Genomic DNA, 144,179 nt, shown 5'->3' on the forward strand with positions numbered 1-144,179 from the left:
CAGCTCGACCTCTGGAAGGGCTGGAGATTGAGATCAGTCACGTGGGTGTTCAACCATGCCCAAGTGACAGAGCTCGGAAAAAAAACCCTGGGTCCTGGGGCCTGTGTGTGCTGAGCTGGCTGGCAGGACTCTGTGTATCATCACACGTCATTACGAGGAAGAGTGGCACTGTCCCCAGCACCACTGGAGGCTCTGTGTGCTTTGAACTCTCCTGGACTCTGCCCTCCGAGCCTCTTCCCTTGGCTGATCTTAATCTCTATCATTTCGCTGTAATAAACCATAACTCTGATGATAACAGCTCTCAATTCTGTGAGGCCTGCTAATGAATTACTGAACTTGGGTTCAGTTTGGGCGCCCCCCCAACACTTGTGATTGTTGCAATTGTTGAAGTGAGGGTGGTCTTGTGGGCCGCTGCTCCCTACTACTGTTAGAAGTTCCCTTGCCGTAGGTATGGAATAGGGGTGCAATTGAGCAGACCTGGAGGAAAAAGGGAATGTGTTGCTCGGGGCCCATTTCCATGGCAGTGGAAGGCCAGTTAGGTGGGCCTCAAGGGAAGCTGCAAGGCTGTGGTCCTGCCCTTTCACTGAGTTTCCTAACTGAGAACACCCTGCGGGAGGACTGGTTGGTCCCAAAGTAAGGGAAGAGTCCAAGCCAGGAGGTCTCCTCTTTCATGGGATGAGCTATGTGCAAAGGAGAGAAGACTGACAGCCCGTGTAGGCTCCTCTCTGCGACTGCTCCCTCCCCAGCCCACTGGGCAGGCAGAGGCCAGCCTCGGAGGCCGCCCTCAGTGCCCTGCACTCCTGCTCTAACTTTAAGTACACTTGGGGGAAAAGGGAGAACAATTAAGGATGATCCACACACAGGATTCTCAGGCAGATAATGAACTGGAATAGGATGTTCCATCCAAAGATGAATAACATGTTGCCCCACACTCAGATGCCTATGCATTAATACCACAAAGAGAAAAGAGGAAAAGATTGTAAGGAATATATCAACTACACATTAGATAAAGAGCAAGCAAAGAATTACTCTAGACAACAAACACTGTTTTATTTTACTTTTTTCTTTTTCTTTCCCTTTTTTTGGCTTTCCTCTTATTTTATTAACAAACACTGTTTTAGATTAAACCTCTCTGCAATATTAAAACCATCCAGTTTTGTAAAACATGCTCAACAAGAGCCCCTACCACAAGATGATAGTAATCAAATCTAATATCTATTGAATATTTACTATGTGCCAGACCCTGTTCTTAGTGTTCTATGTATATTAGTCATTTAGTACCCACAACAATACCATTGTCATCCCTATGTTACATAGGAGAACATTAAATGACTGTCCCACGTTTGCTGGTTAGCCGTGGAACTAGGCTTCAACCCCTCAGATGCTTTACTCTTTAACCTCTATGCTATACCACCTGAAAGATTTGAAAGTTTTTACCAAATAGATCACAATGAAAACCTAAGTAAATTTTGAGAGGAAGAAGCTATACTGGCTATATTATCTGACTGCAATGAACTAGTGTAAGTAATTCTTATAAGAGTAAGTTTTTACTACTCTCGCCTAATAAATTAAAAAGTCTGAATGAAATAGACAAGCTTTTAAGAAATTTGAATTATTCAAAATGAATGAATAAAAAGAAGGCAAATTCAAATTAGCGACAAGAACAAAAACAATGGAATAAATTGAGAAAGAACGTTGTCAAAGTGCCAGGCTGGAGACTGTTATAGGTGAATACTTCAAGGGACAGATTTACTTAAATATTCCAGAACATTACTAAAGAAGGGCAACGTCTGCTCTCCCTCTCCCCCACCACAAATCCAGCATTACAGTGATGCTTAGAGCTGATGAATGTGGCAGGTGCACAGGCTCACCTGTGCACACACATGGCCTGCCTATCAGAGGAGATGCTCTCTGAGTTGCAAGTGATAGAATCCTCGAGTAAAAGGGACTTCTGTACCAAGCCATTTATTATCAAACTACAGAGGTCTAGGGGTAGGCGTTTTCATTATTGGGTCAGACATTTCATGAGGCCCCCAGGGACCGTAGGGGGTCCTGGCCTCAGTGGTGGAAGAAGGGGAGTCGATTGGTAGAGGTGGATCAAAGAGCCAGAGCCACCCCTGGAACAGATCTGTGTGGCCTATGCTCTCCCGCTTCCCTGCACCCACCGTAGTTTCTGATGTGCTGATGCCCTGTTCCCAGTGATTGGGAGTGTCCAGCTCGCACCTGTTTTTAAGTATTTTGAATATCATTCCTAAATATACCAATGATTTCTGGACATTTGGTGTCTTCTAAAAATGGTATTTCAAATCAACAGGGAAAGTATGGCTTATGCAGACACCCACTTCATTATTTAGAAGAAAGTAAAGCTGGTTCCTTGTCTCACCTGTCCTAGGTTCATTACCAATAATTTAAAGATTGAAATGCTGGAGAGAGAGGACATAAGATTACTAGAGGAAAGGAAGAATGACTTATTTTTATAATCTTGCAATGAGAAAGGATTTCTTTTTCTTTTCGTTTTTGTTTGTTTTAGAGAGAGAGAGAGTAGGGAGGGGCAGAGAGAGAGGGGGAGAGAGAATCCCAAGCAGGCTTCACACCCAGCATGGAGTCTAACATGGGGCTCAATCTCACGACCCTGAGATCAGGACCCGAGCCAAAATCAGGAGTCGGTCGCTTAACCAACTGAGCCAGCCAGGCACTCAGGCGCCCCAAGAAAGGATTTCTAAGTATGATATAAAAAGCACAAGCGATAAAAGAGATGTTTGATAAATTTGACCACCTAAAAAACTTGAACATTTTGTATGCAAAAAAAAAAAGAACATTCTCATAAAGTCAAAAGTCAAAAACATAAAAACACAGCAAAACTTATTTACAACACATTTGGCAGATAAGGGGCTAATTTCCCTTGTATAAAAATCAATGAGAGCTCTTACAGATCAAGGTCCAGTAATGAAAAAAAGTAGCGAGCCAGATGTGGTCCATGGACCATATTTTGTCAACCCTTGCTATAAAACTCACACAGATACAAATAAAACAATAATGAGATTTGTTTGTTTGCCCACTAGATAATATCCAATGTTGCCTAGGGTATGGGAAAATAGACACACATATATTTGTTAATATAACTTTTTAGGAGGAAGACTTGTCAAGTCTATTAAAACTTTAAATATTTATACCTATTGGCAGAATCATGCCTAGCAACAGCATTTGTAGCTTCATGAAATCGAAAACAACTCAAACATCTATTTATGTGGGATCAATGAAACAAATTAGAGTACATTTATTAATTTAACAACATGTTGGCTGTCAGCCAGCTGGTGAAGCTTGCATTCTTGTGGGAGGAACTACAGATCAAATAAGGCAACAGATAGTCCTCCAAGGTTTGTGATAGACGCTTCAAAGGAAATAAGCAAGGGTTGGCAAAATATGGTCCATGGACCCAATCCGGCTGGCCAGTTTTTTTGTCTTGTTGGCATACAGCCATGCCTGTTTGTCTGCGTGTTGTCTGTGGCCATTTCTGCCCTACAATGGCAGACTTGAGTCTTTTTTATAGAGCAAAGCCTAGACTATTTGTTATCTGGTCCTTCACTGGAAAAATTTGTGAACCCTCGCATTAGAGGGGAGTAACGGAGAGCTCAAGAGAAATGAAAGCACGTCCACACAGAAACTTGCACACAAACACTCATAACAGCATTGTTCCTAAGGGCCACAAAGTGGAAACAACATAAACACCCATCAACTGCTGCATGGATAAATAAAATGTGGGAGTTGCCTTCTTGGTAACCATCCAATATTCTTTACTGACTTAACCCTGAGCAGCACTGTGCCAGCCCCTAAAATCCGTTTCCCAGCGCCTCCTCCCCCCACCCCCATGCTAGGAGGGAACACCCAACACAGTTCCTAGCTATGAGACCTAAGTGAAAGTACGCTGGGAATTTTGAGGAAAGTTTTTGTTTCTTCATCTAGATGACAACCTTTCTTCCTTGTGGCTTCCTTCTTCTGTATTCTGCTCGGACAGAGGGCAGGAGGCAAGAGATTGGACAGTCATTTTGCAACCATGACTCACCAAGAAGATAAAAGCCACATGCTAAGGATAGGAGTGCAGAAAGAAGCTGCCTGGGAGACCGGGGACATTGGAGAGCCTCCGCACCAGTCCTGGGCTGTTTACTTCTGCACGACTTGTGATAGGAGAAAAACGATCTTTGTTTTATTCAGTTCTTGTAGTAGGGTTACTACTTTGTGCAGCCTAATGTAATTCCTAACCAATCTAACAGGTTAGAAAACCTGAGAGAGAGAGAGAGAGAGAGAGAGAGAGAGAGAGAGAAGGCGGCTGGTCAGATAGCTCAGAGGAGAACCAGAGAGTGTAGCATCTCAGAGGCCAAGGGCATAGAGTCTGCACCAACCCGTGCCCCTTGCTGATGGTCGCAGAGAGGGGCTGAGGCAGAGAGGGCCGGCTCAGGACAAGCCCTCCGCAGAGCTGAGCTGGGAATGAGAAAGGGCGGCTGGCGGGGTGGCTCGCGTGGACTAGAGGAGCGATCCACAGAGTCGAGGAGGCAGACGTCAAGGCGTTTGTCAGGTTGTTGACATGCATGTTGAAAGTTACGGGGATGATGGCCGCATGGAGAGAAAGAATGAAAGGCTGGTGCCAAAGAGTGAGCTAGGAGTTTGGGAAAGGGTCCCAAAGAGCAGGACAGCGCATTACATTTAAAGAGAGGAAGAACCAGCACCCAGTCCGGGTTTCACCAGCCAGTGTCGTCTTGATGGTTTCACAGCAACTCAGTTTGCTTCCACTTATCCATGGTTGGCTAGAGGCTCAGGAACAGCCGCTCACTCTTAGTAAAGTTGGACCTAGAAAGCCATGTGCCTATTGACTAACGCAGGGGGAAAACCTGCCTTTCCTTCATCAGCACACTCAGAGTTACATCTGTTGTTCTTGGCTGCCCCCACCTGTATCCAGGTAACTGGGAACCCCAGCCTATAGTCAGAAGATTGATGAGCCCAGAAGCAGAATAAAAGCACTCCTGCTTGAGTGCGCGTGCTTTCGCGGTGCAAACGGTCCCCTTCTGGTTCCCTTCGTCTGGGCTGCGTGCCCGTCTCTCCGCTCTGGTCCCCAAACCTTTCTCCGGTCACACAGAACCCTCACGGCTGCCTGGGCCCTGGCTCTCCTCATGCTCTGATCTGAGCATAAGGACACACCCTGGTCACCTGGGCAGGTCGGATGCAAGTGCGTCCCTTCTTTTTGGCAACTAATTTAGAAGCCACCTGTAGCTCGGTGGAGAGACTTCTGGGGTTGGTTATTCTTATTTGTCATGCATTGGTTAGTACCCTTTTCCCTTTCAGGGAATGAGAGTTATCCAGTCTCTTCCTCAAAATTGGGGGTGCATTACTTACACCCCTGTGAACCAGTGGCAAATGTGGACAGTTGTCACTTCGGTTCTTTCCAAGTCGATATCATAACTTCAAATCACAGAATCAACACAACTCCCCATGGTGGCCATACTGTCTTTTCAGAGACAACCCATGAACTTCTAAGAGCAGGGAGCCCCTCAGCTGAGGTACCAGGCCACTTGTGCCTGTGCCTCCTCCTTCCACCTGGTGGCCAATGTGTGTCCTTTTTGGCTCAGGAAACATGGCCACTGACCCATGGGATAACATTTGTTCCAGGTGTTTTCAAAGAAAGGAGAGAAATATGTGGAAAGGACGAGCAAGGTCTCCAGCAATATCATTTTGTCCTTAGGCACGGCTCTGCCAATTGCTCTGAGTTGGCCAGGCCCCGGTCCTATGGCCGCACCCGGTCTGAGCCCCTCTCTTTCAGACAATATGGCAGCAAGGCACCTGCCCAGGACAGTGGAGGTGTGGATACCTGGGCGCTTCCAGAGAAGGGCCGTCTGAAAACAAGGTGGGGTGCCATGGTAGCAGCCATCAGATTCCTGAAAAGGGGTCAAGCTTTATCTCGATAGCAGAAGGCTGTAAACACCATGGCGTTTGAATGGCTTATTTGGGGAAGAAATGGGATGCCTACAGAGCTTACCTCAATAGAGATTATGGGACACTGTCAGGAAAAACGTGGAAGGGATTCTTTTTCTGGGCAAAAAGTCACACCATAGAACATTTAAAGTCCCTTCCGATGCCAAGGTGTGGCCTGATATGATGGCACTGGCCCGGACTTGTACAAGGAGAGCATCCAACATTTATGTATGTGGATGACTTTGTATCCTGACCATTAATTGTTCAAATCCTCCCAGTCGTAATCTTGAAAAGAATAGAAATTTGGTGCTGAAAAGATATCGCTGCCTGGTTTTGTGCGCGCTAACATAGAACAATTGTCAAGATACAGCAAGTGAAACAAAGCAAGAAACAACAGTATTAATAGCACATACTTCCATCTATGTTTTAAATGACATATATTTGTATATAAATATAGACACTTGTATATTCATGGAAAGATACCTGAAAATCTGATAACAGCAGTTGTGTCTGAGGAGAACTAAGTGACTGAGTGTGAGAGAGAATTACTTTCCCCTAGATTTTTGTTTGTTTGCTTTTATGTTTTTTTTTGGTTTTGTTATGTTTTGTTTTTACTTCTGGGCAATGTGCTTATACTACCTATCAAACCAATAATAACACATCTTAGCTGCCTTACTGAGAAACCCTCATTAGTGGCAAGTGCAGGAGGGCTCGCGGGTGGGGCATCCCAGGGAGGAGAATGCCTGTATTTTAATACAATTCAACACTGCCCAAGGTTAGAAATCATTCGTGGTGTATTCTTATGGGACTAGATGAGTTTGAACTTGAGCCACCCTCAAATGGCTTGTAAAAATGAGAAGGGGTTTCAGGACTGTTGGTAAGTAAACAAGTGTTATTACCTTGGGTTGTGAGCACTTCCATCTTATTCTTATACTCCTGGATAAGCAGTCCAGACATCTGGGTCGGGTCTTCATTCTGCCACCAGCCAGGGGTGTGATCTTGGGCAAGACGCTCTTTGCCTCTGGGCCTCCTGGAGAAGTAACAAGCACACAAATTCATTATCTACTTCATTCTGTCTGAGCCGGGGTGTGTGTGGAAAAACCACTGCAGAGCAATAAAAACCAAAGGCTGGTCTTGGGAAATCAGAGAGCATATCAAGGAAACCACAGCTGAGTTGGGCTAAGCCTCGAGAGAATTACCATATCCTGTTTTCTGTCAGAGTCTCGCCAGACTCTTTACCAGATTCCAGCGAACTCACCAAATCTCTGTCCCAGGCTGCTCTAGGCACAGCTCACCCCACAGATGGTGCTGAGAGCCGAGCAAGCCTCGTTAGATGGTAAATCTCTTCTCCAGCTTTAATTCCAGTAAGCATATGCCTAATTAGGAAGGGTGTGTTGGACTTCCACAATACAGATGATTGAAAATCAGCGCAGAAGATGGTGCGTTTTCATCTTAAACGCACACACGCACACACACATACATGCTGAAAGATAGACATATGGGTAAGGTGTAACGAAATCAAGAAGGCCAACTTTGTTAACCTTTGAATTTTTATTGTATACTTAACGTTACAGAAACTAATCTTAACTGAAACACCACCCTAGATTCTCTTCTGATCTCATTCAATATACAAACATCTGTAAAAACATTTATTGTATTTTTTAACTTCAAAGGTAATGCATGCTTTTATAGAAAGGTAATCATATTTCAAAGGCAATACATGCTTTTTATAGAAAAACAAATTGGAAAATAAAACTCGTGATAGAAAAAAAAAAAAAGAAGGTACCGTGTTAGCAGGATGGCGAATTACTCAAGCTACAGTTAGCTGTGTTAAGAAACTGGTGCTTCATTGTGCTTTAAAAATACTCTGATATTCCTTATAAGCCCTAGATGGTGGGAGCCCTGAGATTTGCCAGTGGACAGTATTCCCTTGTCCTCTGGTTAAACACGTACTTTCAATTTATAAATTCTCCTCAGAGATCAGTTCCCCGTAAGTTGTCCACTGCTTGGGGATCAGAGTGATCTCTTACCTGTACTTGGTATTGCTGAGGGGACCTGTCCCCACCCAGCCTCTTGGGATTCTGTGCTAGCAACCATTGTTCCATCCATGAGCCAAGCAACTTAGCTCCCCTTTGCTTCTTCGGTCCTCTGACCCTGCCAACACCGTTGCGTTCCCCACTAAGGCATTTGGCTTCCTGCAGATCCTTGGCTGGCAGCAAGCAGACCCCGGAGAACCAGGAGCTTATGGTTCTGCCCATCCCACCTCCGCGCCTCTCGGGACTTGAAGGGGCCATGGGTAGGGTTTCTCGTACATTGTATCTGTAGCAGTGAGGAGCTAGTTCCAATGGCCTTGGGCTTCTCAAAACTCGTTTGAATGTTTCAGTGCCTGCCTGGCATGAGCAGAGAGGAAAACCAGTCTTTCTCCTGTGTTCTTCCCACCCAAGCAAAACAGGTATGCCTTTGGACTCTCCACTGTCTCCGTTATCATACCCTCTCTGTCCCCGAGTCAGCAAAGCTCAGAGTTCAGCCATCGTAGGCAGAGGTGGACGATTTTTCTACAGTGGAACAAACTGTATGCTCTGAGCCTTCTTGGATTAGTCTCTAATCTGGTTAAACAGGAGCTACAGGAATTTAGAAATCCTGTTTTTCCTGACAAAGTCTGTCTTTCAAGACCTTTTTCATGGCATAAAACCCGATTTTGGATATCAAAAGCAAATGATTAACTCTTCCTTTTTCTTAACACTAAGCACTCTCTGTGCCCCTCCTACCCTCTAGGCCCCCACCTCCTCTCCATCGCCTCTGCCACCCAACACAGATGGATTTCACAGGCCAATTAAAGGTAAATGCATAGGACGATTAAGCCAACAAGCACATTAATATACTTGGAAATACTACTCCAGTCACAAAATTTTTAATGTGCAATTTTTTTGGTGCCTAGTAAGATCAAACATTTAGGAAAAACATTATTTAATCTAACATTTCCTGTAAAATACATTTGGTCTTATAAAACGTCTTATGTAGACAAATATACCATTCTTACACTTCTATTTCCTTCATAATTTTCTACTTAGAAAATCTGTCCTAAGACCATTTAAAATATTCACTTATATTTCTCTCACATTTTTCAATCACTAAATTTTTTAGGATTTTATTTTTTCCTTTTAATACTTTGTGAACTTATTTTACATTATAGTGTAAGGTGAAGCTCTAACTTGACTCTTTTTAAGCTGCCAATTTTTCCAGAATCATTTGGTGAATATTCTAGAAACATAAATATTTATGTTGCTATGTTTGGTGCAGACGTATTAGTTTATGCTTTTCATCACTTAACTTATTTTGACTGGTAAGCGTATAAAGCCTCTTATATCCAAATGAGTGTTTCCCCTTCTAAGTAATCTCTTTCGAAGACCATATCGTTATTTCAAGGATGCGTGCATCGCTGAAAAGTTCTTTGCTGATCTCCTTTGGAAATTGTTTTTGAAAACAGCCTTTGAGCCACATAGAAAAACCAGTCTTATAACTTAATAACATTTTGGGGGGGGGACTCAAAACGGCATACTGCAGCTTGATTACCCACCTTATTTGCTAGATAATGTGGTTCCAAATTGCTCCTTCCTATATCCAAAGAGAAAATACACTTTTGAAGCATTCTGAAGGTGGAGAAAGTTATGCTATGTTTGCTTTAAAATTAGTCTTACGACTTTATAGTTGCATTTGATCAATTGGTGTGTGCACGTACACAAATAAGGTTTCAGCTTCCTGCCCTGCCTATCTGTTGGTAACTGTAAATTATGGTCTACTCTGACAAAGAGAAGCCTATGAAAGGGTCATGTGCACTTGGGAAAGTAGATGGCCCACTAATGATACTGACCTTTACATTTACCCAGTGGTCTTCCTCTCCCTCCAGGAAGAGAGTCGTCGGACCCTGATCCCCCTAGAGTTAGATTCACCAATGGGGATAACGAGTGATTCTTGGAACAGGATGAGCTCTGTATAAACAGGATGAGCTCAGCAGCAAAGCCCATGGTTCCATTTAATTTTTTCTAGGGCCTTACACATTTCTAAAAACATTGACTAAAGGAAAGAAATGCCAAAATTGATATCCCTCTGGATTTTATACATTTCCCAATTTTCTAATTGCTACAGCTACTGACAACAAAACCACACTGAAAGAATGCCCCATGAGGAGAGGTCTCTGAACACACCACAGGATAGCATTGCAAATTTCAGTGATTACAAACAATTAAAGCGGGCAGCCAACATGTAATTTTCTTTTTAGGCATGGACATAGAATGAGAAACTACTTACTGGGTTGGAATAGATAGAAACAGAGCTGTTTCCCTTTGTGTAAAAAGCATACTCGATCAAGTTGAGATTAAAGCTAATGTGCTCTCCCCCAATTTGCTTTTAAAATTGAGGGATGTGGAAATTAGTGAAATTAAATTCACAGCTGCATTAGTTGCAAGTCACAAAAAATTCTATTTGATCTTGCATAAGCAAAAAAGAGGAATGTTTTGGCTTGTGGAAAAAAAAGAGTCGAACATCCAAACAATGAGAGAGGCAGGGATACAGTGGAGCCTCCAGGAACAATTGGAATCATAGCCCCAAATATGACCAGAACCATCTCCCTCTGTTCTGCATTTTGGCGTCTTTCCACACACTGACGTCATTCTGTCTCACTGCACACCAGCCTTCTCCATGTGTCAGAGTCGATGTCTGTCCTAAACTCCTGAATGTTATTATCTCTGCTACTGGAGAGACACTGTCTTACTGTTTCTAGTCTGAAGTTTAAAAATCCTGCCATAGGGAGCCACTGCACAAACCCAAGAGTGCCATTCATATCATAAACATTGTAGATTGCAACAATTTTCTCACAGATGGGCATAAAGTGTCTTGAGGAAGGGGCACTCTTTCTAATTTCCACAAAGACACCATATGGGCTGGTGGTTGGGCCGTGGGTAAGGTTCTGATTGGCACAATTTGGGCCAGTCAACTACGCCCGTAGGATTGAGGTCATCGAAGAATATGGCAGCCCCTATGGGATCATTATAAGTGGAAGGGGAGCAGCTTGTAGAGAAGGGGGGTCTAGTTTCATAAAGAAGGGGATGTGCTGGGGAGGTGATATATTAATTTTCTACTACACCGCTATGGCAGTTTTGTGAGCCTATTGTACATTTCTCTCTCCTTTGAAAAATTCCTTCCTTCCACTCTCCATCTTTGCTAAATTTAAACTCTGATGGGTTAATGACGGAGGCTCCATGTGTTCCCAGAGCCGGGGCAAATGCTATTTGCTAAAAGAATACAGCGACTCATTTATTAGGTGGTTAGTCTGAGTATGGAACATTCTCATTGAATTGATTGACCTACTTTCTTTGGCCTCTGTGCTATCCAAGCAAGATTTTCTGACCCATATTCTTTCTCTTAGGAAGAGACCTAGTTTAATGGATTTGGGCAGGCAGTTGGGTTCTAGTCCTGGCTTCACCTTAGCATGATACCTGCTTTAGGTAATTAGATAGCTAGCTTAGGATGGGTACGTCAACTCTCTGTGTCTCTATCTACTCTTCTGGAAAATGGGGTGAATCATATGTGCTCAGATATACCTCAGAAAGGTGTTGTGAAACCCAAAGAGCAAAATTAATGAATGGGAAAGTGTTGGTAACAGAGGAAATGCAATAATCTGTGTTGGCGAATTAAGATTAATCTTCAGGCAGTATTTGGTAACATGATTCTCCTCACCAATCCAAGTAAGATCCCTAATTACCGATTTTTATGCTTTCATCAGTTGGCTCTTGTCAGGGAATTATGACGTGGCCATTGTTATGTGGGAATTAAAAATTGTGAGTGGTTGAATTTGATAATCCTACATCACATCAAAGATGGTTGCCTGAGGGAAGAGAAATACTTTTCTACCACCAAATCATATTGTTCCTGATGTCAGTCTGGACGTGGAGACATTGAGATACATTTTTCAACCAAATCCCTTGGTCTTTTCTTCATCTTCATTTATCATAACTCTACATCATTTTCTACTACTTAATCTTGTTAATATTATTTATGGTAATAGTTGTCCTTTACAGAATCCTATAGGTAATATAAATAACCACTTACTGAATATTGTAGACGTGTCCAACACTCTGCTTAATTATTATTCCAATCATTTCTCCCAATAACCCCATTTGATAAGTACTATTATTATCTCAATGTAGCAAATAGAAAAAAAGGCACATTAGAGAGAAAATGGTAGAGCTGGGTGTGCTGGATACCAAAGCATGTGCTTGTCTGGCTAAGCGATGAAGTAAATTGTTGCTGGACCATTGCTACCATCCTACTTATTTTATTTACTTATTTTTTAAAAGATTAATTTGTTTTATAGAGAGAGATAGCACGCACGTGAGCTGGGAGAGAGGCAGAGGGAGAGAATTTCCAGCAGACTCCACACAGAGCACAGAGCCCAACTCATGACCCTGAGATCATGACTTGAGTCAAAACCAAGAATCGGATGCTCAATCGACTGATCCACCCGGGTGCCCCGATCTTGTTTCTTTAAAGGTAGGTTCTATGTCATTGTCTTTGTCATTTTTACAAGTACCATCATGCTTTGTACATAGCAGACACTTAATATGGGCCAATCACTCTGTTAAGTTTTTCATAGACATTAACCAACAACTTGATTTTCATAACAAAACAAAAGATATATGTCTTACTATTATCTCTATTTTGTAGAAGAACCTGGGGTTTAGGAAGATCAAAGTGATTTGCCCAAAGTGGCTCAGTCAAGCCAGGAGGCACTGTCTTGAGCTTCCACCCCTAGGTCCCTGCCCTACAGTGGGCACCTCTGGGACCCTGCCCTGGAATTCAGAATCAGTGAGGCCCGGTGTGCTGCCTGAGGATGTCCCCATGTCCCAAAGCTCAAACCTGTGAATGTTTATTCTAGTATTCTCCAAAAGAGCCTGTAAACCAACCTCCCAACTGACAGGGTTTCTAAATAATCTATTGGATCATACTTATTAGTTCTGTTATTTCAATCTCCTATACTCTTTCCATTATTTCGTCTGCTCAATCTAGCAGTTTCTAAAAGAGGCAGGTAACATTTTACACCATGAGTGCAGATTTGTCAGTTTCTCCTTGTGAATGTACAAGTTTTTATTTTGTATATTTAAAGGCTGTGTGGTTAGATGATCCTGATTAATATATATTCTTGTTAGACTGTGGCTTTTATCATTATGTGGTACATCCCTGTATGGGCCCTATGCCTTATATTTTATTTCGTTCCATATCATTACTGCTATCCTCACATTCTTTTGGATAGTATTCCCATGGTATATTTTTTCCATCCTTTTATTAACTTTTCTATGTGGACTGTTTAGGTGTACCTTATAAGCAACACATAGATTTTTGAATCCAATCTGATAATCTCTGCCTTTTAATATGTAAATTTAATCCTCTTCTATGTATTAAAATTGTTGATATATTTGAACTTGCTTCCACCATCTTAATTTGTGCTTTCTGTTTACCATATTCCTCTTTGCTTTCTGTTTGCATTCCTTACTTCTGTATATAGATAAAATTTTCTATTTTTACATCCCCATCTTAGGAAGCTCTAGGTATTATTTTTATTCTTTATAGCAGTTATTCTAAATGTTTAATTTGTACATATTTAACTAATTGGCCAATATTTCTATTCCTCTTTAAAGATGGTACAAGCATGAATACACTTTACCTATTGAACAATGTGTCCCCAATCTTCCTATTATTGTTTAGAATATCAATTTACTCTCCTTTTGTAAACATATATCATCCATTATTTTTATTTTTAATGCAGCCAGGTTCTTATTAAATTTATAAAAACATATCTTCTCAGGGCGCCTGGGTGGCTCAGTCGTTAAGCGTCTGCCTTCGGCTCAGGTCATGATCCCAGGGTCCTGGGATCGAGCCCCGCATCGGGCTCCCTGCTCCGCAGGAAGCCTGCTTCTCCCTCTCCCACTTCCCCTGTTTGTGTTCCCTCTCTCGCTGTCTCTCTCTCTGTCAAATAAATAAATAAAATCTTAAAAAAAAAAAACATATCTTCTCATTCTGTGCTCACAACTTTTTTCTTATATTTCTGGCTTTGCTTCTCTTTCTTTCATTTTTTTCCCCTCTTTTTCATTTCTTACTTCCTTAAATTAGAAAGTGCAATTATTCATTTTTAGTGAGGATTTGTGGGTGGCAAATGCTCAGATTATGTGTATGTGTCTATATTTTGCTAGCTCTTGAATTGCAATTTAGCTGGTTATAAAATCCAAGCTTGCCAAATATATTTTCTCGTGTTTTGAGGTTATTAATCCAGTGGTTTTTGGTGTGTATTGTTGCCAATTAGAAGCCTGCTCTCGATCTGTCATTTATTTTTCGGTGATCTATCTTTTTCTCTGATAATTCTTAAAGATTTTTCCTTTATTTTTGATGTTCTGCAGTCTTACTGTTAAGTTTCTAAGTGTGCATTTAGTTTCATTTTTCTTACTTGGTACTTGGTACTTTCAAATCAAAGACAAGTAACAACCCTTAATTCTGATAAATTTTTAGCTGCCACCTCTTCAATTATTGTTTCTCCTTCATTTCCTCTATTCTGTTCATCTGGAACTCTTTTTGGATGTATCGTGTAGCTTCTCAGTTTATTCTCCATGTCTCTTAACTATTCTTCAACACTTTGTGTTCTGGGGTGAATTTTGTGATAATGTCATCTAACCCACTAAGTTGCTCTTCAAAAGTGCCCAGTGGCCTAGTAAGTTTTTAATTACAAAATCTATTTTTCTTTCAAAATTTCTGATCAATTTCATTGTGTAAAGCTGTTCTTATTTCTGCCTGTTTGTTTTTTTGTCTTTATTTTTATGTACCTGGTTTTAGCATATTAAACATACTTATGTTTAAGTCTTTTCTTAGAATACCTCTAAAATCTATTCCTAATGGAACAAATTTGTATTTTAAATTTCTGATCATGATTGCAATCTTTCTTAACCTTAGATTTCTTCAAATGCAGTAATTTTAGTTTGTAAACTCATCTGGAGAGGGAGATTCATTTCTATCTCCCTGCTCTGTTTAGTTCATTTGTGAATGCTTCTAAGTTTTCCCCACCTTCGCCCCGGTATCTGAGTTTAGAACCAGATCTGATATATATATATATGGATGGAGGTTCCTACTCTATGATGATACTGAGGATGTTTCAGATCAATCACCAGGCCAGTGGGCAGCTTGTACTAGTTTCTGCTTGTGGGACTGTGTTTCTGTCTCCTACCTCCCCCAGAATTCTTTTCTGCCTTTATGAAGGCTGTAAGCTCACACGTTAGCCAAAAACAATTTTCTTTTCCAGCCTTTCTTCATGGTCAGGTCGGTATTTCTGGCTTTAATACTTCATCTTCTGTGGAGCACATTTGGTCCCCATTATTCTACAGGAGCTGAACTGCTGGCCATGGCCATGTCTCTAGACCAGGAGCCCAGGGAGCCATGGCTTCAGCCCTGTTTACTTTTTGATGTTTTTATTTTGTTTCTGGGTCATGGAAATTTTTATTTTGTTTGTGAACCCAGTTGTGTTATTTTAGTTTTGTTTTTTATAGTCATCTATTACTGCCATATTTTAGAGTAAAGGGGCTGTTTCAGATTTGCCATCTCCACTGGAAATTTTAACTCCATCATTTGACAGTAAAGAGGCAAAGGGATATTTCTCAGGTTGAATACTAGCATGTGTGCTTATTTATTTATCCTTTGCTTTATTCCCTAAATGACTTGAGGAATTTTTATATAACACTTGTCATAAAATAGTAAAATATAAGTAAGTAGTAAAGAAAGTACAAATTAGAATAGAAATTAAGATTAGTAGGAAAACATAAAATTCACATATTCACATATGCGGATTATATTACACGTCATGATTACAGTCTTTCCGTATTCTTGGCTCTGAGCTTCCAGGTGACCAAAGTCACCTGGTCACCAAGTAAACACAATTGATTACTTAGTTCTTTCTTTCCACAAAGAAAACCCTTGCCAGTTCTTTAAGAAAAGTAAAGATTTTTGGCCACAAACTCTAAATTTCTCCTGTGTGCATCATAGAGAAGACACTGAGAGGTGAGGTAGATAAAGTCTTCAACAACTTTGCTACAACATAAATTAGGAAGGCTGACTCTTCCAGAGGCTCCCAGTGAAATGTCAAGACATAATGCCCACGCAGCAGGCAAATGGCTGAGTTGAGACAAACTCAGGTACATGTTTTCCTCAGATATTCTTTAAACCTCACAATACTTCCTTCTGTGTAGGCTTGAAAAGATCGCCACGTATGAACTTTTAGTAGATCCCCTTGGCCAGCATGAGGCAAGAGGTGAATTCCCTTACCAATTATTTTATTGTTTTTATTGTCGTAGCAAGTGATAGGAACTCAACTCGAACTGGCTTAAGCAACGTGAAATTAAAGATTTTACAAAAGTCTTATTGAAATGAAGTGAATAATTGCAGAGAAGGCAGGGTAGATCTGACTGTAGAGACAACTGTCCCTAGGGAATCAAACACTGCCAGGATCCTCTCTCCATCTTCTCTCTCTTCTGCCTTTATGTTGCCCTAAGTCCTTCGTTTTCTCCATGGGGCAGCTGTATGTAGCCTTCCAACCTTACACCCAAAGAGGAAAGAGAGTGCTTCTTTTATGGACTGAGTTATAACAATCCTTGGGCAGGATTGCTGGTGTGGTTTGGATTATATGCCCACTGTGGACCTCTACTAACATTTGTTAAGCACTTACTATGTGCCAAGCTCTGTACCGGCACCTTTGTGTAGATTACATCATTTAATTTTCAGAATAACACTATAGGAGAGGTAGAAGGCAAATAAAAAACAATCACTCTTCTATAGGTAATTTTGGTCTCTCAGGTCCTTGATCTTTCACCTGTGATGATCTTACCCTCCGCTTCACCAGTCATACACTCCTGTGGTCATACACTAAAGTTTATCTTCACCAATAACTGCATATTCCCAATTTCAAGTGTCCCACTCTCAAATCACTACTTCAGGTACCCTTACTCCAACATTCCTGGACCTCACTGGGTCCTCCAATCCATTGATCTTATCACCTTTCACTGTCTTATCAACACTTCCTTTTCCTACCCTGCCTAGGCTGTCTGAGGGCTCTGGGCTGTGCGGAAGCTGGGCTGCATGAAGAGACCCTGTGTAGCTGTGCTGGCTAGCAGCCAGCATCACTCTCCAGAGTGAAGACGTCTCCAGACGATGCCAGCATGAGCTGAGTCAGCCCACTCTCCAATCTTTGAGTTTCCTAGCTGAGACCCCAGACATCGTGGAGTAGAGATGAGCCATCCCCAGTGTCCTGCCCCAGTTCCCGACATACAGGATCTGTGATTGTTTTATGCCATTGTGTTTTGATGTGGCTGGTTACACAACAGTAATAACTGGAACAATGCATCATTGTAATTACTCCTCAACTTTTTTGCCCCCTTCCAATTCTTTATTTTCACATGACAAAAACCCACCCACCTTGGCTAATCCAACTCTCCCCTTATTCCACACCTGCAACTTCATAGCCGAACATGCTGGAAATTCTCACGTTACTCAGATCAGGAGGCACAATCCCCAACACAGGCCTATCCCCCTCTTTCCCGACTCCCTCTCCCTTGCTCTCTCTGTCCCTCCTTGCTATGCCTGAACTGGCTTGCCTAGCATGCTCCTGCCTCAGGACCTTTGTACTCACTATTTCCACTACCTGAGAGCCTCCTTCCCCAGCAGGACATGGTGGGCTCCACCACTTTCTGCAAGTCTTAGTTCCAATGTTACCTTCTCCGTATGGACATTTCTAACCAACTTAGTAAAAACTGCAATGGCCCTCCACCCCTGTTCTCCTTCCCTGCTTTATTTCTCTCCACCAAACTTAACACCCCCTGATATTTACTGCTCAGTTTCCATATTTTCATTCTACCCCCCACCCCAGGTAGAATGCAAGCACTGAGAGAATAGAGATTTTTGTTAGTTTCATGTACTGCTTTTTGATGTTTTCCAGTATCTAGAATAGCACCTGACACCTAGTATATGCTTAGTAGATATTTTAGAACGACTCTCATTCAGGCCCTGCAGAAACAGTACAATACTGACTCCCTGGCATCGGTAAGCCTAACTGTCTCAGTCTTCTGTAAGCCTTGCTGGGGACACTTCCACTCCCAGCCCCTCTGAAATGCAGCCCCCTAGCTACTTGGCACCTCTTTTCTGGACCCTCTGGGCTACATTGCTCTTATATGAAGGCAAAAGCACTCTGCTCCTAGCTGCAACTCTGGTCCTTCCCCGCATCCTCTCCACTCTCCAAAGTCCCCTGGACCCCATGATGCAGCCCATCTTGGGGACTCACACAGGCTTAGTTGGCCTGCACGGGAGCATGCCTGGGCCTGCACGGCAGCATGCCTGCCCCTGTGCTCCCCCCGGGCACAGAAGTACAACCAAGGCCTTGCAGAAACACACCCTCATTTCCCTGGTGACCAGCGGGCCAAGCCTCAGGTTTTATCATCACCTTCCCTGGAGCTAACGAGTAGAGGTGCAAACGAGACCCCTGAAGGTCAGTTATGAGAGAGCTCAGCCCTGTCTCTGCCCACCTGAACTAGGAGGTTGCCCACATGTCTGCACTTGGTGTGGATTTCCTGGTGTGTACCTCAGTTGGAAATGTCCACCGTAACTTGCTGATTTTAGGCAGGTTATTTCACCTCTCTGAAGACTTTGTTGTTTATAAGAATAATTCCTTCTTTCGGGGGTCATTTGAAGATGAAGTGAGATACCATGAGCTTTAGGAGCCTTGCACAGTAAGAGCACTAACAATAAAGTTTCACTCTCCTCCCTTCCCTGGCCTTCACACCACCTCCCATATTCTCAGGTAAGCTGAAGTTCATTGAGAGAAGGAACCACACCTGCCATTCCTCTATGTTCTCACAGTCCACAGAATAGTACTTTGGCTGTAATGTTTAATAAATGCTTACTTATGATACCCCCGGTGTTCCATCCTGAATTGGACCAGAGGATACAAAGATTTCCAAAGCAAAAGTATTTAAGAGACTCTTAGTTGAAGGTCTCTTGGTACAGAACTCTTTAAAAAAAATTGTATGAATTATAATTGTGCTAAGGAGAGAGAGTAGTGCTGATACTCTTTGAATCATAATGTAATGTTTTGGCCTCTAAATAAATCATTCCTTAAATATATATAATATATAAAATACCTTTGTGGGGTTTTTTTCTTTTCTTGTGTCTCACTTGGTTGACCACATCATGCCTAGAAGTTAAGAAGCCAAGATTATGAACCATTTTATAGCCTCAGAGATCAGAGTGATCTGTTTTACACAGGAGGGTCTAAACACATTTCTTAAAGAATAAAATAAAATAATTTTAAACATCACTATTATTACAAATCGATACCAAATCTGAAAAGTTTGATTAAAAGAGAAAACTATTTGCATCTAATAAGAAGATTAAAAAGTAGCAATCCATGAGTCCTTGTTCACATTGTATATTTTTCAGTAAGCTCTTGCGATTGTTTTTGCAGAGGTTCAAATACCCAGTGAATGTTTAATTTTGCTGAATTTTGAACACTTCCCCTTCAGGCTGTGGATCTTTTTTTTACTTGGCATTCAGAACCTTGAATAGTGTGGCTCCTCTGGCCTTGCTCAGTTTCATCTTTCTCCCCCCACCCCCTTAGGCCCTCCCTTCTCTCTTTTCTTTCCTCTTTCCCATCCGCATCTGCTCCTTTCATATGTGTGTTTTCCTTTGCTTTCTGTCTTCTTCACGAGGCGAACTCCTAGCTTTACCATCTAAGCTATAGTTGCTTCTTCTTCTGGGAAGCCTACCCTGACCACCACGACTAGGTGAGGGGCCCCTTCCCCCATCTCTCTTTTCTAACACAATAGAAGCCTTTGCAGGGCAAGGATTTTGCTTCCCACACAGTGCACATTCCCTAATGCACAGTAGATAGATTCTCCAGAACACGTAACTCTGTTGAATGAAGGGAAAATCTGGCTCCCTGGCATCTTTGAACAGAAGTCAGAAAATGTCACTGGAGAGATCATCATTTTATTATTTCATTAAAATATTTTATATATCGGCAGCCAATTCCAAGAGCAGCAAAGTTTTATGTTTGCCAGCCCTTCGATATTCATTAAGAATCTTTTGTGAAAAAGCCTGGCAGAATCTTGTAAACTGATAGGCAGCATGCTTAGAGACAGAGCATCAGCATAGGGGAGGACATTTTAGAATACAGTTATTATGATCTAGAAAGTAGTAGAGAAATGTACACGTGAATGTTCATGGCAGCATTATTCATAAGAGCCGAAAAGTGGAAACAACTCAAGTGCCCATCAACAATGGGTAGATAAACAGAGAGTGGCGTATTCCCACATGGACTATTATTTGGCCACGAAGAGGAATGAAATCCCTAGACATGCTACCACATGGATGAACCTTGATGACAACCAAAGGGAAAGAAAATAGTCATGAAAGGCCACATACTGTATGAGTCCATTTACATGAGACGTCCAGAGCAGGCAAGTCTATAAAGGCAAAAAGGTAGATGAGAGGTTGCCTAGGGCTGGAGTAAGGGGAAGGATGGGGAGTGAATGCTAATGGTATAGGGTTTACTTCTGGGAGGATGAGAATGTTCTAAAGTTAGATTGTGATGATGGTTAGGTAGTTCTGTGAATATACTAAAAACCATTGACTTGTAGAGCCTAAATGGGTGAATTATATGGTGTGTGAATTAATATCTCAATAAAGCAGTTTTTAAAAAGTAGCAGGGAACATTTGTTGCAAAGTTATACCTCAGTAGGCTGTACAAAATTATTTTTCTAAGTAATCTTTATTTGTAATAGTTCTACCTGCTGCTTCTTGGTAAGTGAAAAACCAAATTTCTACAACTTAGGCCTTTGAACCCTGTGTGCATAGGCCAGGAAGCCCCGCTCACTGTTGACCAGGCAATTGGTAAGAAGTCACAATTACAAGATGCTAAAGATGCCAGAGAAGCTGATGCTGCATAATGAACTCAAGAGAGAGGGTTGTGCAGAAAGTAAGAGGAAAGATTATTCAAGGGGCGTGTGGGTGGCTCAGTTGGTTAAGCGTCAGACTTGGTTTTGGCTCAGGTCAAGATCTCAGGGTTGTGAGATCGAGACCCACCTGGGGCTCTGTGCTAAGCGCAGAGCCTGCTTCAGACTCTTTCCCTCTCCCTCTCCCTCGGCCCCTCCCCACCAGCACATGCTTTCTCTTTCTCTCAGAAAAAAAAAAAAAAAGATTATTCAAAGGACACAGCATAATTAGGAAGGAAACAGCAAAATTATGTTTACAATGTAAAGCATAAACACATACCTGGAAACTGACAGCTTGTAGAAAACGTGATTGCTTTTGTGTGGACTTCTTCCTGGCTAGCTGTCACATTTGGGGAGTCTTCATTTCAGGCACTGATGTGCTTGGTCTGGTTGGAAGAAGTGCTGCTCTGGGACTCAGGACACCCACATTCTAGTCCTGGCTCTGTCATTTATTCACCATTCAGCAAACAACAATTGTAAGCCTACTGTATGCCAGGCTTTGCAAGTTAGTCCCATTGACCCACAGACTATCACAAGTGTCTCACTTTTCAGAGAATGACAATTCAAAAGTTTAATAAGTGTTGTAACAGGAAGGAAGGAAAATATTCCCTCTTAAGGAATGAAGAAGGAGGAGGTAGGTGTGAGGAAGAGGCTTGCCATTAATTGAAGTTGTATTGTTTCTTTATTAATTGTTTGCTGTCCAAGGAGCCAGTCAGCTCCTTGACGAAAAGGGAGACTTTTCTTATTTGTTTTTTGAAGCCAGCTTTACTGAGACATAATTCACATACTGCACAAGGCATCCATTTAAAGTACACAATTCAATTGTTTTTAGTGTATTTACAGATTTATAGAATCATCACCCAATCTAATTTTAGTACATTTTTACTCCTCCCAGAAAGAAACCCCATACCCATTAGCAGCCACTCCCCATCCTGCCCCCCTCCACTCCCAGACCTAGCTAACCCCTAATCTACTTTTTATAGATTTGCCTATTCTGGGTGTTTCACATAAATGGAATCATGCAGTATGCGGCCCTTTGTGACTGGCTCGTTTCGCTTTGCATGTGGTAGCTTGTCTGAGAACTGCATTTTTTTTAAGATTTTATTTTTTAAATTATCTCTACACCCAACGTGGGGCTCAAACTCACAACCCTGAGATTAAGAATCCCGTGCTCTACCGACCGAGCCAGCAAGGTGCCCCCAGAACTTCATTCCTTTTCATGGCTGAATAATATCCCACCGTATGGACATGTCACAGTTTGTCTATTTATGGGTTGATGGGCATTTGAGTTGTTTTCACTTTTTGGCTCTTATGAGTAATGCTGCTGTGAACACTTGTGTACAAGTTTTTGAGGGGACATATGTTGCCATTTCTCCCCTATGTTGTATATCCAGGAGTGGAATTGCTGGGTCATATGCTTACTCTGTTTAATCTTTTGAAGAACTACCAGATTGTTCTCCACAGTGAATGCCCCATTTTTATATTCCTCCCATCAGTTTCTCTACATCTTTGTCAATGCTTGTTTTTTGTTTTTTTTTTTTGTCTTTTGGACCTTGTGGGTGTGAAGTGGTCACCTTATTCATTTTTGTATCCCTAGTGCCTCAAAGAGAACCTGGCCTAGGCAGATGTACAATTTATTTGTTGAATGAATTTGAGAACATGGTGAACATATGCCATTTGGGGGCTCCCTGGCATCTGACCCACTTTTCTTTGTTTGGGGTAATCTAATGATTACTGGAGAGAAGCAGATCCCAGTTACAATAGAGAAGTGTAAAAAAAAAAAAAAAAATTCAGCTCCTTGCTTGTCCAGCCCTGCCTGTAACTAGAGCAAGAAACATATGCTAAGCTTGGTAAACCTAAACCTAATGGATCTGCCCCAGGCTTCAAAGAAGCTCTCGTAAGGCAAAGCAGGGCTGGTGCAGAATCCATTCTGATGGCAAGAACAGGCATTGCGGTGACATCTGGTTCCAGGAGCAATAGCTCTGGTAGTGCCAGTGGTAGATGGTGCCAGAGTCCAGTACCATTGACCTGGAAGCGTGGGCTGAGGGGTCCTGTGTTGAATGGTGGTGGCAGCAATGGTCACCTCCCTCAACATGTAGTGCTGTAATCTTGGCTGTGACCCTAGCTGCTGCCCAGACTTCCTTGCTCTTGCTTATAGTCTGGCCTGCTTCTGTAGCCTTCTCAGCTACTGTGTCAGCCAGCCAATACCCTTTCACAAGCGCCCTTTCTCTTAAGTCTGTTACAATGAATACCGGGTGGGTGGGTCGAGGGACGGACAGAAGCAGCAATAGCTGAATGGCACTTCAGGGAAACAGTGTTGAAGTATGAGAAGAGGCTCATCAGGCACATATGTATTCGAGGCTGAACCAAGAGCACAGCACAGGGACTGAGGAGTGAGATGTCCTGGTGTCCTGCTGCGAATTCAGTCTGGCTGAGGTAGAAGGAGCAAGGTAGGAAGTGGTGAGGTGTCAAGCTAAAGGGACTAGCCTAGCACAGATCATGAAGGATTTTTAGGCTATGCTAACGCGTCTTGATTCTATCCTGGGGAAAAAAAAAAAAGGAAAACTATCAATTTAATCAAGATAGTGACATTATCAGATTTGCATTTGGAAAATATGCTATAAAGAAAGCAAATTTTGGCAGCAGCGAGGAGAATGAACTGGAAGGGAGTGAGACTAGAGACAGGAAGACCAGTTAAGGAGCTATAGCAATAATTCCAACGGAAGATGATGAAGTCTGAATCAAGGCTGTAAGCGTGGAGAGGAGGCATTGATCTGAGATATATTAAGGAAGTACAGCCAGGAGGAATGTTGTCTCCATTTTGATGTATAAGAATTAAGCAAGGACAATCACAATGACTCCAAAGTTTCCGTTTAAATAAATCAGTAGATGGTGATGCCATTTATACATGCATCCATTCATTCAACCAAAATTTAATTAGCAGTAATTGTGGGAAGTGCTGGGTACAATGCAGTGACTGAAACAGACCTGGTCCTACCTTTAACTGTGGTCCTACCTTTGCTCTATATCAGGTTCTATTTATGTGTCTTTGCAGATTTTCTGGGCCTCTTCTCTGTCTTAGTTGCCACCATGAATGACTTAGTTAAGTCCCTGGTGGTTTGACTGAGACCAACCAGCCACATACCCACAGTCTCCTCACGCTACTCCTGGACTCCAGGGCAGGGCACTTGGCTTTCCGAGTGGCTATCAAAGAATATGGACAACACGGTAGGAAGTATGGGAAAGCGAGCTCCCTGTGGGACAAGTTTTGACCAATAGGAGACAGGAGACATGAAGATAAAATTCCTCCCTTTCTCAAATTGCTCTAAGACATGACTTTTCCTTATTGTCTGTCTGGAGATGTCCTGTGTGGAAGAGTGGTTGCACCTGTCAAGAGACTGGCTGTATCTTTTCAAGGCTTAGCATGAAGCAGTGGTTAGCATAGTAAGGCATCATTAAGCATGACTCTCATTCTTCCTTGCTTTTTCTCTCCTGGTCACTGCACTGGAATAATATCTCCTAAATAAAACATCAGCATCCTTGCATCAAGCTCTGTTTTCCAGGAAAGTGGACTAAAACACACTGGGAGAGGAAAACAGAAGGAGATGATGACTTCCGTTTTCACATGCTAAGTTTGAGTGAACTTGAGTGAAAATTATCCATCTATTCAAAAATATTTATTGAGTGCCTCCGGGTATGCTTACGTTAGGGATAATATGGTGAACAAAATAGATATGCTTGAGTAGTGACACTGTGGTGAACAAAACAGACATGTTTCCTGCTCTTACAGAGCTTACATTTAGTGGGAAGAAGGGACAAACGATAAATCAGCACAGAAATAAATGGATGTAATTCCAGACAGTGAGAAGAGTTTTGAAGAGAAATTTAATTAGGTGATATGATAGTGTGGCAGGTGTGAGTGTTTGGGGGGGTTGTGGTATGCTAACCTAGAGTAGGTGGTCAAGGGAACAGAGAATACGTAGAAGGGAAAGCCTTTTCCGGAAGCAGGAGCAGGAAGTGGAGGGAAACATAAACCTGGAGACAGACATACTGTCTAGTGCTAGGGGTTTAGGTGTGGACAGGAAATTTGTCTCTATTTTCACTGTGAAAGAGTTGGTCAGGATATGGGCACAGAAGGTAACGGAAACAGGGAGGCTGGGGAGAGTAGCAAAGGCATGGGTGAGGGTACAGACCAGGGCCAGGGGAGAAGAATGAGTGGGGTGTCAGAGCAGGAAAGGTAGACGCCGTGTATAATTTCTGGCACTAAGCGGCCATAGGGTTTTGAAGAAGTCTGGGCCTTGGTTTCTTTATCTAAGTATAAGAGCTTTGATCAGCCTCCATGATTATATGAAGGCAAGGAGGAGCTGATATGAAACCTCTATGTAGCTAAATAATTTACTCCTTGAAATCCACCATTGATATCTGTAGGACCCAATAGTAGTTGGTTCTTTCCCACCATTAATGATATTCTGGCCACTCATCAGCTAACATTGTCGTCAGACTCCTTCAGCAAAATGTCTTTTTCATAGCTGAGGACTGTTTACAGTAAGGACAAACAACTGGGGCTCATTAATTCAATCATTTGGACACTGATTATGCATCTATTGTCTACTCTAGTCAGTTGTGTTAAATAAGTTCTTCATTTTTCATCAGAGCAATTATGCTAACATGCTTGAAATTTTCCAAGAGCATTATACCTTCATACACTAATCCTGCCTAGCAGCAGCCTGGCTCAGTCAATATTGTCACACACAGACAATTATAATCAAGGCATAAGGCCCTATTGTTGACATATGACTACCAAATTATCCCTCTTTACAATAGAACTTTTAATAATTTGTACATTGTTCTTTCAGCGTTTAGACATGGGCCTTTGTCTATTTTTTTCCCCAAATATGTAGATCTCAAATAATACTTAAATGCTTTATGGGTGTGCTCATTGCATTAAAATTGTATTAAAATTTACCAAGTAATAGTTCAGCAGTCATTGGATTAGCTATCCCAATAACTAATTAATCCAATGATTATTTATGCTTTTAAATGTATAGATAAGAAATATAATATTAATTATCAGATGCCTGGAGAATGATGAGATATATAACTTTAGTTTTCACTACATATGTTTTTCTCAACCAGAGCCAACTTCTCAATTCCTTTCTCTCTTTAAATCTCAAAAACCCTACATGTATGTCTTTTTCTCTTGAGAGATTTTGGCCATGAAATGAGAATTTTCCAGCATGCTTTTACGATAGGCACATCACAGATACCAGCTAAATGTCAAATTTAATTCTTTGTTCTTGTACATACTTTATACTTGTCTCTAGCATTTCCCATCAGATGTTAAATATTTTTTTTTATTTTTAATAAAAACTAGCATGTCAATATGGACCGCGTAGAGGCAGGTATACACATCTTCAACACAAGTTCATTTAAAACATGACATTTCACTATATTGAGATAAAAATCCAGCTGGTGTTGGATTTCTTCATTATCATTTGCAACAAAAATAACCCCACACATCTATTCCTTACAATTTTTACTTAGGTTATCTCATTTAATAGGCGTTCTTTTAGTTGCAAATAACCGGATCTTTCTTTAAGGTGCAGTAATGGTCACTGCAATTTGGTTCCAGCAGGATGAGAGAATATAGAGACTGGATGCTGACAACATACTCAACAGTTGTATGGAGGACAACTGAACAGATGGGGCAAAGCTGGGTAGAACGCCCGCAGACCCCTGACCCACACAGAGCATGTTTCTGCTATCCTGATGCTGTATTTCACCTTTCTTCAATTACTTAGTATTTTTTATCTTAGAGTGTGGGAAGACAGCTGGCAACAAGATGCTGTCCTTGTCCTTCAGGAATTTACAATCTAAACGGGGAGACAAAACATACACATGAGAAGTTAAAAAACCGTTCAAGACTAAACTAACAGATCAAGACATTAATCAAAGCGAAGTCATGGTATGTAAGTCATTGCGACCATGAGAGAAAATCAGAAGTGAGTGATAGATCCTCTGGGCCAGGGTAACCAGGAAGGGCTTTATAGATTTATCAGAGAGGATATGGAATAGGAGTTACATCTTTTGAAAAATCAGTGCAACAAGGGTATGTTTTCTACAAATTCAAACTGCAGAGGAATTAATGATGAAATTTTAAGTTTTCCACTCATGACTCCATGGATCGCTTTCCAGAAGCAACCACCATTGCTGTTTTTCCTATAGGTCTTTCCAGTACATTTAACTACTTTTAAATGGATTCTGAATTGATTTTGTTTTGATTTTGAGAGGTCATGCGTAATGAAGTGTTAAACTTGTTGTCTATCCACATAAAAATAAGACCCACTCAATATAATTTATGCAATAGGGACCTATCTAGGTCTTTCTTGAGGTACACCAGTGGATTTCCAAGTCGATTGTCACCACAGCAATCTCTTCTCCATCTGCCTTTAGTTTCTGTCTTGACCCACTTTGGTTTAGATGCATTTCTAGCAGAGGGGGGCAGTAAGGCATGCTCCTGTTTCTAAGCCCTTTGGGGACATCATTGTAGTCAGGTTGCCCCCCTCCTCCTCTTTCCTCAATCTGAAATCCTGGAAAGCTTTCTAAATGGAAGAGTTAGGAATCGAAATTCTGACACTTTGGAGAGATGCTCTAACGTAGACCTTAAGCATATTATCCATTGAATTAATGTACCCCAAAGCACCAAACTCCCATATTGGGAGCAGATTCTTCTGGAATTCCAGCCAGTCCTGCTTTTGTTTCCACTCCTACTCACTCACGCACGCGGACACCAAAATGCACATCCTGGTCACAAAGGAGAAAAGATTTGTGTGATCCTGGGTAAGCTTTTTATGTTATTTCATATTAAAACTGTTGGCTTGTGTCTGCAGGAAGGACTAAAAACCAAAAACAGCCTCCCTACTTCTAAATTGAACAGCCTTTGCCCTAGACTATCCTTCCTGGTGTCTCTGGGAAGTGGAAACAGAAATCTTAGGAGGTGGAACAGCTCCACCAATTGGCTTCCTGGGTCTCCTTCAGAAGCGATTTTTTTCAAAGAGGTGAATAATAATAGCTGACTGTAACCGGACAATGGGAGGAAACCAAGGCAGAGGTAAACTTTTGAAGGAAGGATTTCTACTGAGTAGGTTCACCTTAGCACAAACCCACGAAAGCAACAGAAGGGAAGAAATGATAACGATTAATTTTCTTTTAACTTCAAAGCCCAATGCTATTCATGTTTATTGTTTTATTTAATCGCCACAGAACTATATTTAAACAGCTATCATTGCAGGTGAGTTCCACTTGTCAAAGCTCACAGATTTGGAACAGAGCAGCATTCAAAACTACAATCTGCCTAACCCCAGGGCTTCCATATTTGAGGAGAGAGATGGTAGAAATGAAGATTTTGAAAGGAAGCCTGGAAAAGCTGTGAGACACCGAGAATGGCCAAATATGTCTCCGGGCCCATCTGAGGCGCTCTCTTCAGGGAAGCTTTCGTAGAGTATGCTTCAAGAACTCTTGCTGTTTGAAATGGTCATCTGTTATTACCCGTTAGTAAACAGATTGGTACTGCTAGTGCCACTTTCCTCGTTTATCTTGAGTTCCCAACTGAACCCACGAAGTAGATTGATGACAATGATTGCTGGCCAGGGATCCAAGACAATTGTGTTCTAGTCTTGTCTCTGGCACCAACTACCTGTGTTAAGACTTCAGTTTCTTTTCAACTGTAGTTCTACGGTGTTCGCTGCCAAACATAGTAGGTGCTTAATAAATACTTGATGTGATTAGTTGGGCTCAATGTTTCCGGCAGAGGCTTGAGTGTCCATAGGGTAAAAGCCACAGGATTACCGGAGTGTGGATACCCATCCACCAGCTTTGGGCAGCCAGTAGCTTAGGGCCTTGTATCGCTGATGTGCGAGGTTGGGGCCTAAGAACATCGCCCGAGCACTGGAGAAACTTAAAGGAAGACAACCCAGCAATTAAGTATCGTACTAGGCGCTTATCTTTTAGACTTCGCAAGGACCTTTCAGAGCATGCATTATTAGCACCATTTTTAACGAAGACAAAACCAAGATTCCGGTTCTTCAAAAATACCTGGCATCCCCTACCCTGCTCCTAATAATACCCACAAAAGATCCCCGCTTGGGCTTATTTACATCTCGGACCCCGCCCCGTTTACCACCACGAGGGCCCCGCCCACTCATTTGCCTCTGGCCGGGCCCAGGCTGGGTCGGGTCCCCAGGCTTCTGCGGACCCCTCTTCTGCCCCAGCTCGTCCCGTCCTCGAGGCGGCCCTCGGGCCTTACCCAGGGACGAGCACGTGTCCACTCCCGGTCAGAGTACGGAAGGTGGACTAGGCGGCGGTCCCCACAGGCCCCACCCAATGGCGCTGGCAGGAGATCGGGGAGGGGACCCCGGGCCGAGCCGATGAGGGACGGGTGGTCGGCAGCGCGGCAGGTTACGTGCCTTCCCCTCGCCTGCCCCCATCCCTTCCCTTCCCAGAGCCTTTCGTGGGAGCGCGCCCGAGACGAAGTCAACCGAAACCATGAGCGTACCACCCCGCCTCGTCCTCGGCCGCCCGGCAGCCCTCCCGCTCGGCCGCGCCTCGCCTCACGCTCTACGGGGGAGGCGGGACCAATCAGCGAGCGACGTCTCCCTTCCGATTCGAGGCCCCCGACGCGCGGCTCACACCCCGAGCACCACGCGCGCTCATTGGCTGCGCGCGCCGCCGGTCCGGCCGGGAGGGCGGGGCGGCCGAAGGGAAAGGAGGTGGGGAGGTAGTGGCCCGCGACTCTCCGAGCCCCGCTCGTGCCCCGGCCCTTCCCGAGCGCTTGGCCTCCCTCCTTCCCTCCTCCGCTCGCCCTGTCTTCCGTGCGCGCCGAGCGCTGCGCTCGGCCGGCGTGCCTCGCGCCCTAACGGGCGGCCGGGGGCGCCAATCAGCGGGCGGCAGGGTGCCAGCCCCGGGGCTGCGCCGGCGAATCGGCGGGGCTCGCGGCCCGGGGTGGGAGGCGGGTCTACCGCGCGGCCGCGGCGGCGGCGGAGCAGCTCCCAGCCAGCAGCCAGCGAGCGCCGATAGATCTGCCCGGAGGTGGGTGCGCCGCGCCGCTGCGGCGGAGGGCGCAGGGCGGAAGCGGAGGTGGGCCGGCGGGCGCGGCGGGGGAGGGCTCGGCCGTCCGGGCGGCCCGGGGGGGGGGGCGCTGGTGGAGGATGCGGGCGGGCGCGCGCCTGAGGGGAGGAGGGGAGGAGAGGCGGCGGCGGCGGCGGCGGCGGCGGGACGCGCGTCCCCACCCCCTCCCTCCCGCGGGCGGTGGCCGAGCCCGCGCCCCCTCCCCGCGCGCGGGCCGCGGGCCGGGCAGTGGCTGGGGGGCGGGGCGGGGCGGGCCGGGCGGCCGCGAGAGTGTTTTCAGTTCCGCCTCCAATCGCCCCTTCCCCTCTCCCCTCCCAGCCCCTCATCCCATTCGGAAGAGGAAGGAACAAAAGGTCCCGGACCCCCGGCTCTGACGGGGCGGGACCCGGAGCCTCGGTGCAGGTAAAGCGGCGGCGCCCGGCGGGCCCTCGGGGCTAGGGGTGTGTTTGCGTCGGGCTCGGGTCGGCGAGGCTCGCCGCGTCACATCGCCACGGGGGCCGGGGGGCCGGGGTGTGGCGGGGTCGGGGCGCGGGGGCACGGGGCCAGGCGGGCCGGAGGGGAAGAGGTCGGTACACGAGCTACCCGGCCGGGAGCGGGGGCCGGCCGGGGCCCGTCCCCTCCGCCGCGAACACGCTTGGTAGTTTGTGGCTCTGATTTTCAAAGCCGGAGGGACCGAGCTCTTGTTTCGGGAGTTGTTGGCAAGCCGTGTTAGGAGCGTGCGATAGTTTGCTTCCACTTTTTTTTTTGTCCTGTAACCTTTGTTAACCATTCTAGTCCCGGGGTCTGAATTGCTTGTGTGTACTCTCACACAAGCACGCACACGGCTGATAGCTGTCGAGATCCTTCTGCGCTCACTTGTGAAAGTTGCTCTGTGAGTGGAGCCTATTAGTTTTTATCACACGCCTTTAGAAAGCACGCTAATTGATTTCACGTATTTCAAACTTGGTTTACAAATCTGCAACTTTAATTGTTTGGCGCGCTCTCGGGGGATACAGTCCTTGGGGTTGGGTACTTTGGCCTTTTTACTTACTTAACCTTTCTGTGGTTATGGTTTCCTTTTGATCCGAAACAAAAGAAAAACAATACCCAGGTTGGTTTTGTTGTTCCTTCCTCTTGACCCCTTAAAAGCTAAATACTACCGGTTTGTCGTCAATTAAACTTTTATTTAAAAAAGCATCTCCAGGTAAAACGCGTTTGGACGCAGCGTTTTCCATCAAAATCGTGTCTTGTTTGTTATAGTTTGGAGTGTCCTAAATTTTGTTTTAGACTTCTAAAGTGACACACGAAGAGTAACTGTTAATGAATAAATAAATGGTCACCCAAACCTACTTGGAGTAATTCCATCTTTCAAAAGAGTGCTCCCAGAAATTTGAATTAATTTATAGAATTCTTAATAATTCTGTTAAGTTTCTTTTCATTTGCTCTCTTCTGATTTTATATGAATTGAACCGTACTGCATTTCTGTTGTAAGGATGTTTTTCCTTGAGCCGAATAAGATAATAAATTTGCTATTACTCTGAAAATACATTTGCTGCTATTCTAGTTTTGACTCCCTTTAAAAAGTTTTCCTTAGATAGAAGTGTAAGTTAGTTAAGTGAAGTTTGAGGAGTTTCAATGTAAATAAAGAGGTAAGTGAAGCAAATGTAACACAGATGGGAGAAATAATATAAAATGGATTTCATAAATGTATCCTAGTTTGAGGATTTTTTTCATTTGCCTTAAAACAACATACAGGATATTGGTGGAATTTTTCTCAATCAGAAGGTCATTTAGCAAACATTTATATTAAATTCAGAAAGTAACACTGATTTTTTTTTTAAGTTTCCTGATTTTTGCCATAAAATTAGTTGTGGTAGTAGATAAGGATATTTTGAGTCCAAGTGCCCACTTAGTACTCTTAATGTTAAAATTGAGTTTAAAGTAGTTCATTGGCAGATTTTTATTAATGTGATTGGAAACATCCATTTTTGGGCTTGTTCAGGAAGAAATGGCTCTTAGAGTCGCTTTTGTACTTTGTAGCTATGCCTTCTAAAGTGATTTCACATTGTAGGTGTTCAGCAAAAGTTTGGTTTTTTTCATGGTTGTAACTTACCTGTGCCTAGTAAGTAAGTGATCACATCTCTAAGTAGTCTGTAAGGCTCATGTAATAATAGTCTTGTAAGAAACCATGCAGGGTAATTTCCTGTTTTTTGTGGCTTGTCAGGCCTGGTATGTGTTTTAACTAAGTAGGAATTTGGGGATGGTTTTGTGTATTTCAGCAGTCATTCTCTTTAATAGGAACAAAGGTGGTTTCTACTTCAGGATAGCAAAAGGTCCCCTTTTCATTTTCGTATTGTAAATACTAGAATCCTATCGCTATAATCTTTTTACTTCACCTTGAGGGGAGATGTGTGAGTGAAAAACAGTCGAGCTGCATCACCTGCTGATCAAAGACCCATTAAATTTTTACACTGAGCAAATATTTTCAGTTTTGGCTTTTGTAAATGTCTGAAAGCTCTCTTTATTCTTGTTTGGTTTTCATTCTGTTGGCTTTGTGCTCTAGGACTCCAAAGGCCTTGTTTTGTAGCAGCTTTTTATACAGGTGTTTTTGTTAATGCATATAAAAGCTGTATTCAGTGCAGTCTAGCAGATGGGGGCTTATTCACGTTCTTGGGACAAGAGTCATTTTTAGAGGATGAAGAGGGGCATGTCTTTAAGATACCTTGTCTTCTGATGGGAGGAGAGGAACCGTTTTTAAGCTTTTAGTTTTTATAAGATGAAAGCTGTTTTCTACCAAGTATTGCAAGGGTATGTCAGAAATGAGAAATCCAAAGATTTCAAAAGCAATCAGGACATTTATTCAACAAAATAATTTGTATTTATTGAACAGGTAGTATTCATTTATTCAACAAAATAGCCTTTGCTGTGTCAGGCCCTGGACTCAGTAATAAAGGATCTAACAAGGAACAAGTATACTCCTGTTCCTTAATGGAATTAGAAAAGTGGAAACAACTCCTATCTTCTGCCTCTCCTGCAGTCTTTAGAGTAAGAAAATCATGTTATTGTACAAATTGAGGGAGCTTGTGATGCATTACTGAGCCAGTTCCTAAAGTATGCTTGCATTGCTTTCTGTCGAATGTAGAGGACATCACCAGGGAAGATGTCAAGTGTTAACTCATAGTGTCACTGGTAACAGTCTGTATTTGGGGGGTGGGGGGGGAGACTTGTCACCATTTTTGCACAGTCTGTACAAACTGAGGGATATGGCCAGTGTTTCAGAAACATACTTGTTGCTGAACAGATGAACACGTGTTAGAGCTAAGCTTAATTAGGCCTTAGTTTGATTATCTGTTGCCCTTTAGTTCTAGAAACTGGCTGAAGAAAGAAAGCAGATCTGCATCCGACAGGTTCCAGTGAAAGAATTGGAAATAAAGTGCAAAGACACTGAGCTGCATAGAGAATAAGGATTGGGCTAGTCTCATGTAGTGGAACGGCCATGGGTTGTGGAGTCAGGCCTAGGCTAATGGTTGGTTTCTCAGTTACTATGTTGGGCAAATTGCTTAACTCATGAGCCTTGGTTTTCTGACTGAAAACAGAGGTAATGACACCTGCCTCTTCCCGTTATTACAAGGATTAAATGATTGTGATTGAATTAGAACTTGCCTCAGACATAGGGTCCTCGCAGATGATCTCTTGCTCTCTTCTCCTTGTGGCTTTTAGTTGTCTTCTTTCTAATCCAGATGATTTGCCTACACTCTTATTCTTGACCAATTTTAAAATGCTTTTGAGGACCAGACACTAAGCAAAAAAGGCCCGAGATAGCTGTAAACTGTCCTAAGTCCACACCGAAAGTTCTAGTTACAGGAGAGCCATTGAGACCCTTCATCAGAACCTGTTGGCATATATTTCAGATGTTTCTAACAAAGTTACCTAGCTTCTAAGCCCACAGTAGATTAGAAAGAAGTAGATTGTGGGTAATGTGGGAGGTTTAGGGCAGTGTAGTGGGGGTTGGGATAGGAGGATGGGGAACTGTTAGCCTACTGTCCGTTGTAAGAAAAAACAGATAACAGCCTGGTGAGGATAATAGAGTTAATCTACAAGACACAAAACAAATATTCAGAGCCTAACTAGCATGTCTGGGACCATTCAGTGCAGGACCAGACCTGAAAGCGTAGTAATGAATGTTCATCAATTAGCTTAAACCATGTTTGGGAAGATCTTTTAAGAATGCAGTAATCTACATAATATACTTTAGATTGTTATTCAGGATGATTAACAAATGTTCCTAAAGGGTTAGAACGTTGTGCTGTATCAAATGACTTCTTTCTTTTTTTTTTTTTTTTAAGATTTTATTTATTTATTTGACACAGAGAGAGAGACCTGAGAGAGGGAACACAAGCAGGGGGAGTGGGAGAGGGAGAGAAGCAGGCTTCCCGCTGAGCAGGGAGCCCGATGTGGAGCTCCATCCCAGGACCCTGGGATCATGACCTGAGCGAAGGCAGACACTTAACGACTGAGCCACCCAGGCGCCCCTCAAATGACTTACTTCATGAAAGATCCACAGTAGCTACTATGACCAACATGGTTTTCATTTGTTTTGCCATTTAGAGCAGCAGCACGATTCCAGTCTGAGAAGCCTTTCATTTTAGGCCAGTAGTAAAGAAAGGTGATCTAAGTGGTGTAGCACCCCATGCCACCCCTTTTCTTCAGAGTAAGTTATTCTTTGTCAGTCTGTAGGGGTGTCATGTAAAATGTTTGACTCTAGCTTTGAGACCGTGTGCTAGAGATTTCGAGAACTGAACAAAAGTGTGGACAGTTGGCTAGTCTGTCTGTTGAGGGCTTGTTGCCGCTTATGTGTGTGTGAGTTTGACCCAGTATTAGCCTTAATAATTTTTTTTGGATAATTCTCCCTCCTACCTCTGAGTTACTTTCTAAATCATATACTCTATTAAATGCTAATTGTTGACCTTGTAATACATAGCCTTAGCTATTTTTTGAAGGTTTTTTTTTTTTTTTTCCCAGTAGTACAAAAGTAATTCAATCTTACTCATTTAAAAATGCAGTTTGGCGCTTATTGCTTGTCTCTGATCAATTTTGATCATTACTCCAGATTGTTATAATTGTAATATATTCAATTAGGACGTATTTCAGTGCTGATTCTAGATAGATCGAGGATAGCTCTTAGCTTCAATTTCAGTAATTTCATGTGGGGAGAATAGAATTTTGCCAAGCTAGTTGAATTTAGACACTGCCTCTGATTTGGCCACCCAGAAACATCAGGGTAATTCTGTGATTTACATACTTGCCTTACATTCTAGAGTGGACGGGTTCCTCTTAATGCATCTGAGCCATAGCAGTGGAACTGGTGCCTGGTAATTTAGATCTGTCTTTAGTTTGTGCTTGTAAGAAAACAGAAATCCTAAAGTCAGTGATTTTAATACCATTAAACTATGAAATGGTCACTGATTTTCCTGGGTAGTTCTGTACTTTTTCAAAACCTGAAATTACTTTGGCCTCAAGACGAAAACAGTGGAAAGTGAGTATAGACCCTAGTTGCTCTCTGTTCAGTCCACGGGTCCAGTTTGCATCTGAAAACCTGCATTTCCTTAAATCTGGCGTCCTACTCCTAACTTGGTAGGGGGAGGGCATAGTTTCAGGCTTAATGTATTCAGTTAGTAAGGAAGAATAATCATGGGGGAGCCACTGGAAGTCCATCAAGTTCATTACCTTGAGTCTTTCAATTCAAAAAAGACTGGATCTCAGGAAGTAACATGGGAAATCTGTGATCCTGTAATTTGCCTGTGTTTAAGGTAAAGTACATTTTCATATGTTGCTTCAGCTCTTCCAACAATTCTGTAAGGAGATAATGGTTAAGCTCTTGTAAATATGAAGGAAATGTTCTATCTTAATCCCATCCTTCATTACAAAATGTGGGGCAGTGAATCTGATTTGCAAAGTTCACAGAATAAACTCCTGATAAATGCTACCATGGGAGCTGGACCCATGAGCTTTCTCCCTTGATTTGAATGAACTATGGAAACTTTTTTGTTGACTAGAGCTGTTCTATCTGTGGCAGTGAATGCAAATTTTCCATGTTTAGACCAATCTTTTACTTCCTAGACAGGTGGTTAGGTGTAGTTCATGTAAACTGGCCAATTAAACTTTTATTTATAAAATGTTTTAAGTATCAGGAGGGTCCGGCTTTGGCCTGAGGTTTGTACGTTGGTCATTTCTGCTCTAAACCCGCAGTTTTCAGACAAAGCGCACAAACACCTATGCACACAACAACAACCAGAAGGCTTTTGAAAAAAAAGAAAAAGGCAAAAAATGAAACATTCTGCAGAATCTCAAAATGTAAGGGGAATGGGCAGTTGCTGAAGCCCTGCCTACTTAGTTTTCCTCTTCCCCAGGAAGCCTTTGGAGCTCCCCTGAAGAAGAGTAATCGTGGAGAAAAACCTTGGCTGTAGACCCAAACTAACAGGGTGGACACTAGCCACATGTGGCTATTTAGCCCTTGAACTGTGACTACAGTAACTGAGGAAATAAATGTTAAATTTAATTTAATAGAAAGTTCTGTGGAACAACCCTACGCTAGACTTGGCTTTGATTACACTTTCACAGCCTGAGGACTGTACCCATTTGAAGTGGCTGCTTCAGCAGAAGGTCAAGACAGACAGACTCTGGGAGTTTGAAGGGCAGTTGGAGTACTGAATATTCGTGCTGAGTTGAGTCTGGGCCTGGGCCTGTGTGGTCCCCTAATAATTGGATGCCCCCTTTTTCTTTAAATCTGGAAATGATAAAACCAGCATGTAATTTTATGTTTACAAGCTGATTATAGACCTGTAGATTCCATACAACTCATTCAAGGTGAAAGGAATAGAACTCCCAAGATCAGGTAGTCAGTCTCTTTACACAGCAATCCCTATGTAATATGGACTTGCACTGAACTAATGACCTACTTTCAGGGTTAAATTCAAGCTCTCACATTAGGTTTTGAGAGTCCATAAAACTGAATACATGAATGTTTTCTATTTGCTTTAGTTTAAAAGGTGCCCATCGTTCTCCATCCCGTGGGGCCACCTTAGGTTTCCAACGGCAGTGTCTTTCCTTACCTCCTTACAACTTTGGAAAAAAGCATAGTAACAGTGAGAATTGAGAAATCTGTTTTTCAGTTAGTTTTTATGTATCTGTTTTTTTTTAATGCTTTCTGTGATCCTCATTTCTTTGACTAAAACCATTGTAAAAATCCACGCCATTAGTAATTTGCTTTTTTCTCTACCTGTGTGGTATACGTATGAACGTGGATTGCCAAAAATCTAATAGTGATCTTATACTATTTCTAGAAGGACCTTAGGTGTTCTTTGAGATAGTACCATCACATTTCAAGTGTTTTATGTTGAAATATCTAACTTGATTTTCATCTGAAATAAAAATTCATATAGGTATTTGGGGAATATTTTGTCTTTGCAGTTTGAAGATATTTGAAACCTACATTTGCTTTCTATATTTAATCACTTCCTTTGTTCTAGACTTGAACCTTGTGAAATGTTTTTTTTTGCCACTCTTTCATACTCCGTTTCTTACCTCCCTTTGAGAAGTCACCAGTGAATTCTGAACAGCCAAGTTTAGCAGTCTTTTTCAGTTATACTATTGTTTTCAGTGTTTGCCACTATTGACTATACTTTTCTCTACCTAGGTTTCTTAAAAATCTCACAGGCCTGCTGAAACAGACCCAGATTAGGCCCATTCCACCGGCTACAAATACTGAATAAAATGATGGGCTTTATTTCTTTTATGTATATAATTGGTCTAGAGAGGGAGAGGAAAGAAGAGGGAGAGAAATGTTCCCAGGTACCAGAAATTTGGAAATCAGTCTGTGTTAAGGAAAAACTGGTTTTGGGGGAATTTACTAGATAAGAATCCAGTAGCTAAGGATGGAGTTGTAATGCTTGGACTCGGGGAACTATATGCTAAGTGTGTGTGTGTGTGTGTGTGTGTGTGTATAGAAACTATTCTAATAAAAAACATCTGTGGCCTCTGGGAAAAACAAGACTCAAACCTCTCTATGAAGGAGCTAGTAGTAACCACTAGTCTTTATAGATGGACTTAAATATGAAGGTCAAGCATGGTAAATAAAAAGTAGATACCAGCTAGATGTAAAATGATGGGCTTTTAAAATAGGTAATACATTATTGTCATTCAAAATTCAAAAGGTACAAAAGGATTTATGGTGAAAAGTCTGTGTCACCCTGTCCCTTGCCCCACCCAGTTGCCTTTCCAAAGGCTAGTAGCATTTTCTGGGTTTTTGTGTAATGCTCCAGAAGCTCTGTGCTTATATGAGCAACTTTGTGTATATATTACCTTTTAGTACAAATGGTCATATATTTTACATAACAGTGCATCTTGTAGATTATGTCACATCAGGACATAAGTACCTTTTTACTTCAGTTTTACAGTATTCTTTGAATGGGTGCCTATAATATATTTGACCAGTTGTCCATTGATGGGGACATTTAGGTTATTTCTAGTCTTGTGGTATTAAAAACAGTGTCGCAACAAGTAAACTTTGTTTATTCATCATTCTGTACATGCATGAGGTAGATTTCTAGAAGTAGGTTAAAGGATATCTACATTTGTATATTTATTTTAGGGAATGTACTTTATTCCTTTTTTTTTTCTTTTAAGTAGGTAGTACATGCACATGGTGGAAAATTCAAAAGGAACAAAATAGTAAATAGTGAAAAGTAAGTCTCCCTTAGATCTACCTCCTGCTGGGGCACCTGGGTGGCTCAGTCCCTTAAGCGTCTTCCTTCTGTTCAGATCATGATCCCAGATCCCTGGGGATCTAGTCCCGCATCTGGCTCCCTGCTCCATGGGAAGTCTGCTTCTCCCTCTCCCTCTGCCCCGCCCCCCATGCTCTGTCTCTCAAATAAATAAATATTTTTTTTTTTTAAGATCTATCTCCTGCTACCCAGTTCCACTTTCCAGAAATGGAACCACCGTTAATGAGCTTCTTTCTTATGTATCCTTCTAGAGCTACTCTGTCCAACATGTGGCCACTGAATACTTGAAATGTAGCTAGTCAGAACTGAGATGGCCTGCAAGTATAAAATACACAGGAGATTTATAACAGTACAAAAAAATAGAATGTATTTTAATTTTTAATGCTGATTGCACATTGAAATAATATTTTGGACATAGTGGGATAAATTATTTAAATGATAAATTTAACATTTTTACTTTAGGTTTTTAATGTGGCTAGTAGAAAATTTACAATTGCATGTGTGGATGGCATCCTATTTCTGTTGGGCAGCACTGGCCTAAAAAAAATTGCATGTGGATACAAACATGTAGGAATATATGAGAATTTCTCTTCTCAGGCAGGTGTTTTTTGCATTGTAGTCTGTGGGAGCATAAATCTCTTGCTAAGATGATAGTTACAAGAGACATATCAGGCAGTTCTTCACTGTCTCGTTTACTCTTATCCATTTACCATGATCATTGTGGGTCTCATCAATGAAAGTCATTGTGCACTTTGGAGAGAAGCCTGACACATTATTCTTGGCTCTATGTTTTTGAACCTACTCTAATTTGCACTGGTTGCCTCTACACCTAGGACATGGCTGTCATCCTGGGATTCCCCTTCATTGTCCTCTTACAGCGTTCTTCACTTTCTCCTTTGTTAGATCTCTTATTCTTTTGGCTCTCCTTTTGATGAAACATACCCTTCAAGACTTTCCTTGGGAGAGAATGTGTTGAGTAAATATGTGGAGATGTTACATGCCTGAAAATACCTTTATTCTGCCCTGGTTGGGTAATAGAATTCTAGGTTGGAAGTAATTTTTTTTCTCCAGAATTATGAAGGCATCGGTCTATTGACCTCACTTACAGTGTTAGTCTTGAGAAAACCCAAGTTCTTTTGATTCTTCTCTAAATAATCTCCCCTTTCTCCCAGGAGCCTTTAGGCTTTTCCTTTGTCTTCAGCATTCTGGAGTTTCACCCCCACCAGCCTGGATGCAGGTATGTTTTCTTCTTTTGTCCTGAGGTCTTGATCCTTGATTGGCCCTTTAGATCTGGAAACTCCCATCTTTCAGTTCAGAGGTTATTTCTAGATTTCTTTGACACCACCCCCCTCCCCGCGCCCCGGCCAATCTCTGATGTCTTTTTGAAGTCCTGTTTGGATATTGGACCTCCTGAATTGGTCCTCCAGTTTTCTTCACTTTTTTTTTTGCTATTTTCCATCCTACAGTTTTTTACCTTCTGGAAGATTTCCTCTACCTTACTTTCCAACCCTTCTATTGATGCCTCCGCCCCCTTCTGCTATCAAAAACTATCAATTCTATCTTAGAACTCTTATTCTTTGAATGTTTCTTTTGTAAAGCAAGCTGTCCTTCAGGGTTGCTCTCTCGTTTCTATGGCCGTGTTGAAGATTTTTACAACGTTTTCTTTTCTCTGTATGGTCTCAGATTTCTTGAGTTAAAATATTTTTATGTTTTTAGCCATTTTTCCCTTAGGTAATGAGAGTCATCCCTAATTACAAAGGTAGGGGTCCAAAAAAACTGCTTGGAAACTGAGCATGTGGGTGAGTCTTGTCTCCTTTCAGTTTCATTGTAGAGTGATCTGTGGGGGCTGTTTGTTGGTAAACTCTCAGTATTAGTGTCTGTACGTCTTCCCTCCTGGGTTTGGTCAGGTACCCCAGAGAAGAGTCTTGATCTGACTAAATGGGTAAAGGTCTGGCTGCTAGTATTTTGGGAGCCAGAACCCAGTGGAGGAAGGGGTTAGGAGTCCACATTTAACATACAGTGTACTCCCCCTGTTCCTTTACTCCCTCTGTTTTCCTAGTGGTCCCCAGGCCGTCTCCTAGTCCAATGAGACTGTTTTACTCTGCTGAGAATAAACATTCAGTCTTCCCTAGAGGGAGAGGAACAAGAACCCAGTGACAAAGTGGGGGAGCAGGCCTGAGGATGTCATTGCTTCTCAAATAACTCTCACCCAATCCTGCCTATTTCATCTCTTCTCTCAGCCTTCAGTGTTTGCTGTGACTGGTGTTGTCTTTTTTACTTAACCCTTTGAGGATTCTGCTGTGAAAATCAGGATGTTTCCCCACACCTTGCATAGAGTTAATAGTTCTCTGATCTGTTCAACAGTGACTACTCATCCATTCGTTTTCCGGTTACCAAAATTTTGCTTGTTTTCTTTTTAACTCTTCTCTCTATCCTCATGAGATTGTCTTGTTGCTTTTTCTAATTCTTTTATTATGGTTTTTAATAGGCTGCTGTTTTCACGTGCAACCTGCTGATTAAAGTTTTCCATTAAATTTTTAAGGATAACCCTCTGAAAGAATTAGAATAGAATGTATAACTTCAGATCGGAATGAGGGAGTGGAAATAAATTTGATCATTCCAACAGAAGGCAGAAGAGGAGGGGAAAAAAAGCAAAGAAGATGCTTGGGAATTAGAAAACACAAAATAAGGTGATAAAAATTAGCGAGGTATTTTCATAAACCTAATACATAATTTCAGGTAAAGCTTGCTGAGTAAAAGAGAATGAAACATAAAAAAAAACCCAAACTCAATGCTTTTTATTAGTAGACATACCTAAAAGTATGATATAGTTTCAAAGTAAAGGAATAAAAAAAATATCCACTAGGCATAATCTATGTCTTAATCCATCTTGGGCTGCCATAATAGGATTCCGTAGACTTGGGACACTCAAAAACAACAGAAGTTTATTTCTCACAGTTGTGGAGGCTGGGAAGTCCAAGTTTAGGGTGCCCGCAGATTTGGTATCTGGTGAGGACCTGCTTCCTCGAACTTCATAGATACCTCCCTTTTTGCTGTTACCTCCTATGGTGGAAGGAGGCAGGGGAATTCCCTAGGGTTTCTTTTGTAAGGACACTAATCCCACTCATGAGGAGATGTTTGTTAGTAAAGAACTAAAAATTAATGAGCTAACTATACAATGTAATGAGTTAGAAAAAGAAAGGAAATTTTTTTTTGAGAAATGTTAATGAAAAAAAAGTTTTAATCAGATCAACTAAATGAAAGGTAACGTTTGCCAAGATTGATAGAGGAGGAAAAAAGGGTGCAAATGTATTAGAAATCAAAAAGGGATATGACTACAGACAAATTGAGATTTAAAAACTGAGAACACTGTGAAGAGCTTTTTGCCTTTAAACTTGAAAACAGAATGCACAATTTCTTGCAAAGTAAATGACCAAAATTGGCTTAAGAATAAGAAACTTGACAAGATTATAATTTATTTTTTAAAAGGTTTTATTTGTCCAAGAGAAAGAGCACAAGCAGGGGGAGTGGTGGGCAGAGGGAGAAGCAGGCTCCCCGCTGAGCAAGGAGCCCAATGCAGGGACTCGATCCCAGGACCCTGGCATCAAGATCTGAGCAGAAGGCAGGTGTGTAACCGACTGAGCCACCCAGGGGTACAGACAAGATTATAATTTAAAGACTTAAATTAGACATCTGCTTACAGCAAAATAAGATTAAATGAAAACCCCAGATGGACAAGTTGTATAAAACATACGAAGAGGGGCACCTGGGTGGCTCAGTCGGTTAAGTGTCTGCCTTTGGCTCAGGTCATGATTCCAGGGTCTTGGGATCAAGCTCCACTTCGGGCTCCCTGCTCAGCAGGGAGTCTGTTTCTCCCTCTTCCTCTGCCCCTCTGCCTGCTTGTGTGTGCTCTCTCTCTTTCAAATAAATAAAATCTTAAAAAAAAAAAAACCATGAAGAATCAGTAATTCCAGTCTTATACAAAATGTTATAGAAAATAACAAAAAATTATTTTGTTAGGCTACCGTAATCCTGATACTCTGGGTGGGACAAGTGTAGTATGCAAAGGGAGATGAACAGGCCACATCTCACTAATGAACGTGGTAATAGAAATTTTGGGTAAAATGTTACTATTTGCTTAAAAAATACCATGACTAATAAGGGTGTGTCTCAGGAATGTAAAGATGATTAAACATTAGAAAACCCGTAAATGAAATCAACACATCAAAGGAGAAAAGCCGTATGATAATCTTCATGGTTGAAGGGGAAAAAAGCATATGATTAAATTCTGTACTCATTCTTAGAAAACTTAGGAGTATAAGAGAACTTGCTTAATTTGAGTAAAGAGTGTTGGTTAAAAAAAAAAAAAACACAGACACAGAAGTGTACGTAAGGCATGATTCCAATTATATGAGTTTCTAGAACAGGTAAAATTACTTTGATAGAAATCAGATCGGTAACTGCCTGGGGTGAGGAAGGTAGATTGACTGAAAAGGGACACAAGGAAACTTTCTGGGATGATGGTTATGTGGATGTATACATTTGTCAGAACTCATCAAACTACATTTAACATCTGTGCATTTTACTGTATGTAAAGTATGCCTCAATAAAGTTGATTTTTAAACAGTATGTAAAAACCATGCATTTCTGTATACCAGCAAGACACAAAATTTAAAAAAAGTTGCTATTTAAAATGACAACACAAACTACAAAATACCTAGGAAAAAATAAAACAAACGTGTGAGACCTTAATGGAGAAAATTTTAACACCCTTATAATTGAAATTTTAAGCAGACATACTAGTGTTTATGAATGGAAGACACTATCATTAATATGTCTGTGTTCCTCCACTTATTTATATATTTGGTGTCATTCCAATTAAAATCCCAGGAGGTGAAAGAGGATTCACTTCATCAGATACCAAGACATATTCTTTTGCTTTAGTAGTTATGATGTGATGGTATTTGCCTCGGATATAGATTAATGGAAGAAAAAAAAAGCCTGGAAAAACAAGTAGCATTGTAATTACTAAGGAAGATTCAATATATGGTACTGGTATACTTGGTTATCTTTGTTGGGGAGGGGAAGATCCCTACCTCACAGCATACACAAAAAGTTACAAGGATGAAAAGCAAAACTTTAGACTTTATGACTTTTAAAAGATGACAACATATGGAAGGATCTTTAAGAAGATCCAGTGTATACATAATACAGTATTTAAAATATTGATTAAAGATGAGCTCATTAAAGTGAAATCTTAAGTATAAAAAGCCATCAAAAGTAACTTGCTGGGTGAAGATAATGTGGCATGTGTGATTAACAAAAGATTGTCATCCAGAATATGTAAACCTTGTGAATTAAGGAAAAGATGGTGAATATGAGCAGATGATTCAAAGGAACAGAATCCTGAAAAGTCAATAAACATGAAAATATTCTCAAACTTCTTAGGGAAGTGCAAAACATCAGCAACCCTCTGTGTCACACCCATCCTTTTGGAAAAAGTTCGAGGTTCGAAATAATGTCAAATGTTGGGTAAAGTAGGAACTCCTGCTTCCCTGGTGGGAATGACAATTGCTCTTATCAGGTTGACCGAATTTGGTGAAGGACATGTGGATGTCCTCCTGTGCCGCTCCTAAGGCGGTGGCTATCATGTTTTTTACAGACCCTGGTGGAAAATAATATTTTGCATGTGACAAAAACTGAATTAAAAATCTTAAAATAAGTGTACTCTGTTTTCTACTGTATTCTGGCTTATTTTCTCTGTGAGTTTTATTTTTTGTCTATTTTTTTCTTTTGCTTTTTGAAAGATATTTTTCAGAATTAACTAAATTGATGTCATGTTCACCAGTGGTTCACGACCCTGAATTTAGGGAAATAGCAGAGGATAACATGCAGTAAAATGTCTCTTTTAATTGAGAGAGTCCAAGAGTTAGGTTGCAGTGTACGATGTATTTCTCACTGCGGATCTTCTTTTTTGATCAAGAAGTTTGAAAGTTTCTGCCCTTAAACAGCTCTCACATACCTAGAAGAGGATATACGTCAGACTACTCATGGCAGCTTGGTAAGGTTGGAGAATTGGAAACAATAGGAATAGGAATCAAAAGGAGAACGGACAGTGGGCTGTAATAGTCACACAGTGCGGTGCAGTAGGAGCTGAAATGAATGAGCTAGATAGAGTTCAAGGTTATATATTGTATCAGCATGGATAGGAATAATAGTGAAAAAAAGCAACAGTGACATGAACAGTATTAAAGTTTCATAGAAATTTATAAAATGCAAAGATCTATTTTATGAATACAATATGTAGCAAAACCATTAAGTGACAGTGGGGGAAAATCAGGGTCCTGATTATCTCTGAGAAGCAAGGAGGAGGGGAATGGGAATGGAAAGGTATATATAAGGGACTTGAGCTATACCCATCTATCATGTCTTACTTCTTACAGCTGATCAAATACCACAGAATGTTAAGAATTGACAGAGCTAGGTGGGAGGCCCAAGGGTGTTTCCATATTTTTTTTTTTTTGGTATGACTGAAATATTTAACTCTTTAAGATAAACACCATAAGTGAAACCCAAGCTATTATGGGAGAATAAGTTCAACAAGATGTGTGAGACCTTTCCAGAGAAAATTATACAACTTACTGATGGATATTAAGTCCAAAATAAATAGAAACATCTCATTTTCATAAATAGGGATACTTAGTATTATAAATATGTTGGTTCTTCACAAATTAATGTAAGTCCATTGCACTTGTAATCAAAATCCTATGGAGTTTTGGTGGAACTTAAACTTAAGATCACTAACATCAATTTGAAAAATAAGAGAGGGGCTCACTCTGCAGATAATCAGCTCACTAGAAAGCAGGAGTAAGTAAAATCCTGTGATACTGGTGTAGGTTTGAACAAGTACAATGAACAGAATAAAAGCCCACAATCAGACATTGGTTTATAGGGATTAGGTAGTGACAGGAGCTGCGTGAGTTACCAGAGAAAAGATAAAACTATTTAGTACATGGCACTGACAAAGTGGGCTATCCTTCCAGGAGGTGTTTAGGTCACTATCTCAGCCCTTAACCAAAAACAAATTCCTCGTATATTAGAAACCTAAATTTGAAAAGCAGAACTAAAATGTCCACAAGAATATCTAGGGAGGAGTACCTTTGTAACATCTGGATCCTTCATGTCTCAGATTCGTCATCTGTGAATAAGGGTATCTACCCCGCTGGGTGCCTGTGAGAGTTGAGTTTAATGCTTACCTGGACTCTGAGACTAACCTGTTGTGTCATAAAGTAAGCACTCAGTGTTTTCTACTGTGTTTGGGGGCAGGAAGGGGTTTCTCTAGAAAGAAGCAAAGTGAATCAAAAGATTCTAAAGTATAAATTTGTGTACTGTAAAGGTATAAGAAAATGAGAAAACGTAAGGCTTTGGAGATTTTTTTTTTAATACATGTGCAGTGATAGGGTTTATATCAGAATAAGAACAAGAAGCAAAGTACAACAGGGTTGACTACAAAGAACATGAGCTGTAGTTTAAGGAAATGATGTAGCGAATCCTATTTGTAAAACTATGTTATACAATGATTAATAACTTGCAGGCTTTATTTGTGAGCTCAGGATAATCAGACCTCTTACTTAAGTGAAACTTTCCAGTGAGTAATCTTTGAATCCCAATTTTACTGATCACTTGATAAGCTTTCTTATTGAGCTGTACAGATAAAGTCTTCCTATTCTAATGAATCCTGCCTTGTATGTCTCACTGCTGAAATTAGGAACAGAATTAGTATCTGAACTTGTTTTTCAGTTCTCGCAAATGTTGAAAAAAAAAATTCTAACTTCAGTACAGCACTTGCTGCCACACTGTGGAAGGAAATCTGTATATTCTGCAAATGACTCATTCATATTTCAGTAACTTGATCATAAATCTAGTTTTCTTATTCCATTTTGTCTTCGGCTTGGAGCATATTGACATAGATTCCTTGTAAAAACCTAAATTCAGTCTATTATTTCAAGACTGTTGGCTAAATATATCTTAGCTACTTAAAACGCTCAACTGGTTGAAATGTATTATCAGCATTACTGAAAAATATTTTACTGAATAATTTAAAAATTCTCCAGAGATAATTAGCCAGGTGTCAGCCAGCCATGGTTACAGAGACATGACAAGTTGAGGCTGGTAACTTTCAGTGATTACATCATTCCAAAGTGGTCATAAGTGCTGTTCTAAGACATGGGACACTGAGATCATGTGGTTGTACTAGGCCATGAGGTCACTCAGATGACCCAGAGTAGACTTAAACTTTTCATGTGTTTATTTCCATGAAGAAAAAAAATTTAAAAGGTTTCATAGAAAACTTTTAGGTCCGCAAGAATACATCTGAACTCCTAAGAAACATTTCTCCTAACAAAAGTGTCACAGAGAACCTGTTGCTCAGATTCTTCCTACTGCTGAGAATCCCTTTCAGTGTTGCTGATTATACGGAAGTTTAAGTTTTATTCATTTTCTTAGGTTGAATTCTCATACATGAATTAATTGAACCAAAGGTGTAGACACTTTCAGATAAATTCTTGTTATATTTTGCTTGTTCTGTCAGTTTTTCACAAGGAACAGGGATCCCTCATGGAATGTACAGAGTTTTGTTCTAAGGCTAAAATTGGTGTGGGGCCAGAACTGGACCTGGAGGGTCCTTAGAAACCACGCCTGGAGACTGGCTGCCTCTTGTTTTTCAGCAGGACTAGGTGTCTCTGCCTTGCTTGGGCACACTTTTACGTGTGTGCTGACTACCCTCTCCCGGGCCTCTGTGGTCTTTTGGTCATGTGATGATCACGGTGACTTAAATAAAGGCCTGCATAATGCTCACCCTGTAACAGCCTTCAGATTTGCTTCTCTTTCTCTGTTCCAGATGGTGATTTGTCTACCATCACATGCTCTTCAGTTATGTTCCTTAGTGGTAGTTGTCTGTGAATCCTCCTTTTCCCTAAGATGTCTACATCCACTTGGTCAGTAACCGGTGAATCGTCTCACGGCTAACTGAAGGAATACTACTCTAACTTTTGTCTTCAGCTCCGTAATCCGAGCCGGCTTTCCTCTCCCCAGTGGCCTACTGCATTGCTTCCTCGTACCCCATATTGTAGCAATACCTAGATTTTTTTGTAACTCCTAAAATGCTGCCTATCTCCAGAAAACATGCTGGCTGAACTTTCTGCCTGATGTTTTCTCCTCTCGATGTCTTTTCAGGCTTCTGCTCTGGTGTCTTTCTTGTGGTACCTCTCCCTTCTAAAGGTTGAATTAATAAGCATATTCTCCAAACCCGGATAAGACTATATTACATGGTATTGAGGTTTATACAGTTGGCTCCCCTTCAGCATGCTTGTGGCAGAGTAGGAATTCAGCAGAAGCCCAAGGTAGCCAGCTATACCTTTTGCTGCCTGGTAGTCCCAAACATCGACTTTGGTGGATTATTACGTGTGTTTGATGGAATTTTGTGGGTTCGCTTTATTTGTCAAGTTGTAGTTTTATGTACTAGAGTGCTTATTGAAGTGTATTATGACAGAGTTTACCACTGTGGACAGCTTAACAGGGCTACTCTCAAGTTCTCTCTGTTCTTTACTTACCCTACAGATCTCTAGCTCAGAGCGAACTTCACTTTCTCACCAGTTCTGCTGTATTGCTAAAGAAAGTCACATAATCCTGCTTATTTGCTCCTATCAAATTTTTAGTGTCTAAACCACAGCTGGGCTATCAAGAGTGCCTGGGCAGCATTGTGATGTGGAGTTCCAGGAGATGTCCCTTAAAAAGTGTATCCATGGCCAAATCAGTTATGAAATTTGGCATACTGTATTGCCTCTTCTGAGACCCTTGGGACAGTCTCCTGAATTGAGGCTGGGGACCTTAACCTCATTACTGGTTCTTCCCTTTTGAGGGAATGAATAGGGTTATTCATTAGGTTGTGACCATTTTTTTTTCTAGCAAACTATACCAAGGCCTAAATATCTTCAGTTGGGAGATCATTTTGAGAATGGTCTTTTGAGAATCCCAAGTCCTTTTTTGAGAGTTATACTTCTGTTTCTTTTTTTTTTTTTTTTTTTTTTAGTAAATGTGTAGGTTTATTACAACAACCTTACTACCATGCAGATTCCATGCAGTTTTCTATGGAGACCGTCAGAGAATATACCTCTTTCTTTCCAGTCTTTATGCCTTCATTTTTCTTTTTTTTCCCCCCTCTTTCTTGCCTTACTGTGCTGGCTAGAACATCCAGTTCTTTATTAAATAGAAATGGCAACAGTGGACATCCTTGTCCTATTTCCAGTAATAAGGAAAGGGGAATTTAATGTTTCACCCATTACATATGTTGCTAGCTCTGGGTTTTTCATAGATGTCCCTTTTCAGAATAAAGAACTTCTTCCTCTTTTCTGTTTTTCTACTTCCAGTTTGCTGAGACTTTTTAATCATAGATGGATATTAAATTAACATTGTCAAATGCTTTCTTTTTTTCTGTATCAGTTAAGAGAATCATAAGGATTTTCTCCTTTATACTATAAATGAGGTGCTTGATTTTTTTTTTTTTTTTTTAATGTCAAGTCAGTTTTGCTCCCTGGGATAAATCCCACTGGGTGATGATATTACAGTTTCTGTATATGTTACTGAATGTGACTTGCTAATATTTGTTACAGATTTTTCCATCTAGGAGTAGAAGACCTTTGCTTTGTGTTAGTGCAGGATCTTGGGTCCGAGCCAGTTTCTTGCTCCTGTGCCAGGGTCAGGTAGCTTTTTCTACTCATTCCTTAGCATCAGTGTATCTTTGTCTGGGACTGGTGGTAGCAGTGTCTCCTGCCTTCCTCTAGCAGAGTAGACTGTGGTTATTGTTACATGGTGAAAGACTTGTTTGTGTGTGGTAGGTGGGCAAGTAGGTTCTGCCCCCTACCTCTCCTCCTCCCTCAACAGTACCATAGCTTTTGCTCCACTCTTTCCCTTGGGCTCTGGGTGTGGAAGGCTTTCCTGATTCTCCCCTCCTAGTTGAAGGCTTTTGTTTCACAGGAGATACACAACTAAGGGGGAAGAGCTGTCTCCCATCTCTTGCCCCATGCCAGTCTTTGAAGAGATCTCAGTTGAAGCCCTTGGAGAAGAGCTTGTGAATGAGTGCAGTTTTCTTCGGTCTGGATCTTCCACAAATTCTTAACTGTCAATCCTAGCCGACACTCAGCCTTTATCTTTACTTCTGTCTCCAACATTCAGGCATTGACCATGACTGTGTTTCCTTTGTATCTGTGGGTTGATATCCGTCATCATTTCTGATAAGTTCTTGGCCGGTATCTCTTCATGTATTTTTGTCTGCATTAGTCTCTCTTTCCTCTCCTTCTGGGACTCCAGTTAAACTCCAATTAAACCCAGTAGACATTTGCTCTTGGATATTCAGGGCTTTTGGGGGTTTTTTTTTTCATGCTTTTTTTTCCTCTTTGTGTTTCAATTTGGGTACTTTAATTTGACCTGTTTTCCAAGTTCACTGTTCATTACTGTCTGTTATTAAATCCATCTAAAGAAATTTTTTAATTTCTGAAACTGTATTTTTCATTTCTAACATTTCCCTGTGATTGGTTTTTTTCCAGCTTCAGTGTCTATAATGAAATTCTCCCATTTCTTTATGCGTGTTGTCTGTGTCTTCCGTCAGGTCCTTTAATGTTTTTGTCTCAGTCATTTTAGTCAGTTTAATAATTCCGACATCTGGGCCTTCTCTAATCTGATTATATTCATAATTTCATCTTTTGCCTGTGGCTTGCTATTCCCTGTATCTTGTAATTTTTGATTGCTGAATATTTGTATAAAAACCATACAGATTGAAGTAAATAGTATTTACTTCCAGAAAACTGCCCATCATTTCTTGTGTTAGTTTAATAGATGGTGGGGTTAAATCAGTAAGCTGTGTTGTTGGGCTAGTTCAGGGTTTTGTTGGAACTTCAGACTGATTGAGTTCAGATGTTTTGAGAGCAGGATTGAGACGTTGCCTTCCGAAGATTTGTTGTCTGAGTGTAATTCCGGCTAACTCTTTGTGCTGTGTATCTGAGCCTTCAGCTTTCTTGACCTGGGGCAGTTTCTCTGCTTTACAGCCCAATTGTCAATCCCTTGGTCATTCTGCGTTTCCTCTTGCTCTAGCCTTACCCCAGGCTTCTGTGCAGAGTGAGATCTCTCTCTGCTAGTAACATCTTCCAGGGGTTTCTTGCAGTAGCCCCTCCCTAATCCAGCCTTGGTAGTTCAGTGTCCAGAGTGTCTGGTGGAAGTTTTTCTCTTCGCTCCGCTGCCCCACGTCAGCTCTTGGTAGCTGAATGTCTGGGATCTCTTGGGTTGATTTCTCTCATTTGTCCTGCCCATTCTTTCCCCTCCTTGTTAGAGGACAGATTACCTGCATTTGAGGGAGACCATAAGTTTTCTTAGGGCATCTCTCAGCTTCCTAGGCCTCTCTCCCTACCTTAGGCATACTTTGACAAGCATGTAGTGGGAATGAGTGGTTGGATGGTACAGGTTTGCTCTGTGAAATCCTTGGAATTTTAGTATGTCTTATCAGCATACATGTTGCTATTGACATTTATTAAAGAGTAGGTTGGTTTCTCCTTACCCTCCTCTAGGGTGGGATTCTTCCTCCTTAGCCACTCCACCAGGTAAGGAACCATTTGTGGGCCTCTATTTCATGGCTCAGCACTTTTCTGGAATTTAGTTCCACTTAGGTTACTTTGCATCCTGAACTCTGATGGGTTCAGAAAAAAACATGATTTTGTAGCCTTATCTGGCTTGTTTTGATTGTTAGGGTGAAATGATGGTCTGTTGTCATTTCTACATCCTGATTAGAAATGGGGCTCCTCTATACGTTTTACTTTGTAGCCTGGAAATACCTGCTTCATTCTAGCTGATTTTTTTTTGTAGATTTTTTTTTAAGATTTTATTTATTTATCTGAAAGAGAGAAAGTGAGAGACAAAGCAGGAGCAGAGGGGAGGGGCAGAAGGAGAGGGAGAAACAGACTCCCCGCTGAGCAGGGAGCCCAACGCAGGGCTCCATCCCTGGACCCTGCGATCATGACCTGAGCCGGAGGCAGACGCTTAACCGACTGAGCCACCCAGGTGCCCCTGTAGATATTTCTTAGAGCTACATTTCTAAATCTTCATTCTTCTCAAGTCTCAGCTCTCCAGTTCCATCCTCAAGTGGTAAATGATCTTGTCTCTTATTTTGAGATTAAAGTCATCCACTTGTGGAGAGTGTGGGGAGAATTTATGGTAGGCTCATAGAAAACTAAAAGCACATGAAAAACTGAGATCATTAACTGGGGAAAACAAAGAGTTGTACAAAAAGGGAAGATTATATAGTAGTTTACCACCAATCTCATCAGACAAAACTACCTTTGGGAGATAATTATTCAGGTTGGAGAAAAGTGAGCGGTTGTCATGTAAATCCTCATTTTCCAAAAACAGTAGATAATACCTAAACTTGATGTTTCAAGGGATACCATCATGAGCCTCTTACTTGAGGTATAAATAGCAAGAATCAAAGTTAAAAGATTTTAAGGAATTGTACTTCGGTGTGAGAAGAGTATATATATTTGACTTTAGTCATGACACATATTGTTTGTTACTTAGATAAAAATTAAAAAATATTTTTGAAAAGAGGCCTAACTTAAAGTCTTCTCAAGGGATCATAAAAGTGAACCAAACTATTTCTTCACAAGCTGTATTTACCTTTATTTTTTAAAATTTTTGTTGTTTACTTCACACATGATGCCTTTTCCCTTCTTACAACTTTAGATTTTACTTTATGATGCTTAGTTATGAAAACTTAAAACTTCAGGGAGAGTAGACTTAATACATTTTAAAAATATTTTTGTTAAGTGTCCTAAAAAGTCAGAAAAACTTTCTGGTGAAAGTTTTAATGTTTGGTGAATTGGTTTTCATTATTTGGTGAAAATATTTTAATTATTGACACTATTAAAAGTTAAAAATGAAGTAGTATTTGTAGTGATAAATTTGCCCAGTGTTGGTAAAGATTTTGCTTGCAAAATTATTGTATTTGTCCACTTATAACATAGTTTTGTTTTTTAGAGTTTATTTCCACAGTTGCTTTAAAGTCATAAAGACATTGTCATGGGAGAAAAAGATGACTTCTGAAAGTCTGCTCTGATGATCTGAATTTCTGTCTCATTTTCAAATTTGCTTTAGAGACAATGTTGAAGTTATGACTGGATTTTAAAGTTAGCCTCTAAACGATCCCTTCCATATCTTTTCTAGGTTAGGTAGAGGAACGTCTTCTCTCAGTGCGGGTTGTGGCCTTTGGTAAGAGCATGTCGTCCATCTTGCCATTCACTCCACCGGTTGTGAAAAGGCTGCTGGGATGGAAGAAATCAGCCGGTGGGTCTGGAGGAGCAGGCGGAGGAGAGCAGAACGGACAAGAAGAAAAGTGGTGTGAGAAAGCAGTTAAAAGTTTGGTGAAGAAGCTAAAGAAAACAGGACGATTAGATGAGCTTGAGAAAGCCATCACCACTCAAAATTGTAATACTAAATGTGTCACCATACCAAGGTAAGTGTCGATAGAGCAGAACTTCTGTGGTCATACTGTTGAAAATTGCTTAAAGGAAGCCAAAGGAAAGTTACTGAAATTTTGTTACTGTAAAGTCACCTGTGAATAGCGATTATTAAAACTCATATATGACCACTCTAGGCGTTTCAGTTTTGTTTGACTAGTTAAGACTTGTTTGTTTTACAAGTCATTTTTCTTGAACAATGAAGTTTAATCAAGCAAAATAAAATACTTAGTTGTATTGTTTTATCTTCACTGCCTTCATTTATCCTCACTGCCTAAATGCTTCATTGTAGCTTATCCACATTTCTGTGATTGAACAACATTTGAATAAAGAGTCAAGGCTTTTCCTCTCATAGTGCAGTGGTGACTGACAGTTTTCTCCCACCTTGGTCAAAAGTCCAGTCAATATAAGAGTTAACAGAGGCAGCTAACACTGTGGTGAATTTTATTTATAAAAACTTTTGTTTTGAGTTGCAGCTTTACTTCTTAGAAAGAACAGTCTAGGGGGCAGCTTCTTAGATGTCCAGAGAGTCAGAACCTGGCGCAAAGACCTACCTACCTCTTGTTTTAGAAGGGCCTGTTACTTAAGAGGTTGAAGTTTTATTAGTGTAAATTTAATTACTTGTAGATAAGTACCACTGTCAGAAATGCCGTTTCTTTAACAAAGTAGCAAGTGGCTTTTAAGTGTTCCACTACTATTGGTAAACATTACAGGGTTTTGGGGAGTGGCAGCATATAGCATTTTCTAAAATGACTTCTGGTAGTGTCAGACATGTGGGCTAGCATATAGCACATGAAACCATGCTACTTGATTGACAGGTTTCCAGTGAGCTTTGGAAAATACAGTCTGGATGCTTGTTGATACTAGATCCCAGTAACACCAGCCTGTCTACTTACAGATACTAACAGTAGAATGTTTCCTGCTTTATTTGGTAGGTTAATTATCCATTTCTTTTATTTTACTTGTTTCATGTATATCTTAAATAAGAGTCACTTTTTTTGTTTATGCTTTTGTTTTACAAATGCTTATGAGGGCTTGCTGAATGCAGGGCACTATTTCTAGGCCCTTGGGAGTACAGTCTGACCAAAACAAAGTTCCTCCTCTTCTGAGGCATAGATCTACGCTAGTAGATCTACTAAGCAAGCAAGTGGGTAAACTGATATAATTTGAGATGATAATGAGTACAAAGAAAACCATGACTGAGGGATAAAAAAGCTGCTTTGGATTGGATTGTGACACTTAAACTGAGCTTTGAGAAGTAGCAGCTAGCTGAAGGGAGAGTCTTCTAGGAGAGGAAAGAGCCAGGGTAAAGACAGGTGAGAAATAGCTTATCGTATTGGAGGATTTTAAAAGGAGCCCAGTAGAGATGGAGGAATACCAAATGAGTATAAAACTTGGAAGGAGTCAGATAATACGGCATTGTAAGGCACAGTGGGCGTTTGAATTTTAGACTAAATATAATAGAAAGCAAAAAGATTTTTAAACAGATTTTTTTTTTTATTTAAGAAGTGGGGGCTGTGTGTGTGTATGTGTATGTAGGTAGTAGACTGCATTAGTGGGTCTGGAAGGAGGGAGATCAGGAGGCTAGTAAAGTAGTCTAAATGAGAGATGCTGGAGGGTAGACTGGCACGGTGGCTGTGCTGACACATCAAGTGGACAGATTTGGATGGAGTAGAATTGACAGGACTTGGTAATGAATTGGCTAAGAATAAGTCAAGCTACATTTGCTAATTTTTCATTGTATAGTGCCTGGAATTTCAGTTCGGTAAACATTTATCAAAAACACCCACTACATGTGTGATATGCTCTTCCTCGCTGGAGTTAAAATATGGTCTTTGCTCTTGAGTTGTTTTCTAGTAAGGGAGATAAACTTTACAAAATCAAGATCATTTCATAAGTAGTGTAGGTGTTAAGAAAGATGTGTGCTCAGGGAGTTATGTCCAGAGGAAAAGAATTTTGCCCACCCTGCAGCTTGTGGAGAGTTTCCTTCTGGAAAAAGATTGATGCCAGAGCTGAATCTTGATGGGTGCAAAGGAGGGATTTAGTCAGGAGAGGCCGGGTTCTCCCAGAGTGGCCCTGTGGTGTTGAGAGTGACGCTAAGGGGAGCACTGCTGAAGGGTGCTAAGCCGGCTGGTGTCCTGGGAGGCTGTAAAGTGGAGGCGGGATGTGGCTCGGCTGAGGCTGTGTAGGTGGTAAGGAACGACAAGGTGAACCTCAACCTGAGCGTGGGTGAAGGTGGAGTCACCGAAGAGTCTCAGCTCGGCATGTGGCTGCAGGGAGAAGAATGGTTTGTGAGACTGTCGAGAGTGGATGCAGGGAGACCGGTTGGTAGGTTCTCTTCCTCCTCCAAAGAAGCTGTGTGTGCTAGGAGCCGGGGAGCCACGGCTCTGTGCAGCCCGCCTCAGGCTGCCCATTGCATTGCAGTGGTTCTAGACTGAGTGGAGCTGAGAGGAGAGCTGCACCGTCGCTTCCTTTAAGGAGACAGTGATACAGTAGGTAGCGCCCGATGATTCAAATATGTGCACGTCACCTTGGTCAACATTCTTTTCCTATTTTCCATTCTTCTTCGTATAGCCTATTTTTAAGATTTTTCCATATTCTAGGGCTTTTTCGAACATTAAAGACAATTTTTTTTTTTTTTTTTTTACTCTTTTACCTGAACAGTGAAAGTCAAGTGGTGGTTGACCATTACTGTGTTTTTTACAGTCAGAAGTTCTTTGAAGCTTGGAAACTTGGCTTATCTAATTTGGTGGGTGTTTATTTGTGTTTTGGAGGATTTTTTGGTAAGAAATGTAGATTTGTTAATACCACTTGTTGTCTATCAAGAAATTGAAGCTTCTTACACTATGGTTTGGTCCCGTATATTTTATAGAGTTGGTTTTGTTTTTAGTAGAAGAACAGTTAATATGTGTTAGATTATTAGTTATTTCTCAACAACTAAAGAGTGGTTGGGGAGTAGGGGCAGCAAAGGTCCATTATGGGTAAATCCAAACCGTAGTTTAGGAAAAATTATTTAACATATGATACAGAATGGATTTACTGTATAAATTTATGTACTTAAAATTGCAAGAAAGTTGTTAATAAAAAATCTTAAGGTTTTACAAACCCAAAAATACAAATAAGTTCATCTGATGAACATGAAACATAAATTACTTAATTTTTAAAAATGGCAAATGTTTTCTGTTAAAATATCTGTTGCATTGACTGTTAACTGTTTCTTCACCCTCGACCCCCTTTCTTTTAATCGTAAAGTGAGACTAAATTTAGGGCAGAAACAGTCCTCGCTCCATGTCCCTCCCACCCCTCATATAATTACTCAGCCTTCATAGCTTTGTCTCTGAAGGGATAGAAACTAGTTAGCACACATGTCACTGCTTCTTCCCCATTGTCGAATGTGGTGACACGAAGTGACTCATTGGTAGAACTTCACCTGTCAAGCTGCAATGAGCTGAATAGTACAAATAAAGCTTCATGAGGCTTTTATATCTCAGACATTTTTGAGACCAAGGAATGGAAGACAACTCCGTCATAAAATGAGAATGGCATTGATATTTGGGTAATGAATCAACCAGAAGAAGAAAAAGCTTTTAGTCTGTATTATCTACAATAAAGCAAAATCCAAACCTGCTGTAGGGTTGGAGACTCTAAAGTTAAAAGTAAGAGTCTGTGAGGTGTAACATGGCAATTTTACAATATCCATTATATGTAAATGTGTAGGAATGAAGAATTCATTTTCATAAACATAAATTATAAGGGCTTGGGTGGTGCTTTGACCATGAAATCACATTTTTGATGTCTCATCCTAAGGGAACTGTCAGGAATATGGTCAAAGATTGCTGGTGTTCATTTCAGTTTTGTTTGTAATGGCAAAGAATTAGAAAAATCCCAATCCTGACCCTTAGTTTTCTTAACTCTAACAATAAAAGAAACTTACCAGCTCATTTTATACCAGAATTGAACATGAATAATAAAAGTTTATACTAGTGTTACTTATAAAAATAGATGCAAAAATTATAAATATCAGAAACTAGAGTTATTAAAAACAAAGTGACAAAATCATGACTAGGAAAGGTTTATTGCAGGAATGCAAGTATGATTCAACTACAGGAAATCTATTAATATGAGATACCTTATAGTCCTATTTAAGAACAACTCATTATCTTGATGGATCTAGAAAGAGGTTTTTAAGATTGTATTTATTTGAGAGACAGAGCTTGCACACGGGCGGGGTGGGGAAGGCACAGAGGGAGAGAGGGAGAAAGAATCTTCAGCAGACTTTGTGCTGAGCGCAGAGCCCATCGCCACGCTGGATCTCAGGACCCTGAGACCTTGACCTGAGATGAAACCAAGAGTCGGACGCTTGACTGACTGAGCCACCCATGCGCCCTCTAGAAAGAGATTTTTATAAAATTCCATATTTATTCATGTTAACAAATTAGAAATAGAAATTTTCTTAACTTGATAAAACATACTTCTGAAAATGTTAACACTTAACCTTGAATCTTTAGAGAGAATACACCAAATTGTTAATAGTGGTTATTTATGGATAATCTAAGAAAAGGAATGTCCTGTAGTTTTTTCTTAATATGTGTAAATATATATATATATATAAAAGTTTTTTACTTTTATAGCCAGCACAATTAAATGTTTAAATAGGATTTTTGGGCGATACTTAAAAACTTTTTTTTTTCCCCAGTACTTGAACTGTTCTTGTCTTTACTTTTTTTTTTACCCTTTGAAGTCATTTTTCTGTTAAAGGGCAATTATATTTCCATTTTGTTAACATTCTTTTAGAAATATATACATTTATATCTGTATTTTCCTTCAAAAAGTGTATTCCTTAAAAACAAAAAGTAGTATGTATACATGATTCAGAATTCACCCGCCTGTGATACAGTGGGAAGTGTCTCCCCTACCCTAGTGTCCCCCATCTCCTTGCCCACTTTATTCAGAAATCCTTGTATTATCCGCTTTTTATGTATCCTTTCAGGATAATATGTTTCTTTTTAATGCTGTTACTGATTTTTGGTTTTGTTTTCCATCTTCTAAAGTTTTAAACATCAGAGTACTTTAAGTAAATGGATTGTCAACTTTTATTTCTAACTTCATATTCCTACTCTTTTACTTTTCTGTATAACCCAGGAAGAATTAAAGAGAAGTCTTTTTAAAAAACCCAAGCAGTGGTATCCTTCAATTCTTCTTAAACTAGTTCCTTTTAATTTTTCAGAAGAGAGTAAGAATAATCCTCTCTCCCTCATTCATAGATAGGTACATACAACTTATTAGTATCTGTGTGTGTGTGTGTGTGTGTGTGTGTGTGAGAGAGAGAGAGAGAGAGAGAGAGAGAGAATGTGAGAGAACTCTGAATTTGAGGTTTGGTAACCTGTTTTTGAGTCCACTTCAGTCCTGGATGAATGTGGATCCTGAGGCATGTGACTACTTTTTAATATTCATCTGTGAAAAAGGGGTGGTAGGTACGGCCTGAGTATTTCCTCAGTACTACTTTTGGGTCCTTTGAAATAATATAAATTTGGTTTGTGAATTGTGAAGCTCTATAATCATGAGTGTGATTTATTTGAACTATTCAGATATTCTGTGTCTTCATTCTCCTTCCAGTTACTCTAAGAGGACTTAAATTGTAGACATTAAATTGTATTGTCTATGCTTAGAAAAAGTTTCTGCCAGGCGACATTGCATTACGTAGAATTTAGTTTATTCAAATGTATAACATTTATTCATAAAATCAGTCAGAACAGTGAGCCTTTTTATAGCTGCAAATGAGAACTGTGAAATTGCGGGTCACAGCTACCTTCTATCAGCCTTCAGTTTGTCATTTTCTGTGTGTTCTGTGTGTAAGTTGAGAAAGCCCTTCTGAGGAAGGTGTAGGGCCCTTTGAAACAAGTTTGAAAGATGCTTTAACCTTTACCTCGTACCTACATTTACAGTTAGGTGTTTTGAGGATGCTCTTGTTGCAGGACGCTGGTATTGAGAGCTCTTTTGTGTAGAGGATATATTTTTACCTAGGACATTTTTATTATTTATCTTATCAGGGAAAACATCCTGCTGTAGGACTCTTGTCTCTTCATAAAATTACTGAATTGTACCCAGATTGATTAATCTCTGTAAATGTAACGTTTAACACCTGATGCACTAAACATCCTCTCCACTTTTCTTGCCCCATTGATGCACTGTCTTGGTTTTAAAGAATACCTTCATGAACCTAGCTAAAATAATAGGCATTTAAGAAATTACAACCATTTTTTGTTTTGCCAGCATCCTTGGTCTGTTTCCAGTTGTATCTGGAGCCATTCCAGCTTGCCCAGACCGTTTCTGTGTTACTAACCACATTCTGGGAAGATCGTAATTATTGGGGACAACATTTAACCGTACTGTTCACTCCTCTTTCCTGTCTTGCGGTGGAGTGTTTCCAGGCCTCTTTGGTCCCCACTAGTGATTCACGAGTAAATGTACCACCAGCTAAGGGACCTGAAATAGAAAGCACCACACATGGACCATGGAGTTGGAAAGTAATAATAAAACACCAGTTTAGGGTAACCTGCAATCTGGTTTTAAATCCTCTCTGGTACTTGGACCAAAATGACTGGATACTACATGTTTCTTATGTTCTGTTCTTTTCATTCTTTTATTTTTCCTTCCTTTTTCAATTTGGATATTTTCTGTTGACCTAACTTTGCATTTACTGATGCTGTTTTATGCTGTTTAGTCTGCTGTTAAACACATTCAATAAGTTAATTTAAAATACTGTCTTTTTCTGTTTTATTATGTTCCTTTGATATTGTAGGTTCCAACTCTCATTTGAAATTTGTCATCTCTGGTTTCCTGAATTTTCTTTAGTATATTTATGATAGTTATTTTAAAGTCCGTATGCCAACTCTAATATCTGGGTCATCTGTTGACCCGCTTCCGTCGTGGTCTCTTCATTCTTTGGATGATCACATTTCCCTGCCTCTTGATGTGCCATGTAGTTTTGTTGGTATGCCATATTGCATATGAGGGAATGACAGGTGCTGCAAGTGATGCTTTCCCCAAAAAGTATTTGACCTTTCCTATGTCAGGTGGATAGAGGGGCTGATCCCCTTAATCTAAGTGGGGATTGAGCAGGATTGGGGCTCGGTTGCCATATATTGTGATTCAGTCTACCACTGGCTCGTACCTTTTCCTTGAATAGGGCTTCCCTGGGATTGTGATTGAAAGCCTGGCAGGCCTCTGTCACCTGCCACAAACACCGTAGGACATTCACTTCTGTCCTTCTTTCCATGGTTTGAGTTTGGCTCTTGAGCCGCCTATGGATTGCATCTTTACAATCTGGCAAACATCTTTGAGGGAGGAGAATCCTGTGATTGAACGTTTTATTTTCTTCAGTAGTGTTTCTCTTCCCAGATCAAGCCTGACCCTCACCCTGTTCCTGGAGTCTGCATACAAGCTCTGGGAGGGGAATGACAGGCAGTCCTCAGTTCACTTAGAATATTTTCCTTTTCCTGTGTGTGTGTGTGTGATTTTATTTATTCATTTGAGAGAGAGAGAGAACACAAGCAGGGGGGAGGGGCAGATGTGGGGCTCGATCCTGGGACCCTGGGCTCATGACCTGAGCCCAAGGCAGACGCTTAACCGACTGAGCCAGCCAGGCGCCCTCTCCTTCTTACAACTTCGATTCATTCTGATCTGGTTATGTCAGCAGCTCTCCTTGTCTTTTTGCACAATTTTTGTTGTTGTTGTTATCTTTTTTCCTCTGGTTGTTGCAACAGTGGCATTAGCCTGCTATGACCTTATATCTTACCTGGAAGTAGAATTTTTTTTTTTTTTTTAAGATTTTATTTATTTATTTGACAGAGCAAAAGAGCACAAGCAGGGGGAGCAGCAGAGGGAGAGGAAGAAGCAGGCCCCCTTCCGAGCAGGGAGCCTGATGCGGGACTCGATCCTGGGACCCTGGGATCATGACCTGAGCCGAAGGCAGATGCTTAACCATCTGAGCCACCCAGGCGCCCCTGGAAGTAGGATTGTAACAGAATGTTCAAATGGGAACTCCTCTGGTATTTATTCAGAGACCCCCAAATCTGAGATCAGTAGATTGCAAGTAACCTATATTCAAAACTGAGATGCAATAGACCATTCAGATGCAGGACTTGCAGACGGGATTCCAGAGACAGTTATGGCTATGATTAACCCATCACTCACTTCTAGGCTCTATAGAAGAAATGCAGGAGCTTGTTAAGAGGGATCCCATATGAGAATTTCTTTGCAGAACGCAGTATATGCTGTGGCATTTCTCCTATCCTTCATCCACATTGAGGGGCTTCAGGAGAACGTACCCATTTGACTTGCTGAGGTTTGGGAAATAAAAAGACTGGACCTGCCTTCCACCTGAAAATGGCTGACAAGTGAGAGGCCAGATAGAGCTGCCTCTGCATCAGCAGAATGACGAGCAGGCACAGTGAGAAGAGCCCACATGTTCGGAGTTTGATGGATCAGAGATGCACAAATTTTCCCAAGGTCCAGACTTTACACTAAGGTAGTTGAAGTCTCGAAATGATCAAGAGGCCCAACCTGGAGTGTTGCAGTGGCCCAGGCAGACCAGCCAGGGAAGTACCTGCACCAGAGCTGACTGCAGGTAAGGGGCAGCACTGGCCTTCTGAGCCTCACAGGACGTCAGCACCACATTGCTGTCACATCAGCTCTCAGTCTGGTCAGCCCCAGAAGGCTGCTCCTTTTTCCTCTAAAACCCCCTCTTAAAAATAAGAGCTGCAGAGTCCCGGAGGAGGTGGGGTTAGCAAGATTGGGAGAATAAAGTTTTCATTTTGGGCAGGGTAACATGTTAGTTTCTGAAGAGATCTACTGTTCCTGCATACATCTGAGTAGGACTCAAGCAGCCCTAGGATCATTCCAAAATGTGACTGCTGGAAGGAGAGCGGGTGGACGAGAGCTTTTTGGAGCGTGAAAGGCCGTGAGAGTGGGCGGAGCTCACCGAGTCCGCTTGTCAAAGAAGCCATCTGTGTTCTTGTTTTTGAAAACTTGGGAGTCCAAGGTTAGTGGGGCTGGCGGTGGATAGAATATATGAGAATGGAGGGATGGTACATTACCATTTTCACAACACACAAAACTTCTTTTCTGAACACAATGTAATTGACCATGATACCTGTCAGATTATCCAATGAGGCTTTATTTCCCAAGAGGTGATTTTATTATAATTGGAGTTTTCTTTTACCATCTTTTTTCCCCCCTTCGAACAGTTATACTAGTCTTTCAGAATCCAGCTGTAGCTCTGCTGTTGAGTGATTATGGGAAGCACTGCGGAATGGTGGTCTTCAGGCCCTTAGGAAACTGATCATGCATAATGTTACATTAGAACTATGTAAGAGTTTTGATTAACTCCCTCCTCCCATGCTTTTTTCTTTTATGAACTTTACTTCTTCGTATGACTTTATATGTTTGTAAGAAGATAGAATTTCTCCCTGACTTGGTTTACTTCCAAGTTTGCCGGGCCACTGCAGGAGAGCAGGGGAAGGGAGGCTATATTTGTGTTAAGGACAGTGTGAAGGTTCAGAGTTCGATATTGAACAAAAACTTAAAATGAAAAATATTTTAAGAGTTTGAGAGAATTTTTTCCTCATTGTTTTTATGTGATGGCTTGTATAATTTGCATTAACAGTTATAAATAATAACATTTGTCTATGTATCTTACCTATACATTATAACTTCTTCATGTAAAAACATATTGTCAACTTCAAAGTGTTTACAAATGTGAGTTGATTTTTATTTTAATGCTAACTTTTAAAATTGTCAGATTAAAAAGCCTTTCTTTACAACCAAATACAAGCACCATAAAAATGTATGACTTAGCTGAGTTTTTACAGAATTCTATTCTGTATTTTAATTCTTGTTTTATCTATTTAGTTTAAAAGATTGGAATGATATGTACTTATATTTTCCATTAGGATTTTTTTTGTCATTTAGGATACATTTTTAATTGTTAAAAAATATATAAAAATAAATTTTAAAAATCTATTAGCTACATTATTAAAATAAATATTCTGAGCCCATTTTATTATTAGCTTTTTTTTTTCGTAAGTGAAAAGTTTGTTTTTGGATGGACTTGAAATATTTTGAGCAACTATTTTTAGAATTGATACTTATTTTATTTAAAAACATTTTTTTTAAAGATTTATGTATTTGAGAGCAGGAGTGAGTGTGAGGGGGTTGGGAGGGGCAGAAGGAGAGGGAGAATCTCAAGCAGACTACCCACTGATCGAAGACCCAGATGCAGGGCTCAATCTCACAACCCTGAGATCATGACCTGAGCCAAAATCAAGAGTCCGACCCTTAACTGACTGAACCACCCAGGCCCCCCTAGAATTGATACTTAAAATCAATTGTAGGGACTTCAGTGATAGGGACTATTTTATTTGTGTGGGAGATGTTTTTCAAAGGCAGTTGGAGCATCTAGCAAGGTCTCAAAGTAGTGTTTTCAATATAACATTTAGAGGTAAAGGTGAAATATTTTTTCGATCCTTACTTGGTCCTTCTGCTTCTAAGAGCTATACCAAACCAAAGAAGAATAAGAGTTACCAATTTTATCCTTCTAGGACTTTGACCATAGGGATTCTATTGTCTCCTCCTGTTTTGATTTGGGAGTGGCTGTGCCAATTTACTTGTCTAAAGAATTTTTTTTCCCCCGGATGCCTGGGTGGCTCAGTCCGTTAAGTGTCTGCTTTCAGCCCAGGTCATGATCCCAAAGTCCTGGGATTGAGTCCCGTGTCGGGCTCCTTGCTCAGCAGGGAGCCTGCTTCTCCCTCTGCCTGCCGCTCCCCCTGCTTATTCTCTCTCTCTCTCTCTCTCTCTTTCTGACAAATAAAATCTTTTAAAAAAAACAACTTTTTTTTTTTTCCCTAAGAAAATGAACTCATCGCAAAATCTCTAATTTTTATAATTAAGCACATTCTGTGAAGGTTTTACTTGTCTGGGATACTATACTAAAGTTACTGTTTTAGTTTTGTCTTGCTGTGTTTTTATTGTTTCTTTTTAATAACTATATAAGAGGCAGAATAGCGTTGGTAATTAAGAATGCAACCTCTCCTGGCCACTTGCTGGCTGCATGATGACATGTTACTTTATCTCTGTGCTTCCACTACCTCATTTGTCCAGTGGGGTAACAGTGCCTGATTCGTAGGTTGTTGGAAGGTTAAGTGATTTAATATGTGTAAGGGCTTAGTGCTGATACGTACATTGTAAAATGACATCTTTGAAGTGCTGACATCAAGAAACCATAAACATAAATGTGTACCTGCTTAATAAAAAAGCTTCAAAATATATGTAGTAAAACTTGGAAGAATTAATGGATCAAAGTCACAAATCCACAGTTACAGTTGGAGAGTTCACTTAGGCCCCCCAAAAATCAGTAAAAACATAGACGATCTAGATTTCACTGTTAACCACTGGCTTGATATTTATAGACTACTAAATCTAATATCAGTATAATACAGTCTTTTCAAGTGCTCATGGTAACTATACCAGGAAAGACTATTTGCAGGGCACAAGTCTCAATAAATTTTAAAAGATTGAAATCAAAAAAGTATATTTTCTGCCAGCAACAGAACGAAATTAGAAATCAATACCAATAAAGCATCTTAAAAAATGGAGATTAAATGACACAATTCTTTGACCCATGGGTTATTTAGAGGAAAACCATGAGAGAAATTAGAATATAATTTGAACTAAGTGATAATGAAATTACAGCATATCAAATATGTGGGATGTAGCTGAAACGGTGCTTAAAGGGAAATTTATAGCTTTAAATAACCATATTAGAAAACTTACCTAAGACTTCATGTAAGAAAGTAGAAACAAAAGGCAAAGAAAATGGAAAGTAAGTAGAAGGGGAAAAAAAAAAAAAGAAATCAATGATTAGAAGAAAGAAAGTAGAGGTAGTTATCAATGCCAAAAGCTGGTTCTTTAGAAAGAGCAAAAAGTTGGTAAACCCCTCTTAGACTAATGGTGAGAAAGAACATGATAAAAGACCATAAGCATAAATTACCTCTGTTAGAAATGAAATGTCCTACAGACATTAAAAGCCTAATATGCATATATTTTAAATAACTTTATGCTATTAAGTTTGAAATGGTCAACTTTCTTAAAAAATGTTATCCTAGCTGGTGCAAGAAGAAACGGAAGATTTGGGTAGCTCTGTATCAATTAAAGAAACTGAATTCATGGGGTCCATGGGTGGCTGTCGGTTGAGCATCTGCCTTCGGCTCTGATCATGATCCTGGGGTCCTGGGATCAAGCCCCATGTCCAGCTCCCTGCTCAGCATGAAGTCTGCTTTTCCCTCTGTGCGCCCCCCCCCCACTCATGCTTGCTCGCTCTTAGAAGAATAAATAAAATCTTTTAAAAAAAAGAAAACTGAATTTATAATTAAAATCTTTACCACAAAGAAAACTACTGGTCTGGGTGGCTTTCCTGGTAATTTCAAACATTTGAGCAAGAAATAATATCAGTCTTACAGAAACTCAGAAAAAAAGTTCTCTTATGAGGCCAACATAACCCCAATGCCAGAACTTGGCAAAGATGGCATCCAAAGGAGAAAATTTATGGATTAATATTTGTCATGAACATAGATGAAAAATATTATTAATAAAATAAACTGCAGGGCGGCTGGGTGGCTCAGTTGGTTAAGCGACTGCCTTCGGCTCAGATCATGATCCGGGAGTCCTGGGATCGAGTCCCACATTGGGCTCCCTGCTGAGCAGGGAGTCTGCTTCTCCCTCTGACCCTACCCCCTCTTGGGCTCTCTCTCTCTCTCTCTCTCTCTCAAATAAATAAAATCTTTAAAAATAAATAAATTGCAGCAACATATAAAAAGAATACATCATAGGTGAGATTTATCCCAAAAATGCAAGGTTAATTTATAAATTCCAAAAATTAGTGTAATTCACTGCACAAACAGAGGAGAAAAAGCATAAGATCACCTCACTTGGTCAGAAGCAATTGACAAAATTCATCCATTCATGATAAACACTCCAGCAAACGAGACATGTCAAGGGATTTCCTCAGTGTGATAAAGGACATTTAAGAAAAACTGACAGCTGAGAGAATCATAAAATAGTGTTTTTTCCAATATCAGAATCAGGACAAGGATGTCCACTCTTGTGTCTTCAATTCATTATTTTAGTGGAGGACCTAGCCAGTGGAATATGAAATGTAAAAGGCATAAAGATCTGAAAGATTGGGTCAAAACTCTTGGTTTTTGTAGATGACACGGTCATGTAAGAAACCTTTTAAAAGCAATCTACAAAAACATCTAAAACAAATGATTAAATTTATTAGCAAGGCTGCACTTTACAGGTCCAGTGTCTAAAAATCCATTTTTTCATAAATACGGAAGTGATATTAAGAAACAAGTGCTGTGAATAGTATCAAACTTAAAAATAGTCTCAATAAAATTGTTAAAAGACACACAAGATCTCTACACTGAAATATCAAAACCCTGATGAGGGAAATTAAAGATGAATGGAGAGAGAATTCTTATACAGACAGGCTTTTACCAGACTGCCACTCCCTCAGATTACAGTTATAAACTGCACAAGATAAAAACACAGGGCACTAGAGAGTAAACAGAAATAGACTTCTTTTGGAGGAGATTTGACTCTTAGAAGAAAAGGTGAATTTTGTTTTTAATAAGCTTTTTTTATCCATGCAGAATGTGCAGAGTAGTAAAATTTCATTCCAAATCCACTTTTTCTGTCCTGATAAACCAGAGGTTGGAGTTGAGGACAACCATAATGGCTGAAGAGTGAGGGGAAAATCCTAGCAAGGAAAGAGCTATAGAACGGAATGCGAGAGTCCCAGATTCTGCTTAAGAACGTCACCAAAATCACTGGGCTGACCCCTGAACCCACACATATGTAGGGTAGACTTAGTGCAGCCTAGCTAAAGGTAAAAAATGGATTTGAATTGTTCAAAGACAGAATTTGCAGTTTAAGTGCAAACAAATTAATTGCCAGCCAAAACAAAAACCGTTAACTCTTATTGGAGAAAAATAACAGAATCTGGCTAGCATCTCTATCACATACCAATCACAGTGTCCAGCATATAGTCCCAAATTACTCAACATGTGAAGAACAAAGAAAATGTGACCCTATCTCAGTAGGAGACCAATGGAGACCAACCCTGAAATGACCTACATGTTGGAACTACCATGCAATAAATTGACATATTTATGAGTTGGAACACTCAGGAATATTAAGTCAATTTCTTCTAATTTAGTCTGATCCAAATCAATCTCCCTAAAAAGCTTTTTTTTTTTTTTGGTGTGTGTGGAAATGTACGGACTTACCCTAAAATTTACATGGAGATGCACAGGGCCTAGAACATCCAAAGCAATCTTGAGAAGGAAAAACAAAGAGGACTTAAATTATCTGACTTTAAGACTTTCCATGAAGCTACAGTAATCAGTACAGTGTGGTTCTGGCATAAAAACAAAAAGATAAATAGAATAGATAACCCCAAAGAGATAAGGTTATTTGATTTTTGACAGAGATGCCACAGTGATCTAATAGGGACAGGAGAGTCTTTTCAACATAAAATGCCGGAGGAACTAGATATCCATATGGAAGAATGAACTTTGATGCCACCTTACGCCATTCAAAAAAAAAAAAAAAATTCCGGATGGATCATAGTTCTCATCTAAAAGCCTATATAGGAGAATATATTCGTGAGTTGGGGATAGGCAAAGGTTGTTGTGGTTTTTATATAGAAAGCAATAAGAGGAATTTTGATTTCATTAATACTAAAAGGATCTCAGAAAACATTTAAGAAACGAATAAGCAAATCATAAAATAGAAGAAAATATTTGCAAAACATTTCTGACAAAAAGATTGTATCCAGAATTTATAAAGAATTGCTGGAACTCAGAATCTAATTTTAAAAATGGGGGAAAATTTAGATATTCACAAAAGAAGACATACCAGCGGCCAGTAAACCGGTGGAAAGTGCAATATTGTTAGTCGTCATGAAAATGCAAATTGAAACCACTATGAAATACCACTGCACAGCCACCAGAATGGCTATAATTAAGTAAACTGACCACACCAAATGTTGGGGAGGCTGTGGAACAACCAGAAACTTTCATATATTGAAGGAGGGAATATAAAATGGTACTTCCCACTTGGGAGAAAAGGTCTGGCACTTTCTTTTAAAACTAAACATGCATCTACCCAATAACTTCTAAGAATTTCACTTCTAGGTGTTTACCCAAGACAGAACATGTGTCCACAAAAAGGCATGCCCTTACTTGAATGCTCACGGCAGCTTTATTCATAATACCCCAGATCTGGTAGCAGGTCAGGTGTCCATTGGTAAAAAATAACTAAACAAATTGTGGTTTATGTAATGGAAAGTCCAAGCACCATTCAGTCACATAGGTGACTCTCAAAATCATTATGCTGAGTCAAAAAAGCCAGACCCAAAGGAGAATATACTGTATGATTCTATTTATATAGAAGTTCTAAAAGAGATTAAAGATAATGGTGAAAAAAACAGATCCATGATTGCCTCAGGATGGGAGAGGGGATGGCAGGAATTGACTGATAAAATGGCATGAGGGGCTTTCTGGGTGGATATTCTTGTCAGGGTTGGGGGTTAACACATTTTATGCAGTGGATAAAACAAGATGGCACCATTAAGGTTTCATGTTATGTAATTTTACCTAAAAAAAAAAAAAACACAAGTGAGCAATGAATTCTGGTTAATATATGCATGTTTAAGTGTCTAGATTTGAGGAATCTGCAACTTAAATTTTAATATATCAAAAAATAAGGTGGGTTGATAAATAGAGGGGCAAGGCCCAAGCACAGCCCAGAACCTTTGTTGGAATTTTCCAGGGAAGGAATGGGCAATTCCAGGTAGATATGCCGAGAGAGATTAGGATTGGGTAGCTTGAATAATTTCAGCAGGCTCTGGAACTAGGGGTCACTCCTAGTTGTCCAGTACCTAGCTCTAGGGTGATTTATGGCAGGAGGAGTATTGGCATGATGTGTGAGAGTTTATTAGGGGTATGGGCTCTGGAGTGGTTGGTTTTTATGTGAGAAAGGTGCACTCCCCAGGGAGTCTCTTGTATCTCTAGGAATTAGCCCTGGGAGGAACAGCCTCCCCATCAAGGCCCCAAATGTCAGAGTATTAAGAATACAGAAAAGAAGAAAATACACTCAGTACATACTAGTATAAAAGTTTGAAATCATTCATTTACACCATCATTCTGCAGAAGTGTGTACCTTGAAAAATTTAGGCTCTTAAGCCAGCCAGAAATGGATATAAGTCCTGGCTTTTACTTCAATAGCTCTGTGACCTTTTGAGTTATTTAACTGCTCACATTTATTTCTTTATTTGAAAATAATGGTAATGTTAATTCACTTTATAGGGGTGATACGAGTATAAAAGATAGTATATGTAAAGCACTTTGAATATGCTAGGTACATAGCAAATGCTTAAAATAAGTGTTGGCAATTTTTCTTTTTTCTTTCTTTTTTTTTAAGATTTATTTATTTGAGAGAGAGAGAGAGAGAGAGAGAGAGCACGCATGCGCATGGTGGGGAAGAGCAGAGGGTGAGAGAGAATCTCCAAGCCGACTCTGCGATGAGCGCGGACCCAGATGCGCGGTTCAATCTCTCAACCCCTGAGACACGACCTGAGCAGAAATCAAGAGTCAGTTGCTTAATTAAGGCACCCCTAAGTGTTGGCAATTTTTAAAGTTTTCTGTAGCCAATGAAAATTTCTTAATTGTTCACTTGGACCCTTTGCTGATTTGTTAAGGACAAGATTGTTCCTAAAGCTTCTGATAGAAGGAAGGCAAAAAAAAAAAAAAATCTGGAGGTGGGCATTTTCTTTTTTTTTTTCTGTTTCCCACCCCTTAGCTGCAGAGTGGTGATGAAGTACACAGACGGTTATAGTATGTGTAATTACAGAGACACATGGTCTTTTTATTATAACGATCAGTTCTTGATTCCTGAGCTATTTAAAATATAAACATTAGTCCGTGCTAGTTACATATGAAATGAAAGGGGTGTTCTATTGTAAGGAGAAATAATTACAGATGGGTAGTTACAGATTGTTCCATGAAGTCCATATTTCTTGAGTGCATCTGTAATCAAGAGCTGGAGCCTCGAGTGAAGTTTCTTTTGTTGATACCATTCTGTTAATTTGTTAACTCCTTTAATTTTACTCAGTGTTCAGCATGCTTTATAATCTTGACAAGCTGGATTCTTACTCCTTTTGATTTCTGGAAGAAATATACTCTTTAGGCAAGAAGGTATTGAAAAATAATAAATTGGTAAAACAGTGTAAGGTTTATTACTTGACACTGGTAGTTGAACTGCTGCAGTAAATCATGCAAATACGACAAGAACAGTAAAACTCATTTAATAGTTTATAGGATTCTGTGGTCTGAGCCTTCAGTCTTGAACTTAGTTTTCATCATTTCTCTTTTGTCTCCTGATAACAAGTATATGAATAAATATACATGTCCTTAATATAGACAGTATATTAACAAACAGTGTCTGTTTGAAAGAAGTACAAAATGTTAACGTAGATGTGTATAGAAAACACCTCTGCATGTATATAGTTGATAAATTGTACACTAGACTTAAAATTTTAACTTCAGTTTTCGAAGGTCAGTTTATTCTTAGATGAAGAAAAGCATTAAGTGTTAATTTTACTGATATTTATAAAAGTGATTACTAGGGAAATTCTGTAAGAATTTCTGCCAGACTTACTAGCAAGTAAACCTAGCTAATCATCTGACTAGTCCAGTGATCAGTAATACATTGTATGCCACACCTACTTTTTGGCACTTTAGTGTCCTGATGATTGTAATAGCTGTTTTAACCTCTTTTCCCCAGATTTTTTAAGATTCAGTCAGTATATGCAAGAAGCTTACACAGTTGCTAGGGGATAATCTGCCTGTAAGAAATTGTGTTCCATACAAAGACTGCAGGACTTTGCATGAGATTCTCACATGGGTATGCTTGCTTATCTGTGTATTGATGCAGAGACAGCATTGTAGATGATTTATGGTCTCTTACATCCTATTTAAACATGTTTGCAATATTCTATGTTAATTGCATTAGTGAACAATATCAAGCTTTGATCGGTCGGAATTTATCTGAGACAAGTTCATGTTTTTAACCATTAATATGATATTTTTTAGTACTCAAATTTTAGAACGTCCTGAAGTCAGATGGTCAAATAAATTTAGGAAGTGTTGAGCTAATGTGTTTGGGATAGTGCTAAGATAATATTAATGATAATAAAGTTCAGTACTTTCTTTGGGATATAGTGTTGATTTCACCAAGTGTGTGTATTAGTTTAGCCTTCTCAGACCTATCCTCTATTATTACTTGTAAACAGTTTGATACGCAGGTAGGTGCTTTTCACATTCAAGTAATGTACAGACATTTCTTGTGGCTTCCCTTAATAGAATGTGTAAATATATAGGAACATAATTTAGTGAGGAGTCTGGGTGGTTCAGTCTGTTAAGCATCTACCTTTGGCCCAGGTCATGATCTCAGAGTCCTGGGATCGAGCCCCTTGTCTGTGTCAGGCTCTCTGCTCAGCGGGGAGCCTGCTTCTCCCTCTCCCTCTGCCATTCCCCCTGCTTGAGCTCTCTTGTGCTCTCTCTCTCTCTCAGATAAATTCTAAAAAAAAAAAAAAGGAAACCTAAACTTTAAGGTTATCAGAAAAGGCTAATTTATACTGAGCTCTGTAACTAATAAAATTCTAATGTCAGTTTAACAAATGATGCTTTTTTTGTTGTTGTTAATAATTTTCTGTTTCCATTTGTGATTGTGGTACTGCATGCTACCCATGACTAGGGTTCTTTTGAGGTCCGTGTACTACCCTGTGCCCTGTGTTGCTAAATTCTACTTCTTTTCTCTGCAACTACTATGAAACATTTAAATAGCACACAGCCTGATTCATTTGGCCTTTCAAATGGTGTGATGTCATCATTTCCATGTTAAGTCAATCTCTCTACTTACCCTTGGCGCTGAGGTGTTTGTAACAGACCCAAGCCCAGACACTGCCGTGATAAAGCAGTGAAGACTGGTGCTTATCCAGTGACCCAGGATATGTGGATATGGAAGTTACTGTTTTCTCACAATAAAAATGTATCAAGTTGGGGCGCCTGGGTGGCTCAGTTGGTTAAGCGACTGCGTTCGGCTCAGGTCATGATGATCCTGGAGTCCCGGGATCGGGTCCCACATCGGGCTCCCTGCTCAGCAGGGAGTCTGCTTCTCCCTCTGACCCTCTTCCCTCGTGCTCTCTCTCATTCTCTCTCTCAAATTAATAAATAAAATCTTTAAAAAAATAATATGTATAAAAAATGTATCAAGTTATTGTGGGAACCAGACAGACCCTTGAAAAAAGTACTATATTTGAGGTGCCCACAGATCCCTAGGCTTTAGTCATAGAAATGCTGGTGTAGTTGGTATTAAAGTAAAAGCTCAGAAAGCTCTTGGTAGGGTGGGAAGCATTGTTTGGTAAGATGTGGATTAGAATCCTGGCCCTGCCACTTGTTAGGTGTATGACCTTGGTGAGGGTATTTTCTTTTCTTTTTTTTTTTTTCAAGATTCCATTTACTTATTTGACAGAGAGAGACACAGCGAGAGAGGAAACACAAGCAGGGGGAGTGGGAGAGGGAGAAGCAGGCTTCCCGTTGAGCAGGGAGCCCGATGCGGGGTTCAATCCCAGGACCCTGGGATCATGACCTGAGCCAAAGGCAGACACCTAACGACTGAGCGACCCAGGCGCCCGAGGGTATTTTATTTTGTTTCTGAGGCTGAGTTTTCCCAAATTTAAAATGAAATAGTAATACATAGCTTGCAGGTTATTACAAAGGTCCATGATGTAAAAGTCTTACACAGTACCTGACACGTAGTAGTTAACGCATGAAAGTAATTGTTACTACATATTTCACCGATTCTAAGATGAACATATTTTCACTTTGGGATGCATCTTCTAAATAAAATTAGAAGTGTTTTCTTTTACATTAACACAAAGTAATGTTTTTTAAATAGATGATATTCTAGATTTATTGGAATAGGGAATGTATAAGAGATCTTTTATATAGTTGTTACAATTAGAGCTATTTCTTTAACATTTTTCCTGCATTCGTTTCTTTTATTTTTTTTATTTTTAAGATTTTATTTATTTATTTTACAGAGAGAGATACAGCAAGAGAGGGAACACAAGCAGGGGGAGGGGGTGTGGGAGAGGGAGAAGCAGGCTTCCTGCGGAGCAAGGAGCCCAATGCAGGGCTCCATCCCGGGACCCTGGGATCACGACCTGAGCTGAAGGCAGACGCTTAACGACTGAGCCACCCAGGCACCCTGCATTCGTTTCTTTTAATATTTTTTAGGAACTGTCCATACTTGAAATTGTAACTTGCCCCTCCTTATTAAACAAACTGAAAACCTGAGAGATCCATTTTTCTGCACTGTTACTTAAAATACATGCTTTAGTTTGACTGGGAGTATTGTGATCCAGTTTTTATGCTTTACAAATACTAATTTAGTCTACCTTGTTGCTAGTTGGTAGGTATACAGACATCTTTGGGAGCTCAGGGTCTTACGGGCCAAATAAAATGTGGTTATAGAAAATCAGTGCTTAAGGAAGGAGGGGTTGATTAAAACCACCTGATTTAAATCCCCTAGATTGCTAGGTCTTAAAAATTGCCCTGGTTTGGTAGGCATACCTAAAGAATTAGTAGTTAAGTCAAAAGATGGCTAGGAAGGGGCTATTGACATAGGTGCATGTGGAAGAAAATGGGTTCCAAAGGCCTATGTTAGAGAAGACATTGTGCCGGAGGAAAACGAACAGGACTCTCAGTGGCACTCTCTCGTCTCCTACAGTAATGCCCAAAGTGAGCTGAAATGACGCAGAGTAGGAAATAACAGTCTGTACTTCTTATGCTTAGTTATCTAAGGCTAGAAGCATATCTTTTTATAGAAATGCCAAGATGACTTGACTTGCATTTAATTCTGTGGCAGTATTTTCTTTTGTTTCATTTGTTTAATTTTGAAAAAAGGCAATATATTTACATGGTTTAAAAATCTGTATATGTATACACATACAGACATGCATGCGTGCATACAAACAGAACAACTGTGCATCTTCCCCTCCTCCACCTCAGATTACCCGTCCGTGGTGTGTGTGTGTGTGTGTGTGTGTGTGTGTGTGTGTGTGTGTGCATTCCCTGCAGCATATACACATACACATATGGACATGCGTGCATACAAACAGAACGTGCATCTTCCCCTCCTCCACCTCAGATAACCCGTCCATGGTGTATGTGTGTGTGCGTTCCCTGCTGCATATACACATACACATAGACATGCGTGCATACAAACGGAACATGCATCTTCCCCTCCTCCACCTCAGATAACCCGTCCGTGGTGTGTGCATGTGCGTGCGTTCCCTGCTGCATATACACATACACATAGATACTTCTTTTTTTTAAGAGCATAGCTTACTATACATATTGTGCTTGCTTTTTTCACTTAATAGGAGTTTTAGAGATTTTTCCCCATAAGTTCATAGGGAGCTTTATCATATACTAAATTATTATATGAATATTTTTTTGTTGCTGATTTTCATTCTGAGTTTTGTCTAATTGTTTGAGTTCTTTTGTTTTTTTTTCTTGGGTTTTTGTTTTTTTAGGTACGGTTTTCAAATGGCAAAGTACATAAATCATAAGTGCACAATAAGATGATATTTGACAAATGCGTTTACAGTGTATCAAGATAATAGAACATTTTCATCATCCAGAACATTCTTTCCTGTGCTTTCCCAGTGGTTTTTGAGGCAACCACTGTTTGAATTTTTTTTTTGCTTTCAATTTGTTTTTTTTTTCCCCTTCTAGAACTTCATGTGAATGGAATCATTCAATATCTAGTCTTTTATGTTCAGCTTCTTTTAGCCAACTAAGTATTTCTGAGATAAATACATCTCACCCGGGTTGTAATTCTTCTTTTGATCAAGATTGTTTTGCTATTCAGGATCCTTTGCATTTCTAATCAGCTTGTCAATTGTTATAAAAATACCTTGCTGAAATCATGATTGCAATGGATTTGGAAAAAAAAACAGACCAAATATTATTAGGGAATTAGGGAAGATAGAAATCTTAAGTCATTTAATCTTTAGATAACAGTGTATCTCTTTGTATACTTAGGTTTATTTAATATCTTTCAGCACAGTTTTCAGATGTTAGTGTATACAGGCCTTGTGTATTTTGCTTTAAACCTTATGTATAAGTATTTTGTTTTTTTGACACTATTGTAAATGGAATTTAAAATTTTAATTTTCAAATTGTTTATTGCTAGTATATAGAAATATAATGGATTTTTATAAGTTGCCCTTACATCCTGCAGTATTGCTAAATTTACTAATGAGTTCTAGAAGTTGCTTCAGAGATTTTCTATATAAACAATTATATCATTGTCCAAAAAAAGCAGGGCTTTTGTTCCAGCTTTCTTGAGATTATTGCCAATACAACATGTAAGTTTAACATGTACAATGTGGTGATTTGGTCTACATATACTGCAAAATGATTACCACAGTAAAGTTAGTTAACATCTCCATCCCTTCACATAACGTTTTTTGTGTGGGGAGAGAGAACTTTTTAAGATCTGTTCTTTTAACAACTTTCCAATATGTAGTACAGTATTGTTAATTATAGTCACCATGTTGTACATTAGATCCCCAGATTTATAACTCGTATAACTGAAAGTTTGTATCCTTTGACCGGGGTATATCCATTTTTCCCACCCTGCAGCCCCTGGTAAACAACATTTTGCTCTCTGTTTCTTTGAGTTTGGCTTTTTTCAAAAAAGGAAAAGTGAGAAGTTTCATTTCTTTCCTTTCCAATTTTGTTTTTCACTTTTTCTTGCCATATTGTGCTGGCTAGGACCTCCGGTACAATGTTAATTAGAATCATATCATTGTTGATTAAGTCATTAAAATATTTCTTCCTTCTATCGTAGTTGTTAAGCAATAAATTTACCTTTAAGCACTAGTTTAGATTTAGCATCCCCTCCCAAATTTCTTATATCGTAGATTCATTATCATGGAAAGTATTTCCTAATTTATTTTGTGATTTCTTCTTTGACCCATGGGTTATTTAGAAATGTGTTGTTAATTTCCAAATATTTGGGACTTTTCTAAGAATCTTTCAGTCATTGGTTTCTAATTTAATTCTCTTGTGGCCAAAGAACATAATCTATAAGATTCTAAAGTTTTACAATTAACTGACCCTTCTTTATGGCCCCAGTATATGGTCTCTTTTTCTTAATGTCCCGTGAATACTTGAAAAGGATTCTGTTTATGTCCGTTAGATCAGGTGGTTGATAGTATTGTGCAGCTCTTCTATGATAGATGGATTTTTTTTCAGTCTAATTATCCAAAGTTACTGAAGTTTCTGATTATTGATGTGTTCATTTCTTCCTTTAGATCTGTTAGTCTTTGTTTAATGTTTTTTGAAATGTATTTTTAGATGCATACAGGATGGTTAATATTTTCTGATGAATTGGCCTTCTTAGGAAATGTCTCTTTTTACCTCTGGTAATATTCTTAGTCTTAAAGCCTTATTATTTCTGATATTATGTTTTATTAAGCTTATTGCTTGCATGAACTGTATTTCCATTCTTATATTTTCAGCTACTCAATGTATTCTATTTGAAGTACATCTTTTTTGTAGATATTTTACATCTTGTATTCATTCTGACAAGTCTCTGCCACTTACTGGAATGCGTGGTGTATTTATGTATAATGTTATTATTGATGTAGTTAGATTTGCTCTTGTTTTACTCTTTACACTTTATTCTCTGTTTTCTGTTATCTGATTTTTGTTCTTCCTTTTCATTCCTTCCTTTGGGGTTATTTTTTAGTGTTTCATTTTAATTTTCTCTGTGCTTTTTTTGCTATGTCCCTCCTTTTTTGGGGCAGGGGTTGCTTTCTCAGTGACAATATGAGTCCTTAGCTTTGCAACCATGTAGCTGTTCTTTAACACATCCTTTTGTTTCTGTTGGCTGTTGTCATACAAATTGCATCCACATACTTTTAGAGTTATAATAGCCATCTCCTTTTTGTAGAAATTAAGAGAAAAATACGTTCTTTACATTTATCTGCATACTTAATGCTTTCTAGTTCTCTTAATTTTTCTCAGTGACTTAAGAGTTTTCATCTGTTGCTGTTTTTTACCCTGAAGAACTTTCCTTTAGCATTTCTTTGGGCATAGTCTGCTACAAATGAATTCTCAGTTTTTGTTTACCTGGACATATTTTTGTTTTGACTTCTTATATGAAGGATATTTTTGTTGGATATAGATTTTAGGTTGAGTTTGGTTTTTTCCCCTTTCAGCTCTTTAAAGGTGTTCCATTGTCTTTTGGCTTCTACTGTTTCTGATGAGATATTGTTACTCATGTATTCATTTCTCTACATATGTGGATTGTTCTACTCTGGCTACTGTCAGAGTTAAAGCCAGACATTGATTAAAGGTGGTAAAAACAGACTATTCAGTAATAATGGTGGTAGAAGAGCTGGGCTCAATTTCGATTTGCTTAGAGGTGACGGAAAATACGGGAGTGGGGCTGGGGGAATGAGTAGAGGCTTGAGCGGAGTCATGGAAGAGAAAAATTAGCAAAAAAATGGGTAAGAGGGTTGGTCAGTATCGGTGTGATTGGGCCATCTATCTGTGCCTGCTAAATGGCGTTTCTCGAAGTTAGGCTTCTACCCTCCCTCTGAGGGTAATCTGGGAGACAGATACGTCCTTTCTGGTGACTGATTACATTTCAAAGGAACAGATTTCAGGTACTTGAGAAAAGACTTCTGAGCTGTAGGAGACACACAGTCCATCTCAAAGAGACTGGGGAAGGATTTACAAGTGCAAGTTTTTTAAATAAATGCTCTAAAAAAGGAGGTCAGGGGTCTATGGACAAGTGTTGGCAGGAACAAATGGTAAATTCTTTTGGCTGTCTTGACCTTTTCCCCAACAGGAACTCCAAAGGGTCTGGATCCTACCAGGGACTTGGCCTTAGGCTCCTAGAAGCCAGGCTAGAGCTTAATCAAGTCTCTTAGTGCAGGGTTAGATGGAGTCCTTTATGCCAGGAGTTTTTGTAGTTCTCACCACTTTGAAGATTTTCTTTTCATCTTTTGTTTTTAATATTTTGACAGTGATGTGCCCGTGTGATTTTCTTTGTATTTAAACTGCTTGGTATTAACTGAGTTTCTTCAAAGTGTGAATTTAGTTTCAACTGAAGTTCAAAATGTTTCAGCCATTACTATTTCAAATATTTCTTCTGGTTTGTTTTTGCTTCCTCTTGGGCTGCACGTTATTGAGACTGTTCATTTGTTATTCAGTCTTTTTCATTTTGCTTCTTCTGCTTAGGTAATTTCTGTTGACTCATCTTCATATTGACTCTTCTGTCTTCCCCCAACCATCAGGTTAATTTTTTAATTTCTGATTTTATAATTTTCAGTTCTAGAATTACCATTTGATTCATTTTTATAGTTTACATTAATCAGCTGAGATTCCCATCTGTTAATTTAAGTCCATGAACATATTCACAGTAGTTACTTTAAAATCCTTGTCTGTTATTTCATTCTGGGGTCTGTTTCTACTGGCCATTCTTTCTGTTGACTAGGGGGTAACATTTTCCTATTTCTACATATGTTTAGTAATTTGTGCTTTTTGTACTGGATAATTTGGGATGAAATATTGTAGAGACTCTAAACTCTGCTATCTTCCTCTGAAGAGTTGATTTTTGTTCTAGCAGATAGTTTTGGTCAGCCTCAAACTCCAAAGTGTTTGCCTCTGATGTAAGCAACAGCTGACATTTCAGGATTTTGTTCTTTTAGATTTCCAAGTGCTAGTTTTCAGCAGGCCGTATAGTCTCTCCCACATATGTGGTTGAGAGGTCAGTCAAAGATTTGGGCAGAGTTCACACTCATATTTTGATATTTTTCCCCCTGTCACGCCTTCTTACAAGATTTTCCGCCTTCTTTTTCCAGCCTCTCTGGCAGCCACATGTCCATTCTCTGATTGTTTGTGCCAGTCAGTCAAACTGCAGTTTTCTATTTAAGGTCTAGATGTCCTGCCAAGCTCAGACTGTGGGCTGTCCTTACATACAAAGCCACCTAAATGCGGCTCATCCAGTATAGTTCCCCCCTTACAAAGGTTGACTTCCTTTTGATTTTTGTCCTTTTGGTCTCTCTCCACTGTTTTCAAATAGTTGATTTTACTATATTTTGTTGAGAGGCTGTCATTTTTATCTGAAGGAAGATTTGCCTAATTGAGGCTGCTCTACAGGCAGGACTTGTGTTTTGTTTGTGTACTCTTGCTAATTGCATACTGTTTTTATTGAGAATTTATAACATTTCAGAGTTTGGTAGGGCCAGTCTCTACTCTTCTTTGTTAAAGTTTTCCTGGTCATTCTTATTTATTTTGCTGTTATATTTGGAGTAATTTTGTTTGGGATTTGTATTGAGATTGCATGAAATGCATAACTTTGGCAGAATTGATGTCACTATGATGTCTTCTTGACTAGGAAGATAGATGCTTTTCCCTTTGCTTACCTTGCCTTTGTGTTCTTTAGTAATAATTAAAGTGTTTCTTTGTGTAGTTTTGACACATTTATACTTTCATTTATTCCAGGTGCTTTGTGTATTTTGTTATAAATTTATTCTTTTAAAAAAAGACATTTTTCTTAAACAAGCAAAAATTTTACTAGCTAGAAGCAAATTTAATATTTTTAAGTAAATCTTCTAATTTGGAGAGGGATGTTACAGTAAACAGTAGGACTGAGGCTTATCCATACCCTGTGATGGAAGTTGGAAAGTGGCCGAGTTGGGGGTGGGATCTAGGTCGGCCTGCCTCTAGATTGATTGCATGTTCTGAACAAGGACTGTTTATTATTGTCTGATATATTTCAAGGCTTGATTCAAGCCCAACTTAAGCTCTTTGTGTTCTCTTTTAGATTCTGGTTCTGTGTCCATGTCAGAATTACTTGAGTGAAATCTTCATTAAACTCTCATAAGAGCAGAATAGCCTCTTAATCTAATCTTTTGTTAGTCATTTTCCTCGGATTATTTTCAAAGGTTGAAGAGTAAGCTGTATACTTTCCCTTCTGAGGTTTAAATTCAGATTCATAACACTCTAGAATGTAGTTGATTTTATTGTGATTTAAACAACTTGGTGCTCTATGTTTTCGGTAGATAATTGATAAATATCTTAAATAAAAGAACCATGTATGTTACTGGTTTTTTAGTCAATACATCTTTGGGGAAAAAAGAAAAGATTTACATTATCCTCCAGTGTCTTGACTTTTTCTGACTTTTGTTTGGGAAATGAAAGATTTCTACAGCCTAGGAAGCAAGAGAATCTGTAAAATACCTTAAGAGGATGCTGGGTAGTGTCTGCAAATGCATTTGTAAAAACTGTCCAGTATGGCTGCTGTAGCCCCCAGGGCATGGCATGAAATGTGTCTGTAGCCCGGTGGCTCTGTGGTGGCCCAGCAGCCCCTTCGAGGTGTGTTGCCAAGGCCACAGGAAGACAGCACCTGCCACCAGTGTCCTCTGAAATGTTGAGTCAGTTAGTTCATTAGCAACATGTACATCTGGATTTAATCAGTTGTTTGATTTTATTTCCAAAAATTGTTTTGAAATGGTTGTTCTTCTTTGAAATTTTGATGATTTTGTAAGATGTGAGAAATGGAGTTTGAGTTTGTTTCAGAAATTACCTTTTGACTGTAATTGTAAAAAGCGCAACTTATGACCTGAGACCTGTTGAGAGGCAAAAGGTCCAATCCAGACTGCCTTTGAAGCCCTTCTCCCACAGTGAGAAGTGACTGTGACATAAAGCCATTGCAGGGAAGTAGGGAGAATTTTCTCAGGGCTGCCCATGGTCTGGAATGAGATGTGGAAGAAAAAGCTTGAGGTCTTCCTGGTCTGTGTCCTTCAGGTGTATTGAGTTTTGAAAAACTAGATATAGGTGATTTTTCATATTCATATCATCTTTTAAGAATTTGGTGCTTTCAAATATCTTTAGTCCTCACAGTAATTTCTTAAAGCTTTTAAGGTGGTATGCTATGTTTGAATGACTTCAGAATGTACTTCCTTCTCCTGTGTAGTGTTAGTAAAACTGAATAGATAAGTTTCTCAAACAAATAATGTGAAAATCTTAACTGTGGATATGTGTCTAACTTAAGTGAAATTTTTCCTGTATTGAAAAGACCAGTTGACATCCATTTTTAAAAAAAAACTAGATTATAAAATGAAGCACTCTTAGTAAGGCCAAAGGCACAGGTATTAGTCTTTTGTCGTGAGTAGAGGAAATTGGAAAGGGCATTATAGGTATGATTTCATGAAGCTAGAGAGCATTGGTGTTCACATTTTTAAAACATAATCATAACTTATCTGGAGTCACATGTTCCATTTTATTGGCTTCCTTCATATGGAAAATATAGAAACCAGCAGTAAAAGCCCATGAAAAAGTGAAGCGATATATATATTTTCTGGGTGAAGGAAGTATTCTGTACATTTTCCATGTTTTACATCATGGTATTTTGAATAACCATGCTTCCATGTTCACATCAATTTTTTGTTTTTCAATTTATGCACAGCACTTGCTCTGAAATTTGGGGACTGAGTACACCAAATACGATAGATCAGTGGGATACAACAGGCCTTTACAGCTTCTCTGAACAAACCAGGTGAATATTCTGCCCTCTATGGAATCCTAGCAATCTTGGGGCGGGGGGCTGTTTTGGAAGACCTGTTATGGGTTGCTCAGTATCATTTTGCCTAGGATGTTTCCTTAATGTAAATAAGGCATGGCATTTAAAATACCTGCTTGCCGGTATTAACGATATATTAAATGTGTCAGCTGATGTTTTGATCGATGAAATTTTAGTTTTGAATCTTCTTTAAATTACTGCATCCCCTAAAAAATAGGAACTTTGATAACTATATTCTCATGTGAGTTTGAGATTAGATTTTAATCTGTTGGCCTAATTTTCAAGTAGATCTATAACCAGTTTTTGCTAAATTTCTTGCTGTCATCTAAATCTCATCTTCTTTATACTAATAAATAACATAGTTATCTACCAAACCCCTTATACACAGTTAACACTAGGCTAACCCATTTTATGTTCTCTTTTTTTTTTTTTTTAAATCACCTTATTCTCTTTTGGAGCATATTGGTATTTGTCCATTTCATCTCATTGTATTTCATCACCATCTGCATTACTGTGTGAGCTATAGAACTACACCTTGGTACTCAAAGCAGTCACAGCTGGGTAATGAGCTACATTAGTTTGAGTAAGTTACTTTACATCATTGTTGGTACTTACCATTCGTCACACTAGTTCCTTTTTTTGATAATTCAGTCACCTACAGTATTAATGCCCTCCAAAGCATCCCTAAATAAAAGTTTGATTTACTCAAGATAGAAGTTGGCAGAAAGTTTTTCAAGTATACTATATGATCCTTTTTTAAAAATCAGTTTCTTCCCAAGTGGTTAGCCACTCATCGACATCCGAGTCATTTATGTAGCGTATTTATGAGAAACATCTGCTAGTGCTGCTGCTTACTTTTATAGCAGCTCCATTAAATAGTGCATTTTTCTTCCTTGTATTCACTGAAACTAACTGTCTGTCATTCTTTTCTTTATGCTCTTATTGTATTAATTTAGCCCAGTCGACTGTGCCTATTTTGTTTTTAAAGTTCCCACTTTTCTTTCCCCTTGCTTCTCAACAGGTCTCTGGATGGCCGTCTACAAGTATCTCATCGAAAAGGACTGCCACACGTGATATATTGCCGATTGTGGCGCTGGCCTGACCTTCACAGTCACCATGAGCTCAAAGCAATCGAAAACTGCGAATATGCTTTTAATCTTAAAAAGGATGAAGTATGTGTAAACCCTTACCACTACCAGAGAGTTGAGACACCAGGTAGAAAAACTGGGGCTTTTTTTCCTTGTTTTAAATTTAATGCTTGACCTTAAGTATATTAGGTACTCATAGGCAGTTGCCCCTGGGAAACTTTGGTGTAAAATTCTAATAAATTACCTAAAATACAGTGTATTGTTTGCTAGTAATTAAAAGTACTTTTTAAGTGTTTTAAATAGGGAAAAATAAACCCTTAGAGGGTCAGATATGTCAGTTTCTTGGGAGAGCATACTATTTGACCTCAGAGTTACATATCTAGGAAATTCTAATCCCCAGATGCCCCGTCTGCTTGGAACTAAACTGATAGACCTCTTTACCTGTCTGCTGCCTGAGCTGTGTTCAGTCGTTCTGTTCTTTGAGCATCTTTTTGAAGTACTTTAATGGTATTGATTGCATCTAAGCAGACTAGTGAAGTTCATGGCAAGACTTTTAGTTTACTTAGCTGTGTACTTGAAACTTTTAAAGAGAATATAGATATATTTTTAGAAATGGCCTAAATCTGACTTCACAGCTCTTCCTGCACCTTTTGGGTGCAGGGGGGATTTATGAACTCTTATGGTAATAATAATAATATTACCAGAATGACCTTGTTCGTCAAAGTACAGGCTAAATTGGTACTTGGAAATTTAGATTCTGGACTACATGGCAAGTTAGAACTAATCAGATTTGTCTATTTCTCAGTAGCTAGTATAATGCCAAAGTGGTGAACCCTAAATTTTAAAAATTAAGCAGGTTACTTTCTTCTTTTCGTATGTGTGTGAAGTTTTTCGACGAAGGTCTGGTCTGTCCCCCTCCCCCGGTGCCCATCCCTGCTTCCTTGCTGCTGACCTGGACCTCTCTGTCTCTTCCAGTTCTGCCTCCAGTACTAGTGCCGCGGCATACTGAGATCCTGACAGAACTGCCTCCTCTGGACGATTATACCCACTCCATTCCAGAAAACACTAATTTCCCAGCGGGAATCGAGCCACAGAGTAATTACATCCCAGGTATGTTTGCCTTCCGAATCTCCTGGAAACTGGGACAGATACAAAGTTGGTTCCTCAACATTCACGTATTCGTAAATTGTGGTTTGACTTTTTAAAAAAGGCTTCTGGATTTTGAATAGAAAAGTCTACTTTGTGGGTTGATGATTTTGTGGCACGTATAAGCCTCGTTGTACTTTAAACGCTTTTGTCTGGAGAAAAGTTTTACTTTATATTTCATTTTCTTTTGCAGTGGCTTTAATCAAAGTACTGTGAGAAGCAGAAAAGAAAAGATCTTGCTAAGTTTGTCTTAGTTGTTGAAGCTGAGGGAGGCAGAATGTAAGCACAATAAGAGGTACAGGAAAAAAGTATTCCTGAAACGAGTGTCACTGAAAATCGACCCAATAATCATTTTCATAGATAGTTTGATAATGTTTGAGAGAAATGTAACATTTCCATAGGAGATATAATTCCTAAGATGTAGCAGCACTGCTCTACTGAAAATCAGAAATCCTCTAATTTAGTTTTTTCATCTGGGCCTCAGTTACCTCTGCTGAAAAATGAATGAATTTAACCACATGGTTCTCAAATTACTATACTATACTATTACTATGGCTCTATGCTAATAATATTCCATGATGCAGTTTTAGTTTTCACTATTGGTTTTTAGAAGAACAACTAATATTTTCTTACTTTGTGTTTCCCTTTTTTGTTTTTGGGTTTTTTCCTAGTAGAAACTAAAGATACAATACTAGGATGAGGATTGAGCTATACATTGGATATTTTAGTGCCTCAGTTTTGTTCTTCTTTTGTAATATTTCTGCACCCCACTCTTTTTTTTTTAATATGACGAACTATATAAGGAACTTAGTTTCAAGTACATTTAAAAAAGATTTCGTTAATGTGTCTCATGGATGTAACGCTTGTTTATTGAAGACAATTTTAAAAGCATAAGGAAAAGAAGGATTTTTTAAAATAGCTAATTCTAAAGGTAGAAAGTGTTTCCTGATTGTTTTAATGTGCATCTTTTTAACTATTATGTTATTCCGAAAGAGGGTTTAAGACTTTTTTTACGTTGATAGGAAACAAACTTTTTGAGAAGTTAGGAGGGAAGGGTGTAGAGTGGGTGGGGTATGAAGACTAATGGGGTGGGGGGCGGGACTGAAACAGGCCCTTGCTCCGGGGAGAAGCCTTAGCCAGAGGTAGTTATGTGCGTGTGGCGTGGGGGGTGCACTTTCAGTCATTGATGCAGGAATTTGTATTATTCAACAATACCAGGAAACCAAGGTGTCAGCACACAGTCTTGTAAGACACCTCCCCAGTAATTATTTGGAGGGGTGTTAATCAAAGTGGCTACTGGCTTTTACTTGTGGAGATGTTTGGGTTTATTTTCCTTTCTTTATTTGTTTAGATTTGGTTTATTTTACAAAGTACAAAATCAAAAGTGGGTCACACCTATTTGCTTTTCCGGACAATGGGGCTTTACCCAGCGCCAGCTGACAGTGCAGACCAAGGGTTCATTTTTCTGTTCCACTTCAAAAGAAATTTTAGTATTTTTTCCAAAATGCTTAATAGCTTTATTATTTTACAGATAATAACGGAGAAAAGTAAAACAGGATAAAGTATTTAAAAGTTAGGTAGTTCTTCCTGTTTAGACCTTTGAGACATGAGTGGTTAAACTGACAAAACGTCCCCCTGTTTAATTTTGTTAGCTTTAACCTTTAAGATGGTACATATTGATACATATTAATCTTGTTTTTGTGTTCTTTATTGTTTGCGTCTAGGAAGGTATTTATTTTATTCCTAGAATTTCATCAGTAACAATTTTGGGGTACTGACACTGCATGAAGCGTTCTCTACTTAGGTTCAGATTTGCGTTTAGCTTATTGAAGGGAGAGTGTGAAGGGTTCAGCGAATGAGCCCTTTCACCCACATTTCTCCCTCTCCCTTTTGGTAATTACATTATCTTGAACTGCTTCAAACTGCCCAGCCATGAAAATGCTAAACTGTTGATAATCACTTAAACTTATTTTTCTTCCTTGAAATTCTAACTGGTAAAATTATATACATGTATTTATTTTACATGAAGCTTATTCAGCTGTTCAGATGCCTCTTGAATATAAACATTTTGTTCATTAAGCATGTTGGAAATGACACATTAGAGTATTTTTTTCAGGGAGTATTTTGCCTCAGGTTTGTGCAGTAGTCTGTGTTTGAATTTAAATTTCTGCTTCAAACACTCAGGGTAGAAATCCCTGGAGAAATGTACTTTTTAGGTGGAATTCAAACTAGACCTGTCCTGAAACATATTACCATATTTTGCCCCGTAGAACCTAGGGTAAGCCCGTATTACTTTGTAATCCAAAATCTCATGTGTGTTGTGTGTTCTTTAATCATCTCCTAGATGTACCCATCCATGATGGCCATTAGTTTAAAAAAAGAAAAAAGTAGGTACTAATGTCTTTGAAGCATACTGATTCAGAACTGAGGCATCTTGGAAGTTCTATTTTTGGCTCTTGCCCCAGAAAATATACATATGGGAATGAGCCAGATATGTAAATAATAGCTAAGAAAATATGCCTAGAGAGCTTGATTATATTACAAGTAGGCTTTAAGGATTCACCTGTAAGATTTGGATCAGAACCTGGATCATAAGTCCTCAGTACCAAATACTACGTTTTATAATAATGTTATATAATCATATTTATTATTCAGAGTGATTCTTTGGTTATCTTTGGTAGCTAGGAGAAAAGTGGTGAGATTGATTCAGTTGCAACTGTGCTTGATTTGTTCTAAATTTTTATAGAAACGCCACCTCCTGGATATATCAGTGAGGATGGAGAAACAAGTGATCAACAGTTGAACCAAAGTATGGATACAGGTAAAACTTACTTTTCAAAATTCCTCAGTAATGACATAGACATTTTTGCCCTCTTTAAAACCCCACAAGTATTATTTGTGAGTCTTCAATGTGGAGAAGTTGGGACATATATCATAAAAAGAACCTTCTATATTGACGTAATTATATTTGAACCATCCAAAGGAGGGCCCTGTTGTCAATGAAAAAGTTACACATGCTACTCTGCAGAATAATTTATAATTTTCTCTCATTAGATTAAATGTAAGTTTGAGAGCACTCAAGTAGTTTTCTGTTTAAGTATTGTGTGCTTCTGTTCAAAGTTTTAGTTACCCGAGGAATAAATAAATGTCTTTGTGATGAAAAACCATAATGAGCCCAATAACAGATTTTCTGAGAAATTTGGAGGTGGGGGACGAGGATCAGATTTCCAGTGCTCCTTTAGCTTAATAGTGACTTCTGAATGGTAGTAGATTGTTTACACAAAATACCTTGTACCTGACCTAATTCAATTAATTTCTAACTTTTAGCTATCCACTCGAGACACAGTGGAAAAAAAGTTTTAGCATGTAATAAATATTACACATGTCAAAGATTTAAAACAGTTATTATCTAATAAAATGTATACTCCACCAGAACTAATTAGGTTACCAGTGAAGTAGCTGTGGTGTCATTGTAACTGTCTGGTTTGCTCTGTTCCACGCTGTCTGTAATATTAAGGTTTGGATACTTTAATATCACAGCCTGTCAAATTACACCATCAGCTTTTCTACACAGTTTATACTAAAGCATTCTGTAGTTATGATAATCTAAGTTATTTTTAAATGAATTAACATTGGCGGGGGGGGGATTGGGGACTGGCTTTTACAATAATTCTGTTGTTTAAATCTTTCCATTATTAGACTCCCAGATTAAGAAGCTTCTGCTGTAGCTAATCATACTTGTAACTGTTCAGAGTAGTAAATAACCAATAAATGTAGGTAATCTAATGATGACTGGAAATAAAACATGTACATCTTAATGCAGATGTCTTATTGCAAATGATATTTGGCTTTCTAAATATATCTTCCTAATACACCCGTATATGCCAAAGATCGGTATTCCTGAACCAACCATGTTCCTTTCTTGATGGACCACTGCCACTGTGACATTCAAAAGTGAATGCCAAGAAAAGATCCTCAACATCATTAGCCATCAGGGAAATAAATGCAAATCAAAACCACAGTGCCCACTTCACTTGGGTACTTGGGCATTTCACACCCATTACAGTGGCTGTGATCAGAAAAGGACAGTGGAAGCGTTTGGTGAGGATGTGGGCAAGTTGGAGTCTTCATGTGTTGCTGTTGGGAATGCAAAACGGTTGGGTTGCTTTGGAAAAGTTTATTGTTCCTTAAAAAGTTAAATATAGAATAACAGTATGACCCAGCAGTTTCACTCCTAGGTATATACCCAAGAAAATTGAAAAGACGTCTCAGTGTTTGGGGGCTTGCTTTGAACCTAACCTAATATTTCTAATTCTGTTACTTTTTCAAAATGATACATATATATTATTTCTTACAATGATAATGTGCATATTTGATTCATGAGATGCTAAAAGTTGGTTTAACTACCAGTCTTCTACCTGCTGTCCGTTCCTCTCTCGGTGCCATGGCAAGAAAGTTCTAACTGATGTAGGACCCCAATTTAGAACAAAATGGAACTCTCTTTAAACTCTGGTTTTTTAGAATTGTGGGGATTTTCTAGATACTTCATGGATTTCTAACTGAATTCTATTACAGTCCAAAATATACTGTGCATGATGTGAGTCTTTGGAAATTTGCTAAAAATTATTTTATGCCACAACATGTCTTATTTGTGTTGAGAAGAGTTCCACGTGTAATTGAAAAGAATGTCTGTTCTGCACTTGCTGAGTTCTCTACATCACTTAAGGCATGTTTGATGGTGGTGTTTAGTTTGCTTCATGTATTTTGAATCTCTGTCTTTAACTGGCACAGATTTAGAATGATTATGTCCTTCTGATTAATTGACCCTTGTTGTAAAATGTGTCTCCTGTTCACATCACCATATCTTATTTATTTCAGTGGTTGTATGGTATAGCTTTCATCCTTATACTTTCAGTCTGTCTGTATCTTTATATGTAAAATGTGTTCCTTCTGGACAGCATTGCATGTCTTTATCAATCTCTTTTAATTGGAATATTTAGTCTGTTTTTATGTAGTGTCTTTATTGATATCATTGGGTTTGGGTTACCATTTTACTGTTTCTTTTCTATTTGTCCCATCTGGTTTTTGTTCCTCTGTTCTTAATTTTCCTGAATTCTTTCAGATTAATCAAATATATTTATGTTTGAATCCATTGTATTTACTCTCTTGACTTTTTAACAGTACCACTTAGTAGTGTTCTCTCAGTGAGTGTTCTCATGATTACAATGTATATCCCAATTTCATCATCGACTGCTTAGGTTGTTAAGTTGTAATATTTTTACAACCTCGTGGGCAGTGTAAGAATTTTATAACACTAATTCCATCTACCTGCCTCTGTTTGTGCTGCCCTTGTCATTTGTCTTACTTATCTGTGTGTATAAACCCCAGAGTATCTTATTTTTGCTTTAGACTTTGAAGTTTAGTTTTTTTAATTTTTAAAGGATTAAAAAGTAACTTTTTGTATTGACCTGCATATTTACCATTTCTGCCCTTTCTTCCATTCCTCTAGACATGTGTCCAGTTGTTTTGGCCCTACTTGTTGAAGAGACGTTCCTTTCTCCATTGATTTACCTTGGCTCCTTTGTCTATATGTGGCTCTAACTTTTGGTCTGCTGTTAAGCCAGTTCAGTGAATTCATGTCAGATTATCTATTTTTTAATTTTACAATTTCCATTTTAAAGTCTTTATCTGGTAATTCCAGTACCTGCTTCATATGTAGTCTGCTTCTGTTGACTTTTGTCTTTTCATTAAGGGTCAGTTTTTCCTACTACTTTGCACGTCTCGTGTTTGTTTTTTTAATTGTATGCTGGGTATTACGTCTAAAATAATACTAGAGAGTAACATAGATAATACTCTCCCCTGGAAAGCCTTCCCCTTTTAATCTGATCTCTTCCACATGATTAGGAGTTGAGTTGGATGGGTGATGATTTGATGTTTTAATTAGTGTTAGATCACCACAGGCTTGAAGGTAGGGGTAGCCTCTACCTCGGCAGGTTTTTAGATACAAGTATGGCAAGACTGCAGGATCTCTCGCTGCTTTCCAGCCTTTCCCCAAACTTCCTGTGCTACCCTGTACTCAGCTAGAATTGGCTAACTCAGGTTAGAATTGGCTGATGAAGAGGAGGACTATGCCCATGCTTGGGCGGCTTCTCAGATTCCATTTGCCTGCGCTTGGCCATTAGAATATTAGTTGGTTTTTCCTTTGACCAGCCCAGTCCTGTGTGTCTGTGTCCAGACTTGGCAGGTGCTCTCAGTGATGAAGATGGTCCCCACTCTCTGCTTCCATAGGAAGACTTCATCCCCCTCTGCAAACTGGCTCACTTTGACTTAAATAGATCTACAGCTTTTTGGTAACTCTAAAGAAAAATAAAATTATTTTAGTGTTTCCAATATTTTCTTATGGTTATTTTGGGAGCCAGCGTTTTTCTCAGTCTTCTACGTTCTAATTATAAGGGGAACCCTGTAGAAGTTATTAATAAAAGCAAAAGAAAAGTACCTTTATTCTTATAAACAGAATTCATGCTCACTGAAATTTTGAAAATGCGTAGCACATAATAAAGAAACATGAGGAAAATGTATATTTTTTGAGCTGGAATTGACATATTACATATAATATCTTTTTTTCTTTTTTCTTTTTTTGCTTTATCTAATATTTCTACCATTCTATGTCAAATAAAAGAGAGTATTTTACAGATGAAATTATGCTGCAATATTTTGAATTCTATACCAAGTGGATGTTTATTATAAAAAATTAAAGTTAGGTAAAACAAAAAAGTATAAGCATTACATGTAATTTCCTTCATCTAGTAATAATTATACTCTTAATTTTAAAAGGGTCAGTGTTTATAAAAACTAAAAATAAAAACACAACACTGCAGTGGACATCATAGAAAAAGAGCTAAAAAGTGACAGAAATTTGCACCTAGGATGTGAGATTCTGGACACCCTATTCCTGACTACTGCAGTAGACTTCCTCTGGCTGGTTTCTGGATGCTTTTGAGATACATTGCTGAGGTGTAGGACTTGCTTGGTGATTAGGTAGGGCAAGGTTGAAGGAGTACCCCAGCATGATTCCCAGTTTTCTGAAAGGTCTGTGAAAGCGATGGGTCTGTACTCAGTAAATTAGGTTTTTTAAAGCTTGCTTTTTAAGCCTTTTTGGTCTAAGAACAAAATAGTAGATAATTTCAGTTCTTTAGGATTTTCTCTGTAATAGGAAAGCAAAGGAATGAATTTAAGACCTCTAAGTCCTTTTGTATATGCCTTTTGAAAGAATAATTCTCTTTTTATTGTTTCACTCGTGTGCTATTTTTATGGTTGGCTAATTTACTCAAACTTATTAATATATTTTTAGCCATTAATTTTGCTTAGGAAATTCATACTAATTTTAAAATTTCTCCAAAAAATTATAAAATTAAATGCTGAACATGTAATTCATCTCATACTAAATGAATTCCATTTGAGCAAACACTTAAAAGTAAAAAATGAAACCCTATAATTTTTAGTACATGACAATGAGGAATTTTTAAAATAAACTAAGAAATTGTAAAGTATAAGACCATCAGAGAAAATATTGACAAATTTGAATAAATAAAATTTAAAATGTTACCCCAACACACCTATTGGAATGGCCAGAATCCAAACACTGGCAATGCCAAATGCTTATGAGGATGTAGAGCAACAGGAACTCTCATTCATTGCTGGTGGGGATGCAAAATGGTACAGCTCCTCTGGAAGACACATTGGCAGCTTCTTACCAAACTAAACATACTCTTACCGTATGATCCAGCAGTCATGCTCATAGTGTTTACCCAAATGAGTTGAAGATGTATGGACACACAGAAGCGTGCACATGGATGTGTATAGCAGCTTTATTCATAATTGCCAAAACTTGGAAGCACTCAGTAGGTGAGTGGATAAATAAACAGTGGTACTTCCAGAGAATGGAATATTATTCAGCATTAGAAAGAAATGAGCTACCAAGTAATGAAAGACATGGAGGAACCTTAAATGTATATTGCAAGTGAAAGAAGCTAGTCTGTAAAGGCTACATACTTTATGATTCCAACTATATGATGTTCTGGAAAAGGGAAAACTATAGACACAATAAAAAGATCTGTGATACCCAGGGGTCAGAGGGGAGGAAGAGATAAATAGGGAGAGCACAGGGAATTTTTAGGGTAGTGAAACTATTTTGTATAATACTACATGGTGAATAGGTATTATTATATGTTTGTCAAAACCCATAGAATGTACAACACTAAGAATGAACCCTCATGTAAACTATGGGCTTTGGGTGATAACGATGTGTCGATGTCAGTTCCGTGATAACAACAAATGAACCATTGTGCTAAGTACTCATTGCAGGGGAGATTATACATGTATGTTTACATGGCTATATGAGAGTTCTTAGTAATTTTTGCTCACTTTTGCTGTGAACCTAAAACTGCTCTAAAAAGTAATGTCTGATTTAAAAATTTAATGTCACCTTGAAAGCTATATCAAAAGAAACCAAAAACTTGGGGAAATACTTGCTAACGAATGACCAGTCTAATTGATTTCAAAATTTAAAACCACTTACAAATTAAGAAAAATAATAAATAGAAAAATGGACAAAAAGTATATGAATGTACTATTTACAACAAAAATAAAAATTAAAAAATATAGAGTAGTCTCTTTCACCCTATCCATCAAATAGGCAAATGTCAAAAGGTAGTGACATGGTGTGAAGAAACACTAGCTCATAAATTGTTGGTGGGACTAAACATTTTGGGGAGGTACTTTGGCAGTTACAAAAATTTAATACACATTCCTTTTGGCCTAAAGTTTCCTCATTGAAAAATGTATCCTGGAATGCCTGGGTGGCTCAGTCAGTTAAGCTCTGCCTTTGGCTCATCAGGGTCCTGGGATCAAGTCCTGCGTCGGGCTCCTTGCTCAGTGGGGAACCTGCTTCTCTCTCTGCCTGCTGCTCCCCCTGCTTATACAAGCTCTCTCTCTCTGTGACAAATTTTTAAAATAATAAAAAAAAAAAAGAAAAATGTATTCTACAACTATATGCAAATTTGTATACAAAAATACACAAGGATTCCTCTAGATGTTTTAGCTGCCAATACTACTAGTAACCACTGCCTAAATACTAGGGTATTTATTACTTCTCATAACTGGAAGTTGCAGACTTAAGTAGCAGCATGACTGTATGAGTAACTAATAGGTTAATTATCAATTAATTTGCCTCTTTGCAAAAAAAGTTTCTAATGAATTGTTAGTTTAACTTTTTTAAAATTTTATGTATGATTATAATGAACCATTCTAAATCTGTAATTCTAACTGGTCACTTCTGATAAGTGATAAGTATTTAGTAGAGGAATCAATAGTTAAGAGATATGAATAATTGGGCAGTTTCCTCCATTTCTCACAGTAGCTTTGTTTATTTTATGTCAGCTTCAGGAAATGGTGAGTTTTAGTTCATTGTTCTAAATATATTTTGACCTTTCTTAGTTGGACCTGTTGTGACTTGCCAACAGATTTTTCAAACTGAGGAACAAAAAAAGAACTTAATTTTCTTATGGAAGATTGTTCTGATTATTACCTGTTCTGTAGTTTTGATTCATCTGTTTATCTGGGGGTTGCCATTCCACCTGTGTCACCTGCTATTTTATGCTGTGGTTGTTGTGGGGTGGGGGTAGCGGTGGGAGTCTGACCTGTCTTAGTCTACAGCCACACCATTGCTGTGATATTTGAAGTATGCATGCTTTTTTACATAACTTTCCGAAGATATGTAGAAAAGATGATCAGAAAACAGTGTATTCCGTAATTACATTAATTAACAACATTTGCTACAAATGTGTTTTAAAATTTAATTACATGGAATTGAGTGAAGTAGTCTCTGAATAATTCTGTTTTTTCTCTGTGTTTGTGGTGGTTCTTTTTTCTTATTTTATGCATTTCTGCCCCCTCCCATTGTTTTCTTGATTAGGTTTAACCTGTTTACCCAAAACTGGAAGAAATGGATAATTTTCCAAGAAATATAATTTACCAAAACTGACTCCAGAAAATACCTTAACAGTGAACTTTCATAGAAGAAGTAGAGCAATATCCTAGGGTAAACCCTAGAAAATTATTCACTGCAAACAATTTTGCACAGGAATTCTACCAAACTATTAAAAAATGTTTTATTACAGTGCTGAACTGTTACAGAACATAAAAAAGACATAAAGGTTCTAGATTGTCTTCTTGAGGCAGTGTAACATTGCACTTACAGTGTAAATCTGTAGACCAGTATTTCTGAGATTTTTTTTTTTTTAAGGTTTTATTTATTTGAGAAGAGAGAGCATGAGCAAGGGGAGGGGCAGAGGGAGAAGCAGACTCTCTCCTGAGCAGGGAGCCCGATGCCGGTCTTGATCCCAGGATCCTGGGATCATGACCTGGGCCAAAGGCAGATGCTTAACCCACTGAGCTGCCCAGGCACCCCTGTTTGAGATTATTGATGCAAAAACGCTAAAAAAGGAATTTTATCTCTCATCCCCAAATCCGCGTCATACTTAATGGGACAATACTAGAAGTATCTCCTTAAAGTTAAGAGTAAGTCAAGAATATCCAGCTGTCATGACCTTTTATCAAAGTGTGACACCCCAAAATGATTGATAAAGTACATGAAAAGTTTTTTTAATTCTGCTTAATCAAAATTACGAAGAGTCATAAGAAAGATGACCAAATATTTTCAACCCATAACATAAAAGGACTAATAGCCCGAGTACATAAAGAGCCTTCTAGAAATCAGTGAGAAGAGTGATCCACATCACTACAGAAGCATGAGCCAAGAGACTATTCACACAAAGGAACTGCAATATAAAGAAGTATAAAGCTGCTTGCTCCATGTCATTTATAAGTGAAATACAAATTAAAACTATACTTGTGAAACCATGTTTTCACCGATCAGTGCTAACATATGAGCTAACACCATTCATCCTGGTAACACCAGTTGCTACTGGGACTGTAAACTGGTACAACCCCTATAGATGACAGTTTGGGCAAAATCTATCAAAATCACGGTTGTATAGCCCTTGGACCTGGCGGTTTCTCTGTTAAGAGAATGATATGATTGAAAGTATGCAAAATATACAAGATTAGTCAGTGCAGTCTTGGTTCATAAAGCAGAAGATTGAAAATAGTATCTATCAGTATAGGATCATAATACACCATAATTTAAGCTTATGTGGCTAATACATAGAGGGAGAGAGAAATAAGGACACATCAGCATTCCTGAATCAGTAAGTAGAATAAAAGCAAAGTTCAGAACTGTTACTATTTGTATATAAAAAGCAAGGTGGGGGGGTACAGAAAAATATATTTGCTTGTGTGATTCATAGACTATTTCTGGAAGAGTACACAAAGAACTGGCAACATTGGATGCCTTTGGGAAGGGGAACTGGGTGGCTAGAAACCAGGACTGTTTATATTCTTTTGTACCTTGTATATACTGAAACCTTCAAAATTAAATTCCCATATAGCACTTGCATATTTTGAATTCTTAGGATGTAACTTACGTGTATTATTTGTGATCATTAATTACAACCAGATGTATCCTCATTTTATTCATTTATTATTTGGTCAGAAGTTCTGGAAATACTTGCACATCTATTATAAGATTGAATCCTTTTGTTTCAGGATCTCCAGCAGAACTATCTCCTACTACTCTTTCCCCCGTTAATCATAGTTTGGGTAAGTTGCAAATACTTTCCCCCCGCCGCTTTACACTATGTGAGTAAATTACATGTCTTCTCTGATAATTACTTTTCATATATATGAGAAGTGGATCCCAATGAATAATCAAATGATTGTTCAAATTTGTGCTTTTTAAAAATGGTAATTTGCCTTAATACTGCTAAAACTGTTTTCTATTGGCACAGATGAGCATACAAACCTAATCTTTCTATTCATGGAAATCATATTCTTCATGGAAAGTGTTATGACCTATTATGGCTAGATTTATATGGGTATGTTTATTTTAGGATGTATTTTGTAATAGCAGTTATTAATACGAGGTGTATATCTATATATATGTATATGTATGTGTACACACATGTGTACAGGGTATGGGAGGGGGTGTGTGTGTGTTTGTGTGTACATTGTGTAGTTAATTCTTGTCCTTCAGTTTACCTCAGTATTTCACAATGTCTCTTCAGTTTCTGCACACATTAGGAAAAATTTTCATATTTTTCATGATATTCCTTATGTATTTTTTTTAAAGATTTTATTTATTTATTGGAGAGAGAGCACAGGAGGGGCAGGGGGAGAAGCAGACTCCCCACTGAGAAGGCAGATGCTTAACCAACGGAGCCACCCAGGCACCCCTCCTTGTGTCTTTTAATCAAAATTATAGAAGTTAAACTCATGTGGCCCTAGTTTTCCCATTAAATATGTAAATTCTTTTGATTCCATATTCTGTTTTTCACTTGCATGGTTTTTGTGTTTTATTACTTTCTGTTCCTTGTGTATGCATGGGTTTTTTATTTTTGTAACTAGGGTAACTCACGGAGAATCTCCTGTTAAAATAACAATGTCAAAAATATGTCGTGTTTTATATCCTATTATTATGATAGAATTTTTCTTCTATCTTTTGGCTTTTAACTCAGTCCTTGCTCCAGCTTTATTCCACTTCATCCTACCCCAAAATTAGTTTTATTATGCAAGTTGATGTACTTTGCCTGCGATGGTTTTATATTTGAACATGAACTTGGATAAAACTGCTAGGAGAACATGACCCACCGTAAAGTCTAAAGAAGGTGTTTGAAGATTAGATGACTGTATGAGATGGGGAAAATCTGAAACATTGACAATCTGGTATGATCTAATGGAGACCGGAGTCTGTGGTGTAGATGTTTCAGTCAGCTTCCTGAGCAGTAGCCAGGGGAGGCTGGTGTAGAGCACATTACAGATAGCTGATGATATTCAGTCTCTTCTTGGCTTGAACTGTTCACACAACATTTCTTGCTTTTATGGGTTTGGTTTTTTTCCCCAGATTTGCAGCCAGTTACTTACTCAGAACCTGCATTTTGGTGTTCAATAGCATATTATGAATTAAACCAGAGGGTCGGCGAGACCTTCCACGCGTCACAGCCCTCACTCACTGTAGACGGTTTCACAGATCCATCCAATTCAGAGAGGTTCTGCCTAGGGTTGCTCTCCAACGTCAACCGAAATGCAACTGTAGAAATGACAAGAAGACATATAGGTATGTGTTTTTCCCTTGTGTGAAGAACCGATGCCGCATACTCATAGTGGGAGCACCGTGTGGTTTACCGCATCAAGGGCTTGTGTGCAGTCGCCTGCCGCCTCTGTCAGTGTCTGTGCACGGCTTCGCTGCTTTCACAGATCCCACTCTTGCCGCTGGCTTCCCTGTATTTGGCACCCTTGATACTGGGAGGTCTGTCAATTAAAAAAAAAGGTGTTAAAATTACTTTGCTGAGTCTGTACCAGTCGTAGGGTTGTCGTGTTCATATTTCAGAATTATAATTTTAACAAATCATGACTTTTTTTTTCAGTTTGTTGACATCTCCTAGTATTTCTCCCTCCCGTGAGTTCATATATTAAGTAATTAAATCTGCTCACCATTAATCTGAAGCAAGAGATTTTAAACAAGAACTGCTATTTAATACATAGTTGAAAAAATAAATCAGGGGATCTCAAAAGGTAGTAGTCCCGATATCCTTTTAGCACGTTTGTGAGGTCAAAACTATTTTCATAATGCTACTAAGATCCTATTAGCCTTTTTCACTCTCATTCACTCGTGAATGTACAGTGAAATATTCCAGAAGCTACAAGACGTGATTTTGCAAGCAACTACATGTAGGATCTGCCGAGAATCCAACTCTCTTCTGTTAAGCCAGGCATTAGAGAGAGTTGCAAAAATGTAAAGCATTGCTCTTCTCACTAGTTTTGGGGGAGAGGGGAAATTGTTATTTTTCATAACCATGTTATTTATGTGAAATGTAATAGGTTTATTATTTAGATTTCTAAATGAATTAATGCGTTTTTTTTGAATCTCAGTTTTAATATCGAATGTGGTAAGTTTCCATTGATGCAATCCACATAAACAGCGACTCTTTGGGGTCTCCAGTATTTTTTTGGCAGTGAGGTAAAAAAAAGTTTGAGTGCCACTAATATAACTGAACATAGTTCTTATTACCTTAAAGGAACCTCTTTTAACAATGGTTTGCTTCTGTTTCTGATGAATTAACCACCGCTTCTTGTGAGAAATAATGCTGGTCACTAAACAGCAAGTGTGATTCTATGCAGGGCTGTGACGTGGCTCTGTGTGGAATTTCTCAGATCTTGCGTGGTGTGTAAATTTTATGTAATCTTAGGTGTCTTGTGGGTAAGGAGGGCTTCCAAATACCCACCGGACCCTTAAATAGTTCTGTTTCTGCCTGTGTTTTAATTGGGGTTCTGCATCAGATAACAGAAGGTTTTCTCTACCATATATACTTCTCTACACAATCTTAGATTGCTGTAATTCTTGGATTGTCTTTTTACTTTTGATTTCTAACTTACCGGGTGGTTTTGATCAGAGACTATAGCCTGGAAAATTTCTCCTGTTTGGATTTAATCTTTTCCTCATGGTCAAGGACATGTTTGGTGGTTTTACAATGGTCTGTGGTCATGAGAGCAGGGTGTTTATGTGTTAAATCTGGCCTGTAGGTTAGTTTTCTTGTGTCGCATAACTCATTCCCACACACTTACCAGCCTGAAACTACACAAATTTGTGATGTCACAGTTGCTGCGGGTCAGGAGTCCAGGCATGTGCTAGGAGTCTCCTCCGGGTCTCAGAAAGGGAGACCATGTTGTGGACTGGGCCGGGTTCTCGTCTGGAGCTTGAGGTCCTCTTCTGAGCTCATGATTGTTGCAGAGTCCACTTCCCTGAAGTTGTAGCCCCAAGGGCCTCATTTCCTGCAGCCTGGCCACTAGAAGCTGTTCTCAGCAGCTAGAGGCCACCAGCATTCCTTGCCCCATGGACCCTCCGTCTTCACAGTGAGCCCCGGAGAATCTCTGCTGTTGAACCCTCTCGCTCACATTTTGAATCCGCCTTCACCAGGGACAGCCCAGTCCTTTCTAAGGGATATCACCTGATTAAGTCAGGCCCACCAAGAGAGAACTGCCTCGTCTTGAGGTCAGCTGATTTGAGATCTTGATTACATCTGGAAAAACTCCTTCTTAACAGCAGCACCTAGATTCATGGTTGACTGACTAATACAGATGTATACACACCAGGGGTGAGAACCTTAGGTGCTGTCTTAGGTCTCTGCCTTTCGTGGTTGGCTTTTTTAAATCCTTTTGTCTCTGGTATTTTGTATGTATTTGATTTGTTAGATTCTGAAAGAAGTCTATTAAAATCTCCCAGCTTATTCTTTCCTTACCTAATTCTGCTTATCTGTCTAGGGATTTGGTTGTCACCTTAATATATAATTTTAAAAAGGGCAGATGATTCCAATGTCTTGATTTTATTTGCTTTTTTTCTTAACGTTAGTGGCATTGTTAAGGAAATACTATTTATTATAGTGAAGGCATATTTATCCAAAGAGTTAATTCCTTTAAACTTAACTTCTTTTACTTATTTTTAAATAATACATAATTTGTATGAAATTATTTTACTAGCTGTGTACTATTCTGCATTGTCAAAATACTTTTGATAAGCATGTGTTATATTTTGAAACCAATAAAATCTTTGTTAAAAAATACTTGGAAAAATATCGAGTGGTATGTTTCAAAGTTAGGCTTCAGAAAAGCATCGCTGTGGGAAGGGTTATCAAAATAGCTTCCATCATTTTAATACTCGTCCAAGAAGAGACTCTGCCAAAGTCATGCTGAAACAGGAAATGTTATAAAACTAATCCCATATGTATTTTGTTTTAGGGAGAGGAGTGCGCTTATATTACATAGGTGGAGAAGTTTTTGCTGAGTGCCTAAGTGATAGTGCAATCTTTGTGCAGAGCCCCAACTGTAATCAGAGATACGGGTGGCACCCCGCAACAGTGTGTAAGATTCCACCAGGTATGGATACACCAGTGTCAGTCGACCCACCCTGTCAACTTGCTGAGCTTTTCTAGTTGCTGTTAATTTTAGGAATCGGGGGATGATTTGCATGCTCATTTTTAAAGATCTGTCGCCCTTTAAAAATTACTGCCTTACAGTGATATTCTTTTTACACAATTTTTACTTTTTTCAATCATAGGCTGTAATCTGAAGATCTTCAACAACCAGGAATTTGCTGCTCTTCTGGCTCAGTCTGTTAATCAGGGTTTTGAAGCCGTGTATCAGCTAACTAGAATGTGCACCATAAGAATGAGTTTTGTGAAAGGGTGGGGAGCAGAATACCGGTATGAAATACATATTCAGTTCTTAAATTTCCACAATGTAATTCTTTTTTTGCATCTCCTGAAGTTCCCATGTATCTATTTTCCTTAAGGTTATGGAGTCAGCAGAGTTTATGCAAAATAACAAAAGGGAGTTAAAGGTCTCTGCACTCACAACTCCTGCAAATGCCTGGGCTGGCATTGCAGAAGGCAGATTTAAGACCTGTTCAGACGCGCACTGAAACATAATGCAGGGTGTGAAGTACCATCAAAGGGGTATATTTGAAGGCGTATGTCAGTTCATGCAGGGAGGGAGAGACATCTTCACTGGGGCTCTGGGAAGGCTTCTGGTAGAGACGGCACACGATCTAGGTTCTGAAAGGTGCGTGGCATTTCAGTTAGGCAGGAGTGGTTGGGAAACTACCATCCTGACACGAGAATGCAGTTCAGTTTGACTGGAGTTCAGAAGGGAAAGAAGAATACGGCTGGACAGCTGAGTTGAGACCAGCTGACTATAAGGTTGAGAGGTAGATAGAAGAGCATACTTGTCCCGTGTCAGGCACTGGGGCCATGTTTTCACTGCTGCACGTCACGCATTTCAGCCTGGCTAAGAATTACTGTTTCTGTGCTCTCTTTTTTTATACGGTTGCAAAAAATGGTTCAAACTAATACCTATTTGGAAATAGGCTTAGAAAAGATTTGATAATTTGCCCAAGGACACTTTGTGAGTGGTGGAGTTGGGACTTGAAGAAAGCTCTCCTTGACTCTCAACACCCTCTCCAATGATAGTAGTAACAGTTACATAATTGAGTTCTACAGAAGCTAATTTGTCATCGGGGGATAAGATAGATTAGGTTATTGCCATATTAAACAATGGATTGGATTCCACATCAGAGAAAGGGAAGACTTCCTTAGCATCTTTAAGGCTAGAACTATAAGTAAAATACTTAGTCCTTCTCCAGCTCATACTACTACTCTGAGCACCTGCATATGAAGGCATTCATATAGCAGAGCAATAGTATTCCTCTTTCATCTGGCAGTTTGGGCCCTTCAGAATGTATTTCATTTCATTTGGACTCGATTTTCTATCTTCAACAAATTTTGGGAGGTGTGTGCCTCTTGAGAGGGTGAGACTTGAGTTCTGCTGGTTGAATACTTTTATAAAAATATATATTATATATTTCTATCCTAGATTGAAGACTTGTCATTATTTTGTACAAGTTACATTAGTAGAATAATTCATTTAATCATTTCCCTTTTGCGTTATGATGCCTTTACAGAATGCAGAGTTGCTTTTTGCCATGGACTTGAATTGGCCTGAGTTGGTATTAAAAATTAGAGTCAGATGGCACTATCTGATACCAGGCATTTAGGTCACATGTTTGTTTTTTTTTCTTCGTGAGATGAGAATATTACAGAACATGGTAGTAGAAATTTAGTGCAATTAAACATGAACTGCAGGGAGAATTCCACGTCTGTTTGTAGCTCTCCTGCTAAGGACGGTTTTTAATTGTTGGAGAGAGATGCTGCCCTTCGTGCACTGTGTGGACTCTGCCATTCTTAAACCCAGAGAGAATTTAAAATCTGTAATTATGAGAAGCAGTAATATACAATATGTTTTTATTGGCATAGAGTTAGAGATATATCTGCTTTGGGTAATAAACTAGTTTCCTTTAACATTTACAGATCTGAATAATGTCAGGTACTTCTAGATCTGTGAACTCTTGGTGGTTGCCAGGAACCTTTTATCCTTAATGACACTGGAGCTGAGGAGGTAGAGCTAATGGGTAGATTTCTAAAACTATTTTTCAGTTTCTGTAATACCAGCATGTTTGCCAATATAAAGATCAGGAAATGTAGTAAACAGGAAATATAGATGTGCAAGAATTTCTATTTAAGTGAGAAAGATATCTGAGTTAAGTGAGTCAGTACTGAATTGAGTAAATAGGGGATAAATAATGTCTCGGGTGCATTTCTGTGCCCAAATAAAAAGAGTGAAACCTACTCCCCTATTCAGTGGCCTGGATTAAGAATTATTCCTGAAGATTCAGCTAATCTAGTAATAAATGATCTGATTGAAGACAAACTGAGAAATACGCAGAATTCAGCAAATGACAGAATCAGAATTAAAAGTGATCTTGGCAAAAGCTTGATCTGAGTGAGAGCTAGAAGGCAGGAGGAGCTTTCTCTGACGAACAACAGGAAGAACAGAGGGGAAGATGGATAAGGGTCAGTCCTGCCTCTGCCTCCGGGATGATGTGAGTTAACTTGGGAAGTGTTCCGGTGCAATTTTAAGCTGTGTAAACCAAAGTGTACTATCTAAATCAAAGTAAGATAGTGAGTTTGTACGGGTCAGATTTGAGACTGTGCTTTTTATGTTCCACGTGTCATGTTTTAGAAATCGCATATCAGCATGTCTCAGTGTATGTCTCAGACCCTGAGACAAGGATTCAAATGCAAGGAGTTTATTCAGGAAATGGAGGAAGCACTGGTAGGGAAGGAGGAAGTAGGGAAGTGAGGTAGGGGAGGGAAGGCAGCCAAAAGCATTATTAAGCCATCTGCTGTATTGGGTGGGTCATTAGAGCTATTCCCCTAGGAAAACATGGGAAACAGTAACGAACATGCAGAATTCTCCCACCCAGAAGGAAAGGAAACTGGGCATTTAAATGCCAGGTCCCATGTCATTGGGTGGGGGCTGCTACCGGGGAGCTTCATTTCCTAGCACTTGTAGTCTGCTGCACACGTGGCCAGAGCAGAGAAGTTTTCAGGCACAGAAAGTCAGACACACACCATTGGAAGTTGGCTAGAGAACACTGAAAACTCTGAAGGGTATAGTGGGGCACTGACACCATCTGCTAGAGAAAACCACATCCTTTGAAATACAGTTTGTAATTTTATTGAGCATGTGTTGCTTGGAGATGAAGAGTTGATAATGGCCTTTTCTCCTGCTTGAAGGGCCGTCACACTGAAGAAGCAAGCTGACTCACCGACTTACTGTATATAATAAATAAGGCAGAACGCAGATCAGTACGTGCAAGTGACAGGATGTCATTGAACGATTTGTAGTTCAAAACACTAGGGGTGTTTCTTATTAAAAGCTGGGGATTGTTGCTCATTGGCTTAGGGAAAGCCGAACTCTAGCTCTGAACATTCTGTGATAAGCTTCGGTCAGAATTCTTTTTTTTTTTTTGGTATGCTTGAAATTTGAACCCTGTTCCATTTAGACTTGACTTGGTATTTGAGTATCCTCTGCTCTGTGGTTGATTAATAAGTAGGGTGACTGTATCTGCCAGTTTGCTTAGGACAGTCCTGGTTTGAGTGTTGTCCTAGCCTGATTATCAGTAGTGACTCTCTTCACTCTTAAAGGTGCCTCAGTTCGGATGGTACTTAAAGTAGTCAGGTCACCCTCCTAATTTTAATTTGAGGAGAAAAGAATGTTTTTGTTAATCTCTTTAAAAGCAAAAAAAAGTCATTAGAAATATTTTGTTAGACTTTGAGGATTAAATAGTTTTCAAAGTAATAGCTATCCTGGCTTAATACTTGTTCAAAAGAATGTTGGTTTTAGCATATACAGCCCTTTAATCCATCTAAATTCTTAATTTCATAATTCTTTTCTTGTATTCTTTTAAATAGAAGGCAGACGGTAACGAGCACTCCTTGCTGGATTGAGCTTCATCTGAATGGACCTCTACAGTGGTTGGACAAAGTATTAACTCAGATGGGATCCCCTTCAGTGCGTTGCTCGAGCATGTCATAAAGCTTCGTCACCACTCAAGTCCCATCAAAAGACTTAATGTAACAACTCTTCTGTCATAGTATTTGTGTGTGGTCCCCATGGACTGTTTACTGTCCAAAAATTCAAGAGAGAAAACAGCACTTGAGGTCTCATCAATTAAAGCACCTTGTGGAATCAGTTTCCTATATTCGAATATTAGATGGGAAAATTAGTGTCTAGAAATACCCTCTCATACAGGAGAAAGAGAAGATTTTAAAGACTTCACTGATGTCTTGTTGGGCATAAAACTGAGTGTCCCAAAGGTTTATTAATAACAGTAGTAGTTATGTGTACAGGTAATGTATCATGATCCAGTATCACAGTATTGTGCTGTTTATATACATTTTTAGTTTGCATAAATTAGGTGTGTGTGTGCTGCTTCTTGATTTAGGCAAGCCTTTATAAAGTTACAGTACCTAATCTGTTATTCCCACTTCTCCGTTATTTTTGTGCGTCTTTTTTAATATATAATATATATCAAGATTTTCAAATTATCATTTAGAAGCAGATTTCCCTTGTAGAAAAACTAATTTTTCTGCCTTTTACCAAAAATAAACCCTTGGGGGAAGAAAAGTGGATTAACTTTTGAAATCCTTGACCTTAATGTATTCAGTGGATCTTAAACATTCATTTTGTGTTATTTACTGCTAAATCTCACTAGATGGAAACTTTGCAGAAAATCTTTCCAGACCTCTTCTCCATTCCCACTTTTGCCCTGATACCAAAACTGTGTAGCATGACATCCATCACTAGTCATGGTGGCTCACATACTGCCAGCACCAGTTAGTTCTGGGGCACAGTACGAGTTCATGCGGGGTAAGCCCCTTTGTCTTACATCAGAGTTCAACGGATAGTAATAGACTTGTGTAACCAAGCAGTCTGTTGATTTATCCTGACACCTCATCAAAACACAAATGGCAGTATAATTATTTTCAGGGAAATGCTACAATTACTTCAGTATATTTATCCTTTTTTTAAAGCCAATCTATAGATATAAACACTCTTTTTTAAAAGCTATTTTAAAATATTTCAATAGCAGACCTAGTGCTCTCTGAGTTTTCATTTGATTTCGTTACCAGATTGTATTATGAAATGGACCTTTTGTAAATGTAATTGCTTCTGCAGAATACCTACAGAAGTGATGCTGAGGTATGATCAGCAGATAAGGGCCATCTGTTTTTAAAGTATGTTGTATTAAATTTGTAAAATCTATGTTATTTTACATAATTATGAATTCAGAATTTTAAACATTGGGGGAGAAGCAGTTGAGCAAGTTTTTTAGCCTATAATTACCTACAGTCTGAGCTGTTCTTAACTAATCCTGAATGTGTGGTTGTTTATATTATAACCAATGACATTTTATGCTCTGTGGCTAGAGGAGATTCCAGAAGCTCTGTTGGCAGTCCGTTCGGTGGCAAATAATCCTTATGTCTAATGTTGACTCTGCCGTTTAAATAGTTCTTGTTTGCATCTCTTGAGAAAAGGGAAATAGCCACTCCTGACCCCCTCCTAGTAAATTTTCAGATTTTTGGACATAGATACCTTTGGTACTTGTTCTTTGAAACCATATTCAGCTGTCTCTACTGTATCATTTTCAGTACTCTCAGCATTTGATTGTTTTCTACTAGGTATTCCCCCGTTTTCCTATATTTGTGTGTACATGTATGTGGTCATGCAGACTTGGTATAGTAATTTTTTATTCTGTCAACAAATAGTTACTGTGCACCTGTTTGTGTGTGCCAGGAACTTTCTTTGCTTTGGGTAAAGGTGAACAAGTCCGATCCGGTCCCTGCCATGGCTGAGACATCAGTTACTATAAACCCTTAATCAGCTCACTTGTCTGTGAAGGAGATAAGCAGGGAACTGTGGTGGAGCATAGCAGGGAAGGCTTCTCTAAGGAAGTGATGCTTGCGCTGACATTTGACGTGAGAAGGGGAGCAGGCCATGGGGAGAGCCTGGGAGATTGGCACTCCTGGCAAGGAGAAAGGCATCAAATGCCAAGGTTCATTGTGAAGGAAACTCCCTATTAGGTCTTCATGCTTACACAGAAGTCTCTGCCCAGATCCAAACTTGGGGACCAGAAGGGTTCTGTAATATATAATAGTTGAGGGTGGCCTTACTTCGTGGTAGACGGCTTCCTGTGTCCCACGGAGGACTACTGTCAGACGGGCTGGAGAGAGCCAGTGCAGCCTCTGCCCTTTGGAAGGCTTTAACTTCCCCAAGAACTTGCAGTGATGTCAGGGAACAGTGTTGGGAGCGGAGAACAACTCCGAAAGTGGCAGAAGGGCCTGGCAGTTCGTCAGTCTTGGATGGAGGTGTTTAGCGAAGCAGTGCCAAGGACAGCGTTCCAGCAGCTGTGTTGGGCTTCATCCCCTACAATATTAAACTGGGACTCAGCTCTTTGGAAATACCTGTTATACTGAGCACTTAACACCTGTCCAGCAGTTGACTCCATTGGTGTTCAGTAATCTTACATGCCTTTTTGGGAGACGCTATTTCTTGCATTCTGTTTTGTCTACTGCAGCTTAAATTTTGTTGATTCCCCTCCCCCCCCTCCTTATTGGGGTTGTTTTCATTCTTCTGAGTGATAAGTTCTCCATGTTTAATTTTGTCTCTATTTAAATGAGCCAGCATTATTTAGAATTCCCCCTCCACAGGGCTGGTAACCTTCTTGGTTTCACGTGAGAACTGAGTGAACACGTTTTTCCATCACACTTCTAAGATGGATGGTGGTTTGCAGTCAAGTCCGTTGAGAGCCGCTGTAGGGAATTGGAGGCTGGTGACGTCCCCATTGACTTTGGTTTAACTAGTGGCAGCTTCGTTTTTATTCTGTAATGGAGTTTATATAGATTTCTTTTTTTTACGGCTTAAAAAAAAAAAAGTTTGAAAAGTCTGTGTAAGCACTCTTTAGGATTAAAACAAATGAGTGGACTTCGGCCCACCTTTTGGAACAACCCTGCTTGTGTTCTTTTCTCCTACTTCAGGGAACCTTCCTGATGAGGTTCGACCTAGACCAGTTATACTAATTATACATTATGTCATCCATTCATTCAGTAAACATTTATTGATGTCTGCCCTTTACCCAGCCACGGCGCTAGGTGCTGAGTAATGAAAAGATGGCTAGGATTTTGTCCTGGCCCTCAAGCTGTGGGGTTACTCCTCTCTCAGGACCTTTCACTTTGCCAGAAGGAAATCTCCCTAATTTTTCTTGAAAAAATATTCTTTATTTGGTACTCTTATTCTGTATTCTAAGTACATAATTGCAAATTGTTTAATATCTAGCGTTTTTCTTAACCTTAAACCATATCAGTTTTGCTTGATTCACCTGCCTTTGAACTTACCAGATTTTGCTCCTTTGTCAAAATTATTTTAAGTTCAATTTATTTGTGCCTTTTAGGTCGGTTTCAATCAAGACTAAGACTTTGAAGGTGAAAAACAATCAGTCTGGTCTCTTGCTAATTGAAATCAAGTGAAAGATTATATAGGCCCAGTTGGTTTCTCTACCTCTTCCGAAAGCTGTCCAAATATACCTTTAAGATCTTTGTCTTTTTTTAATTATTATTTAATAATTAAACACTTGAGCATTTATTCAGTACTCAGTACTCTCCTGGTCTGGTTGATGGGGAGTTATAAAGTAACACAGAAAATGTTCACCTTACTTAAAATTTGTCTGTATGTTCAGATACTTTCATAGCTGCACACGATAATTTCACAGACTGCCCCCCTTCCACACCATTTCTCCTGTATCTCTTTAGATAACTAGGTAGTCTGTGGACATAAGCAACGCATGATCTTTTCTCTTACTCTGATCTAACTCATTGATGGTTCAGACATGACAAATTATTGCCCAGTTTCTTTGCTTCATGAGCTTTACTTGGCTAAATTCTTGATATTCATCAACTGAACTGTATTCTTCCTCCCCTTCTCATAACAGAATGTATCCCTTGTGGTCTTGCTGGTTGCCCTCTTCCTTGCCAGCCATGTTTTATCTGCAGACATCAGAATGTTTCTCTCCATTGAACTTTACTAAAGACCAAAAAAGATGGTGCTTTTCATACCAGGGTCCTTTCTTCACCATGAAGGTAGATGTTGTTCCACTTGGTCAATCACTTATTAAATCTTACAAATGGCTCAGAAATTCCCTCCAGTTAAATGTCTTTGTGACTAGCAAATGGCATGAGTTATAGATTGTATTTTAAGTTATGTTTAGGATTAGGAACTTTTCCAGCAGTTGCAGCTAATGATTTTCCTATAATCCTAGCCCATTTCCACCTTGGAGCATATTGGATTGTTGTATTTAGTACAATCAAGAGTAACGACGGTAGTGAGTGGTCTCTAGAGGTAGTCAGAATCCTCCTATTGAGTTCCTTTTATATCTTCCTTTATCTGTTCAGACTACCTTTTATGCTTGAGGATTGAGGGACAAATCATCTCTTGGAGTGGAATTCCTGTGTTTGGAGCCTCAACCAGGAAATGTCAGCTATACTAGATATAGACAACCTCATAATAGCCTTTATGATAAGAACTTGTCTAATGTGTTTATGTAATTTCTTGAGTAGGAACTGTTTTATCTTGGATATTATAGGTAACTTTATATATAGCATAACTGCCTTAAATCTTTTTAGTAGGAAATAAATTGTTAACATGTGTATGCATTTATGTATACATACACACTCCTAGAAAAACCTGAACAGTAGGGGTCATTTATCTGCTTACACCTTAACACCGTTGAATGATTCTGTTGTTTAAATCTCTGATCTCAGTAAAAGTTTCCTAATATGCTTGCAGACGTTTTCCTTTCAGATCTTCAGAGTAATTTATTTATTCTGCCAGAGTCGTGATTTGGTGGTTTAGTTAGTATGCCATTTTTAGGCAGCTTGATAATTAAGAATCGTAACTGGAATTCATGAACATCAAAGCGGCAGCAGACACCCACTCATTATTATATATCCAGTGGTCTCTGGAAGGTACTAGTTTAGCATTAACTTTTTTTTTTTTTTAATGTTGGATTGCCTCTCCCTGTTCTTTTCCTCTTGGTTTAAGATTGCTAAGCTGCTTCAGATACCGTGGGAAGTAGCACCACCAAGTCAAGTTCTCCTGTAGTTGCGGCCGAAGGTGGTTCAGATCTAATTTTCTTAGCTGTGCTCAACAGAAATGGATTTCCCAAAGTTCTTTGGGTCGTCTCTGACTCACAGAGGATCTGACCAGAGTGTGTTAGCCTAAGTTATCTTCAGCATCGATTGGTTTGCTGCCATGAGATCCATAATAGACCCCAAATTTTAGCCACTGGTTGAGATGTAAGGGCCCTTGGAAGAATAATGCTGATGCTAATGGCAGTGAGAAGGATTCGTGAATACCAGACAAAGGACTTTTAGATTTCTCTTCAAAACAGTTCCTGGGAAATGATGTACTACCCTCCAACAAAAGAGGAAAGAATAAAAAAGCTCTTAGTTTCTCCAGAATTTTCAGTTTGCTCTTTTGGGTGGGGGGTTAGGCATTTACTTCCTATTTCTAATTAAAGATAATTTATTGAACCATGAAATCCATAATATATTGATAAAGGGACAAAAGTGAAGTTTTAGCATTCTAAAAATACTTCATTATGTATTTTCCATCTCACACTCCACTTTTCTTCTTTCTCTCTGTGGCTTTAAAGCTCTTGGCTATTTTATGCTGTTAGTCACTAGATAACTTGCCATATTTCTGGTTCTATATTAAGTTCTACCCTTTACAATGCCGTAGCAGCAAGTTGATTCTCAGCATCTGTCTGTAGGGATAGAAGTCTTACTAAAGTCTTTTCTCCCAAAGAGATTTTCCGTTTTTCAATAAGTCCCTTAAGAAATATGTCAGTCTCGTCATTCACATTCTTGGATTATTCAAAAAAAAATACATCGGTGAGAAAGAATAGGGTGCTTTTCTGGTGAGTGTATGTACCTGCTTTAAGAATGTAGTCATTTTTTGGTTTATGTAACTAATATACATACAGATTAATGAAAATTGGGGGAAATAATCACATATGTAGCAAGTAGGTAACCTGCATGGATATAAGTTTTGTTTTTTTTGTTTTGTTTTGTTTTGTAAATCCTGTTTCTGGCAAAACGCAGAACCCAAGTTGGTCACTTTTAGACCAACTTTACCTCAGGCTTCATTTTTGGTTTTCTGACCCTGACCTTTAAGGCATAAATATATGTATCCTTTTTTTTATTAGTGGTAGTGAAGCTGTGACACTAACCGTTTTGATATAAGAGGGCAAAACAAGAAAAACGAAAGAGTACAATGAAAGCAGTTGTGCAGTTGTTGAACTAGATCACAGCACTGTAGGCAAAATAAAAACATTCATATCTGAGAATACTATTTGCCATCTCTTCCCAAGGCCAGACCTTCTGGCAGAACGCTGTTAAAAGTAACAATTCAGGGCCTTTATAGTCTGAGGGGAATATCTCCAGTTGGCAGTATATGAAGCAAGGATGTGGGAAATACTTGGCAAAGAGTGTTTTCACCTAGAAAAAGAGAATGAAAAGACATATAAAACTGATTTATTCATTTAGCTCTGAAAATCTCAAGAAGATTCAGTGAAATACTATATAACTGGACAAAACCAGAAGGACCTTTAGAGGATTTGTCTGAAAACAGGTTTCAAGCATGAACTTTTATATACACTGATCACTCATTTGCTTAGGGTACTACCGACTATTAAAATCGACACCGTTAAATAAGGTATGCGCGGACTTCCTAGGAGCTAGCCATTAGTGTCCTCAAAAATTTTTTTGAGCTGATGCCCGCATAGGTAGCTTTCTGCTCTTGAAAATTCTTTTCCCTAGTGATCCTAAGGGAAGAGTGAGTGGTGCGCCCAAGGTGACCGACGGCCCTGGGGTGCTTGGGACTGAGGCATTCCCTGACTGAAGGACTTTTTGTTCCAAACCAGGGGAAGTCCTGGGCACACCGGGAGGAAGAGTCACCCTGGGTGTTTTTGTGATTGACCCTCACTCCCTTAAACGTTGTAATCGTTGGAATTACATTCAGCTGTCTTCGGGTTGTCAACATTTCCAATATTTGGATAGGTGTCCTCCAATCACTTATTACTGTGGGTGGAATGTGAGATTTGTAACCAATAACTGCTATGGACCCAACGTGGTGGTGAGACAAACACTTAGGAATCCAGGGAAGGTAACCGGGGGTTTAATGAAACAGAGAAGAGGCAACTAGATAGTGAAGTTCTTCAGAACCTGTGTGTGTATGGAAGTACAAATCATGTCTTGATGGGGTTAAATCTCATCTGAAGTTTGACTTTTTAACAGTAAGAGAAAACTGAGTGGTATTGTGGATTTCTTTTCGCTTGAGGGAAAATCTGGCCTTTCATGCTCTGTCCTCTGCTACATTCCCCAGACTGTCCTGCTCAGGAAGCCAGAATGTAGTGTTTATTCTCAGTGAATGTTGTATTGAGATTACCGAATGCATCAGCCAATGGCAGGTGAAGGAATTGGGTGTCCTGATCCAGACTGAGCAGTGCCCTCAGTTTTGGTGGCCCCCGACCCCTCAGGTGCTTACCAGCTAGAACACCAACCCCGGGAGGTGAGATTGTTCTAATACAGCATTAATTTTGTAATGCAATATGCTGGATGCAGAGTCTGTTGTTGTTTGCCTGTGGTCCTCAGAGACTGCATCCTCTGTGCACTGTGATGTAGACGGTAGATGTGTTCTTTGTAAGCTTTAATCCTATGGTTGTCAAAAGTACGACGTGGTTCCACTTTTTTTTTAAACGATGAGCTGAGGCTTTATTGCAGCTGGTTTTCGAGTTAAAATTGTGAAATACTGATTTCCTTCCCCCCGCCCACACCAAATATTTTAGTCTATTTAAAGTACAAAAAAAAAAAAATAGTTCTACTTAAGAAAACATTGCTTAAATGTCCTGTGATTTCTGGTCAATTTTTATATATATATTTGTGTGTTGTCTGTATGTGCTTTCACTTTTTACCTTGTTTGCTCTCTACCTGTGTTAACAGTACTTTCACCATTGAAAGGTGAACATTTTTCCTAGCATTAAAAAGAAAAAGCCATTTGAGTTGTTTACCATGTTATTATGGGACTAATTTTTAATTGTTTTAATTGATTTTAATTTAAACTGATCTTTTTCAGAGGGGATTACATTTTGCTGTCCATGCCCTAAATGATATGGAAACAAAGAAATGTGTGTGTATTTCACATACTGGCAGTATGATATTAAGGGTTCATCTTTTTTAAGTTTAGTGTTATATAAAGTTACTCCCCTCCCCTGGCAGACAGATAGCACTGCTTAATTAACCCACCCCACCCCCATCCCCCACCCCCACCAAACACACAGGTAATGCCTACCCCCACAGTGCTGGTAAATTACACATTTTAGTTTATTCCGGAGCCTGCTTGTGCCAAATTAATGGTCTCTGATACACATCATCTGTGCTGCAAACAAAAACAGACTAGAAGGTGAAATTCACACTTACTCTCCAAATACACTCTTAGCAAAAAACAAAACAAAACAAACTTTTGTAAGATTCCATTGAAAAATCTTAGGTAAGACACAGCTTACTCATAATTAGTTATATTGTCATGAAATAATTGAAAACGCTAAAATAACGTTAGGTCAGCCAACTCCTTTGTGCCTTGCAAGAGCTCAGCTCCTTGGATGAATCAGTACTTCTTTGGTTAGCAGACTGCTTTCTTTCTTCAAATCATTGAAAACAGACACACGTTAGGATGCAACACAAGGGGCCTCAGAAGCTGAAATCCACTGCCCTGCTTGGCCTTGAATGGCCCAGGGACTGGCATGGCTTCATCAACCATGGTACACTGGTAAAAGCCTATGTAAACAAATCCTACTTAAATTGCCACACCATAGAACTCTATATAAACAATCTAAAAGGAACCTTCCAGCATTGACTGCAGCATCACCGCACTTGACAGATGGCTAGAGGAGATCCTTTTCCACTGTCATCTCATCCTGGGAACATTCCTGCTCATTAACCTGTTAGTGAAACTGGTTTTCTGCACCAGGAGATTCTCATTAGAACCAGTGTCCATAATTGCACATACTCATCAAGGGACTGAAGACTAGGGGGGATGTATGTGGTACGTTTGGGTTTTTATCCCCATTTGGCAAATCCTTTTTTCCCCCTCGCTTCAAAATAGATTGAAAGCCCTTTAGTTTGGAAGCAGTCCTGTTACCATCAAACTGATGTATTCCGGTGTGGTCATTTTAAGCACCTGATACGTCCAAGGTGAAGACTGTGTTCATTTGCTACTCAAGAAGCTATTTGCAGCAGGCAGTTGTCCAGCTTCCTTTTTAACAGACTCATCCTTTTCATCAGAATATAAAGATGAGCCCAAAGTGAAAATTAAAAATTCACAAATGTAGAATACAAAAGAAGTCAAAGGCTTACCTAAAAGCTATTTCCTGCAATGATGAATAGGTTTGGAAATATTTGTAGAATTGGTTTAACTAATGGTTATTTTGTAAAAAAAAAAAAAGCAAATATGCTGGTTTGCACATAGGGAGACAATTACATTTTTAAAATGTAATTTTTAAATTTAAAAAATTTAAAATTTAAAAATTTTTATATTTTTAAAACATAGGAAGGCAAGAACATTGAATCACATCTGAGTAACAAGTTCAGGGATAAGCCACAACAGACTAAGCCTGCCTTTAAGAAGCAGCAAGAATGCGTTCCTATGCTCCAGGGTGAGCTACGTGACCTTATGATTGGTTATGGGGTAGATGGAGTTCGAGATAGGGACTCACCACCACATTACCTTCTGTCTTCAGTAGTTTTGTCAGCTGCCTCTGCACCTACCTTAGGTGCTAAGAGGAAGTAAGATTGCTTAAAAAGTTTTTAAAGTCCTTAGGAAAGATGATCGCCGAGGAAGGAGGTGCTTCTGAATAATGTGCAGTAAGAGGATGGACAAAATCCCATCGAAGCACGGTATTCAAGAATGCACTGAATGTGGACGGATGGAGAGGACTCGAGAACTCTTGGAGCCAAACTTGCTTGTGGCTTTGAATGTGCACCAAAGCCGGACGACACCGCTGAGCTAGTGCTGTGAATGGTGAGCAGAAAACGGATAGCCACAAGCTAGGCAGATGCTAGCCCACACCTAATAATAGAGCCTGGGTCTCCAGGAGGTAAAAGCCAGGTAGCTGTACAGCACCTTGAGTTTTATCATCGGCAGTGAGATTGTGCCACCTTGCAGGCAGTCTGGGGCAAAGGATGGGAGAGTCCCGGCCATAGCCCCAGCCAAAGAGGGGCTGCTTGTTTGGCATGGGGAGTTGAAACACATATGTGCGCACGTGTGTGTGTATTAACTGAAACAGCTTTTTGCTCACGTGCAGCTAGAGTTTATTAATCTGGAGAACCCTTTGGAATTTTATGCAGGATTTTGTGTATATGTATATTTTTCTGATGAAAAGTGGCAATCATCAGAGGCCTTAACCACTTCCAAACAGTGATTCTCCATTGAGACCACCTATCTTGAACTTCAACTAGAATTTACTCCAATTTTAAATCTTGTTCGTTTTATTCATGAGACACCTTATCTCTAAACTAGACTTGATCCCACTTTTAAATATGAATGCCATATAAATAAGATTTTAATGCAAATGATGACCCACTTTGAAATGATTGAAGCTTTTATGTTTGGACTGCAGTGGGAAAAAGTAAGATTTAAGCGAGCCTAGCTTAACATCTGGAATAAAAAGTATTCTAGCTTGCCTTTTTATATTGAGTATTTGTCTTGAAAAAAAACAGATTTGTTGTCTTTGTTTTACCCAAGAACCACAAACTACATCGTCCCAACTTTTAAATCAAGATCTTGAATAATAGTGTACGGTAGCACCACATTTTAAAAATGTATTTAGTCAATCACAAACACATTTTCTAAGGAATTGAATTTTATAGAGATAATTGAATGCTTTCATCTGTAACAGAATTAGTGGCCTGCAAACCGCTGTGGTTTCTTCCTATGCTCTGAAGTTGTCAAAAGGGACTTTTCCACTGCAAGTAACTTGTATAAAGAAGTATGAGGCAGGGGAAATTCAGTTTTTGTAAAATCTCAATGACAATCACTGACAAACTGTTACACTCTAAAGAGCTTAACTATTTTATTAACTAAAGCATTATTTTCTTTTATCATTTCAGCATCCAGGTGCTTAAATTTTACATCAGTATAAAATCAAACACATTAATAAAACCAAGCGAGATTTGGCAAACTAAATTTGGAGTTTCTAGCAATGTCTATATGACCTCTCGTGGTGTGATTTTCATCTGCCAAATGTCAGCTACATTCTCTCCTCTGTCCTGTTTCCCCCTTTTCTGCTCTACCCCTATAATCCCTGCACGTAAACCCTTAGAAAAAACTGCCTTCTCTTAGAATATTTCATTGATTTGTTCCTACATTTTTTAAGAACTGAAATCACAAACGGGAGAGAGGTCTAAGAATCTGAGTGGTTGCTATGTTCTTTAAAAGATCACCTGTGAAAATTGGTATCTATTTTGTGTGTCCAGCATTCCCTCATGTAACATTTGCCCGTGGGTGTGCTTTTTTCTTAATCAGTACTACCGCCAAGAATCAACTGATACTCAAATTTACAATTTACAGATTTAGTGATTGGCTGAAGCGGGGTGTTGAATATAAAATCCTTTAAGATAACACTGGGAAAGAGAAAATCTGTATAATTCAGGTGGTCTGGGTGTTTCTCAGCTGGGAATAGCAGTATCCTGAGGGTCATTTAAGCCACAGGAATGCTAAGTAAGGGTGGAATGCTTGAAGGAGACCGCCCTGTCACGGTCAAATACTTCAGTTATCTTGGATGATGGAATAAAAACCCCCGCTGCGTTCTTTAAACAAACTTTTTCTGTCTTTAATGACTTTGGACAGAATAACATTCTGCTGGTTTGAAGCCTTGGTTATCATTTCTGACGTCATGGAAAATGCAACTAACTCGGAATCCGAGGTCTTGGGTTTGGGCCCTGATTCTGCCAGGGGATGGTGACTTTAGATAAACCATGCCATCAGACTGCCTCCAGTTCCTCATTTCCCCAGGTCCCCCGAAATGAGGAAGTGACTTTTGAGGGCGGCTGTGAGGATTAAACAGGAGCCCTCAGCACAAAGTCGGAGCTTGGGTGCAGATGCCTGAATCTGCGGGGCCTGCCGGAGGGAGGAGCGGGGAACTGCGAGGCCTTCACTGCCAGCTGCTCTCGCAGAAAAGTTGCGACAGATGTCACACTCTGAGGTGTCCAGTGAAAACCTACTGTAGCAATTCTCTGTTGCCCCGAAAGTAATGCAGGACAACCAGGAAGACCAGTGGCGTGCAACAGTAGATGTTTAACTTCGTTCGGGAGTCCGGTCCGTGATTTGGGCGGGGCGGCTCTGGGCAGACCTTCCAGTCTTGCCCGGCTCACCGCGGAGCTGGCCTTGCCTGGAGTGGCTCAGCCCTCTTCCACGTCCCTCTCGTCCTCCATCCGCTAGCCCACAGCCACTTTCGAGTCTGCGTGCTGCCTACTGACCAGCGCCCCCCAGAAGCAAGCTGCAGGGCGAGGCCGCAGAGTGGAGTGGCCAAGGGCCGGTGACAGGGAAGGATGAAGAATGGGGGCTCTCCGCGCACTGCATCCGCCACACCCGGGCTTTGTGTCGTCCCACCGGTGAACTTGTTTGCCAGGGAAGAGTGAGAAGTGTGGAGACGCTGAACAGATCCCAAGCCGGGGTCTACTTTGTTCAAGTGTGTTTTGTTTTTTTGTTTTTTAATTCCTGGAACGTTCAGTAGAAGCCTATTTTAACATACACCACGAAGGTGAGTTAGAACCAAACGAGTATATTTTCTGTCTGCTCTAGGTTGATCATTGGGGTTGCTCCTGCACACTGTCCCATGACGGGAGTTGACACCCACTAAACTCAGCCTCGCATGTACAGAACTAGAAGAGTCCACCTCATAAATGAGGTAAAAGGAAGCATTCACTTCAGAGAAGATTTTAATGATAAGCATTTACATTCATTAGTATCACTTCCAAAACATTTCTGGGACCTCTTCAGTGCAAAGACGGTATCTACACACCTGCTGTCCTCCGTGGTGGCCATCTTTGGAAGCGTGGAGTGCTTTAGGGAAGCTTCCCCAATGATCATGCATTAGCAACGATCACAGTATGTTGTAACTCTGACACAGATTTTTAAGAAGGAAACACTGCAATTATCTGTGCCCTGTTTCTGTCTTAAATTTCTATATTACGAATCAAGAATAGTCTGGAGAGTCTGAGTCTCTGCTATGGAGGAAGTTAGGAAGTGAGCACCTCTTTGGTGGTATGGTTATGCTTGGTAGCCCTAGAAAGTGGAGTTGACCTCAGCCTTAAGCATTTTTGTGTCCAACATTTATTTACATTTTTCAGAGCACTGAATATTTCTCCTTGAATATATGTTTAAATGGGCTCCCCTTCCCCACACTCCTCTTTAATGGTCACAGGAGTCCTTTTGATTATCACATTCATGTAAATACACAAAGGTATTTTGTAGTCTTACTGGCAACCCAGTGAAGGGGGCTTTTTTAAGTCTTTTTTTTCCCCCCTAATATACCCACTATTTTTGTGAAATACAAAAAGACCACCAAAAAAAAAAAAAAAAATCCAGATTATAACAATCAGGAAAAACACTGGTGTATATTTTTTTCACTCTTCGGATGTGTAGATGTATTTAATAGGAAGTGTTTGAAGCTTCTCTAACAGCACATTCAGAGAAAGCTATTAGAAATCATAAGAAAAAATCTCTAAAACACATTAATCCATTCAGCAAGCCGTAATGGACATGTAATACAATTTCTTTTCACTGGCTTTGGGGAACACAAAAGATCTGTGTTGGTCCACTTAAAATTTGGGGTTTGTGGAGCGCCTGAGTGGCTCAGTCGATTAAGCATCCAACCCATGGTTTTGGCTCAGGTCATGATCTCATGGGTTGTGAGATCGAGCCCTGCATCGGGCTCTGAGCTCAGCGAGGCATCTGCTTGGAAGATTCCCTCTGCCCCTCTCCCTGCCCCACAAGCACACGCGCTCTCTCAATAAGTCTTTAAAAAAAATTTGGAGCTTGTTTTTTGTTGTTGTTTTAAAGATTTATTTACCCATTTGAGAGAGAGAGAGAGAGCAAGCACGTCGGGAGGGGCAGAGGGAGAGAAAATCTTAAGCAGACTCCCTGCTGAACGTGGAGCCCGACTCAGGGCTCAACACTGGGCTTGATCCCACTACCTTGAGATCATGACCTGAGCCAAAATCAAGAGTCAGATGCCCAACCGACTGAGCCACCCAGGCATCCTGAAAAAAAATTTGGAGTTTGAAATTAAATATAAAAATTCTGGACATTCTTTTCATGCATGATTTTTTTAATGTACCTAAATTGAGTATATATTTTGATTACTGTATTTGGAAGAAAACATTCCTTTGTCTTGTCTAAGTATCCTAAAATAAAAGTGTGCAATGGAGCCAAAGAATTTATTGATGAGCTAGCATTAAGTGTTCAGATATAATGAGTATGGAAGTATATTGGACACACGGAATATTAAAGATGCCAACAGTTAGTAATATTACATTAAAACATTTGTGATTACTTGTAATGTTTTGATAAATTGTTAGGCACTTAATAAGTCAAGATCTGTCTTTTTTTTTCCAACCTATAAAATGTATTACCCAGAAGTATTATACATTCCACATATAATCCCAAAATGTGATGATATGCTTTCGGTGTTTTTTTTTTTTTAAGCTACATGGTTATATAAGAACATTTTTTCATAAAAACCAAAACTTCTAAATAATCCACAGGTACAGTTAAAAATTTCCTTCCATTCCAGCCCTTCTCCACTGCCCTCCCTGAAGAATGCCTTTTGGTATTTTTATCTTAGTACTAAATGTGGAATGGGAGCTAACATTTTCCAAGGAAGCTGAACTTGTCTCCAGGTTCTGAGAAGACCCCCTGTGACCTGGGTCTTTACCATCCCCTAGGTGACCCCCTGCTATTCCTATAGTGACTCTCCGATCCCATCCTCCTCGCCATTTCCTGTTCACCCACTCAGCCTGGTGGCAGAATGAAAGGTGTCTTATGTCGGGGCTAAGCCATGTGCTCGGAGCCCTAGTTAGTTCTGCAAGGCTTCTCTAGAACACTGCCCATCAGACATTCCTTCTCAGATTTTCATTCTCCCTGCCACTGCCTGTCCCCACGGCCTACACAGCCTCCGTGACTCTTCACTTGAAAAAAACAACTGGAAAATGAAAACAAAGTTCCTTTGCAACCTGCATAACTACTTCCTGTCTCTTCTGTGTGCAATCCAATGGGTTGAGACCAGTTCAGCCCAGCTGGCTCCCTTTCCTGTCCCACCCCCCCGCGCCCCCCTTACTGCACTCACCTCCGCTTGCTGTGGTTGCGCTTGTTTTCCCTCAGAGTCAGAGGAAGAGATGCTCTGTCCCAGTTTGGTTCCTGCCCCAGGGCTTCACTGTGCTTCCCGTATTGGAGTCACAAGGAGAGCTGTTAAAATGCAGCTTCCCTGGCCTCCCCTACAGGATTCTGGCTGGCTGGGCAGGTCTGGAATTGAGACAGGGGGATCTGCATTTTTAGAAAGCTCCAAGTGATTGTCAGCCAGCAAACCACTGCATGAGACCGTGTTCCCTGTGGGTTTTCAGACCTTTCTCCCTTTCCCACCTCCCACACGTTAAGACTCAGACTGTGCAAACAAAGTTGCAGTTTCTTCATTTCATGCCACTAATTTAAAATCTCTCATGAGCACCATCAAGCTTTGGGAGGGAGTGGGAAGAAGTGGTTGGCCTTAAACTCGCAAACCAAAGATAACTCATTCTCTTTGTCTTGGGCTTCAGACTGCCTCTTTAGAAGAAACGCTCAGCGTCTCGGAGCCTCTTCCTTTTTTCCTCCCTGAGGTGGCATCTGACAGATGGGAGGGTAGAGATTATGGGAAGTGGGTCCTCCAATGCTTGGGCTCACGTCCTTGGACAGTCTTGCTGCAGTCTCTGTCATCGGGCTCTGTCCTTGCTGAATCTCCTGGTTGATGTTGGTGACTCCTTGACTTTTGCTCACATACATGTTGGCGTGTTCTGCTGCTGACCACAACTCTGCCATCACCTTTGGTCTCAAGGTCTCCGCCTTTGACGGCCTCCATTTTCCAACGTTAGGACCATTTATCAGTGTGGCCCTTGGGGGCAGGGGTGGGAAAGGAGGTTGGAACTTTGGAACATCCTGAACATCTTGCTCAAGCTTGGGGAAGCCAACAGTATTTTCTCAGACTAATTAGACAATTCCCTCTACCAGTGCTGAGTTAGTGCTTCTGTGCCATACTGGGTGTGCCTAGGAAAGCGATCCATGACCCCACCATGCAACTTCTGTCTCACTCTCCATCCCTACCCATGCATGCCCCCCCCCCGCCCCCCACTGCATACTCCAGGTTTGGCCTCAGGAATGCAGGTGCAGTCACAGGTGTCCTAACTTAACAACCTACTCTTCCTTTCTGAGTCTCTCTCCCTGTCTTAGGAGTCATTCTACTCTCTCCCTAACGAAGGGGCTCTGCTTTTATCATAGGCTAAGTTCCCTCTGTCTACAGCTTAGAGACAAACTGCACATTCAGCCGTCCAAGCTTTACTTTTAGTATGTGAATGGGGCTCTTAAAATATAAAACTCTCTTTTCATTCTCAATAAAACCTGACTTTCAAGACTCCTTATCATCTTCCTAGAGATGCCAAAGAATAATAAAATAATAAAAGACTCTGAGGGTCACAGCTAAATAGTGACTGTTGTTACCCTACTATACCTCCTTTCCTTTCATGCCATTACTAATCCTCACGGGGACAGACTGGGGGGCGGTGGGTAGAGACATCTACAAGGAACATGGGGTCTTTAATATTATCAAAGTATAGGCCCCATGTAGACACTCTTGCCCCAGACTTGCTCTTTCCAGCCTCCGTGTTTGCCTGTTCTGGCCTTAGTACCTTGAAAGTCCTCCCCTTGACAGCTTGCTGTGACACTGGTCGTTCCTCAAAGCCCGGTTCCGATGTCACCCCCACCACAGACCTTTGCCGGTTCTTCCCTCACTTCGAGGCCCCTTCCCAGCACTTCCTTCAGAATCTGTTTATCCCGGTGAGAGAGCATCCATCACATTCTAAATAGGCCTATCTGCGCCTAACATATAGCGAAATCGTGAGCTCCTTTCTGCCTTGGAAAGCCCTCGGCCTTCCAAATTTACCTGTTCTTCAAGACCCCCATTTAAATTTGACCTCCTCTGTGAAGTCTTCCCTAACCACTGCTGTTGGAAATGACCTGCCCCCAGAGCCGTCGCGGGCCGCGCGCTCGAATGCTCACGAGACGCATGCGTGGAAACTCGCAAGGGAGCCCTGGGCGATGGGGGGGCCCTGGGAGACACTGGCACGGGCATCTGAGAAAGGATCCCGGGCGGCGAGTGGGTAAGTATAGGGGCCTTCAGGAAGAGCGGTTTAGATTTGATGCCTCCACTTGAGTTACAGCTCCTGAAGGGCAGAGATTAAATCGGTTTTCCCCAAACATTTCTTTTTTATATATATGCTCCATCTCAGCGTCCACTTCAGCATTTTCGGCAGTGCCTTACGCATAGCAGGCAGCCGGTGAATGTCTTTGATCGACTGACAGGTGCTCAGAAAACCTAGCCCGATTGATTTTCTTGTGATGCCTTCCTTTCCTGAGAGCCCATTAATTTTTAAGTTGTTTTCCTTGAAGTGTTCGGTGTGCTCCCCCCACCCCACACACACCACCTTCTTTTTGCCTTCCACAGGATCCCGTCTTGATCAGCCGCTCTCATTCTCTGTTTTGTGATCTTCTGGCAAGCCTTAAAATGTACATTTGGGGTGGGAGCACTGGGGAGAGGCAGGACTGGGGACCAACCCAGTTTAGCGCTTGGAAGGGAAGTGGCTGGGGGCAGGGTGCAGAAGCACTCCTGCGGATTTCAGAGAGAGCTCCTGTCAATAGTGTAGGCTTTCCCACGTGGGCGGCGGTGAGCTCTGTGGTTCTCACCCTGCCCCTGAAAGCCAGGCAGACAGCAACTAGTCCTTACCTTCTTTATTGTACATTTGGGTCTGGTGGCTAGAGGTTAGACTGGTCTCAGTTGAAGCTCTAGACGCTGCAACAGGGGTCCTAACGAGTGCCCCTTGGTGCAACAATCCTTGGGGGATGGTAGTGCTCATCCTGACAGAAAAACCTCTGGGTAAATGTTACTGTCTTTAGAGAACAAGGCGGCACAGACGTTGTCTCGGCGTAGGAAAACCAAGATTTGCATCCCTCGGATCACGTGCAAGGGAGATGATGCCCAGCACAGATGATGGTGTGAGAGCCTCAAGGGTTAGCCCATGGCTGCCCTTGCTGATGCATGGGGTTATATTATTTCCTTTTTTTTTTCTTTTCAGATTTTATTTATTTATTTATTTTAGCGGGGGTGGAGAAAACGTGTGGGTGAGTGGGAGGACGGGCAGAGGGAGAGGGCAGGGCAGAGAATCTCAAGCAGACTCCACGCTGAGCACGGAGCCCGATGCCAGGCTCCGTCTCACGACCCTGAGATCATGACCTGATCCGAAACCAAGAGTCGGATGCTCAACCGACTGAGCCACCCAGGTGCCCCTATTACTTACATTTCTAAATCAAATATGTTGGTGGGTCAACCAGCCTTTTTAAACACTGATTTTGGGCCTAGCATTCTGGGTACTGTTAGAGAAAGGCACTACCTGCTTGGGAGGACCTTGATAGGTGTCATGGATACAACCACTTAGGTTATAAAGCCGTGTGGAATCAGAAGATCGAAAGCAGAGCCTGTGGCACAAAGTGCCAGAGGGTCCCAGAAGGAGCAATTAAGTCAAGCCAAGGTGGGCAGAGAGAGGTAGCATTTGACTCTGACAACACAGCCTGAGCAGAGGCACGGTGGGAATGTGAGCATGGAGGAAGTTGGGGGCAGGGGTGAGTGGTAGAGAAGAGGGAGGAGGGGAAAAGGAGAAAGCCCAAGAGCTTCTGGAATGAACAGGGACAGGGCTTGAATGGTTGGCCACTTGGTTTCTTTTCATGAGTATACAGTTTGGAATATGCTTGGTTCCTGGTATTCCTGGGTCAGGTAACCTCTTTCTAGGATGAGAGGCCATCCCATAGGCCCTGTTTACCTGGCCGGGGGTATTTTCCAGTGGCCCCTCTGTGACCCTGCTCAGGGAAACTGGTCTAGGAGGTCGGGATGGCAGGAGCCCTCTGACTTCATGTCTACAAGGGTATGTGTTTCCACTATGTAATTAGCAGTGTTTAACAGACTGTATCAGCCCTGTTAGGATGGCTTTTGGCAAATGGGATAGAAATCTATTACACATTTAAATTATACTCAGTCTTCTCTTTAAAAGGTTTTCTGTAGCAAGTCTGCTCCACTCCACGTCCAAGTATGTCTCAGACCGTGAGTCAAAGGAGTAGGTAGCTTGTTCTCTTGGGCTGAAGATTTAAGAAGAAATCTCCACCCAAATAACAGGTAGGTGGTGGGGGAAAAAAAAAAAAAAAACATCTTCCATGCTTAATCAGACAAGGAGAGGGTCAAGGGAGTGCTCAATAATGGGGAAACCTCAGAAGATTTAAAGAGAATTACAGCCAGACAAGGCTGAACATTGGACGCCATCCAACAAAGCTCTTAAAAGATTGGAGTCACTGCCCTGCTCTTGAGCTCTGACCTGGAGGGAAGAGGAGTCTGGGAGACCTGGCACAGACGCAAGAGTGCTGAATTGTCTTTCTGGTTCTGGATCCTCTTTAGCTCCCTGGGAAGGGGGGCCAGGGGTGGGCCGTTCTTCATGAGTGCACCAAGCTAGACCAGCTAGGCTCACTTACAATCCCCTGTGGCTTTCCTCACCCTCTGCCCAGTTCGGTTTCCAGACCGGAGGGATAATACAGTGCCGCCCCACCCCCACTGGCCCTGCCGGCCTCTGGCCTGGAACACTGTGACATCCCCTTACCACTAAACTGACATCTGCCATAGGCTTTAGGGGAGGGTGGGGGTGGAGGGACGACTAGGGAAATTAGACCGCAGAAGTCGTGAGCCTGCAGCGTAGAGTCTGCCTATTTCCATGACCGTGCAGAGCGTCTCCACCCCACTGACCACCGTCTCCCGTGGAGGGGCCAGGGGACAGTACTTGGTACCGTGAAGTGATGCTAGTGTTGAGAACATTACTGAGAACTCTTCCTCGAGCCTTGTCGTTGACACCTTTAGTCTTTCTTCACACGGGCTGGGCCAGTGGCAGACTGTTGGAAGCAGCCACAAATGACTGGGTTGATTACCATATAAGGTGCTGTTTGTGTTAGCAGTAAAGGTGGAACTGAGGCAATGAAACTGTTTGTCCTTGTGGTTTGTGAACTGATTCTGACATCCATTCTTTAAAGAGAAGTTCAGAAAGCAGGTCTCACTGGGATATGTAGATGGTCTTAGGTGTAGCCAGTGTGCCAGGCACTGTACTAAGGGCTTTGCATACATGATTTCCCTTAGTCCTTACAACACTCCTAGTAATGGCCCCACTTCACAGAAGGGGAAACTGAGTCACACACTGATCAGGCGTCTTGCCCAGGGCCACTCAGCTGGTAAATGGTAGAGTGGGGATTTGAATCCAGGACTTTTGGATGTCAGAGCTTGAGCTCTCAATGCTGACACTGCATTGCCTCTCTCTACGTTGAGGGGCATCTCTCATCGGAAAATAACAGATCCATTGATTTAAGAACTTTTACTCAAGTCACACTGCCTGTGCTCCATGAGGGCAGAGGCTGTCTTCTAATTTGTATCTCTACGGAGCTGTGTGGAAAGGTCAAGTAACTGCCCACAGTTACCTGGTTTTAAGTGACAGACCTGGGATTTGAACTAGAACCTTCCTGGCTCTGCTCAGCCCCTTCACTACCATCTGGGGGATTTGGCTCCTGTTTGATGGGAAGGATGGAGGGTCAAAAGGTGTGTTTTCGCAGCTGTCCTCCTGTAGCAACCCCTTCCCCATCTCCTTAGTCCTGCCCACTGCTCCTCTAGCCTCCCCTGCTCTACAGTTTCATCTCCCTTGGAGACATGGGGCTAGCTGGTGATCAGAACAGCCTCAAGTTCAGGGTGGAGGATGGACATGGCTTTGCAGAGAGGAGGAAGAAGCAACATCTGCATGGTCTCTACTCTTTTCGGACAGAGCAGCACTTTGGGCTGTTGTATTCGGGACACTTTCTATGGTGAGTCTTGGGTTATCTTCTCGGGCTATAGCTGATAGAAGAGAAACACCAAGAATAACGGATAATGATTGCACAAGTGCTTTAGAGACTAGAAAGGGGCCATCAAGTTGGAAAATGTAGATAATGTTACTTCTTTATTTGTTCATTCATTCATTTATTTTTCCAGATTGAGCCCTCTTGAGACTGCCTCTTTTGGGGCATGTTATAGCCCCAGACTTATTCAGGAAAAATCAGAGATACAAATTATCTGAGGCAATATATCACGAACACACTGGGAAGGATGGATGGGAATGTTGCATTAGAGCAGTGTGTTGGTTGTGATTTTGCACAGCACATTGAACTGTGCATTGCTAATGAAGGACAGCACATTAAACATGCCATGGAATGTCATTGAACGTATCATGTGTTGAATTATTAATAAAGCCTTTAGTTTGGTATAGTTGCCTGCGTTACTTTGTGGCCACCCTGTATAAAGCACTGAACAAAGGAAGGAGACTTTAGAGCTCAGAGCCCAAGCCCCTGTGAGCACACAGCGAGTTATTTCCACCTTGAGGTCTGTGGCTTCTTATTCGTCCGCACTGAGGTCTGTTCATGCTACTTTTCTTCATGGTGTCATGAGGTCGAGGTACATGGTGTCATGGGATCGAGAGGTTGTCCGTGCATGAGCAAGACAGAATCTATACAAGAAAATTCCCAGAGTACAAAATCTTACCTAAGCCCCAAGACCCCTCTAGCCAGCAACATTCCAGGAAAAGAGTGGAGAGATGTGTTTGATATCCTTGGAATTAGGTGAAAGCCTGTCCCAGGAGAAACACTCCGGTCTGCCTGCCAAGTGACTGTCATTTCCATAATTAGTCATTCTTGTTAGTGGCTCCCAAAGTCTCTGGTTCACATGCAGATATTTATGGGCCAAGGTAGGATTCATCCATGGACTTCTTAGTTTAAAATTAGAGTAAGAATGAGTAGGATAGGGAGCATCAAACTAGCATAGGGTCTAGAGACCCGGGTCCCCTCCTGGGAGTCTTAGGGGGCAGTGGTGGGGTGGTAGGGAGTGCCCTCGCACCTGCGCTCAGTGGATCTGAAAGGAACAGCTTGAAAAGCCTGCCCCTTATGCTTCTCACCCAGGGCAGTGATGAAACAAACACTCCATTACCAAGGCAAGCTGGAGTTGTTATTAATTAGATCCGTTAGCAAAAAGGACTCACAGTAATGGGGACATAGGATGGGCAACTTTTGAGCCTGATGGGTGGAAAAGGTTGTAGGTGAGTTTACGAGAGAGAGGCTAGGGGTCTAACGGGTCACCCTGGGAGGTCCTTTGGGTGGAGACACTGTGGTGGTGGTCCTGGAGAGAGCTTGAATATTAGTGCTGCGTGTGTGTGTGTGTGTGTGTGTGTGCGCGCGCATGCGCGCATGTGTGCATATTTGTAGGGGGATCTCAGAGAAGGAGGGGTGGGATAATTGAGTTTCACAGCAGGGGAGGAAAGCAGGCAAGAAGGAAGGCTAAAAAGAGAAAAGACCCTAAAGGTCATGGAACCTGTGTTGCCGCTGCCTGTGGATTACCAGGTGGGGCCGGTGGGAGGGTAACATCCTGGAGAGTGGGACAGGAGGCAGATGGGATTTGGTTTCAAGACCATAATAACTCGAAATGAGTCAGCACTGGGCTGGAACCCAGGATACCTAAGGTCTCATACCCACTTGTCACCAATAGCTATTTGGTCTTGGCAAGACCCTTCTCCTCTCTGGGCCTGACAAAGGCATTTTTACTGGGTTGGTTTCATGGTGTCTTCTTCAGACACATTCTTGAGAGAAAGTGGCACACAGAAGTTCTGGAGCACAAGGGGTTCAAATGGCCATGGAGGACACATGACTTTTCACATTGCCACCCAGGCTCAGCCACCACCAGCTCTCTGCCAAAATACATAACCTGAATCTAATCATGATGAACAGTTGAAAAACTCAAATTTGGAGACATTCTACAAACTAATTGTCACAAGAAGGTAGAAGAGTAAGATAAACACAGAGAGGTAACAGAGAGCCTTGTAGACTATTCTAAGGTCTTCGTGGGTTTTTTAAGAAGTAAATAGCCTGAAAGCCATTGATGGGTTTTGAGCTGAGAGTGACATATCTGTACGGAGGCAAGGATAGAAGCCATACAAAATAATCCAGGCAGGAGATGGTGAGGACTTGGACCAGGTAAAGATAGAGGTGGTGAGAAGTGGTTTGATTATATATATGATATTTTGAACATTTATACAATAGAATAGAATAACAAGTAACCATATACCCATCAACCAACTGCAACAATTACCATCTCGTGGCTGATTTTGTTTCATTTATACTCTTACCCCTTTCCCTTTCCACTTTATTTTTATGCAAATCTCAAGTATTTTATTTCATTCTGGATATGCATTTAAGAATTTGCTGATGGATTGGCTGTGGAATGTGAGGAAAAAAGAGGAGCATAGATGTCTCCAAAGTTTGCTTGGAAGGATGGAGGTACCATTTACTGAGATGGGGGAAGACTATAGATGGAGTAATTTTGTGAGGGAAATGATCAAGGGATTACTTATGTTCATGTATAGTTTGAAGTTCCTATTTGACATTATAGAAACTGTTGAATATACAAGTCTGGATATCAAGGGTATAGATATAAATTTGAGATTTGTCAAATAATAGCTAGTATCTAAAGCCAAGAGGTTGAACCTCCAGCCTCTGGTAATCACAGAGCAGCTTGTAGCCGACTAACTCTTGTGCTGATGATAATGATAACTCTGGAGGCATGGGAGAGTGACCTAACGCAAACAGCTACTGGAGGAGATTCAGTCCTTGAGAGAAGGGAACACACTGAATGAGACCCACGTTTATACAAGTGTTTTGCTGAGGGTACTCACTGGCCCACACAATGCACAGTGGAAGAACTCAAGCAGAGTTCTTACTGAGCTAAGGCTTTTAGAGAAGCTGGAAACTGAGGAGGAAAGGGGGAGTCATCGGGCAGGGAGCCCTATAATCTGTATATAAACTCTTCTCAAATCCTTGCCTGATTCCTTAACTGTGCTTGTGGGGCCCAAAACTCCAAGGTGCCTCAAGGAAATCAACAACTGGAAGGCTGAAAGAACTGAGCAGAAATTTCAGCTTCCCATTGCACTCAAGTTACTGGGGTTTTAGTTTCAGACTTTCCATGGAAACTCCAGAAAGCCCACACTTTAGAGGTAAAGCTATATCCCAGGACTAAGGGATTCACTCTACAACTAAGGACAAAACTGAAATAAACCCACCATAACAGATCCTAAAGTTAAGCCATCTCAGGATTTAGATGATCTGCCAGTAATTTAACAGCTTGTTAGAATAGCACACAACACTCTTCAGAGGAAGATAACTGAATCTAGAGCCTTACAATAAGTCATTCATAATGTCCAACATACAAACCAGAATTACAAGGAATTTTTAAAAATAGAAAGGTATAACCCTAGTCAAAGAAAAATCAGTCAACAGAAGCAGACACAAATATAACACAGGTGTTGAAATCAGCAGATAAGGACTCTAAGATAAATGTGATAAGTTTTTTGAAGAACCAATAGGAATAATGGATTAGTTGGTAATGAGTTGGGAAATTGCAGGAGAAATATGAAAATTCTAAAAAAAGAACCAAATGGAAACCCTGGAACTGGATTATACAATATATGCAATCAAAAATTTAGAAGATTGGATTCAACCATATACTTGAAGACCAGTCAATATCCAAATGAAGCACACAGAGAAAAAGATATTGGAAAAAAAAAAATGAATAGAGCTTCAGTGACCTGTATCAGAAAGTGTGCCTTTCAACTGAAGTAGCTGGAATTCCGGAAGAGAGAATCGGACAGAAAATTATTTGAAGAAATAGTAGTCCACATTTTCCAAGTTTCCTCAAAAGCAGCAACCCACAAATCCATGAATATCAGTGAATCCTAAGCAAGATAAATATTTTTAAAAAGTACTAGATACACATGTTAAACTGCTAAACGAGCATACCAAAGATGAGGGGGAAAAATCTTAAAAATAGCAAGAGAAAAAAAGACACACCCCTGTAGGAATGATGACTGACTCCTCATCAGAAAAATAAGTTACTAGGGCACCTGGGTGGCTCAGTTGGTTGGGCGGCTGCCTTCGGCTCAGGTCATGATCTTGGAGTCCCGGGGTCGAGTCCCGCATCGGGCTCCCTGCTCGGCGGGGAGTCTGCTTCTCCCTCAGATCCTCTTCCCTCTCGTGCTCTCTATCTCTCATTCTCTCTCTCTCAAATAAATAAATAAATAAATAAAAATATCTTCAACTTAAAAAAAAAAATAAGTTACTAGACAATGAAAGAATCTTGAAAGCCCTGAAAGAAAAAATCCTGTCAACCTAGAATTCTATATCCTGCAAAAATATTTCTCAAAAATGAATATGAAATAAAGGCATTTTCCTATAAACAAAAGCTGAGAGACTTTGTTGCTAGCAAGACCCACACAAGGAAAGATAGTCAAGGAAGTTCTTCAGGCTGAGAGGAAATGATATCAGAATGGAAATGATACCATGTAGAAAGGGATGAAGAACACTAGATGGGTAAGTATGCAGGTGTCTTTGTGGGGCCGCCATAACAAAATACTAGAGTTTGGGTGGCTTAAACAACAGGAATTTATTTCTCATAGTTCTGGAGGCTAAGAAGTCCAAAATCAAGGTGCCCACAGGGTTAGGTTCTGGTAAGAGCTCTCATCCTGGCTTGCAGATGGCCACCTTCTTGTCATATCCTCACATGGCAGAAAGAGAGAGGGCTGTGGTCTCTTCCTCTTCTTATAAGGGCAGTAATCCCATCATGAAGGCTCCGCACTCACTACCTAATCACCTCCCAAAGACTCCACCTCCAGATAGCACCACACCTGGGGATGAGAGCTTCAGCATGAACTTGGGTGGTGGGGAGGGACACAAACATTCAGTCTCTAACAGTGGATAAATATAAAGTCATGGGATGGATGGGATCTTCAAGGAAGTGGTATGAATATTGAGAGAGGACATACAAGGACTGAGCTTCTGGGTACTCCTCTTTCCAGAGGTTGGGAAAATGAGGAGGAACCAGCAAAGGAGACTGATGGGGCACTGCCTGAAAGGAAACAGGAAGAGCAGGTGAGTGTGGTATTGGGGGACTTCCCCCAATGGTCAACCTGTCAAATAACTGCTGATGCTATGAGGTCAAGTTAGATGAGGACTGAGAAGGCATCACTGGGTTTAGCAACCTGGAGGCCACTGACAAATGCAACAGGAGTTTATTTGGTAGGGTGCTGGGAGTGAAGTCCTGATCAGAGTGAATTTAAGAGAATTTTAACAATACAGAAAGGAAGGATAGTGTCAGGAGATAACCCATGCTCTATGCCCCCTTTCAGGTGAGGATCAAATAGTAAAATGCATGTAGGACGCCTGGCCCATAGAGATGGCCTACTACTACTTGGTTCTTTCTCCATCTCTCTCTGGAAGGAGGCTGACATTGATCTGGCCCTGCAGTAGAATGGACCAGGGCTGAGGGGGCTGCTCTGTGGGGTTAAAGGGGAAAGTACCAGAGTTCTAGTGTGACCTTTTCTCTCTCCAAGCTCCTTACCCAGGGTCCCAGAGCTCTGGGTGATTGTGGGGTTTTGCGGTGCCCTGCTAGCATAGTGCTGGAATCTGAGGCACTGTCCCACCATATTAGGTGGGAAGCTGGGAGAGAGGCCCCTAAAACCATATCTGAGGTGGCAGCTCCCTGACCCCATGCTGCCCTGGATGGACTTTACTCAGCTTGGCTGCTGACAGGATTCTCCTGCCTGGGTCCTGTGAACTCTTGCTCCCTGTCCAGTGGCCTATGTGGCAGTGGTTCAGTCAGGATGCTGTTGAGTGAAAAGAACAGAAACCCCTTTCAGAATAGCTTAAGTAGTAAAGAAGCTTAACGTCTCACAAAATAGAAGTCTCAAAATAGCCTAGGCCCTGAGTGCCAAGGGAGTGAGTTGCTTCCTGTCTCTGTGCTCCGCCATCTTCCCCATGGATTCATTCACACATTCATTTATTCAACAAATATTTATTGGGGGCCCACTCCATGCCAAGCACTGCTCTAGGGGCTGGAACTACATCAATGAACAGAACAAATAAAACCTCCTCTTTTGGCATTTACATTCTATTTTGGGGAGAGAGAAGAGAGGACCAAAAAAAAGGGCACATGTGATAAATGATATGAAAATAAATCAAGCCAGGCAGGGGACTATAAAGTGACAGAAGTTGTGAGGAGCCTATTTTATATGGAATGATCAGGGAAGACCTCTTTGATATAGATGCATTTAGGCAGAGACTCGTGGAAGCAAGCCGTGGGGAGATCTGGGGGAAGAACACTCTAGGCTGAGGGAAAAGCAAGGCAGAGCCCTCATGTGGGAACTGCTTAGTGAGTTCTGGGATGTCAGGATGGCTGAGGTGCAGGCCTGGAGGGACAGAGAGGTAGGAGCAATGGACCAGGTCACACAGGCCTTTGTTGGTCATGGCGGGTACACTTGGTTTTACTCTGTGGTGATAGCCTTGGGGGATTTTGAGGAGGCCTTGCTTTAACTTCGACTTAAAGGATCGCTCCCTCCTAGGAAGGGCAAGGATAGGAGCAGGGAGCACAGTAAGAGGATGTGGAGTCAAGGAATGCTTGTCGTTTCCGACCCGACTAACTTGAAGAGTGGAGCTGCCAACAACCGAGACAACGGTTAAGTCAACAGCAGGGCCGGGAACAATGGGTTTGGGATTAAAATCAAGAGTTTGGTTTTGGACCTGTTTAATTGTGTCCCAATGGAGCTGTTGATCAGGCAGCTGCATAGATGAAGCTGAGGTTCAGGGGTGATGATGGGGCCAGGGATGTCCGTGGAGACATGATCAGGATTGCAGGTGGTGCTCCACGCCGTGGGTCTGTGAGCCCACGGAGGAAGCCGGTGTGGATGGAAAGGGGGGGTGAGGGTGAAGTCCTGGATTCTCTGAAGTTTAAGGGTCAGAAAGACGAGTTGAAACTAGTAAGGAGGTCAAACGGAAGTGACCAGTGAAATAGGACAAGCAAGGAACAGCGTTGTCCCTGAGAGCAAGGTTCAGGGAAGACAGGACTGTGTGTCAAATGCTGCTGGTGGCCGAGAAAGGGGAGGACAGACTGACCATCGGATTAACCATGTGGAGTGGGCTGGGTGCCCAGGAAGACCCATTTCTGTGGGTGGTGGAGCAGGCCCAGAGAGAAGGGCCTCTGAGGAATTGGAGACAGAGCAGAACCACATTTTGTAGGAATTTTGCCATAAAAAGGAACAGATGTGACGTGGGAGCTGGAGAGGGGGGTGGGGTCAAGAGAGTGCTTTTAGATGAAGCAGCATGTTTGAGTCTAAGGAGAATGATGCGGCAGAGAAGGAAATATGGGGGGGCGGTGTGTCAGGGGGACAGAGGGGTGTTCGGGAGGAGGTGAAGGGGATGAAGTCTGGTGCCCCAGTGGAAGAGTCTCTGGATAGAAACACAGAGAGCTCAGGACTACAGGGGAGAGAAGGCGGGGAGCGCGTGTTTGGGCCTTTAAGTTGGTCGCTTTGGTGCTGAAGGCATTGAAAGGTGTCTTCTGCGATTTAAGGACAGTCATCAGCTAGAGTGGAGTTGTGTGTTGGGGGGGGTGGGGCTCGGGCATTTGAGAAGCGTGCAGAACGCGTCCAGTAGAGAATTAGGGGCTTGGGGGACGGATGGAGAGGGCAGACGGAGGCCCGTTGGAGGCACCAGAGCCCACTCGAGGTGCATGGCATGCCTCGCAAGTGCAACTGTTCCCCCACCATGGGCTAGACTGTATTATTTTGCAAAAATAGTCACAAGCACTCCCTGGGGGAGAACTCTTATTTTCCTGACCCAGTGACATCAGCCTTGGCCAGGAGACTTGCACTCATCAGGGACCTGGGAGGGGAAGCGGAAGCTCTGTGACATCAGGTGTGTCCACCATGTTCTCTTCTCTGTCTGCCTCAAGCCGGGCCCTGTCCCAGACAGAGGCCGCCCCAACAACCTGGATGCCGGAGCGAGGGCGACGGGGAAGAGCCCCCTGCGGTGCACCTGTTCTCTCTGAGTGAAGAATGAGCCTTTGCAGTGGCAAGGCCCTGAGGTCTGGGGGTTGTTTGTTACCGTAGCGTGACCTACACTGACTGATCCAGCCTGGTTGCGTGCTTCTCCCCAGCTCCGTTCCCTAAGTGTAGGAGCAGACAGGATGGACGCTGTATTTACCCAGCACTGGGACTTCCCTGGAGAGGCATGCCGGAGGGGGCAGGGGACAAAGACAACACACACCGGGCGTGTTTCACGAGGCTGGGGCTGGGTGAGGAGGGAAGGAAGGGAGATGCCAGATTCATCCTGAGGTTCCTTACTATACTTAGAGTTGCCGGAGGGCTGCCAGAGACAATCGGGAGGAAATCTTTCCTTCTCATGTCCCCGAAGAGAATTGTCCCCGTGCCCAGTTGAAACTTCTGGCAATACTGAGAGTCATCAAGCTTTCTCTTCGCAAGGGCTCGTTTTAATTTTCTTTCCAGCAGAGTCTTTGCTGTAGCCATTTCTGCTACTCACTTCTGTTTTGTCCTTTTCAGCTTGAAGATTGGAGAGAGAGAGAGAGAGAGAGAGAGAGAATGGGAGAGAGAGCACATGCTCCCTCCCCATTTCCCCGAAGTGTTTGTTACCTGCCCCTAAGCCATAGGGCTTTCTGCTTAGGTGAGGAGGGTCCTGTGTGGTCTGCTCATCCCCTCCACGTCCTGATCACTGGCTGTCCAAACACACATTTTGGAAGCTGGGCAGGCGGGAACCCAGTCTGGCCGACTCCAAGCCCATTTTTTTCCCCTGTACGTAGTAGCAGCAAGGGGCTAGAAGGCTCCCCATCCTCATGACCCCCTCCCCCTTATCAGAGAATCAGTGGAGCCTGCAGCCATGGGCTCTGCCCGCAGACACATCTGCAAGTTCTGGCACCAGCCTTCAGGCCCTCTGCCCAGCCAGCCCTGGGGAACAGCGGCGGTCCTGCCTGGATGACTCTCCCAGGCACCCACCCTTCTGGCCAAAGACACTGGACAAGAGTCCACATGTTTCACGCTCCTCCTCGGCCTCCACTTGGGCACCAGCACTTAAGAGAGACTACAGGACGCAGGATGGGAATGTCCAGACAGGCCCCATTTCTAGGACCGCAGGGTGCGTGCCTCGGCGAGACCAAGCCGCCCCCTTGGCCGGGCTCTTCTTCTGCAGAAATCTGGTCTCACTCCAGACAGACTCTGTGGGCCCACCTGGCACCCTTATCCGCCCTTGGCCAAGCTCCCACTGAAGGCTGGGGCCTGGAGGGGGGACGACCCCGCGGCCGGGCGGTAGGGAAGGGCAGGTGTGAAGAGCAAGGATGTGTGTTCCAGAAGGAAAGCTGGCCCTCGGGGAGGGAACACACACCCAAGGTCGCGTGGCCTCATGACTCCGGGTCCCATGCTCCTTTCGCTATCTCTCTGTCCCGGGGAGAGGGTCACTGTGCACCCAGCGTGGTGCTGGCTAGCCGCCTTGGCCAGGCCGCCCTGGGTCTGCAGGCCCTTCCCTGTGACAACCTGCCTCCGTGGGCTGGTGCGTGAGCCCCCGGCTCCAGGCTCTCGGGAAGGAATGAGGCTTCTTTTGTATTTTATAAAAGGCAAGTGTGTTATTTGAGGAGGGACCCCAAATTTCACCTCAGGTCCCTTTGAACAAGCCCTGTGCTCATGCGTGAATCACTTCTCTTTTCCTCTGTGTCCTTGTGGCTTTTGCATTCGGGGGTCAGCCACAGTGATGTGGAGCGGACGGGCCCCCCTGGTTCACAGGGGCCCCACGCTGCCTCGGGGAGGAGAGCCAGCAGGCTGTCTGGCTGGGGCGGGAGGAGAGCGTCGGTGGTCAGAGCTGACAGCAGAGGCTACCAGAGGCACTGACTCACTGCCCTGGGGCTCCGGGCCAGTCGGACAAGCCAGCCTCAGTTTTCCCAGGTATAAAATGGGTGTCAGGCCATTTTCTTCCGTGGGAGGGCCTGCAGGGCTATAATTATGGCAGGGTGTGTTAGGCCCTGGGAGCCCAGGACGGGCGTCCTGAGGAGGCTGGCAGGATGGCCCCGGGTTTTAACTGGCTGTGGGGGGAATTGAGAAATTCCTTTAGAAGCAAGACCTATGGATGAGGGGGGTGGAGGGGGAGGGAGGGTGAATGGCAACCCAGGGCAACGTGTCTGGTGCCCTTGGGAAAAGCCATCTTAGCACACACCAAAACCCTCTCTCAGAATGCAATCAAGTTGTTGCTTCTGTTCATACCAAAAGGGCCTTTTTAAAATACAATTAGGCTCTGTTTTATTATGTGTGACAGACGAGGCCATTAACCATTCCGACTATTAAATCAGACTTCATTAAAAAAAATGGAAGTAACTGTAAATTGCCTTGGGTCACGATCGTCTAGAGCCGAGACATTGTAAAGAAAAACATTAGGGAGCTCTCTACCATCAAGAAGTTAATCAATCTGACACCCCTCGGTGGGGCGTGTGTGCCCGAGGAAGAGCTGCTCGCTCGCCTCTCCCCAGAGCCTGGCTCCTGGCGCTGGGAGAGGGGGCCCAAACCCTTGGCTCGCCGGAGGAGAGCCAGGAAGGCACCCAAAATAACCTGGAAATTTGGGGGAAAACAGAATTTCTTTTTCCCAGAGAGGTTTTGTTGGTTTTCTTTTCTGAAAAATTATCTAAATATATCAAATGTGATATCAAGTCATACATAATACATTTTTTATGTTTTTGCTCCAAAAAGTGACTTTAGAGCTATAAGGAACAGTGCTATATATAAGATAATGTGTCTCCCCTACTCCCCAAATTTGGGTGGGGTGACGTCTGTGGACTTGCTAATTGTCAGTGTCTGTGTCGTTCTGCAAGGCCTCCAGAGCCTGATGTTGGCGGTGGGTGGGTCTTGAGGGGGAGGTGGCTGTGTTGGGGTGCCTCTTGCCCTGCTCTCCCGTGTGGGGGTGGGAAGGAGGGGTTGGAGGAGGCAACAGTTAAGAGAGCTACAGAGATAAGAGGACACCCAGCCCCTGTGCCTCCTCTCCCCCAGGCTCTGCTTGGCCTGGAGAGACCCAAAGCACCGCGTCCTCCAAATGGCGGGGGGGGGGTGGGTGGCGTGTGGGGTGCGGGCCCCGGCCTGGGACAGAGCCAAGGAGGGCCCCAGGAGCAGGGTGGGTGGCTGAGTTGTGTCTGGGGCAAGTCTCCAGCCTTGAGATGGCACCAGGCAAGGGGTGGGCAGAGGCTACTCAAGGCCAGCCCAGGCGGAGGAAGGGGGAGGCTGGCTGGGGTGTGGGCCTGTCTACACAGGGGTTTCCTGGCCAGAGTTAGCCGTCTTGGCGGGGCGGGGTGAGTATGCCCATCTGGGAGGCTGTCAGCTGCTGAGAGCTTGCCCTGGTGCCTTCCTTCCTCTCACCCTGCTGACCGAGTGGCACCCGGACCCACCTGAGCCAGAGGTCACCTTCCTTCTGGTGCAGTCTGGGGGCCTCCGGAGGCCTGCACAGAGCATGTCTCCTCCACGAAGCCTCCCAGGCTCTGCCTGGGCTACGCCTCTGTGCTCGGGACCCTCCGGCCCCCTGAATGTCCTCCCACTCTGCTGGCACTGACACTGCTAAATCAAGTAGTTCTTTGCCAACAAGTCCCCCTCCCGGGCTCCATCTCTCCATCCCAGCACACCCCGCCCTTCCTTGTCTTCCGCTTAACTGCTCTAGACAATTCCTTACAGCCCAAGGACACGGCCCTGACCCTCCGGACTGTTCAGGAGCTGTCCCATCTATGACTGTGGCCTCCTCTCCTGCAGCTCTGCTCCAAGCTCTTCGCGCTTGGCCCATGGCTCTCCTTCCAGTCTCCTTAACTCTGGAGGTGCCGTTCCCTTTGCCTGACTGCCTGGCCTCTCTTCTCCACCCAGGGAAATCCCACTCCTGCTCGAAGACCTGGCCCTAGGCCACCTCCTCCTGGAAGCCCTTCGCAGATCTGCCAGGGTTGAAGAGTCACGGCACCTGCCCGTCTCCCCTCCCTCCTCCTCCCTCCCTCCCTTCCTTCCTTCTTTTTAACAAATAGGCACCGGGCAGCTTCTGTGCCAGGCCCTGACACAGGAGCTGCAGACTCCAAGCTGCCAACATGTCTCTTCCTTCATGGAACTGGCATTCTGGGTGAGATGATCAATCAGTGTGAGCCCAGGAGGTGGGAATACGTGCCTTGAAGAAACATAGAGCAGGCTCAGGGGGCAGGACAGGGGGCAGTGGGGCGTGGTCAGGGAAGGCCTCCAGCACAGAGGAGTCGGAACAGCCCCCGAAGGAGGTGGGGGCGCAGATACCCCAGCGGCAGGGCAACTGCGGGCTATTCCCACAGCATGGCCCGGGGCCTGGGACAACGCTGGGGCCTGTATTGCATCGTGTTGCCAGAGTGATGGTTGTTCAAGCTTCTGTTTGCTCTGGCCTCTGGAGCCACTCGTGGGCAAGGACCGTCTCCTTGCTCTCTGTATCTCCCCCGGAGCCTAGCCCGGCGTCGGGCACGTGGGGGCACCCGGCACCTGCCCTCAGGTGGCAGAAGGAATGGCTGTGCGAACGCAGGAAGAGGTGAGTGCCTTTCTGGACATGTGCCGGGCACCGCAGCGTCTGTCTCCCTGCGTCCACTCGCGTCCTCGTGCCCCAGGAAAGGTGACAGAACGCTCCCCTCCCAGGAGCTCCATCCTGGAACTTTCCTCTCTTGGATGAGAAGCTGACCACCCGGAGCGTCTCGGAAGCCCCACACAGCTGGTCTTGCACTCTTCTGTCCTGCCCTGCCAACAGAGAGAGCCAACACAGATGTGTCTCCCAGGGTCTGGGATGGAGGTTCCATGGGCTCTGGCGATAAGGGAGCATGACTTTGAAGGTCTGCATTGTTTCCTTGTTTGTATTTTTACTTTATGCTTTATTCTCTTCAAAGATGGGGTTTGAGACACAGAAGAATCAGGACTCAAGACTTTTCTTTTGGTAAGAAGTCCACAATGAAAGTCCTTAGAAATGTTAGCCTTGGGACAAGTGAAATCTAAATGATTCTGGCTAGGGGCGCCTGGGTGGCTCAGTTGGTTAAATGATTCTGGCTACAGGTGTGATCAGCAAATCACCCCAGACCCAGTGGTCCCACCATCTTGTGCCTGTAGGAGCAGGCAGGCCCCTTGGGGGTCTGTCCTGGTCCCCGCCACCAAGCTAGAGGGGGCATCCCAGCGCGGCCAGGAAAGCTGGCTCCCAGTGCAGCCGAGGCCCTCACCGTCCTTCCCTCGGCCGCTCACCAGGCACACGCACACCCTGGAGATAGCACTGTTGTCAACTATGGTGATTTCAGTCCTTCTGTTTTTCCTTCCTGGAGACCAGGACCTTCCTGAGGTCCGTCCATACGGAGCTCCTCCCATGCACTCCCCGGGCCATTTCCTCCACAGGCTGCTCCCTGGGAAGGAGTGAGTCACTAGATCCGTCATTGTCCCTCTGCAGAGGGGTAGGCTGCCGTGAGGGGCTGGGGGTCCCACTAGGGTTTTCTTTGGCCCTTTCCTCCTGGCTCAAGAAAAGCAGAGTTCTGTTCTAACTTGGAGCACGTCTAAGTGATGGCCCAAGCCTGGCAGGCTGCTGGTTTTCTCTGGCAGGGAAGGAGCTTTTCACAGCTTTCGGCCGTGGGAGGGCTGCTGTCTTTGGGGACAAGAAGACTTCCTGCTCAAACCCGCTGCGGCTGGTTAACCATGCGACACCAGGAGAGGGCGCCCGAGGACCGGCCGGCTCTCTCATCCTGGGGTCCCTCCCACCACCCAGCCCCCGGCCCCCCAGCCTCTCCGACCCTCCGACCCCAACGCTTGACTCCTGGAGCCCTGACCAGGGAGCCCGAGGATGAGCTCCAGTGGAAACTTCCTTTAACAAGCCGGCTCGTCTTGGCAAATCATGTCTCCCCCCGGGCCCCCATGTTCTTCACCTGGCAAGTAGAGATTAAAATGAAAAATGAAAAGAACCACCACCCCGTCTTGCCAACTGCGTGGAACATGAGTCTGTATGAAGCTCCAACCTGCTGCGGCTGAAGACGTGGCTTAGAAAGTGCAGGGCAGTGTGTGCATAACGGGCTTGTGGCTACATTTTTTGTTTAAATAAATGCACTGCCATCTGGGGGGAGACAGCCAGTTGCGGGATGTATCAGCCTTTAAAAGGGGGAGGTAATGAAAAATATTTAAGTCAAGATCAATTTTCTGAACAATAAAGAAAAAGCAAGAGTTAAGTGCTAGTAGTTAACCAGAAACTGTCACCCATCTCTTTTCCTTCTGCCAGATTATATGAATACACAGTTTATGGAGAAAGAGAAAAGGTAAAATGTTTATTTGTGAAATAAACAGAAGAGGGCAAGTTGTTGAAATATGGAATCAAGCCGATCTTCGTGGCTACTTTGCTCTTTGATATCTCCAGTTTGGAGTTGCGGTGTTTTCACACACCATTGCCAAGCGTGGGGACACCCGTCACTCCTGGAGCCTTGTCTTGAGTCAGTTCTGACCCTGTCTCTTGTTCAGAGGTGGCCTCCAGCTCTCAGGGCATGGGTCCCCTCTCTTCGGTGTCCCAGTGACTTCCAGCCCGAGTGCGGTGACACTTCCTCTTCCTGGTCCTCCTGCAACGTTGGTGAGCAGTCGTGCCCTCTGAGTTTGAAACAAGAATTAAAATCTGCATTCACAAAGTGGTGACTGGAGGGTGGGGGAGACAGTCTGACAGGGTTCCTTTAACCCGCCCACGGCTCATTCTCCACGACCGTTTTCAAGTAGACCTCACTCTCCCCAACCTCCCTATGTGCCCTTCCATCCTAGGCATCGGAGGACCAAGTGTCCTGCTCCCGGAAGAGGAAAGAACAGCCGCCAGCTGGGCACTGGCCTGTGAGCCTTCCAGCCTGCCTCGTCCACACCGGCTTCTCCCCTGCCCTCCTGTAACAAGAGGCAAGGGCTTCCTCGGAGCCTCACTCCGTTGGTTCGCTGACCCCACCCTGCGTCTTGATTTCTCCTTCTCTCTTGGATCAAAATGCTCTGTCGCTCCCGTTGCAAAAGAAAACCTTACTCCCAGCTGCCCGCCTTCTGCTCTCATTCTCAACTAGGCTTGTCACAAGAGCTTTCCACACATCTTCCTGCCCTCTCTCACGTCTCCTGATCCTCAGTTCACTCCAGGTGGGGTCCTGACCCTGACCCTGCTTTCTCGTCACTGCCTTTGCTGGGGTCACCAGTGGCCTCCATGTTGTTAAAGCCGGCAGACACAACCAAACATCTCTCCAACTTGCCCTCCGAGTCCCTAACAGGCCGGTTGCCATCTCGCTCCTTCTTCGGTCCCTCCCTCCCGTTAACTTCAGGGACCGCATTCTACTGGCTGGCTTTCTTCCTCTGTTTCCTTTACAGGCTTTTCCACGTTCCCTCCCTGGACGGCCTAATGCTGGAAGTCTTCAAGGCTCTCTGTCGCACCCTCGTTTCTCTTTCAGTCTTTTCGGTATAGAAAATTTCAAACATAGATAAAAATAGAAAGAAGAGTATGATGAACCCTTATGTACTCATCACCCATCTTCAACAATTACCGACTTAAGGCCTACGTACTCATAATAGTCTTTCTTCCCCTGGTTTACTTTGAGGTAAAGTACCATACTCCCCACTATTTTATGTGTAAATGTTTGGTATATTTGTCTAAAAGATAAGGACTCTTAAAAACATAGCCTTCATATCATTAACACACTTCAAGTCTATTTAACAATAACTGGTTAGGTCCATGGGTTCTCTCCTTAGGAATCTCATTGACATTCAGGGTCTTAAGCAGCCTTCATAAGCCAGTGACTCCAGGCTTAAATCTTCAATCCAGATCTTTCTTTCAGCTCCAAACCCTATGTCTAATTCTCTATTTGACATTTCCACGTGCCGGGTTTGGAGGCACCTCAGATGTAATGTGTCCCAGACAGAGCTCATGATTTTCGCCCTCACTCTGCTCCTCCTCTGGGCCAACCCTGTCTTGGCAGATGTACCAGAACCCTGGGTACACCTCCTTCATTCACCTTTACCCCCGCCTCCAATCCATCACCAGATCCTTGTGAATTCTTCCACCAGAATATATCCTGACAAGCCATTCATTTCTCTCTCTCTCTCCCCACAGTCATGCCAAGCCACCGCCCTCCCTCACCTGCACTGCGGAGGCCTCTAAGTGGCTTTGTTTCTCTCACTTGCACCCTCTGCTGAGCCTCAGCTACACACATAGCAAGTCCATGTCAGAAGAACTATCTGTCCTCCCAGTTAGTAAATTATCACTGCACCGAGCCACTCCCCAGCCCAGGGCTCCAGCCCTATCCCAACCACCAACCTGCCTCCCTCCAGTAGGCCCCAGCAAGGGACCTCAGACACTGTGCTATCCTTGGAGGCTCTGTGCTCAAATATTTTAAAATTCATATGGTATTATGATGACCTAAGACTTTCGGTAACTTCCCTAGTGAGATTCAAGGGAAGATCCAGAAAACTTGTGTTCTCCTACCCTCCAACAGCCAGAATAACAGATTAAAAAAAAAAAAAAAAATATATATATATATATATATATGTAGCCCTGCCTTGGAGGGGAGAGGGAATTGTGATGGGAGGGTAGATGAGAGGAACTTTTGGGGTGGCTGGTGATGTTCTTGTCCAGATCGGGGTAGTGATTACACAAATACATTGACTTCATGAAAATCAATTGGGCCGAGCACTTAAAATTGTGTACTTCTCTATCCTCTGTTATATTTCCCTAGAGTTTACTTAGAGCATATCACCCAGAATTTCCCTGTGGTTTCTGCTCAAGGGGGGAGCATGCTGTCTCTTGATCTGACTCTTTCTCTTGTTTACATTCTCTCCAGAAGGTTCTGGTACTGTCATGGGCTCCTGTACCATCACTGAGGAGCTCTGCAGTGGTCTGCCCTCCCATGCCGTGGGTCCACACCATGGGTGCTGCACCGGAGGCCCAGCCTCTGTGGATGGATGGGCTGGAACAGGCCCCTTCTCCTCTCTCACTGCTCCCCTTCAGCGTCCGCAAGATCCACGACTCTGGGCTATTCAGGCAACGGGGAATATCTTACGTAGGGGCTGGGAGAGTTTCTGGAGTTACTGAGAGCCCGGACAAAGATTTAAGTTCAGGCTATTTGGCACTTCCCCTTGAACCTCACAGGGGGAGATACCTAAAGATTCAGGCCCTTAACGTAAAACCGTGAAAAGCCACTCAATCTCACTGCTAATAAGGGGAAATGCAAATTGAAATCCCCGTGAGTCACCATTTCATGCCCATGAGCTTGGTAAAAACAGAAAAGTCTGATAATACTAAGTGTGGGCAAGGATATGGTGAGTTCCAACGTTTGCCAGTGGGAGTCTAAACTGGAGAAACACTTTCCCGAGCAGTTTGGCAATAGCCAGAAGAGCTGAAGATGCCCCTGCTTCATCGCCCCGGGTGCCCGTCCCCACTTCTTGGTCTCTGCCACAGGGGAGCACGGGAGTCTTGTCAGGAGGAGAATCTTCTTCTAAGATCATGTGTAACAGGAAAAAAAAGGGGGGCAGGCACAACCAGAAAATAAAATTTTGACCTTGTGGCCTGTTTATGTAACAGTGACAATGAATGAACCACAGCCACATGTATCAACATGGTTACAAACAAAGACATAAGGCTGAGTGGAGAAAACAATTCACGCAAGGAGGGTTCGGTATGACACCTCGGGGACCAAGCTTGAGGACCTGCAGGTCAGTACTACAAAACGCATATGGATGCATAAGTGTGCATTGAAAGGATGAAAATGTTCATGGGAGTGACCACTGCATGACAGTGGATGCTTTAGGAGAAGGAGGGCAGGAGGGGTCCACAGGGCACCTGAGCTCAGCTCTTGTTCCATTTCTTAGAAGTGAAAATATGAAGTAAATATGGTTTAGTGTTAAATCTGATAGAGCCAGGTGGTGGGAGGATTTTTTATTGTCTGTCCTTGTCCGTATGTTTGATATTTCCAATAAAATCAATCAATTAATGAAAAAAGCTCCTCCCACTCCAGATGGCTCACCTGTCCCGGGTTCAGTCTTTGCTCCCCAGGACTTGCCCCCTCTTCTTCAAGGAGCTTAGTTGGAAGAATCTAAAGCACAAAGCGGAAAGTTCCACACTTCTCCCAGGCTAAGCCCCTCCATGGAGTCTTTTCCTTAACACCACATCCTACACCAAGGACCTTTGGTCTGCGTAGGGCGCAGCGTCAGCCTGATGCAAGCATGCTGTTTAGGAGCCACACTGGCCGGGTCTGACCGC

The 144,179-nt window shown here is 41.3% G+C and overlaps 1 protein-coding gene across 5 annotated transcripts; it reads left to right on the top strand.

Moving 5' to 3' along the window:
* The first annotated feature begins 29,812 nt into the window (after positions 1-29,812).
* Positions 29,813-112,714, top strand: SMAD2 (SMAD family member 2). 5 transcript variants are annotated; one of them, XM_028098179.2, is made up of 12 exons: positions 29,815-30,125; positions 30,483-30,566; positions 53,192-53,480; positions 82,165-82,254; positions 83,300-83,493; positions 84,342-84,476; positions 87,259-87,333; positions 96,177-96,230; positions 97,579-97,743; positions 100,422-100,559; positions 100,741-100,885; positions 104,495-112,714. In XM_028098179.2, the coding sequence occupies exons 3-12, from the start codon at positions 53,245-53,247 to the stop codon at positions 104,616-104,618; spliced, it is 1,356 nt and encodes a 451-aa protein (XP_027953980.1). In that variant the 5' UTR covers positions 29,815-30,125; positions 30,483-30,566; positions 53,192-53,244; the 3' UTR covers positions 104,619-112,714. The 5 variants fall into 5 exon arrangements, with proteins under 5 accessions (XP_027953981.1, XP_027953980.1, XP_027953976.1 ...); XM_028098175.2 differs by having other exon boundaries at positions 29,816-30,125; positions 97,531-97,743; XM_028098177.1 differs by lacking the exon at positions 29,815-30,125 and adding an exon at positions 30,155-30,173 and having other exon boundaries at positions 97,531-97,743.
* Positions 112,715-144,179: the final 31,465 nt, after the last annotated feature.

Source organism: Eumetopias jubatus, unplaced genomic scaffold (assembly GCF_037043125.1).
Source record: "Eumetopias jubatus isolate StellerSeaLion01/CBP00866 unplaced genomic scaffold, mEumJub1_p1.0 scaffold_16, whole genome shotgun sequence".
In the NCBI taxonomy this organism is placed as follows: Eukaryota; Metazoa; Chordata; class Mammalia; order Carnivora; family Otariidae; genus Eumetopias; species Eumetopias jubatus.

Coding starts and splice junctions, on each gene's coding strand:
- SMAD2 (XM_028098175.2), top strand. CDS start 53,245: ATGTCGTCCATCTTGCCATTCACTCCACCGGTTGTGAAAAGGCTGCTG. Junction 82,255..83,299: donor AGCTTCTCTGAACAAACCAG/GTGAATATTCTG, acceptor GCTTCTCAACAG/GTCTCTGGATGGCCGTCTAC. Junction 100,560..100,740: donor AGTGTGTAAGATTCCACCAG/GTATGGATACAC, acceptor TTTCAATCATAG/GCTGTAATCTGAAGATCTTC.